The following is a 132,314-nucleotide window of genomic DNA, read 5'->3' as shown; positions in this document are numbered from 1 at the left end:
TTGTAGTAGCCATGAAGCAAAGTGCTCAAATTAAGTTTTTGTCATTGAATCAACTCCACATCTTGAGGTCTGTTACAACTTGGTCTATAAGCCTGAAAGTTAAGTGGCAAATATCCAAGAATTTGTGTTGAAATCAACCTGTTTCAGGACTAGAGAAAAGGATTATGCTCAGATGTTGAATTTATTCACTTTAAGTTGTCTAGTTCCTTGATCTTTTGTCCTTCTAAAGTTTAACTGTCATTTATTCAGCAACATGAACTAAGAAGGAAGAATAGATAGCAGATTTTGAACATTTTTGTTTGGATTGATTTTCTTAATCTAACAAAGATCTGTTGGGAAATAAATTTCCAAGTAATTTATTCTTAACCATGAGTATTGTATACTGTGAGGAATAATTCACCTGGAATACTAACCCCAAATTCTAGCTTTGGCACTCATGAGAAGTGTGGTTTTTGCCAACCAAGTTTTATATCTGACTTTTTATCTAGGAGTTAAGATTAGATGATTTCTAAATTTCCTTCCAGCTCTAAAATTATTGATTGTAATTACTTCAGGCAACTCTCTATTTTTATATATTCAGTTTTCATAGGTTTATACCCCATAATTTCCTATTGTATACCAGAGTATTTTTTATATCAGCAGCAAATAAGTTACTTCATGGTAGTAATGTCTGTGAGCCAAAAATTCAATCTTAGCAGGGTCACACTGTCTTAGTATAGAACTCATGTAATCTCTAAAATAGTTATTGTATTCTTGCCCTCCATTTGTATAAATGAGTACAAAAAGAGAAGACACAATTATGATTAAGGTTGGAAATCACGAGATGTGGCAAACCCAGATGCTCATTGGACTCAAGTTGATGCATCCAATTGTGAAAGAATAAAATTGGTAAGTGTTAGTAAAAAATACTTCTCACCAAAGAGTTCTTGCTTTTGGGAAATAACTTTCTTTCCTCTCCCCCAAAATACAATGTAGGCCTTTATCTTTGCCCATTTAACTTTAGCCTACATATTTAGTAACACACGAATTTAATGGGAGGAATTGCCTTGTAAAGTTAACTGAAAAAAAAAGTTAACTGTGTAAAAGCAAAATACAAAGTACTGAGGGTGTAAATATTGATATGAAATCTTCTGACAGATTAAGCTGCTTAGAAAAGTGTCTCAACTCTTCTGTTTTAGAGATGGAAACCTTACAATTTAAAAAAAATCCACTTATGGAAATTGTACCGTATTTGTTACCAGTTATACTTTTTTCCTGAGTGGGAAACAAGCCGTAGCTTTCTGGCTAATTTCTCATTTTGTGTTTGTTGTTTGGTTATTTTCTTTTCTGATGAGAAATTAAGTTGGTTACCTTTGAATAGAGGAAGAATACTCAGTTTTGCAGACAGTTAGCTTGTAAACCTCAGAAATAATCGTTTTTTGTATTAATAACCAAAAAAAAAAATGCTTCCAGTTTATAGATCTAGTTCCCTACAAAGTTTAGAAAGTCTCTAGATATAAAACATTGTTTCAATAATCCTGAGATATTGCATATTGAAGGAATGGATGACTTAAAATTTAGGAGTAAGAAGTAAAGCAAAGTAGCTTTAGGAATGATCCTAGTCTTTCAGTATTGTAGGAATGTTGATTCATTCTGTTTTGTACTAGTAGTAATAGATTGTAACCTCTACCACTTGAACCACATGGAAGAGGGGTTTGAATAAAAATCTGGTGTGAAGAATATAATTTTTCATCTTTCCATTCTGTCAGGCATTTGCTTTTATTTTTTTATAGTTTTAAAAATACGTATTTTTGGCTGCACTAGGCCTTCATCACAAGCTTTCTCTAGTTGTGGTGAGCAGGGGCCGCTCTAGCTGCAGTGTATGGGCTTCTCGTTGCAGAGCATGGGCCCTGACACGTGTGGGCTTGGTAGTTGTGGTGCAGAGGCTTAGCTGCCCCACAGCATGTGGAGTCTTCCCAGAGCAGGGATCAAACCTGTGTCCCCTGCATTGGCAGGCAAATTCTTAACCACAGACCCACCAGGGAAGTCCTCAGGCAATGCTTTTTAAATGTCTTTCCCACAATCCTGGTATTTTAGCGTTGGCATTGTGATATTTCATAATTAGAAAAAACTGTAGAATTAAGTACATTGCAGAGAACAGAGCTTCAGTTCCAACTCCAGCTGCTCAGTGGCTGTGAGAACCAAGTTATTTCAAACGTAACATAGTACCCAACGTGACAGTATTATGCCTGAATCTGGGCTTATAGCTAAAAAGCTATAGCTTTGCGTTGTTTGATGATTTAGTTACGGGATGGTGATTCCCATTGAGGTCCAGCCCCTTCACCAAGCCAGAGCCAAGAAAGGAGTTCTTGCTTTCCTGCTATTATCTTGCTAATTGCTAGGCAACTAGGGACCTTACAGGTTTGAGAAAAATACCTGGGAATCTTTTATTTTTTATTCATTTAAAAAACATGCTGAAGAAATTACTTAGTGCTTCCCAGGTGGCACCAGTGGTAAAGAAGCTGCCTACAAATGCAAGAGACATGAGAGATGCAGGTTTGATCCCTGGGTCAGAAAGATCCCCTGGAGGAGGGCATGACAATCCACTCTGGTATTCTTGCCTGAAGAATCCCATGGACAGAGGAGCCTGGCGGGCTGCAGTCCATAGGGTCGCAAAGAGTTCATACACTAACTTAGGAGAAGCAGGAAATTGTTTACTTAGAGATCTGGTTTACAGACTGGGGGTCTCTAGTGCTACCAAGGAAGAGGAAATTTGCCCCAAAGGCAAGAAGGGAGCAGCATGTGTATGATTTCTTTTGAAGAAGAGGATTACAATTAACATTCTTTTAACTAATCAATTTCAATGCTCTAAGAAGGTAATAATTTGCTTGCACTGAATATATGGTATAATTTTTGAATCCTTTTCACATATAAGAAACACATTTTAGAAAAAGATCCTATATCCTAGCCAGAATGCCAACTGGAAGGCTTTGAATAGTCATCATATTGTAATCCTTTTTCAATAGGCCAGTGCCCTCAGACCTTTTGTTGGAATTTAGATGTACAGATTCTCTGCCTGCCATGTTCACAATCCCTGAACTTCTTAAAAGTTAAAATGGATTTCTGGTATTAAGTTTTCAGAATGTAGCTTCTGGCCACTGAGAGTTTAAACATAGCCAATCAGCAATCTTTTACAAACTTTTCTAAAATTACAGTATTTTGTGTTGTTAGTTTCATAGCAGGAATCTCAGTTTCAGCTTCTTAATATTCCATTACCAGTTCCCAGCCAGAGGATGGAACAGCTTGCACTCAGGTAAGCTTTCAGAAAGGTCTGTTTCACTTTGTGAGGTCATTTATTCAGGTCCGTGGTAATGTATTATCCTGCCTCTCTCGTACTTGATTTGATCAGAAAGCTGTAGGGCAGTGATTGTGTAGGGTGTAGAACACACCTACGTGGTGCTGAACATGCCGAGACGTGACTGTGTGACTCTGGAAATCAGTGTGCCACCAGTAAGGCTTTGATGGCAAGTCATTTTATCTTTGTGAATTTTTGTACTAGATTTTTAAAAAACTTTTTACGAACAAATAGAAATGCTTTGGAACAGAATCTTTTATACTTAAGGGTGGCTTGGTATAAAAAAAAAAAGAATACTGGTCTCAAAGTCCCAAATTCTCTTCCTGATACTCCCCATTTCCAGTAATATCACCTGGGTAAAGTATCAGTATTCTCATCTGTGAAGTGATGAAAATTTTTGCTTTGTGTGAAGATTACATGAGATGTATGTGAAGACTTGTAAATTATGAAGTACCCTACAAATAATAGATTGTTTTTTAAAGAATATAAGAATGGAGAGAGATCACTTTATGTAGCCATCTGGGTAATGTAACAAAAGCTAATCTAAGGATTAGGTGGCTTGGTATCGAACAAAAAGTTTTTAATTCTAAGAAATCACATCACAATTTGAATCCTCAGGTGTTTAAGAGTATCAGTGAACTGAGGGAGAAATATTTATTGTCCTTAATGATACTTTTCCTAGGAGTACTTTCTCTTACTGCATTCTGTGGTAAAATTACAGATTATGCCAGTAGGAAAAAGACCCATTCAATTTCTAGTTGATATGTAGCTCTTGCTCTTATGTTAGTTTCAGATGTGGATTACAATATCTGGAGCCTTAGAAGAGGTGGAATGCCTTTTTCAAATCAATGAGAAGACAAAGGTGATCCAGCTACCTCCTAGAGTCAGTCACGCCCACAAAAGTCTGGGGAACAGTAGTCACTAAACTGTTACAACTTGGGAAGTACCCATCCCTCCCTAGGGTCAGTCCCCTTGGAAATAACATGGGCTTACTGTGGGAAGATGGTCACTAGAAAGAGGAGCTTCAGTCTTAAAGAACCTGTGTGTAGTTGCCAGGCTTAGAGGAAGCCCTAAAATTAGTCTTGCAGGAATAGCCTTTGTCTAATTTATTAGCAGATCTGTGCTGTCACATTATATCCAAGTTACGATTTCCAGAAATAAGTCAAAACCTGACTTGATAACAAATACTTGGTAAAATAACTATGCCCTTCTTGACTGTCCCCACTTCCAGTAATGTTTGATACAATCAATGAATTTGTCAGTACACTAAGGGTCATTAGATGGGTTTGGAGGATGCTTCATCTTCCAAAGGCAGAAGAAATGGCCTTAGCCCTTCTGAAACTCAGGAGTTTAAGTAGAATTTAAAAGGACTTGTATATTTTGTGCTGAAAAATCAGATAAAGGAGTACAGTGTGATTCTTCATGGAAGACTATCCCTGGGTTTTCCTGCTCCTTATTTTGGGAGTCTTTCATTTCTCTAGACCATCATCCTCTGTTGCAAAACGGTTGCTGCTGTAATATCAGTGTTATATGAGAATAACTAGAATACATCCACATAGATCAGAAGCCCTAGAAAGCTAATTATGAAAGATCCTGTTCTTTAGTTTGAATTATATCAACTGAGAGGAAACTAACTAAATCCTAATGTTTGGTTGGTAAACCCCTTCAAAAATGAGGGTCCTGAGATGTGTGTTTCTAGTTCAGTGTCTTAGTGTCAACTTGTGTTGACACTCCGTTAACCATACATTCGAGCAAGTGTCTTCATCTAAGTTTATTTCCTCATCTCCCACTTCACAGGGCTGTGTAAAAATGAAGCACTGTACAAATAAGAGGCATGTAATAATGGGAGGTGATGACTTCCAACAGTTTTACTACCTGCTCTTCAGTAGCTCCCACAAGTTTGTAGGTTCTCTCTCTTGGCTGTGAGAGGTTAAAAACAAGCTTTTAGAAATTCAGAGATCTCTACCAACACCTCTGCTTTACCACAAAGGGCTTTCTGGCTTGACCAGCTAGGTAGGATTACTGTCTAATCTTATCTTAGCTCCCTTCCCCCTGCTTTCTCTACTGAGAAAGACCACAGAACCTGTATGAAATAAATATCAAAGAAATAGAATTGGGAAGATCAGTAGTATAAAGATCTTGTACTAACACTTTATATTTAGTGGAAGTATGTGTCTCTGGTTCCAAAGTTTGTTTCCTCTGCTTTGTAAACTCTGGCCTTAGTATATTCTGACCATGTATTAACTGGTAGCATTTATTGAACATTTGCTACATGATTCTCTCTCACACACATTCTCATTTATCTAAGCTCCCCTATAATGTGGGAACTACTGTTATTACTAACTTAATAAACAGAAACTAATTTGAACAATTTGTGGAGTAAATACTTCCACCGTGGCCAATAGCAAACTACCAATGATGTCACTGAACATGGAGCTGGGAAAATAAACATGTAATGGGCTCTCCCTGAGCTGGGGCAGGCCACGTCCAGCACGTTGTCGCTGTGCTTGGGGACATTAACTGCTCACAGTCTAGGAACTAAACCCAAGCATTCTCATTATAGAGTTTTGTACTTAACCGCTATACCACACTGCCTTTATGATCTTAGTCTACCAACAAACCAGTTTTTTATTCAGATAAGCTTGCATACAGTGGCACAGGCATAAAAGGACCATGAAGTAACTTTGTAACAGAGGAATTAGGGTTAGTGTTCTGGCTTTGAGGAACCTATAAAGATATTTTATAACTTTCTATTGTCCTTCTGGTTGACTCAAACTTCAGGAAGAAACAGATTAGATATGGGAATGTAAATGTTCACTGGCTGAAGATGATGGTAGCTCTTAAGTAGTCGACTTACCTACAACTGATCAGGACTCCCTTGTGACATCTCTGGTAAGGAGGACTCTGCCTGAAATCTATTTAGCAATCACTGCCTTTCTCTTTCCTAACTCCTCCCCCTAATATCTGCAGGGCCTGAGGAAACAGGTCAAATATTTTGATGTTATAAAATCAAGCTAACAAGCTATTATGTTCACACAACATGCACATGCAGCTTGGATTTTAGAATTTTCCGATTCTCAGAATTCCAGAGGTGGTAGCCAGGGGAGAGCCAGCCCACAGTCCATTCCTCTCCTCTTCCACCATCCAGTCTCTTAGTAGGCACTAAGGAACATCTGTGGGTTCTTCAGCCTATATGCCTAAGTTTTGTCCCCCTGCAAAGAGCCACCTCTTGACCACCCTTAAATATAAGGCTACATTTTTGGGAAAATGAGCCTGGAAGCTGAGCTGTTTAGGCAGGAAGTTTGAGTCCCAGGTACCTTAAACAGGACCTAGATTGAAATGAAATGGGCTGCAGGTGGTCATACCCTGTTGGCCCTGCAGATGGGGATACAGCTACAGAAGAGCCTAGGCATAGAATTAAGAGGTCCTCTCAAATGAGGCAGCTGAGGGTAGTGCTAGGCTTTTTCCTAAAGTCAATAGAGTACCATTTTTAAAATTTTTACTGAGTTATGTAGTAAACTATGTAACATTGTGTAAGTTTAAGGTGTACAAAGGCTTCCCTGGTGGCTCAGACAGTGAAGAAGCCACATGCAGTGCAGGAGGCCAGGGTTCAATGTACTGATTTGATATGTTTATATATTGCTTTATATAAGTAGGTGTAGTGTGATAGAGGTTTAGCATTAGCTACATGTTGTCACAAGTGGCAGGAACTCCTCGTTTCTTACGGCTAATACTCCATTGTACGTATGTCTGTATAACTGTGCTGTCCATTCATCTGCTGATGGACACTTAGGTCGTTTCCATATATTGGCTATTGTGAATAATGCTGCAGTAAACATAGTGTGTATCTCTCTTTAATATCCTATTTTCATTCCTCTGCATATATACCCAGATGTGGAATTGCTGGGTCCTAAGGTAGTTTTGTTTTTTATTTCTTGAGGAATTGTACTGTTTTCCATAGTGGCTGTACCAATTTACATTCCCACCAACAGGGTACAAGGAAGGGTCCCCTTATCCTTCCATGCTCACAACTTTTGTCTTCTTGATGACACCCGTTCTAACATATGAGGTTTTGATTTACATTCCCCTGATGATTAGTGATGTTAAGCACCTCATCATATATCTGGATGATGTCTTTGGAAAAATGTTTGGTTCTATATCCATCTTTTAATCAGATTGTTTGGTTTCTATATTTTGGCTATTAATTGCTTGATATGTGCTTTGCAAGTACTGTCTCCCATTCCATATGTTGCTTTTTTTTTTTTTTGCTGTGCAGAAGGTTTTTACTTTGTAGCCCTACTTGTTGATTTTTCTTTTGTTGCTTGTACTCTTGGTGTCATATCTAAAATATCACTACACTGATCAGTATCAAGGAGCTGCTTTTTGTTTTCTTCTAGGAGGTTGATGGGATCAAGTCTTATGTTAAAGTCTTTAATCCATTTCAAGTTAATTTTTGTGAGTGATGTAAGATAGAGGTGTCATTTTCCTGCATGTGGTTATCCAGTTTTCCCAGCACCATTTATTGATGAGACTGTCCTTTCCCTGTTGAGTGTTGTTGGCTCCCTTATCAAATATTAGTTGATTGTTTAGGCAGCGGGTTATTTCTGGGCTCTCTGTTCTATTGATCTATGTGTGTGTGTTATGCTAGTAACATACTACTTTAATTACTAAAGCTTTGTAGTATAGTTTGAAACAAAGAAGTGTAATCCCAATGGCTTTTTTCTTTCTTGGGGTTGTTTTCGATATTTGGGGTCTTTTGTTTTAACTCTCATATGAATGTTAGGATTATTTTTTCTATTCCTGTGAAAAATGCCATGGGAATTTTGATAGGGATTACACTGACTCTATAGATGACTTTAGGTAATATGGACATTTTAGCAATATTAATTCTTCCAGTTTGTGAACACAGGATATCTTTCCATTTGTTTTTGACTTCTTCAGTTTCTTTCATCAAAGTCTCATAGTTTTCACTGTACAGATCTTTCACTTCCTTGGTTAAATTTATTTCTAAATCTCTTACTGTTTTGATGCCATTGTAAGTGGGGTAATTTTTTTTTCTTTTCAGATATTTTGTTATTGGTATTGTATAACTGTGGGGCTTCCCAGGTGGCTCAGTGGTAAAGAATCTGCCTGCCAGTGCAGGAGATGCAGGTTTGATTCCTGGGTTGAGAAGATCCCCTGGAGAAGGAAATGGCAACCCACTCCAGTATTCTCACCTGAAAATTCTATGGACAGAGGAGCCTGGCAGGCTACAATCCATGGGGTCAGAGAGTCAGACATGACTGAGCATGCATGCATGCATGCATGCATCTGATTCTGTATATTGCTTTTATATTCATACCTTTTACCAGTGTGTTGTATGCTTTCCCATTTTCATGTCACTGACTAGCATCTTTTCATTCCAGCTTCAAAGAACTCCTTTCAGTGTTTCTTGCAAAACAAGTCTAGTGGACTCCCTCAGCTTTTGTTTTTCTGGGAAAGTATTTCTCCTTCATATCTCAGGGGTAAGTTTGTCAGATGAAGTATTCCTGGCTGGCAGTTTTTTTCTTTCAATGAACACTTTGAATATATTATTCCACTCTCTTCTGACCTGTAGGGTTTCTGACCTGCTGAGAAATTTGCTTATAGCCTAATGGTGGTGACTTTGTAAGTTATATAATCTTTTTTTTCCTGACTGCTTTCAGAATGCTCTGATTTTTTGACAGTTTTATTATAATGTGTCTTAAAGGAGATCTTTTTGCATTGAGATCGTAGGTTGACCTGTTATCTTCATGAATTTGGATATCCAACTCTCTCCTCAGGTTTCTGTTCAGCTGTTAACTTCTTTGAATAAATTTTCTGCCCCCTTCTCCCTCTCTGCTTTTTCTGGAACACTGACTATTCATACATTTGTTCTTTAGATGGAATCTCATAGATAACATTGACTTTCTCTACTCTTCACTCGTTTTTCTTTTTTCTGCTCTTATTTCAAAATTCCTGTCTTCCAGGTCATGTATCTTGTCTTCCATTTGCTTCACAGTGCTATAGATGCTCTCTATCACATTTTTCATTTCTTTCACTGAATTTCTTCAGCTCCAGAATTATTTTTTATAATATCTATTCCTTGGGTAAACATCTCATCTTGTTCATGTATGTTTTTCCCTGATAAAATTGAATTAAGTTTTTTATGTAATTCATTGAATTTCTTCAAAATAACTGTTTTGAAGAATCAGCTAGATCACAGAACACCATACGTATGAGCTCAGTTATTGGGAAATTATTCTTTTGGTGATGACGTGTTTACTTGATTTTCCATGTTCTTTGTAGTCTGGCATTGCTGCTCTCACATCTGAAGTACATGAATTAAATCTTTATTGGTTGGCTTCAGATAGGGTATACTGTTCTTTGGGGCTGTTACATATGGAGATTTCTTTGCCTTTGTATAGGAATACCCACTGCACTCTTTTTGCTCCCTTGTGGCAGAATTCTTTAAGCTTTTATGTCGTCTCTGATTCTTACCACTTGGCTGACTGGCTGCAGGAAATCTCTTGTTTTCCAGAAGATGGCGCTATAGCTCCAGTTTGTGGTTGCTCTCATGCCCACCAATCCTGGTGTATTTTTCTGAGTGTTCACTTGCCTTATTCTCGCAGCTGCACCCCAAAAGTGCATAAGGACCTGGCCACAGAGTAGAGGAGACAGGAGTTTAGCATTCATTGCTAAAAAGGGAGGGACAGAAAGGAATGTCTTACCCTACCATGATGCTGACCAACTGAGTAGTTTTTAAGATCTATTGTCTCTAATCTTTCAGTACAAATAAAATAGGTTATTCAGTTCAGTCACTCAGTCGTGTCCGACTCTTTGCAACCCCATGAATCGCAGCACACCAGGCCTCCCTGTCCATCACCAACTCCTGGAGTTCACTCAGACTCACGTCCATCGAGTCAGTGATGCCATCCAGCCATCTCATCCTCTGTCGTCCCCTTCTCCTTCCTGCCCCCAATCCCTTCCAGCATCAAAGTCTTTTCCAATGAGTCAACTCTTCACATGAGGTGGTCAAAGTATTACTGAATACTATTTTGTGACCCCCTAAGAGTATTCACTAGTAGGATTTGCTTGAGTATCTGTAGGTTCATCACAAAGTTGTGCATCCTAGGAAGCAAAGAAAAGAGCTGGTATTTCAATAATTCTTTGTAAATAATACGTTCTGTGAATGGCTAATAGTACAGCACATTTTGTAACTATAGGACCAGCTCAGGAGCCACTGCAGTACTAGTTGTTTTCAAGAAAATTAACTGGAGCAAAAGAACAGTACAAAAATGAGTTGTTACGTAAAGTAACCTGGTAGTAGTGAGCCTGGATGAAGGTGGCAGGTGGAACAGAAGCATCTACTCCCTCAACCCTAAATTCCGTAAGGTGCTAGAGTAGAAGGAAAATAAGCAATGTGCTACAGCACTGAAAATGAGAGGGCTAGCAATGGAACTGAAATTGTGAAGAATGCCAAAAAGATAGAGCGCAGATGGGATTAAGGCTATAGGCAAATAAAATGAGAGAAAATCACAACCCCAAACAGATAGAGGAATGGGCTGGAGCCCAGAATCAATAGATACAAAAAGTAGGAGAGTGCCCATGGATACTTGGCAGGGTGGTTCATTAGGGAGCTGACTGAGAATAGCTAGACCGGTCCCATCCCCCAACCATGGGCCAAGTTGGGTATTGATGGGGTGTTTACACCCAGCCTATACCCTAACAGTGGGTGAAGCCATTGGAACTGGAAAAGCAGGCAGTGCCTCATAGATACTTGCTTACCCTCAAGAGGAATAAAAGCCTATATCCAGAATTCAACTACTTATATATCCTTGCCTGGAAGCACAACCTACGTATCCCATCACTGGCTCTGATAAACAGAACAACATCCACAAAAAGAGTCTCTAACCAGCAACTAAATGAGCAACTAAGCAAATGACAACTATGAATCACCAAAATACTTCAAGAAAGGCCTAAAGAAAACCTTGAAAAAAAAATCCACAGAAGAAAGAAGATAACTGATTCCATATCCCAAGGGCAGAGAAGATATCATAGGCATTAAATAAAGACTAAATACCAGAGGGGTACAGCTTAAGAGCAAAGCTGTGAGCAGGATGACCATAAAGCAAGACTCTCATTACTCAACCTAGAAGTACAGATGGAGAAAACATCAAGGAAAGCTAAAAGATACAGGTTCAAATATTCCAACATATAACTAGACAGGAGATAAAAGTATGTAGAAAGACAGAGTAGAGTAGATTTAGGCATGGGGGATGGTCTGAAAAGTCTTAGGATAAAAGGGTTCATCCCTACATAGCACAGAACCAGATGAATTTTTAAAAGGCAGAATTTCAAAATAATCATGATTAACAAGTCCTAAAAGCTGCTAGCTGTCAAAAAACAGGTTATGTGCAAGTTAATACTACTGTTATCTGGCTTCTCTGACAATAATGTATGAGAAAGGAATTTACTTTGAACCAAGAATCCTAGACTTCCAGTTTCCAGTCCTGCATGTAAGCAGCTTATACACTGCTGCTAAGTTGCTTCAGTCGTATCCGATTCTGTGCGAGCCATTTCCCTCTCCAATGCGTGAAAGTGAAAAGTGAAAGTGAAGTCGCTCAGTCGTGTCTGTCTCTTCGTGACCCCATGGACTGCAGCCCACCAGGCTCCTCTGTCCATGGGATTTTCCAGGCAAGAGTACTGGAGTGGGGTGCCATTGCCTGCTAGTTCATCATAAAAGGAGGTAAAAAGCTAACTGAAAATAACTCCTCCTAGATCTATAAGGGAAGTAAGGTCACAGGGCAAAGCACTGTCTCCAGAATTAGACTGACAGGCACATACAGAAAATCACAACATATTGTAGCAGTACACTCTTTAGAAACGAATGCCAGAGTAAGGGAACTGGAACCATAATAGACAAATCACTGGAGGTTCAGTGTGGACAACTCTAAGTTAAAACACCAGGCGAGCCCAATCATGCAGTGGGTAGGATGGGGACACTTGTGTTTTACCTCTTCAGTGTCTGCCAGTTTCTCACAGGGAATGTATGAGAATAATTCCAGTGTGTTTCCGGAAGAGGAAAGGAACTATTCTGAAATACATGAGAGCATTTTGCTTTACTTAGTAAAGCCTACCCTCGGAGAAGGAAATGGCACCCCACTCCAGTATTCTTGCCTGGAGAATCCCATGGACGGAGCAGCCTGGTAGGCTGCAGTCCATGGGGTTGCAAAGAGTCGCACACGACTGAGCAACTTCACTCCACTCCACCTTCAGAGAAACTATTTAACCAAAGCCAAACTGACCTGGGAGGACAGAAGTATCCAACTCCCACTCTAGCCATCCTGTGTGGCTGGAGGACTGGGGGACTGAGAATCATCTAATTCACAGTCCAGAGGCATCAGACTGTTTGCGATCCCATGTACTGCAGCACGCCAGGCTTCCCTGTCCATTACCAGCTCCTGGAGCTTGGCTCAAACTCATGTCCATCGAGTCGGGGATGCCATCCAACCATCTCATCCTTTGTCATGCCCTTCTCCTGCCTTCAATCTCTCCCAGCATCAGGGTCTTTTCCAATGAGTCAGTTCTTCACATCAGGTGGCCAAAGTATTGGAGCTTCAGCTTCAGCATCAGTACTTCCAATGAATGTTCAGGACTGATTTCCTTTAGGATTGACTGGTTTGATCTCCTTGCTGTCCAAGGGACTCTCAAGAGTCTTCAACACTAGGGGATCTTCCCAACCCAGGGATTGGACCCAGGTCTCCTGCACTGTAGGCGGATTCTTTACCATCTGAGTTACCAGGGAAGCCCATTCAGAGGCATAGGCTCACTGAAAGGCTGAGCTCTAATCACAGGCATATACACGTCTCCCCCCACACATCAACACATCACCAAAGGCCTATTTACATTAATTCCTTCTACTTGGTTCGTCATGCTCATTTGTCAGGAAAAAATTACAGGCATCCTGAAACTTAAGACACACAGTTGGAAGAGACAGCAAATATCAAAATTATGTGACATGGCACATGTGCCATAAGGCAGATGTGGAGGGATGTTGGAATTATCAGGCTGAGATAAAGCTATGAAATGTTAAGGACTCTATTGAGGCAGCATGGAAGAACAAGCGGGCAACTTAGCAGAGACAGGAATTCTAAGAATCAAAAGCAATGCTAGAGATAAAAACACTGCAACAAATGAATGCCTTTGATGGACTTATGAGTAGGCTGGACATGGCTGAGAAAAGAATCTCTGACCTTGAGGGTATCTCATTAGAAGTCTCTAAAACTGAAAACCAGAGAAAAAGTACTGTAAACAAACAAAACCCCCAGAATATCTAAGAATTGTAGGACAACCGCAGAAGATGTAACATATGTGTAACAGAAATACTGGAAGGAGAGGAAAGGGACAAATATTTGAAACAGTGAGAATTTCCCCCAAATTTATGTCAGACACCAAAACCACAAATCTAGTAAGCTTAGAGATAAATGCTAAACAAAACAAACAAAAAAAAACCCCCTATACTTAGGTACACAGTATTGAAACTACAGATCAAAGATAAAAAAAATCCTGAAAGAAGCCAGAGGAAATAAAATTCAATTTATCCTCAGAAACCATGAAAGCAAGAGGAGAGATTAATGAAATATTTAAAGTGTTGACAGAAAACAGAATGCACCAACCTAGATTTCTATTGACTGTGAAGTTATCCTTCAAAAGTGAAGGGAGAAGGAGTTTCAAAAGGTTGAAATAGAAAGACTCTGAGCTCACCTCCTTTCATGGTTCACACCAAAATTACAACTATTTATAGAACAGCTATCAGTGAAAAAGGCCAGGACCTGCAAGAAAAGACCTACAACTAAAAGAAGGAGCTACAAGACAGGAAGAATAGAGTTGCGGTATACTCAGGACACAGACTCCTGGGCGGCTGACCCAGAAACAGGAGAATAATTACAATTACAGAATTCTCCCTCAGCAAGGACCTGAGCCCCACATGAAACCCCCCAGCCCAGGGGGACAAAAGCCCAGCACATTTGGTTTTGAAGGCTAGAGGGGCTTTACTTTCAGGAGAACCATAAGGCTGTGGAAATACAAACTCCATTCTTAAAGGGCACGCACATAATCTCACACACATCAGAATACAGGGCAGAAGCAGTCATATGAAAGGAGCCTGGTTCAGACCTACCTGTTGATCTTGGAGAGTCTTGAAGAGGAAGGTGGCAACTGGAGCTTACCCTGGGGACACAGATCAAGGGATCAATCCAAGAAGAATACATAACAACTGTAAATATATATGCAACCAAAACAGGATCACCTAAATACATAAAGAAAACATTCCCTGGTGGCTCAGAGGGTAAAGCATCTGCCTGCAATTCAGGAGACCCAGGTGCAATCCCTGGGTCGGGAAGATCTCCTGGAGAAGGAAATGGCAACCCACTCCAGTATTCTATCCTGGAGAATCCCATGGACATGGACGGAGGAGCCTGGTAGGCTACAGTCCTTAGGGTCGCAAAGAGTCGGAGATGACTGAGTGACTTCAGTTTACACTTTACCAGACATAAAAGGAGAAACTGATAGTAACAGAATAATAGTAGGGAATTTAACACTCCACTTACATCAACGGACAAGTAATCCAGACAGAAAATCAATAACAGAAACACTGGCCTTAAATGACGTATTAGACTAGATGGACTTCATAGATTATATATGTATAGGAAGAGGGAACATTCCATCCCAAAACAAGAAACTACATGTTAAAGTGCTCATGGAACATTCTCCAGGATAGACTGATTCCATGCTAGGACATAAAACAAGCCTCAGTAAACTTAAAAAAATTGAAATCATATTAAGCATCTTTTCCAACCACAATGCTATGAGACTAGAAAACTGTGAGAACAAAACACAAACATTTGGAAGCTAAACAATATGTAACTAACCAACCAATGGATCACTAAGGAAATCAAACAAAAAATTAAAAAAAAATACTTGAAGACAAATGAAAAAGAAACACAATGATCCAAAACTTAAGGGACACAACAAATACAGTTCTAAGAGGAAAGTTTATAGCAATATAAGCTCATCTTAAATAAAAAACCTAACCTTACAGGAACTAAAAAAAGAAGAACAAGACCCAAAATTAATGGGAGGAAATCATAAAGGTCAGGGCAGATATTAAAGAAATGAGATTTTAAAAATAAAGACTAATGAAAGTAGAGCTGGTTTCTTTGCAAAGATAAAACTGATAAACCTTTAGCCAGACCCCTCAAGAAAAAAAAGAAACAGGGGCAAAACCAAAAAAATAAGATATAAAAAAGGAGATGTTACAACCAACACCATATAATACAAAAGATAAGAAATTACTATGAACAATTAAAAGCCAATAAAATGGACAACCTAGAAATGTACTATTTCCCAAGACTGAAGCAAGAAGAAAATATGAAGAGACCAATTACTAGTAATGAATTTGAATCAGTAATTAAACAACAACAAAAAAACCCCCAACAAATAGAAGTTGAGGACCAGGGGCTTCCCTGGTGGTCTAGCGGCTGAGACTGCGCTCACAGTGCGGGGGACCCTGGTTTGATTTCTGGTCAGGGAACTATATTGCACATGCCACAACTAAAGATCCCTCATGTCGCAACTAAGACTTGGTGCAGCCAAATAACTAATATTTTTAAAAAGTCAAGGACCAGATTTGCTTCACAGGTAAATAATACCAAATATCCACAGGTGAATAATACCCAACACTTAGAGGAGATAACACCTATCCTTCTCAAACTATGCTCAAAAAACTGCTGAGGAAGAACACTTATGAACTCATTCTGAGTCCAGCATCCCTCTAATACCAAAGCCAGACAAAAATACCACACACATACACAAAAAGGAAAATTATAGGCCAATATCACTTATGTACATAGATGCAAAAATCTGCAACAAAATAGCAAACTGAATCCAACAATACTTTAAAAGGATCTGACCCCATGATCAAGGGAGATTTATCCCAGAGATGCAGGGACAGTTCAGAATCTGCAGATCAATCAATATGATACATCACAAGAACAATCATCTCAACAGATGCATAAGTAGATATGATCATCTCTAACAGATGCATAAATAGATATGATCATCTCAACAGATGTATATAGAAAGCTTTTGACAAAATTCAACATGCGTGACCACTCAGTTGTGTCCGACACTTTGTGACCCCATGGATGGTAGTGCACCAGGTTCGTCTGTCCATGGAATTTTCCAAGCAAGAATACTGGAGCAGGTTGCCATTTCCCAGTCCAGGAGATCTTCCCGATCCAAGGATCGAACCCATCCATGTCTCCTGCATTAGCAGGCAAATTCTTTACCACTGTGTCACCAGGGAAGCCCATAGACTCCTTCATCCAACGGCAACAGAATACACATTCGTCTCAAGCTCACACTGAGCATTCACCAAGATAGACCACATTCTGGGCTATGATGTATAAATAAATTTTAACCAATAGAAATCATGTAGTGGTGCTAGAGAAGACTCTTGAGAGTCCCTTGGACAGCAAGGAGATCAAACCAGTCAATCCTAAAGGAAATAAACCCTGAATATTCATTGGAAGGCCTAAAGCTAAAGCTCCAATACTCTGGCCACCTGATACGAAAGCTGACTCACTGGAAAAGACCCTGATGCTGGGAAAGACTGAAGGCAAAAGGAGGCGGCAGATGGTTAGATAGCAACACTGACTCAACAGACATGAATCTGAGCAAACTCCAGGAGACACTGGAGGGCAGAGGAGCCAGGTGTGCTGCAACCATAGGGTTGCAAAGAGTGGGACCACGACTGGGCGACTGAACAACGCCTCCTCTAAGACCATGATGTAATTAAACTAGAAATAAGTAACAGAAAGGCAACTGGAAAAACCCATATGTGGAAATTAACATAGTTGAAGTAAAATAAAGGCCAAAGAGGAAGTATCAAGAGGAATTTTTAAAATATTTTGAATTAACTTATCAAAATTTGTGGGATGCAACAAAGCAGTGTTAGAGGGCAACTTATAGCACTGAGTGCACATATTAGAAAGGAAAAAGATCTAAACATAATCATTTACGTTTCTATCTTAGAAAACTAGGAAAAGAGCAAATTAAATCTGAAGCAAGCATCAGCCTTTGACTGCGTGGATCACAATAAGCTGTGGAAAATTCTGAAAGAGATGGCAATACCAGACCACCTGACCTGCCTCTTGAGAAACCTGTATGCAGGTCAGGAAGCAACAGTTAGAACTGGACATAGACAACAGACTGGTTCCAAACAGGAAAAGGAGTACGTCAAGGCTGTATATTGTCACCCTGCTTAACTTATATGCAGAGTACATCATGAGAAACGCTGGGTTGGAGGAAGCACAAGCTGGAATCAAGACTGCCAAGAGAAATATCCATCACCTCAGATATGCAGATGACACTACCCTTAAGGCAGAAAGTGAAGAGGAACTAAAGAGCCTCTTGAAAGTCAGAGCGGAGAGTGAAAAAGTTGGCTTACAAGTTCAACATTCAGAAAACTAAGATCATGGCATCTGGTCTCATCACTTCATGGCAATTAGATGGGGAAACAGTGGCTGACTTCATATTTCTGGGCTCCAGAATCACTACGGATGGTGATTGCAGCCATGAAATTAAAAGACGCTTACTCCTTGGAAGGAAAGTGATGACCAACCTAGACAGCATATTGAAAAGCAGACACATTACTTTGCCAACAAAGGTCCGTCTAGTCAAGGCTATGTTTTTTCCAGTGGTCATGTATGGATGTAAGAGTTGGACTATAAAGAAAGCTGAGCACCAAACAATTGACGCTTTTGAACTGGGGTGTTGGAGAAGACTCTTGAGAGTCCCTTGGACTGCAAGGAGATCCAACCAGTCCATCCTAAAGGAGATCAGTCCTGGGTGTTCTTTGGAAGGACTGATACTGAAGCTGAAACTCCAATACTTTTGCCACCTGATGTGAAGAGATGACTCATTTGAAAAGACCCTGATGCTGGGAAAGGTTGAGGGCAAGAGGAGAAGGGGACGACAAAGGATGAGATGGCTAGATGGCATCACTGACTCGATGGACGTGAGTCTGAGTGAACTCCGGGAGTTGGTGATGGACAGGGAGGCCTGGTGTGCTGCAGTTCATGGGGTCACAAAGAGTCAGACACGACTGAGTGACTGAACTGAACTGAAGCATCAGAAAAGAAATTATAAAAGCTAGAGCAGAATTAATTAAATTAAAAGTGGGACATTAATAGAAAAAATTTTAAAAAAACTTTTTTTAACTGTTTCTTTAAAAATGTCAATAAAATTGACAAGTTTCTAGCCAGGCTATGAAAGAAAGAGACTAATTATTAATTACTAATAACAGAGAAGAAAGAAGGAATATCAGTACAGATTTCAAGGACATTAAAAGGACAAGCAAAACTGTGAAAAATTCTGCCCATATACTTAATGGTAACATCTAGATGAAACAGACTAATTTCCAAAAGACACAATTTGCCAAAACTCACAAAAGAAGAAACAGATCATCTGAATAGGATTATATAAAAGAAATTGAATCAATAATAATTAACCCTCAAAAAAAGAAAGCAGCACACCCAGAAGGGTTCACTGGCGAATTCCAACAAACATTTAAGGAAGAAATTTTACTAATTCTCTATAATCTCTTTCAGAGGATACAAGAAGAAGGAATATTTTCTAACTCATTCTATGAGGACAGCATAACCTATAACTAGGCCAGACAAAGCACTACAAGAAAACTATAGACCAGTATCTCTCTTAAGTACAGATGCAAAAATCCTCAATAAAATGTTAGGAAATCAAATTTAACTATGTATAAAAAGAATGATATAACACAACAGACTGGGATTTATCCAAGGCAATAACTGGTTCAACATTACATTTGAAAATCAATGTAATCCGCATCCATAAGCTAAAACAGAAAAATCACATGATCACATTGATAAAGAAAAAGCATTAAAAAAATCAAACATTCATGATTAAAAACTCTCAGTAAACTAGGAAGAGAGGGGGATTTCCTCACCATGATAGAAAAAAAAAATCTACAAAAAACGTACACTAACATCATACTAAATGGTGAGAAACATGAAGCTTCCTCATTAAGATGGAAGAGGAACAGCTTTCCACTAGGTGGAAGAAGGCAAAAAGATACCAGAGAATCTAGAAATGAACCCTTATATGCACAGTCAATTCATTTTTGATAAAAGCACCCAAAGCAATTCACTGGGGAAAGGACAGTCTCTCCAGCAAATGATGCTGAGAAAATTAGATAGCCAAATGCAAAAAGATAAATTTAGACCCTTCACACCACACATAAAGATTAGCTCAAAATATATCACAGGTCTAAATGTAAGAACTAAATACTCATTGGAAGGACTGATGCTGAAGCTGAAGCTCCAATACTTTGGCCACCTGATGCAACCAGCCGACTCGCTGGTAAAGACCCTGATGCTGGGAAGATTGAAGGCCTAAGAAGGCGGCAACAAGAGGATGAGATGGTTGGATGGCATCAGTGATTCAGTGGACATGAACGTGGACAAACTCCAGGAGATAGGGAAAGACAGGGAGGCCTGGAATGCTGCAGTCCGTGGGGTTGCAGAGTCGGACATGCCTTGGCAACTGAACAACAACAAAAGATAAAGTCAAAAACAAAAACACCTAGAGAAAATCTTGATCTTGATTTAGGCAGTTTTTAGATGATACCAAAAACATGATCCATAAAATTTTTAAATTAATAAATTGGACCTAAAATGTAAAACTTGTGTGTTTTGAAAGACCATTAAGGAAACAGACTGGGAGAAAATAATTGCAAATCTTATATAAGACTTATATCCTATAAATATATATAAAGAACTCTTACAAGTCAGTAATAGAAGGGCAAATCCCATCTTAAAAATAGATTAAAGACTTAAACACAAATATCTACAAGCACGTGAAAAGATGCCCAACATCTTCAGTCCTTGGGGAAATGCAAATGAAAACCAAAATGTAGTATCACTTCACACCCAAAGAATAATTATAAGATAGACAGTAATAAATTGTTGCTGAGAATGTGTAGAGTAGATATGTTATTTTCCCTGGGGGAGGTGATGGAAACACATTAAAATTGGATTGTGGTGATGGTTACACAGCTCTGTAAAGAATACCTTAGTAGAGCTATTAAAAGAAAATTTCACCACTAAACTTCCTGTTTACACACTGGAACAAGTTAGACAACACCATGAGGAAAGAATCAGGTATAAAATGTGGGACATTCTATAAGAAACAATTTAAAAATGTTAAGGACAAACAAGCAGGGGATTATTGCAGAATTAAAGACTAAAGGTACACAGCAACCTAGAATAATGCATAAATCTTGATCAGATTCTGCATTGGAAGAACAAAAGACATTTTTGGAGTTGTTGGGGAAGTCTGAATTTTGACTGAATATTAGATGATATTATGAAATTATTGGTCAATTTTCATGCATGATAATGGTATTGTTCAGTGGCAGTATGTCTTCTTTCATAGTATACAGATGCTGAACTATTTAGGGATGATATTTAGGGATGAAATACCATGTCTGCAACATACTTTAAAATGGTTCAGCAAAAATAAATGTGTATTTGTAAAGATAAAGCAAATAGGGAAGTGAACCTGGTTGAAAGGCATTAAAAAAGTTCCTTTTACCTCTTCAAACTTTTATGGAGGTTTAAAATTTTTTTTAAATAAAAAGTGGGGAAACCTCATTCAAGCATACTTGGAATGACATTAAGAAATATATATATGTGTGTATATGCCTGTATACATGTGTATATATATATAGCATCTAAATATGTGACTTACATAGGAATTGATATATATATTTATACATACAATGTTCAAGATCTCTTTGGTGATTATAAAATTTTATTAAGACATTTAGAGGACTTAGAATAAGACATATAACATGTTCATGGATTAGAAGGCCCAATATAATGACACGAATTCTCTCCAAATGGCCCACAGAATCATGATCAAATCAGGCCCACCCTGGTTTTTTTTTTAGTTTTGGGGAGGAAATTGACAAGCTGTTTCTAAAATGGACATGGAAGAACAACAAACCAAGAAGAGCCACAAGCTCTTGAAGAACAGCAGCAAGGTGAAAGGACTTGCTATACCATATATTAAAACTTTTTTCAAAAGATAGAGTATTGAAGAGAGTGTATACAACACAGGAGAAATCAATAAAACAAAATTAAAAGTCCAGACATAAATCTTTGCATATATCAACCCTTAATATATAACTGAAAAGGCACTTTAAAGCAGGAGGAAAAAGGAAAATTTTTTCAACAAATGGTACTAGGACAACAGATCAGCCACATAAAAATACAAAAAAAAAAAAAAAAAATTACCACATGTCAAAGACAGTTCCAAGGAGGATGAAACCTCAATGAGAGAGACAAAACTATAAACCATGTAAGTAAATATCAGGCATATTCATAACCTGGAGAGAGAAAAAGGTTTTAAGTGAAACATCAAACATGCTACCCGTAAGCAAAAATTAATATATATGAACATATGAAAATGTTAATCAAAATAGTATAAAAAGACAAGCTACAATTTGAGAAAAGATTCTGCAATACCACTCGTAAGGAGTAGCATCCAGAATATATAAAGAACCCCCTGTAAACGCTTAAGAAAAACGGACAAAAAACTTGAACACATATTTCACTCACCAAAGATGAAATCCAAATAGTCAATAAACTTAGGGGCATTTTCCCATGCTATCATTCAGAAAGTAAATTAGTAAAGTCTTTTCTGAAGAACAATGTGGTAATATATATGAACAGATGAAAGGTGTTTAGCCTCATCTGATGTAAGGAAAATGCTAATTAAAACCACAAGATAACATTATACACTCAACAGATGAGTAAAAATTAAAGTGTCGCTACATTCTTGATGAAATGAAAATCAGTACAAACATCTCTGGGAAATAGTTGGGCATGATCTAGCTAAGTTGACTGTAATAAACCCTGTATCCCTGGGGCTCTGCTCTTAGGTATATTTCCTTTTAAAAACACATGCAGAAGTTGCTTTTTAGTCATTAAGCCATATCTGACTTTGTGCAACCCCATGGACTATATCCCACCAAGCTCCTCTGTCCATGGGATTTCCCAGGCAAGAATACTGTAGTGGGTTGCCATTTCCTTCTTCACGGGATCTTCCCAACCCAGAGATCCAACCCTGGTCTCCCGCCTGGCAGGCTGATTCTTAACCACTGAGCCAGCTGGGAAACCTTTCAAAATGCATACTCCAAATCTGAAAAAAAATAAAAACTCCAAAACACACACACAAAATATCCAGAGCAGCACCATTTGTAATATCCCCAAATTATAAACAACCCAGATGCAGATGTTCAGAGTAAAACAGCAAAATAAATTATTATATTCACACAATGGAATAAGCGAACTACAGCTTATATAGCAGATTACAGGGATGAATCTTATAATGTTTAAAAAAGGGAACAAGTCTTGAAAGTATACAGTATAATTTGATTCACAAAAATTTCAAAAATAGGAACTAAAAAGTGTGTTTAAGAATGTATATGTGGGTGGTAAAACTATAAAGAAATGCAAAGAAATGAAGAGCCAGGATGGTGCTAAAGAGGACAACAGGAGTTGTGATGGAAGGATCCTCTGAGGGAACTTCTGAGGTGCCAGAAATATTCTTTCTTGACCTGGGTAGTTACATAGGTGTTTATGACCATCTCCTTAAAAAAATATCTATGTGTATATATCTGTGTATACATACACATAAAGATGTTTTCATAGACTTTCTGCATACGCTACAATAATAACAAGATACACAAATGGTCAGTAAATGCAAAAAGACATTTGACCTCACTGGTAATTAGTAAAATGAAAACTAAAACAGCATTGATTACCTATCACGATTTGCCAAAAATGTAAGATTGACAATATCCATTTTTGCTGAAGCTGCAAAGAAATGAGTTATCTTTATGCTGTCAGAAGGAAAGTGAATTCGTAAAGCCTTTTTGAAGCAATGTGACAATATATATAAAAATGTAAAACCCATACATCTCACGAAGTACCAATTTCAATTTTAAATATCCATCCTAAGGAAATACTAGCACATGTACAAAACATGTATAGAAAGGTGTTTACTGTTCACTACAGCTTTGCTTGCAATAGTTAAAAAAATGCATAAGTGTCAATAAGGGAATATTTATGAAAAGTATCATAACCCATATACTGGAATACTATACAGCTATTAAAAATTAAGATAAATCTTTATGAACTGACATGCAAAGATCTCAAAAGTGAACAAGTGAACAAAAGCAAGTCACAGAACATATACACAGCATAATTATATTTTAAAAATATAAAAATGTATATGAATTTATATATATATATGTATGAAAACAGACTAAAGTTTTATACTCTAAGTTGTGAGCAGTGATTACCTTTGAGGCAGGGAGGGGAAGGGAGAAGTAGGGTAAAGAGGGTACTTTTACATTTTACGCTATATTTCTGAATTTTTGTTTAAGAACACATCCACAGACTACTTGTTCATTTTTAACAGGTGGTAATAGCAAAACAACTGTGTTGCTATTTATTCCATTCCAATGAGAACAACTGAATACATTTGGAAATAACTTGCTTTCAAAGCTAATTCTTTTGTTCTTGGAAGGCCTCAAGAGAGCCTATCGTGTGTAACAGGGCTGTCAGCCATCAACTGATGAACCATGTGTAGGATACTAAGTGACTTGGTTCATCTCCAGGCTCACCCTTTGAAAATATTTGCATACATCCTCCTATCCCAGCTCATTGGCAACAACAATAATGTTTTCCCAAAGCACTTTGCTAAAGTAAATAAATTCTGATGCTACACAGCAAATCACAAAGAGCAAAGTGCAGATGTGGCTGTCAAGATGTATGCTTAGATCTAAATTAGCAATCACACCCTTGGTGAGTGACTTTTGGAATAAGCAGTTTGTATTTAGATTCATAAGGAAGAAGCTAGAGCGCACTAAATCTTCTTCTCCACTCACTCCACCATAGCTCTCTCCAAGTCAAATGATTTCCTATAAAAGTGGGAAAGAGGGAAGCCTGATCACTAGTCATTGGCAACTGGTAGTGAATCAAAATCAAAAGCACTATCAGTACATTTATGAAGGAAAATCCAACTCCATGCATACATTTTGGTGTGCATTTTATTTTTGATTGGAATCATATCCATACGAATGAAAACTGCCAAAGTATTCTTTACTCTTTTGAAAGCTAGGCCCTTGCCTTGCTTTGTCAGAGGAAGGCAAAAACTAAGCCAGTCATGCTGGAGACATCCCTGCTATATGCACACTGACAGGAGAGGCGCTGCCTAGGAAATGCCTTTTGGTTGATGAACAGAGGAGAATCTATACACACATGAAATACACATGGAAACACATCAGCACGCGCAATTCGTTGGCCTGGTCCTCCGGCATCCGCTGGCATGCATCTGTTCCAAAGGGCCTCTTATTCAGTGGTGTCAGCACTTGGTCTCGTTACGCCTCTTATCAGCAAATACCTTTCTACTCCAGAATGGAAAACAAGCGCTGAATTAATTACATCCAATATTGATGCATTATTTCCCTAAGTCACCAATAAAAGAATGAATTTAATTTTAACACATTTATTTTCATGTGATTCTTAATAAAACACTTTCAAAACATTCTGTACATTTCAAGCCACTCAGAACTGCATTACATTCTATAAATGAGATTTGTTGGGATGAGGTGCCAAGATGTCTCTGTACAAAGATGTACAATATGTACAGTCGCTGTAAGTGCAAGCTGTGCAAAGCAGTCTAAAACACTAATTCATGCCAAGGCTTAGAAAACATTTCAACACATAAAACTAAAGCTTCAAACTGCATTGTAATTTTTTTTTCCTGGGCAAATGATTAGTTTATAAACAAATATATGTATATGTCATATAGAAAGAATAATTTGATTCTTCTGCTCAGCCAGCACCATGCAGCTGACTGGATACATTACAAGGCTGCTCTCCTAGGCTTCTTTCTAGGGCGCATTTTGCCACACTGAACGGTTGTCTTATCACTGAGCTGCCGCCGCCACCTTTGGCTGAACCACAGCAACACTAGGAGGTTTAAATTTGGGGAGATAAAGGCCAAACTTGTTCTCAATGCCAGCAAAAGTGGCGGTGGCGAGTCTGTATCCACCGATGTGATCAGGATTGGCAGGAGGGAGGTCTGCGATGCGTGACTTAGGTGTGGGTTCTGAGCCAGAGGGTTTGCTGTGGATAGGAAAAGTCAATGGTCAGTGTGTTCAACATTGATGAACAGCAGACACACGGCACTGTGGAGCAACTATACTCCAAAAAAACAAACAAAAGAAAATGAAGAAGATGACACACCACTGAACACTTTCAGTCTGACCCATGTGTCACCAAGAAGAGTGTCCAATGTTTTCCTTGTCGATTATGCTGCACTAGTCATGACTTATAGCTGCAATGATTCACGTATCTGGTTTAGAAGAGAAATGGCCTCCATTTCATACACACAAATAGATCCACAGAAAGAGAGACCGGAAGGAAAAACACTCATATATTACCACTCTGGGAAGTAGGACTACGAATGATTTTTCTATTTTCCCAATTTTTTACACTAAGCATAAATTAACTGCAGAAAATTTACATTTTCTTTTATTGTAACATAATTTTAAAAGCTAACTTTTAAAGTAATAAGCTCATGAAGGTTATTACTAAAATTATTTAAAGAGAAGTAAATATAATTCTGACTTTTTCCAGAATGCAAAAGTATTGAAAAGGCTGAAACTTTGAGATTGTCCTTTCTTTCTTTGTATAAGTCCTTCAACTTCATTGTTCAACAGCTAACTCCCTACCTGGCTTCTGAGCAGGAAAAGAATTCATAGGTTTATGGAGTAAAGACTCAGATACAGAATTTGATCTTCTGCTGAAAAGCTGGTAATTGCTTGCTTTGGGCACAACCTTCCCCTCCCAGCAAATTCAAGTGATTCCTCTTGTCCACGGTGAAAGCTTCAAGTACTAACCGTCAAAAGGCCCAATTTGTGGCCTAAATCTCACCAGTGATTATGTCCATGGGCATAACCTTTCTTTGAACCTTTTTTTTTTTTTTTTGCAGAGAATTAGTTCTAAGAACTTCTAAACCTTTCTAATAATAAATCGTGGTGAATAATGAAATCATGAGGGTGTGAAAGGGCTTGATTGAGTTTTCAAAAGTTTACAAAAGTGTAACTAACACAAATTTATATTACTTCTGGTAAAAAGGCCAAATAAGGACCTAAATCCATGAAGCTCAGTATCTGCTTACACTAAAAAGACAACTATTCATATTACATTTTAATTTGCTTCCTCTCTAAACTTTCCCCAAGCAGTTGCTTAATGCTGTGTATGGGGTCACCCTGTCCAAGTCTTATTCCTCTAACAGTGAAGAGTCTTAGGCCCATGGTTTGTTTTAAACGTATTGCTCCTGCAGGGTCCTCTGTCCTGTCGGTTGCTATCCCAAAAATGCCTTTATAGGCTGAACAAACACCTGCCTGGGGTTTTGGTGCTTTCTTTATAAGGGAGTTTGAAAAGTTGCACTTACAGGCCTCCAAAATCAATGTAAAACCACCGCTGGAGAAGTTCATAGGTGACCAGAGTAACACCAAACTGGGGAGAGGATCGAAACACTCGAGCTAAAGAGGGAGAAAGGGGGAGGGGGACAGTTAACAGCAGCATGGCTACAGCAAAGCCCACAGGTGAGTAATGGGAGCCCGACCCCAATGCCAACCAGCCTTTCTGCATGGCTCCAGCCCCTACCTGCAGTTCCTTTCCAAAATGCTGAGGGCCCTTCTTCCCGGAGTATCTTCCTAAAACAGTCGATGACACCACTGTATGTCGTCTGGCCAGCGCGGGCAGCCACCTGCAGTCTTGTCTTGATGACATCAGCAGGGGTCACCAGAGAAGCAGCAGGCACACCTTCCAGGAGAAAGGCACATTTAATTCATCCTGAATACCTTACAAAGGATAGACAGACTGCTAACAACCAACAGTACAATTAGCAACTTTAACTGCTTTAACTCAATGCTTCTTATATAGCTACCTTGGGCACTAATGGAAAAAGGATATATAATGCCACTAGCTGCTTCAGTGGAGTCAGGGCAAAACTCTCTTATTCGTTCTGAATTAGGAAAATCACTCTATGTTGCATGATCCCAAAGAACAGTGAGAGGAATAAATGGAGCAATATTACTAGGACAATTCCCAGTGTTCCCCTTTGGGTTTCAACTATTTTATTACCTCTTTCCTTTTCTTAAATAAGACAGTATTTTCATGTATAATAAAGAATGAGGATAATGTCAATTTAATGAGCTGCTAAATATATCTGATAGCAAACTGTAGTGTGGTTTTTTTTTTTTTGCTGATTCCTGTCACCTTACTGTATGAGGTGACTATCAATACTCATATCCACTCACCCTCTGAGGGGCTAACTTGAGAGTTAACTGTGACTCCTTTCAGACATGCTTACATGACAGAAGTCGTTACAACTGAAGCAGAGGAGGCCAGGCAACCAGTTAGGGAACAGGAGGGGAACTGATCATCAAAAGGCCTTGTCAGCCATTCCCAGTGCCCCAGCTCCCTGGGGCCACGCTGAGACTCATCAGCGGCAGGACACTCAAGAAGGATTTCACAACCACACCTTTCACTTATAAAACAAAACAGGGAACAAAGGAGCAAGATGATCTTCCTCAGGGGGAAGAAATTCAATTTGGCCTGAATTTCACTGAATCATCACTAGGCAGATGGAGCTGGCCACTCAGGGAACGTAGTTGGAGTGGGCGGTGGGGAGTGCTCTGTTAGAGACGATGCAAATATCCTCCCGCCAAGCCCTACACCTCATTCACATGAAACTAGGTAAATTCCTGCCTTTGGAATGTTCTGAATCCTGAATGTTCTTAGTGCCTGCCAGCAAAGCTTTACAGATAAAAATTAGAAAAATTCATTTCTAATTCTGAAAACTGACATCAAATGTCTGTGGGCAAGAAGCTGGTGCTGACAGCTCCATGAAGATGTTTACTTGGTTCCATCAGCCACTGGCAAAATGCCTGTCCATGATTAAAGTGTTCTTTGCTGCTGTCTGGATAGCAGAGAGCAAAGATGAGGAAAGATGTGCTGGCCCTCACTTCAACTGGGGAGGCTTTGGTGTATACCTGAAAGGAGCTGGATGAACACTCAGTGCCAAGACTGAGCAGATAGCTTTACTGGCTTTTGAATTATAACTGCAAGTGACTGCCCCAAATAAGGGCTCAAGGCTCCCTCGGAGAGTTTCTTACTCATCACGAGTCATTCCCTGTCATCATGGATGAGAATAACATGTCCAACCAGCGCCCCTGGAACCCAGGGTTCCTGCTACATACCACACCCCCAGGGGTGCCCAGACTGTCCTGCTTTGCTGAGCCCGCAGACCAGAGGAGAAGGCGTGCCGTGCAGGAGCCTGGGTGGTCAGAGCCACCTGAGCAGCGCTGGGCTTGCGTTCATTCACCTCGCCCGTCTCTCTCCCTAAGCAGCGGTGATGGCAGTAAACACATGCCCTTTCCTCCTTCTGCCACGTCTGAGGATTGCTGCAGTGAAGGACAACCTGGTCCTGCCCTTCTATCTGGAATCAGCTCCCTCTCACCACAAGACAAAGGCTGGAGCATGGGATTGAGAGGAAGCTTCTCAGCACCTTCCTACATTTGAAACCCCTGCCTTCAAGGGGCTCCGGGCACAGGAGAGAGGGCAGAATTTATGTAAACAACCATTAATAAAAGACAGAGCATGTTAAGAGCCAAAAGAGACGCCCCCACGGGGTGGTGCTGAGGAGGAAGTATGGCTCTGTTTGGTCTGATGAGGATGATGGCAGAAGGAATACGGACAGTTTCAAACTCAAGTTGGAGCCGAATCATGTTGATTGCACTATACAGAATAAGAAAGTGAGGGGATGCTAGACCTGTGCATCAGGATGAGGTGCAACAAAGCAACTGATGTGGTGAAGAACTTCTCTACGTTAATGCTCAGCTTGACTGCACCCAAGGTTTCAGGGGCAGAGGAGGCTAAGAAACACAGTACTGACGAAAGCCCAATTGAGATGGGCAGAGCTAATTTGGCTTCGAGTTCCTAAGCTGCATTAAGCTGTTTACCCACATTATGCAAATGTAATTAATGCTCATCAGAATTATAGCATACCCCACAAAGGAGAAAAAGCGATCGTATTTAAACTAAGTCAGATACAAACAATAACCTTTCCAGAAGTAAAGAAGAGGAGCACAGAGATTCTGTACTTAGAGAATGGGGGTGGGGTGGGTAGGGACTCTTTTGGCTTAAAAAAAAAAAAAAGTTACCTGCCATGGCTCCAGCTGCAAGGAGATTTATACCTCCCACGTGTCCATTTTCATCAGCCAGAAGTAGTTTGCAGTGAGCATAAACAGGAAAATAAATTGCAGAGAAGGGAATGTCTCGGAGGAAACACGCTTTGGCACCCTGTCACAGAGTGAGGAAAGAGTGCAAAACAGTTGTATAAACAAGGTGTGAATGACCACGAGGGATCCAGGGTGACAAGCCTGAGCTGTCCCTCAGACAGCATTGGGACTGACGTGGAAGAGAAACAGGATAACAAGTCAGGTGCAGGGAAATCGAGACGCGGCTCCAAGTTTGAGAAAGTCTGGTGGATCTGGGAGCCCTAGAGTTAGTTAACGGTGGTATTCTGACAACTACCAATTTCCTGGCATTTCCAGTATGGATTCAGATTTTAAGGTTAATAAAAATTCAATGTTCGGACCTCTAGGCTGCTTGTTCTGGTTCGCCTTGGTGAGTGCCAGGGGATGGGGTGTGGCTGGGAACAGACTTAGAAACCCAGTATTGATAGCTTGATTTCAAAGCAACCAACAAAGGCAGCTCCTCAAACTAGCAAATTACCAACTCAATCCACCTCAGCTTAGAGCCCCTGAAGTACCAGGTAAGAAGCTATGGGTAGGAGCCTTAGAAAAGGAAGGGAAGCTTCCTTGGTGGCTCAGGTGGTAAAGAATCTGCCCCCAATGCAGGAAACTTGGGTTTGATCCCTGGGCTGGGAAGATGCCCTGGAGAAGGGAATGGCTACCCACTCCAGTATTCTTGCCTGAAGAATCCCACGGACAGAGGAGCCTGGTGGGCTACAGTTCATGGGGTACCAAGGAGTCACACACAAGTGAACAACTAATACATTCTAGGGAAGGGGAAAAAGAAACCACCCAACTTCCCTCCTTACTTCCTATGTCCTAAATGGCAGAGAACAGGGAAACCCAGACAGAATGTTTTAACAGGAAGTTTCCTTGAGAGTAGAAACAGTCAGACAGCTTGTCTTGGTGACTGACACTGCCCCTTCCTCAGCCCACACTAGCCTACTGCTCAGGCTTTAGCCGGCCAGGGAAACACTCCACCTTTGGTACTTGTTTTCCGGATGGCTCTGTTTTCAAAAGGCAAACTCAAACATTAAAGAAAAAAAAAATTTCCTGGGACTCTCTGAGAGATGCTACAGAGAGAAATCATTTTAATAAAGTCAGTTTTCAAAGGGAATTCTAAAAAGGATGGCAGTTGGGGGTAGAAAGGAGAGTATGTACAAAACTCTCAGGACAGGCATCATTGGTTTACAGGCATCATTGGTCCTAAGAGACCAGTTTGTAGTTTGAAGCTGTGTGATTCTAACAGAGAGAATTTCTAATTTCCAATTTGCAGCTACAGAAGCCAATTTACACATTTCTACAGTGATGGGTCTATAAATAAATCAGACGCTGTGGAAACACAGTTGTCTATAAAAGCTAAATTTTCGTATCCCTCCCCTTACACTAGGCGAAAGAAGAGAAAGAAATACTCTTCCTTGTTTAAGAAAAATAATAGCTTCTGCTCCATTACATCTGATCTGTAATGATGGGAGTAAGCATACCTGCAGGGAAGGAATCTGTTGACTGGCATTTTGCTAAAGTACAGTACACTCTGGTTTGCTTTTGTTTTGCTTTTTTAAAATGCAATTCATTATTGACAAATCCCACCACTTAACTTCTTAAAGACCTGAATCCTACCAAACTCCACTACTGTTTCACTGTGGTCAAATTATTAAGACAAAGACAAGCTCCTACTGTGAAGATAACAATAGAGATAGATCAGACTCAAAATAAACCTATGACTATTTTGAAGTCAGTCCTAAAGCAGCCCCAAAAGAACACCAAAGAAACTTTTCCCATATCCACCAGAAAATAAAAGGCTGTGAGCCTGAAGCCAGCGGGTCTGTGGTGCTGGCCTCCCTGCTGGCAGCTTCATAAAAGCCTGAAGATGCCAACAGGACGGGGTGGTTGTGCATCCCACTGCCTCTAATAGAAGTGTCCTGATTTTTTCTTTTTGTTTTGATTGTCTACTATAGGAACTACCCTGCTGGACAAGACTGCTTTTCCATTTATAGGGAAGAAGTCTGGTTTTGACATTTTTTTCACATTTCTATGGAGTACACTACACCCTTTCTATTGAGATAACCCGAGGGAATCTACCCACCTTGTACAGACCAAAGAGTCCCAGGTCCCGGAGCACATTCAAGGCACTGACCCTGGGTCCTGTGGTGATCTCTCCAGCTACCTGTAGGCGAATCTTTACTATCTCCAGAGGGTTAGTGAAGATGACCTGAGAGCCGCCAGCCTGCAGGCAAGGAAGGAGAGACAGAGCAGATTTCCATATCAGAGCCCGACTGACCCGGAGTAGAGCCAAAAGAAATCTGGGGACCTCCACACTGCACCTCTTTACCCCTCCCCCTTGGCAGGGAGGGGAATGAGAGTCCGATGCTTTGGCTGATGCTGGAAGGGCTCACGGGGATGGCCCCAAACTCTGTCTCAAATCAACTTATGTCTAGTTTTGCTTCTATTTGAAATGTCAGGAGTGTTTCCCAGACTAGTCTTTCCTGGGTCAACCCAGCCATATCCAAAATGGCAAAACTAATAAACTCATTTGGAAAACAAAAGTGAAGCCAGATGTGGCAGCTGGTGCTCCAGTGAAAGGGAAAGAGATGGTAGGAGATTGACTGGTATCTTCTACCAAGCTGGAGCTAAAATTCGGATCTACACAGCTTCTTTCCTCTTCTTGAAAGCAAGCAGTCTCCTTAGCTCAACTACTTGCTGCCACTTTCTTGGACTGTAGAGCAATTAACACAGAGGTGTTTTTGCCCCACGCTAGTCAAAGGTGGCAAGTCTCCTCTGGTTCAAACTCTAAAATGTATTATCCTGAACAAAACTCTGCAACTACATCCACACAAAAGAAGATAATTTGGAAGGACAATTGCAGTATCATTTCAAGACCAAACTAGACACACTGTTCAAGACAGAGATGGGAAATGGAGCATCTAGTTATCACAAGTACAAGAGAGGGCAAACCAAAGCCACACTCCACACTCACCCATGGTGAGCGACCATAGAGATATTTAAATTTAGATAATGAAAGTGTATGTGCACTGGAAATCTGTTGAGGGGAGGAAAGAGAATGTTTAACAAAACTGCTACCAACACCTTTTCTGGTTTCCCTAAGGAAAAAAAAAAAACGTGTATGTATACACATAGGGATACATAAAAATAAATAAAAATTTTAAAACATAAATATATATACATTTCCATTCATGAAGTGAAAAAAATCTCATTTGCACACTGTCATCTTAAGTGTAGCTGTTTACACTATATAATCAGAACCACACTCGTATAATCATAATTACATTACATAATCATAACTTCACTGTAATAGCATGTCACATGTGAAACAGGAGCCTCATTGGGCACTGGAATTCCACAGGTACAGAAGGACTATAAACACCCATAAAACCCACAAGCCACATTCAATGCCACTTCAATACTTCACCTTCACTCATATTCCTGTTCATTTTTCTAAAACCCACAGCCCTCCACACCCCCTTTCCAAGGGGCAGCAAAAAGTCCCAGACCATTGTCTTAACTGACCAGGGGCTATAAACCAACAAAACACTCCTGTTCTCACCCTGATCCCTCATTCCTATCAACATCCACAACTGCCAACACTGACACAAGATTCCTTTCCTCTTGGTGGGAAGTTGATTGCCCTGCATTCCTCAGGGCCCTAATCCTCTTTTTGTCCACCGAGTACTGGGGTGCAGCAATTTGCTGTCTCTCTCTGGATTTCCTGCAACTCCCAAATCTATACAACCCAGACCACTGGCACAAAGGTTCCTGAATGACGACTGATCCAATTTTACATGTTGATTTGCCCCTGCTTCTGCGTCTTAATCTGTTGCACTGCAGGCAGGAGAAAGTATTTCAATGTTTCAATCCAAGGAGACAATACTTTGAAAAGGATTGCTGGGTGAAAAATTATGTTAAAATGATAATCCAAGTAATTGCTCCTGTAGCTAGTATTAAGGACCAAACCAATTATAAAAGTTTACTACTTCCTTGAAATCTCTTGTTTAAATAATGGTTGCAAAGACTATCTCTGGGAAAATGCGCTTTATGTTCTAAACTAAAGCAGATTAAAAAAAAAAAAGCATAAATTTTTATTATAATCCCCCAAATTCACCACCACCAGATGAGGTCAACTCCTGGGTTCTACTCATTAAATATGGACATTATGTTTAAATAAATACAAAGTTCTTTCATGTTTTTAATCATTAGTAAACTATAAAATCCTGCAGAGTAGGAATACTCCAAACAGCACTGTGCCCCCAACCACACAGACACAGGTCCCTCCTCCTCTTCTGAAATAACTGTCAGTTTAGTGAAGTTTGTATTTAACAACCCTCCAATTTCTTCCTACATGTACATGTAATAGGCTTTCAATTAAAACTGTACAGCTAAAAGAAGGAAAACACAAACACATTAACCATTACACGCCTTTAAGATCTGTTACCCAGCACCTGTACTACATATACAAAAAGGGCTATATAGTCAAAGCTATGGTTTTTCCAGTAGTCTTGTACAGATGTGAGAGTCAGACCATAAAAGAAGCTTTTCTTTCAGCTTGCTTTCATCAGTTAGAAAGAATTGATAATTTCAAACTGTGGTGCTGAGGAAGATTTGAGAGTCCCTTGGACAGCAAGGAGATCAAACCAGTTAATCCTAAAGGAAACCAACCCTGAATATTCATTGGAAGGACTGATGCTGAAGCTGAAGCTCCAATACTTTGGCCGCCTGATGCGAAGACATGACTCATTGGAAAAGACCCTGATGCTGGAAAAAACTGAAGGCAGGAGGAGAAGGGGGTGACAGAGGATGAGATGGTCGGATGGCATCACCGACTCAAAGAACATGAGCTTGAACAAACTCAGGGAGATAGTGAAGGATGGGGAAGCCTGGCATACTGCACTCCGTGGCGTCACAAAGTTAGACACGACTGCGCAACTGAACAACAATAACAACATATACTAAGTCCCATCAACTCACTGGACACAATCACAAAACTACACATATATATATTTATGTTCCCATATATGTAAGATACATGAAATATAACAAGTGAATGTGGAAACAATGAAATGACACTATAAGCAAGGCGCACACCTGTGTGTTTGTTTCACACCTATGTATGTTCTCCACTATGACTGAAGGAGAAAATTTCTACCAATTTCATGATCTATCTATTCTTTAAAAATGATCATGTTTAAGAACTTTATGACAGACCTAGGAATATATAGACAATATCCAGATGGAACGGAACAAGACCCTGTGGGATCCTTTCTGTCTCCTGTTTCTAGTTTGTAGGAAATAGGCTTCCTTCAGCCTCCCTGACCTTCCCTGAGTTCCAAAGGACAGATTCATAGAGTTGCTTTTCAGGAAAAGGAGGGAGCAGAAGCCCAGAGACAAAGCAGGAGCAGTCAAGTAACAACAGTGCAGCAGGAGGCAGGGTTCTGGTTCCTCCCCAAGAAATAGAACAAATTACCTTTGACTTCTATAGGAACGAAGGCCCCCCCATGCAGGGGGAGGATGGCGACTTCAGGCTTAGTCCAAGACTGCAGGAGCCCTGCCCTATTCTCTCACCACTGACTCTGTACACAGTGGAAGATAATGAAGACTGATCCCCCTCCCCAGATGATTCTCCCTTTAAAAACTTTCACGGTTGAGCAGAATCTTTGAAGTTGGTTTTTGGACACGAGTCTGCCTTCTGCCCAGATTGCTGGCCTCCTGAATTAAGCAACCTTTCCTTTTCTAACCAACACTTACTTCTCAAGTACTGGCTTTCAAGATACAAGCAGCCAAGCCTGAGTTCAATAACACAGAAACACTGAATAATAAAGATTGCTATCTGATTTGTCTAAAACTTTGGGTATGTTATAACACTTAAAGGAAAACACACAAGGCCAATATGCACTATCCTTTTTTAAGCTCTGAGGTTAACCACTCTCATACATATTAAACTGGGAACAGGGAGAAGGGGGAATAAAATCTGCAACTAATTCAATTACTCTAATAAGAAAATCTGGTGACAAAGAACAAGATTATGATGTTATCACATCCTTAACTGTTGCCCTCTGAGAAACAAACACATCAGGAAAATATCATTTCTCCTCTATTTTAAGACTCTACTGATTTTGATATCATGAATTTAATAACAGATATTCACAGGGAAAAAAAAATACTACTTACAGTAAATATAATCACTCCTACTACTAAGTCACTTTAGTCGTGTCCGACTCTGTGCGAACCCAGAGTGGCAGCCCATCAGGCTCGGCCGTCCCTGGGATTTTCCAGGCAAGAACACTGGAGTGGGTTGCCATTTCCTTCTCCAATGCATGAAAGTGAAAAGTCAAAGTGAAGTCACTCAGTCGTCTCCGACTCTTAGCGACCCCATGGATTGTAGCCCACCAGGCTTCTCCATCCATGGGATTTTCCAGGCAAGAGTACTGGAGTGGGGTGCCATGGCCTTCTCCAAAATATAATCACTAAATATACAGAATTTCAGATGTGTTAAAGTGTGAAATAAAAATATAGTAACTTTTCAATTTAAAAAGTATCTGTATTTTTACAAGTAGGCTGACATTTGCTATTTTTAAAAGCAACAAAATTAAACAAAAAAATTAAAATGACCAATAAGTAAATATTTAAGCACAAATAATTCCATGCTCTTATTCAGTCTATATTAGGTAATAAAATCATGCTAAGTGACATAAACAGAACATAAAACATTAGGCACCCATTTATCACAAATATGTCAAAATTTAGTTAAGTTTATCAAAAGCAGAAAGGATTAGAGATGAAAACATTGGTTGCACCCCTGGGAGAAGTAAATAGCTAGGAGAAAGAATTTGCAAAGCATATGCCATTGTATCTTTTAAATTCTGAATCAAATGAATGTACTAACTACTCAAAAACAAAAAACAACCCCCACCCCTGCCACCAGAAATAAGAAACAGAACTGGTCTTAGAAACAATGGCTCTTTTTACAGACCAGGTCCTCTGTCATACATGCTTCCCCACGGTAAACGGGAATTCATATACTTTAAATGCATTTGAAAAAACTAGTTAGCCCTAGTTATCTGTGGATCCAAAATTTTTAATAGGCTTATCTACCTATGCATATATGGACATCAAAAAAAAAATCAAACTAAGTAAAGCTGCTGCTACTGCTGCTGCTGCTAAGTCACTTCAGTCGTGTCCGACTCTGTGCGACCCCAGACGGCAGCCCACTAGGCTCCGCCGTCCCTGGGATTCTCCAGGCAAGAACACTGGAGTGGGCTGCCATTTCCTTCTCCAATGCATGAAAGTGAAAAGTGAAAGCGAAGTCGCTCAGTCACATCTGACTCTTAGCGACCCCATGGACTGTAGCCTGCCAGGCTCCAGGCAAGAGTACTGGAGTGGGTTGTCATTGCCTTCTCCAAAGCTAGTGATCTGAAATAATAGACACTGAGATAAATAAAACTTCAGGTTAAAACATGATGATACACAGCTATGTAGTCTTAAAGGAACACTGTGTAATTTGATGTTTTCCTACCTTCCTACCTTGTACTTGTGTTAACTAGCACACCATTTCATACAATAATACCTTTGGTGAGTTTTTTCACTCATCAAATCACCAAAATTAATTTCTAACCTCTAACTGCCAAACTTCCCTCTCAAACTTGTTGTTTATTGTTTTAAAGAGATGCACGCATTAATATTAAAACTGACTTAGATGCTTCCATTTTTCAGTATTAAGTTGTCATTTCTTTGTTCCAGAACTGAATTACAAATGACACAACGAGACAGAACAAATCTCATTTTGAATGAGGCTTACCCACATCCAACATAAAATAGAGAATGGAAAACCTCCATATCATCTTGTGTTGCATAATTTTTTAATGGGAAAATAAACAAACTAAAGCTGACAGCTTTAGTTATTAAAGATTTAGTGACTTCCCTGGTGACAGTAAAGAATCTGCCTGTAATACAGGAGACCCAGGTCCGCTCCCTGGGTAAGGAAGATCCCCTGGAGAAAGGAATGGCAAGCCACTTCAGTATTCTGGCCTGGAGAATTCCATGGACAGAGGAGCCTGGCAGGCTACAGTCCACGGGGTCGCAAAGAGTTGGACACGACTGAGTGAATAACAGACAAAGCTGACAGCAAAAGTCAGGAGAAAAGGATGTAATACTGAGATGTCACCACTCACCTTTGATGTGCCTGAGACCAAGGGGCTGCACACAGGACTGGGCCTGTTTGACCTGCCCGCATAATCCTACCCAGGGGCAAAAACCACAAAGACGCTGGGGATCCTGCCACCCAGCCACTGGCTGCGTGACCCCCACCCCCACCCCTCCACCCCCGAGCACCAAGTCCCCTGTTTACTTCCCTCTTTGATCTGTTGTCTCTTATAGTTTGAAACTATTTCCCTCCAACTGCCAAATGTCCAATCTAAACAATTCATTTTATAAAGTCTTCCCTTACAGAGACAAGTGAAAATCTAACTTCAATTTAAGGCTATGGCTCTTTGAACAGATGTACAATATATATGTATTTAAAACAGCCAGAAAAACAAATAAGAGTCAAAGAATTAGTTGTCACTTTGACTCAAGCAGGATGAAGAGAGACAGTGGCTCTGGCTCACAATGCCATCCACCAAGCACTATTTCATAAAGCAACGGGAAACACTACGGTTCGCTCTAAAAGAGCCCAAAAACAGTCATAGTTTAAAAGGAGTGATGATAAATGCCAGGGTGTTCAGAGATATGAATAGATTAAATTACACACACTGACATAATGTATGTGGACTTTTAATATGTGTGCATATGTGTGTGTGTTCATGTAAGTATGCAAGGATAAAGTTGAGACCACACTGGTTCCTGGGGATGGGAGCTGAAGAGACCATTTCCAAACAGCTCTTTATAGAGATCTGCAAGCTCAGCTTGCTGAGAAAGACACGGCTTAAGGAGCTAGTGAGCTACCACTTCGGGCTCCCAGGATTAGTAAATGCTCCAACTAACAAGTGGGAGCATGCTACACTCTTGCTACACCTGTATGGGCATGGATATGGTGGTGTGTGAGCCCATATGTACACAGAGGCCAAAGGGAGAAAAAAGAACACAAAGATCCGGGTTTGGAAAGCTGTCGACCTATATGGTTGTTAGCTTTGTAACCGTAGATAGGTCATAACCTTTTCATTCCTTGGTTTCCTAATATGACAGTAGAGATTCCATCGTCTACCTTATCTATCTCACATAGCTCCTGCGCAGTAACCAAGGTGAGAGCACCACACCGACCGAAAGCAAGGTACAAGGGAACGGATGCGTTCTCCAAGACGTATGTTCATACACGGCTATGAAAATGCCTGCAGCATACTGGGGCCATCAGTCCTTTGCTGAGCAATATATACATTTTGAATCTTATGACTTTTATCCTTTTAGAAGTAGGTAAATGTGATCAGTTAGGCAAGTGCTCTGTGCTGTGCTTAGTTGCTCAGCTGTGTCTGACTCTTTGCGACTCCACTGACTGTAGGCCACCAGGCTCCTCTGTCCATGGGGATTCTCCAGGCAAGAATACTGAAGTGGGTTATCATGCCCTCCTCCAGGAGATCTTCCCAAACCAGTGTTCGAACCCAGATCTCTCGCATTGCAGGCAGATTCTTTACTGTCTGAGCCACCACGGAAACCCAAGAGTACTGGAGGGGGTAGCCTATCCCTTCTCCAGGGGATCTTCCCAATCCAGGAATCCATCCAGGGTCTCCTGCATTGCAGGCAGATTCTTTATCAGCTGAGCTACCAGGGAAGCTCCTAAGTGCTCTGGCTAGAGTTTAACAACATAAAAACAGATACTTAACCAGAGAGATCATTAGAAAATACATATAGGTCAGTCCCTTTAGACTTTTCAAGGGACTTCTCTGTTGACTCAAAGAGACACTAAATTTTTTCCCACTTAGGTTTACGGACATGTCTAAGAAATTCACATAATTCTTTTCTTTCATAAAACCACTACAGAGACCATTAAGATAATTAATAGGTAAGTCACAGACTGGAAAGAATATTCATAACACATATATCTGACAACAGACTGTATCCATGATGTATACAGAACTCCTACAAATTAACAGTAACAATGAGTAACCTAATAAAAACAGAAGGCTAGAACAGATAATTCACCTAAAAAGATAAACAGCCAATAAACACATGAAAGGATGCTCAATTTCTTTAGGCATCAGAGAAATGCAAATTATAACCACAACTAGATATCATTTCAGACCAACCAGAACAACTGAAACAGACTAAAAAAATCAAACATTTTGAGGATGGGGAGTAACTGGAATATTTGTACACTGCCGATGAGACTGTAAAATGATACATCCACGTCAAAGAACCAACTGGCAGTTTCTTTTATAATAAACTGAATATACATCTACCCTAGTCTACTCTTAGGTACTAAGTAATGTTTATAACAACCTTATTTATAATAGATAAAAACTGAAAACAACCCAAAATGTCCTTCAATAGAAGCATGGAAAGCAAATTGTAGTTAATTCATACCATGGAATAATGCTCAGTAAAATTAAAACAAACAAAAAAACCAATACTGATACCCACACAAGGATGACTCTTGTAAACACTTTATTAAGCAAAAGAGGCCAACCAAAAAAGAAAGCATTTTGTATGAGTCTGGTGATATGAAATCCAAGAAGAAACAAAACTTTTGACAGAAATCAGAACAGTGGCTGCTTGGGCAAGGGGAAGCATGACTGATTGGAAAGAGGCATGAATTAACTTCCTGGGGTGAAATGTTCTTCATCTCACTCTTGAGTGCTGATTTCATGGGTGTATACAATTGTTAAAACTCATTAAGCTGACATCTAAGATTTTTTTAATACATTTTATATCTAAATAACATATATATTCAGATATATGTTAAATTATTATAATATACATCCATATAATATTTTCCAAAAAAGAAAAGCCACTACAAAGTTGAATGGATCCATCTAGATTTATTTTGATAAATGGACAAGGCCTTGATTTGATTTCCTAAGATAGTATTACAGAACAAAAAGAGTTGATCTTAAAATCAAAATACTTGGGAATATATGAAAACTGCAACGTATATTAGCTGTGTGACCTGAGGTGAGAGGTAGACTTTCTGAGCCTCTGTTCTTCATCTACCCATTCTATAGGAGATGATAATCGTGTATGTGAAAGTACTTTGAAAAATTCTGAGTTGACACAGTATTATTCGGCACACAACAGATATCATAATTAAACAATTATATTTATGTCTGATATGGACATGTAATGTGTGTATATACAAATATGTATATACTTATACATATATAGAGACTTTCTTATAGAAAAATAAAAACATACAGCCTGATAAAGATGGCTTACCTATGAGAACAATGAGAAAAATTATTTGAAGCTTGTTGTTACATATACATTATTCATATGCACCCATAACAGACATTTACTGAGTAACTGTACCCACATGTATATACTCTTACCCCATCTCCACCTTAAAAAGGGTGGAGAAATTATTACATCTAAAATTCAAGTTATAGAAACAATAACAACAAAAACAAGCAATCACACCTAAATCATAAATTCTGAACTAGTAAGTGTTTCTTGAGAAGACTTTAATATAGATATAAAGTAAGTTTGGATAACATTCATGATGAAGATTTAAATTATGAAAATGCACAGTTTATAATTTTTTTCCCAAAGGTCGTATCTATTTCCAAAGTGAGAAGCTCCACTGTGATTTTCCGCTGCCCTTAAAAGCAGCGAGAGCTGCTTGCATTTCCAATCAGGAAGTCAGAGTTAACAAAACTTGGATCTGGTTTAAAAAATATTGTGCATGGACACGATCACGTATATACAAACATTAAGAGGAAATATAACAAGATAAAAAAATAAAACCTTCATTTGGTAATATCTCTGCTCAAAGCAAAATAAGGTTAAAAATTTGTGTGAAAGATCAAAGAGCTAAATGTAAGATCTAAAACTATAAAACCCCTAGGAGAAAACAGAGGTATAAATCTTTATGATCTTGGATTAGGCAATGACTTCTTAGCCATGACATGAAAAGCACAAACAACAAAAAATAAAGGTAAGTTGGACTTCATTAAAATCAAAGTTCAATTCTGCAAAAGGACAGTCAAGAAGGTGAAGAATATCTGGAAATCATGTATCTGCTAAGGTACACTAAATATATAAAGAACTTCTATAATTCAATAATAAGACAAACAACCCAACTATAAATGGCCAAATATTCTGAATAGATTGCTTTCCAAAGATATATAAATGCCAGTACATTCATGAAAAAATGCTCAACAGAGCCAGTCATTAGGTCACAGTAAGATACCACTACATACCCACTAGGATGGCTATAAAGGACAGATAGTAAGTATTAGCAAGAATGTGGAAAAATAAGAACCCTCATACATTGCTGGGAGGACTGCAAAATGGTGCAGATACTTTGGAAAATGATCTCACAGGTCCTCAAAATACTAATTAGAGTTACCATATGACCTACCAATTCTACTCCTAAGTATATACACAAGAGAAATGAAAATATATGTCCACAAAACTCTTTACATGCATGTTCATAGCAGCACTTAATCATAAAGCTAAAAGATGGAAAAACCCCAAATGTTTAACAACTGATGAATGAATCAACAAAATATGGTATTACCTATATATTATTTATAGGTATTACTTATCTATATTATATATAGGTATTACCTATATACAATTATGTTGAAATATTATCCAGCAATAAAAAGGCTTGAAATACTGATACATACCACAACATGAATGAACCTTGAAAACACTACTCTGAGTCAAAGGAGCCAGAAAAAGAGGCCACATGTTGTTTGATTCCATGTAAAAGAAATGTCCAGAAATGGTGAATCATTAGAGACAGGGTAGTAGGTTTCTTTGGGGGATAAGAATGTTCTAAAATTAACTGTAGTGATCATTGCACAGCTCTCTGATTATACTAAAAGCTACTGAACTGTTTACTTCATGTGTGGGGAATTACATGATATAGAAATTCTATCTCAATAAAGCTATTATTTCAAAACTTTTCCTTAAATATAGCAATCATTCAACAAATTAGAGAATGAGTGAAAGACTGAATGAATAGAAACATATACCAGATATGAAAGAATACAGATTTAGAGACAGAAGTGGTTTGAATCTCAATTTTTCCATTTACTAAGTGCTTGATTTCAGAGCTTTTAGTTTCTTCAACTGTATTCATAGCTGGGAATAACAAAGAGATAATGCCTATAAAGTGTTCAGTCTAGTACAAGATGCTCAAGAAATGGTAGCTATTATGAATTATAATCATAAGCATGTATTTTTTTTGGTGACATGTAGAAATGAAGTAAATCATGATAAGAAATTCTACTTTCAAATTACCAAACTGGAATATGATTAGACTTAAGATTAAGTTTATTTGGTGAGAATGGTCAGAACTACCCTTTTTCTATGAGATATAAACATATCTTAAGTCTGGTTCCTTGCACAGGAGGAAACTCTAAATCTTTCTCAGCCTTGACAGGTTGTTGAATGAGAATGAATAAGAGAAAGAGAGAATGAAAACATACCAAATATGTACTAACAGAGATTTGGAGACAAAAGTGGTTTGACTGACAATTTTGTCATTCACTAAGTGCTATATCTTCTCTCACGGTTTATTTTCTTCAACTCCAATTAGAAAGAATAATGAGACCATGCCTATAAAATGTTCAACCCAATAAGAAAAGTCCCTACTGCTCATTAGCATTCTAGCAGATCAGTACTAGAGTAAAAACAAAAACCAGCATCAATGATAATAGCAATATTTAGTTGGAGTGGTAGGTTTATGGATGCTCATCTTATTATAACTTTTAATCTATATAATGCATTCTCTTTTGCATGTATCTAATATCATATACTTTAAAAAATAGATCACAAAACAAAAAACAAGAAAATACATTATGCTTAAGGACCAGATAGTTTCATTTCTCGGTTACTGCATGATCGTGTCAGTGTACATCATTTTGCCTAAAGGACAGCACGGTCATTTTCAGAGCAGCAAACTTTCCCTTGCACATGTAGGGAACCTGAGGCCCTGGTCCTAGCTGCCCCTTCTGCTAAGATAAAAGCCTATAAAGTCAATACTGACTATTTCTTCTGAATTAACTTGCATTAGGCTAACACATTAAGGACATCTTTAAAACTGAGTGACCACACTCCCGTTGCCTGGTGGCACTCACAGCATTTAGCCAAACACCCATAGGGCACTCCACATCCTATCACTGCCCATACCCAGGATCCTAAGGTTTTTATGATCGGGCTTCCCTGGTGGCTCAGACTGTCAAGAATCTGCCTGCAAAGCAGGAGACCCAGGTTCAATCCCTGGCTTGGGAAGATCGCCTGGAGAAGGGAATGGCTACCCACTTCAGTATTCTGGCCTGGAGAATTCCATGGACAGAGGAGGTTGGTGGGCCACCGTACACAAAGTTGCAAAGACTGGACATGTCTAAGCAACACACACACAGGGACAGGGAGCTTGGCTCCTGGCTACAGTCCGTGGAGCTGCAAAGAATCGGACATGGCTAAGCAACACACACACACACACACACACACAGACACACACCCCGACTACCCACCTACCTCTCAGGCAGCCACTCTCCCTAGTGTTCACCTGGTTACTGCTTACCAGATTTCATTCAGCAAAAAAACTATTCCTATATTCCACAATGCCTGATAGTCTATCAACAGAGACCTCTTCTTTGTTTAGGGCTTTATTCTCCATTGAAATAAGTAGACTTTCGGGAGAAGTAGCAGACTGTGCTTCACCAATCACTTACACTGTAGTGTGATCGAATTTATCAGTGGAAACTTGATAATTGTGCATTTCCTTTTATCCCTGAATGAAGAGATTTAGAGGGAAGAGGGAAGCAGAAGTGTTTGTGGTGAAGAATTGCAGACAATGAAATCATTCTGCTTAGAGCCCAACCTAACTATTTTTCATGCCGTCAATTTCCAGCTAGACAATCCATCTAAGCCTCCAGAAGAGAGGCATGATTAAGGAAGAAATGTAGAGTGTCAGTACAACCCTCAAGGTACCGCAGACTTCAACAGAAATCCCCAAAGTTCAAACCTAGAAACAGTGTCTTTACCTAGGAAGAACAAAGGAACCAAATACCTGATCATAATGTAACTACAAGTCAGTTTCATGGGCAAAAACCTCTGGATATTATAAATGGAAACAAAAATTATCTATATGGAACAAGAGAACATGACTTGAGAGATTCCTGACAAATGTATAACATGTGTTGTGACAAAGCTGAGTTAGGAAATTTCTTAACCAAATTAAAACTAAAACCACTGAGAAAAAGAATATGACTTGCAATGGGTCTTTAATTTGAAGAGAAACAGTTATAGCATCTAATTGGAATAAAGACGAAGAGAAAGTCTATGCTTATTATTTGTCTTTCATGAAAAAAAGAGAGATAGCCAAAGACATGAGTCTTCTTTCTGAGAATGCACTTGGGCATACGTGAAGGTGTAAAAGCTAACACACATAAACACACAAGGGAGTGCACCAAGCTACCCTTCCTAAGAGCTCTGGTTGCAGAAAAGTAAGGACCTAGGTATGTGCCAGGCTCACAAATATGAAGGAGAATCCAGAGCGACCTCTCTCTGACCCTCAGGGCATCTTCTCTGAATTAAAAGCTGCAAAGGTTACTGACCTCATCACCTCAGTTCCACAAACAACTGAAGAGGATTGAGCCAAGACTGTCAGCCAAGTCAAATGTTAAGTCATTAAAGGCTTCAGGGACAAAATGGATTAAACAAATTAGGTACCACTAAATGCGAAAGGGACACCACAAATTAGCTGAGCTGCAAACTTAGATTTGAGAATTGGACAAAATCCAATGTCATGCTCACACTTTAAAGATAAAGTCTCTGTGTTCAGAACTCTCAACAGCTTCAACATATTTATGGTTGCTTGCTCTGGTCCCTAAAAGAAGGGAAACTGTAATGATACTACAATGATTTACTCACTCCTACACCTAAAATAAAAGGGCCCAATTAATCAGTCACCTCACACTTATTCCAGTCAATAAAAATAAATGGTAACTCTACCCACTATTCTGTTTTCTGTGATATTTAAAAAAGAAACAGAATTAGAACTTCAAAAAGTGTGAAAGGTAATGTTTCAGGAGCTTCTAACAGACTGAGCTAACAAAAATACTCTTTTCTGCCTCAAGACCAGTTAGATTATGCAATAAAATATTTTTAAAAATCATACAATCTGAGAAAACTGCTTAGAATTCCTTGAGCTCGAGGGGATGTCACTCAGGTATTATATCTGGTGTACAAAAAGGCTAAAGGAACATAGTTGTCGTGAGAAATCACAGTATTAATACTTACACAACCTCCAGCAAGGATTTCTGCTAAAAGTGGAATGGAGCCATCTCTCCTGGTAAATTTGTCCCGGACAAAATCATTAACCTAATTAGAAAGACAACATTAATTAACCAGAACTCCCAATCATTGCCTTTAGTGGTACATTATTAGTTTTCCAAGTCAGCAAAATACTTGTCTCATATAAAATTTAAAATTAGCAGATGTCTACATATAAATTCAAAATTTTACAAATGCCTCGACAGTGTGCTAGTCTTAGCAGCATCAGTTTGGGTTTGTTTGGTTTTTTAAATTTTTTTGCCATGCCGCACAGCATGAGGGATCTTAGTTCCCCAACCAGGGACTGAACCTGTGGGCCCTGCAATGAAAGTGTGGGGCTTAACCACTGGACCACCAGGGAAGTCCCAGCAGCAGTTTTAATTTTTGGCTTAGTGATAATCTAAACAAATGACATAAATTCAATGAGTTAGCCACTTACAGTCAGTTTAATGGCCTTCTCTGGAGCAACCCCTATAAGTTGTGGTATCAGACCTAGGTAAACAGAGAGAATTGTTAGCAACATAGATGTACTAGACACGAACGTACAAGCCCAATAAGGCATTTTCCCCCAGATTATTTACCCATCAAACATCTTAGGATTTTCATAAAAATGGGAAAAAATGGATTATCCTGAAAACTATGCATATGTATATAATAATTATTTATGTCAAATACAATGTTATACTGTCTGTTGCTATAAATCCTTTTCTTAAGCATGCTTCCTTTAAAGCCTAGTTGTCTAACACCTCTCAAAAAGTACGAGGAAGAAATGGAGCCCGTGGATCTTCTCCACTTCCATAACACTACCAATAACAATAGAACCACATTCCCTCTCTTTACAACCGACAACATACTAACGTACACAGACATTTTAGAGCAGCCAATGATGAATGCCTGGGAAAGCTCTGGAAAGCATCCTGTTAAGCAGACCCAGGTTTTGCCACAAATGATGCTACCTGTGTAATAGCACACAGTGGCTTGGCTCTTACAGAAAATCAGCTCCCATAATTTTCTCTTTAGAGAAATGCAGAACTTAGTGCTCATTTAAAAGAAAGCCAAAACTATAAAGAAAAATGCAGCTTAAAGTATCAATTAATGGGTATGCTCTACAAGCAAAACACAGCCCACTGTTAGCCTATGTACTAATATATGTCAAACATAAGTCATTTCAAAAGAATTCTCCTAAAATAAAGGAAACCATTATTCTTAGAAAGTTAAAATTTCCAGGCTGGCTGAAAAAGAAAAAAATATATAAACAATTCAACATCTGTAGCTATTCACAGGGCTCAACTTTCTAAAGCACATAGATTATCCAAATCGTTAAAATACATTTTTGCATACAGTTTTTAAAGATGCTAACAATAAACATATTATAGTCTTTAAATTATCCAGGCAAGGGGAAATTATGTATGTGTTTGCATGCTCACTGTTGATCTTAAGCCTACTTTGAGGATATTGCTGAGTGATTTTCTACGAGTTGAGAGCCAGCAAGTAATCGTATATACAGGCTACTGTCAGTCAAACTGAATTATCAATGACAAACACAAATCTGCACACACCTTTAATGGGTAGCAGCTGATTTAAAAGAATAAATCAGCAGATGGCAGTCTTAACTTTCTCTCATGATTATCAGGCCTTATTACTTTTAATCTGATCCCCAAACAACCATGTCAGCATGAGTATTTGTTTTACAACTTGCCTTAGTAAGGCTCATAGAATTTTAATATAGTACTGATAGTTTATGTCATTTTATCATTGCTTCCTATAAAGAAATTTAGGCTAATCTGTCAACAGTTTTGTCAATCATCTGACAAAATAATGGACCAGCTCTAAGCAATATATGACAATCTCAACACAGGGTTCATATACAGGACTCCTACAATCTTCCCCCCAATATGAGAGTTTCTTATTTAAAGGACTGATTTTATCAGCTCACATCTTAAATAAAGCGAATAATTTCTTCACTCCCTATCCCCAACTTGCTATACTGGACCCAAATAATATGACACCTCTCTCAAATAAAATCTTCTGTAAGCATCCATCTATTGAGAAGGTAAACTGTGCAGTGTGTACGTCTAGGTTCCTTCTCTTTTAAGGTATACCCAACAGGGAGAAAGAGTCTTATTCAACAAAGAAAGATTGGAGATGTCAAAGGAAAAAACCACTTAGCACCACTTAACCCTCAGGTTTCATATCAACAGAATTCAGATATGCAGGGATTAATAAAGTCTCAAACAAGACTGACATCCACAGATCTGCATTCTAGATCATGTACACCTCTGCACACATTGTACAGCTAGAATTTTGTTGTACGGCTAGAATTTAAGACAGGCTAGAGTTCTGAATATCTTAAGAAAATTCATCACATTCCTTCTCAAGGGCAGGGTATTGGAGCCTAATTTGATTCCAGAACCACTCTCTTCTCTTGTTCTAAATAAAATGCCAAAAACGAACATCCTTGTGACCCTCTCCTTCAAGTATATCAGAGCTACATTTTCACTTGAGTATCTGCACCTATTACCAATCAGAGGTGTTTCTCCTCCTGTCCACGAGCATAAAGCTTTGTTCAGGCCCAGTCTTTGTTCAGGCTCAGAATTAGCTCAGGATTAATGAGACTGTGTGCAAACAAACAAGTACAGTAAATTACATAAATGCCCTGGACCTGAGCATGTAGAGAGTTTTTCAAAGAATTCCAAGTGGCGCCCAAAGGCATTAAAAAATTAATCTCCCTCCCAAAGGAAACTCTGAATTCTAAAGTGAAAACACGTACATGAAAGTCTCCCTCTCCCAAGAGAACAAGTTCCTACAAAGCCGACGGTGGTGGGGAGAATCCTGCATGGGCTGCTGCCTCTGACGCCGACAGCACTGTGCTCAGCTTACAGCTGGTGATCACATTCCCTGCAAAAGACAGTCTGCTTCCACTCAGCGCCTCTAAGCTAAGAGGAGGAAGGGAGCAAGAATGAGACGTGGAGCAAAAAGCTTTCCTTTTCTGTTTTTTTTAAACTTCAGATGACTCACTGGCAAAGACTTATGAATGGTCTCCTTGGAAGAGACAAAAAAATTCGCTACTTCTTTCAGCTGAAACAAGTGAATAGAGAGTAAACTCACCTCCAAGGGGCAGCTTGGCTTCTCTTTCACAGAGAAGAGGTGTTATTTCTCCTTTATAATTCACTGAGAAAAGCAGCTCTCTATTTCTTACCTGTCATCCTTGTATTCCACCTGCAGACCTGTGCTTCACTTGGTAAGAGCACAGTGACTACAAACCCTGCATTTGTTGGGACAAACGCAGGCTTTGGATGGCAGAAATAGGAAATAAAGACCTTGTTTGTAATACAGCTAGTTACCAGCAAGAATGTAAAAAGGGGAAACGAACAAGGAGACAATAAAAAGAACAACAGCCCTGGTCTGACTGAACAGGCTACACACTGATTTTCTTTTTTTTTCTTTTTTTTTTCCGCACTGATTTTCATAATGAGTGAGGCCAAGTCTGCTGTGGTGAGACAAACTCACTCACTTCAGCAGCTGAGATTCCCTTACTCACCCCGGTAGAGTCCAAAGAAGCCCTCATAACGCAAGACTTTCTTAAAACAGTCAAAGCTGTTTTTGTACATCAGCTCTCCCACAACAGAGCCGGTGCCACGCTGGTTTTGCATGCGGGTCTTCACCAGGTCTATAGGATATACTGCGGTGGCTCCCACAGCTACAAATGAAACAAACAATTTTTAGGCTTAAAAGAGAGCACAATTAAAGGGAGAATAAGGACAACAAATCTCATCTCAGAGGATTAGGAAACAGAACACAGTATCTATTCTCACAAAAGAGACTTTCTGTAGTTTTTCTTTCTTTCATACACAGCTGAAGGATCAGAGGCTAGCAACCACTGGGACCCATAAATACAGCTGCTACAGAGAACAACTGCAGCGAATTTTCAAGTTGTCACCAACATTAGATAGTCAACACACAATTTTCTTTAACGTTAAAATATTATATATAACATATTTCTTTATATGTTCCAATAAGTGTCCATATATTATACCAGTTACCCCTTAAAATAACTATATATGTATACAGAAGTGGCTATAAATTTACAATGTAGTTTACTATAGCACTTTGGTAAATTGACCTTAGTTACAGCTATAATATTGGAACCAAATCTCAACATGACCCTCCCGCTACTTACAGAACCCAGTTTTGTTTTTTTTAAAAAAGGCCAGGCTTCAGAAAATCTCAGGCACTAAAAAATTTATAACATGAATTAGAGTATTAAAATTTTCAACTGTTGAAAACCAAAACATGCTTTGCAACTTCTAAAACTGAGACTGAAAAGAAAAAATAATAGTTTCATCAGTTCAGGCTTGTTTTGAAAAAGTGTAAGTATTTTAATCACATCTACTAGGTTCTTCTCAACAAAGCAACTTCAGGTTTTACACATATTCTCTGGAGAGATGTAAGCCAGAAAAAAAAAAAAGCCTCTTAAATTTTGCCCAAGAGCAGAGAAGGGAGGTTCATTTTAGCAAATCACTAACAAGTCTAGATATTCTTCAACCAACAAAAGATGAAAGGGGGAAAAAAAGGCAAGACACCACACACAAGCAGAAAAGCAAATGTGAATCACTTTAAGAGGTCCTTTTATTTCGTAAGCATCTGGGATTTGTACCCCAAATCTTGATTTCCCACCTTCCCTCACTCCTGACACCAAAAAACAGTCTGAGTCTCCATTTCTTCATACTGGCTTTAACCATAATAACTAGCGGAATGCAGCACGCATCCAAGATGTTCACGTGATTCCAGAGGTTTTTGTCCTGAAGACAGACTGGAGCCAGAGGGGCCATGGCTGTACTATGACAAGTCCTCTGATCATAGGTAAAAATAAAGAACACTTCAGAAAGCCCTGAACTCGTGACCCTTGCGAACAATGAACTGCACCTTTGCTGATCTGTCCCAGTCTAGTGAGATAATATTACATGAACACAAGCTTGAAACAGCACACAGACATGTCACTCACCTCCAGCAACTGAGCCCAGAGTGAATCTGTAAGCAGACTCGGCAATCTGGAGCCAGATAGGCCTGCCTAAACCATGAGATTGCTGTGGGGGAGGAGAAAATACTTTTTAAAAAAATGGAAAAGCATACAGCAAATGAGAAAAGCTATAATTTTGCTATGTTACTTTAAGATTCTGAAATAGATACTTCTACTATCGACATTTAAAAACCGTATCTGGCCAAATAGATACAGTAGCTTTCCCCCCTCATTTTCACAAGCCTGTTAATGCCTCATTTATCTGCTACTATTGGGGAACACTCTATCATTCTACAGAAGTGAATCTTTCAGGTAAATAAATATTTTAGGTATAAAATCTTTATGCCTTCTTTCCTTTAATCAACTTAAAATTGAAAAATCTTTCCAAAATGTACAAAAACTATCTTGTTTCCTCAATCACAGAATACCGATCATAATCTACCATCTCTGGTAGATTAGATGAAGGTCAACATTAGACAGAAGGTCAACATATTCATACGACTATCATACGACCATTCATACGACCAGGATCCAAGGCAGCTGTTTGTGCTAGCTTCCCATGCTTGACAGCTGTAACTTCTTTTACCAATAGCCTCCTAGTTTGATTTTGATGCTTCCCTCCCATCTATCAAGGCTGGAGAAATCACGTAACTAGAACTATCAGGATTAGACATAAGCAAGGTCAAAGATGTCTTTTTGGGCTAACATGAAAAACTTTAATAGCTGCTATATTTCAAGAGTTCAGAGTCTTTGCCCGCTTACTTCTGGCTCTGAAGCTTAACCACTGAGGTTATCACTAGATAATTATAGTACTTCTCACCTATGCTACTGAGCATCTGCTCTCCTACACCTATGTATTCCTCAATTCTGCCTATGCAAAGAGGACACCTGAAAGACTTAAAGATATCCTTAAAGATATCCTGAGGCCTGGGGCTTGTAAATTTTCAAAAGGCTTCAAATCATCCTGCTGTATAGTTAGGTTGAGAGCCACTGTCCTAGCCGTATTTGTAGTTCTAATAAAAACTCTGTTTTGAGAAAAAAGCAAATGGGAAAATTCTATTATGATTCAGAATGGTATTTCATTGGTATCTCACAGCATTAACGACCTGAAATAATTTGCCTATAGTAATTGTCAGTCTTCTTTAATATTTTGATTCTGAACAAGAGCAGCTACAAATGATAACAGTCTGAATGAAATACTGTTTTATCATAAGAAAACTTGAAAAATATCAACTTGAACGAGCTTTTAAAACACCAGCATAATAAAAAAGTTTAGATACTCTCACTAGAATAATTTAATGGAAAGGGACTCCATGCCTAAAATCTAAAGGAAAGAAAAAAGTAAGCTAATCTACTTTGATTTGCTTTCATTTGTACAATCTCTTCAAAGTTCAATGAAGCAAGCTAAAAATGACAAAACCAGATATTTATTAACAATTTGGGAAGCAGCCTATAGAAAGGTTTTGTGTTCTTGTTTTGTAAATTGTGCACCACAGTAAACATTTCTTTTAACAAAAGCATCTGATATCTAAATACTAATATTTACTACCTGAATGTGATCTCTGTAGGCAGAGATCTTTAAAACCTCATTATGCTTGTCACAGTGTTATGGTTCAATAAATTCTATAGTAAGAAGGAAAATCAGTAATGTTTGATGAAAAGTCAATATGAAGCCCTTGGAAAATCTGGCAATTAGTCAAATATCATTACTTCAAATAAAATCACTATTGTATAAATGTCAACTGTCCCAGTATACCAAACTTGTGTGCTTAGTCGCTCAGTCGTGTCTGACTCTTTGTGACCCCATGGACTGTAGCTCACCAGGCTTCTCTGTCCATGGGGATTCTCCAGACAAGAATACTGGAGTGGGTTGCCATGGCCTCCTCCAGGGGCTCTTCCCAATCCAGGAATCGAACTCAGGTCTCCCGCATTGCAGGTCGATTCTTTACCATCTGAGCCTCCATGGAAACCCATATAATTAGCTGAAAGTATACATCCATTACCCACTCCAGTGTTCTCGCCTGGAGAATCCCAGGGGTGGAGCCTGGTAGGCTGCCGTCTATGGGGTCGCACAGAGTCGGACACGACTGAAGCGACTTCGCAGCAGCAGCAGCATACATCCATTACATCCAAAATGGAATTTAATATATAGAAGAAACCATTATTTAAAAGGTGAGGGCTTTTCTGGTGCTCTAGGGGTTAAGAATCTGCCTGCTAATGCAGGGGACATGGTTCGATACCGATGGGGAGGATCCCACATGCCACAGGGCAGCTAAGTTCTTGAGCCACAACTACTGAGCCCTCACACATGCCTAGATTCTGTGCTCTGCAACTAGAGAAAGCCCAACAAAAAGCTCCCCGCTCTCTACAACTGGAGAAAGCCCCAGCACAGCCAAAAATAAATCAATAAATGAATCTTAAATAGAATAAAAAGATGAAAAATTGCACATAGGACATAATTATGATTTTGTAGGGGATACATTTTTTCCTAGTAAGTTAGCCCAAGCAACTATATAGCCATCCATTATGTTTGATTTATATGCTGCAATAAAAGTGAGCAATTAATCATTTAATACTGATATTTTATTAGAAATTTAAAAAGGGAAAGAGAACATTTTAACAAAACCTTGTGTATAGTCTAATTTTTATTCATTCAGAGAACAGTAAAAAAATACATGCCATCAAAAAACATAATTACTTTTTGTTCCATTTATTACTATAATAATGCTACTGATTTTATTTGGAGATTTGCTGTCCTCCAAAAGATGAAAGCACTTTACCAAGCACTCAGGATTGGAGACCAAATGCAGCCCTCAAGGGGTCCAATGTTTTTCTTTCTTTCTTGTTTTTTTATGGGAATAAAATTGCTTTACAATGTTGTGGTAGTTTCTGGGGGGTCCAGTGTTTTTCAATCTTCTGGAAATAAATTCCCCGGTGAGACCATCAGAAGGGTGCTTGCTCTCAGCAATTTCTACCCACAGTTGAGACCACCCTGTGCTAATTTGTCAGTCAGTCCACTGTACACACACAGGTCAGATGGCCACACTGTGGACAGGACAGGTGACCTGCCAAAGGTCTTACTGTGAAATGGGGAGCGAGCAGAGCGGTGGCCTGTGTCACCCCACTGTCTTCTCCATCATTCTTTAAGTCAACAGACTTCAACAGCTGTTTCTGACTGAACACTCCTGCCAGGTACTGTATGATTTCATTTATAAGTTATATGTACATTTCACTGTATTGATTATATGCATAAAAATCTAAATAATACATTATTAAATTACATACAATATATATTCTAAACATACAAAAATAGAAATTATACAAGAATGAGATGAAATTATACAAGAATGAGAGTGAAAAAGTTGGCTTAAAGTTCAACATTCAGAAAACTAAGATCATGGCATCTGGCCCCATCACTTCATGGCAAATATATGGGGAAACACTGGAAACAGTGTCAGACTTTATTTTGGGGGGCTCCAAAATCACTGCAGATGGTGACTGCAGCCATGAAATTAAAAGACACTTACTCCTTGGAAGGAAAGTTATGACCAACCTAGACAGCATATTAAAAAGCAGAGACATTACTTTGCCAACAAAGGTCCATCTAGTCAAGGCTATGGTTTTTCCAGTGGTCATGTATGGATGTGAGAGCTGGACTATAAAGAAAGTCGAGCACCAAAGAATTGATGCTTTTGAAGTGTGGTGTTGGAGAAGACTCTTTGAGAGTCCCTTGGACTGCAAAGAGATCCAACCAGTTCATCCTAAGGGAGATCATTTCTGGGTGTTCATTGGAAGGACTGATGTTGAAGCTGAAACTCCAATACTTTGGCCTCCTGATGCGAAGAGCTGACTCATTTGAAAAGACCCTGATGCTAAGAAAGATTGAGGGCAGGAGGAGAAGAGGACGACAGAGGATGAGACGGTTGGATGGTATCACCGACTTAATGCACATGGGTTTGGGTAGGCTCCAGGAGTTGGTGATGGACAGGGAGGCTGGCGTGCTGTGGTTCATGGGGTCACAAAGAGTCAGACATGACTGAGCAACTGAACTGAAACAAAATAATTTAAATTTTATTTTGCATTTATTAATGCAAAATCCTTCTTGGTGTCACTTTTAAGTATTATATTAACTGAAAATACTTCAGTCAGTTTTTTAAATATTGATTGAATACAATGAGGCTAACCAGTTAATTCTGATATGCTGTTTCAAGGACAATTCATTTGAAAACAAACATAATCTGTAACTTTGAGGTAAAAGTGATTTTCAACATCAAATATTTTAAAGAAATTGAAGTTATGGCATTTTGGCTTAGATTTTAAAACCTTTCATAACCACTATAGCTGTTACACTACCTCTATAACACATACGCTTTTAATCTCTAATCATGCACACAGGAGACTTCTCTGAAATTGGAGTTTCTCAATCACAAAACTGGGTGAAAATAAATCTCATTCTCAGAATATGAATTATTTCCAATCATGACTCCTTTCAAAAGAATCAGTTAGTTCAGTTCAGTCGCTCAGTTGTGTCCAACTCTTTGCGACCCCATGAATCGCAGCACGCCAGGCCTCCCGGTCCATCACCAACTCCCGGAGTTCACTCAGACTCACGTCCATCGAGTCCGTGATGCCATCCAGCCATCTCATCCTCGGTCGTCCCCTTCTCCTCCTGCCCCCAATCCCTCCCAGCATCAGGGTCTTTTCCAATGAGTCAACTCTTTGCATGAGGTGGCCAAAGTACTGGAGTTTCAGATTTAGCATCAGTCCTTCCAAAGAAATCCCAGGGCTAATCTCCTTCAGAATGGACTGGTTGGATCTCCTTGCAGTCCAAGGGACTCTCAGGAGTCTTCTCCAACACCACAGTTCAAAAGCATCACTTCTTTGGCACTCAGCCTTCTTCACAGTCCAACTCTCACATTCATACATGACCACAGGAAAAACCATAGCCTTGACTAGACGGACCTTTGTTGGCAAAGTAATGTCTCTGCTTTTGAATATGCTGTCTAGGTTGGTTATAACTTTTCTTCCAAGAAGTAAGCGTCTTTTAATTTCATGGCTGCAGTCACCATCTGCAGTGATTTATGTTGAATTTAAAACTCACTGACTAAAACAGCTATGACCCCAAATAAGAATTAAGTATTGGGGAGGGACAAGATAGGGGTGTGGGCCAAATGGTATCCCGATAAGCGGAACCTAAAATATGACAAAAAGGAACTATCTATGAAACAGACACACAGATATAGAGAACAGAACTGTGGTTGCCAGGTGGGCGGGGGAGGGAAGGATTGGGAGTTTCGGATTAGCAGATGAAAACCATTACATATAGGATGGATAAACAAGGTCTTACAGTATAGCAGAGGGAATTATATTCAGTATCTTGAAGCATAACAGAAAAGCCTATGAAAAACAGTGAATGTACATGTGTATAACTGAGTCACTTTGCTGTACAGTAGAAATTAAACCCAACATTATAAATTAACTATACAATAAAATTTTTTTAAAAACTAAAACTAAAGGGGGAGTATGTGATTAAGAGACAAACTACTATGTATAAAATAAAGAAGCAAAAAGGATATATCATACAGGGGAATACAGTCATTATTTTGTAATAACTTTAAATGGAGTATAATCTATAAAAATACTGAACCACTGTTACATACCTGAAATTAATGTAATATTGTAAGTCAACTATACCTCAATTAAAGAAAGAATCAAGTAACCACTAATTCCCTTATTCATATAAAAGGTTTCTCCTGTGTTCAATCATATATTTTCTTTATATGCTCGTCCTTTAAAGAACGTTTTTAAGCCCTACAAAATCCTATGAACACTGTAGGATTATACTGTGATTTAATCCTTAACTAAGAACATCTTTAACTCTAAATACCCAAATGCCTTTTGAAAGAAATGTCATCTCCACCCTTATTAAATAGCATTTATTTTTTAAAAGCATACAATATACGGCTACTAAGGGTTTTTTTGTTTCTTTTTTTTAGGCTTAGCTATCACTTATGGTTCACTTATATTCAGGTATGTAAATTAATGTAATTAATACTATGGATTTCACTTCATGAATATTCATAAGTACAATGCTACTGTAGCTGTCATCTCTATTAATGACTGTATACTGAATTTTTTAGCATTTAGGCTGAAAGAAAATCTCAGCACTATGAAGATCACCCACCGTGAACAAATGGGCCAAAGGAAAGAGGCACTCTTTTCCTTAAGGTTATGATTATGATCATGAAGGTGATATTTAACAAGATTAATTAAGTGTTTTTCAAAGCACAATAAGAGCTGAGAACCTTAAACGATTTTTAACCCGCTCTCTAAGCTATGTGGATGAAAGGAAATGAGGAAATGGTTCAAGATCTCATTTGCAGAAGAGAAAGTTCTTTTACTTTGTTGTTAACCATAACTCATCCTATAAATGAGAATTAGATAAGGCAAGATCATGTCAGTTAACAAGTCAAGCACCCTGCCCAAACCAAGCTACTTCATGTAGTATGCCAACCCAATAAAAAGAAGTGCCTCTTCCACTGTTGATGAACAGAAAAAAAAAAGAAGAAGGAAAGGCTGAGGTTTTTTATACCGAGCATGGGTTGGGGCAGGAGGGGAAGACTAGACTTTATACCAACTAAAATGCATGACTGTAACGGCAAAATGTGCTGTGCTAAACCACTTCAGTCCTTTCTCTTTGCGATCCCATGGACTATATTATGCCTGCCAGGCGCCTCTGTCCATGGGATTCTCCAGGCAAGGATACTGGCATGGGTTGCCATGCCCTCCTCCAGGGGATCTTTCCAACCCAGGGATCAAACCCACATTTCTTATGTCTTTGCACTGGCAGGAGGGTTCTTTACCACTAGGGCAACCTGGGAAGCCCTCTAAAAGGTTAGGGAAAATTAAACAAAATTCTTTTGTCTGCAAATCACATCTACAAATTTAACACACCTGAATTTGAGCTCAAAAACAAGATTATAATCCCAAGATGTGACACTCTATGAGATGGAAGGAAAAACAATTATATATATACATACATACGCACACACACATATATACATGTGGTGGTATAATCACTAAGTCATGTCCGACTCTTGCAATCCCATGGACTGTAACCTGCCAGACTCCTCTGTCCATGGGATTTCCCAGGCAAGAATACTAGAATGGGTTGCCATTTCCTTCTCTCAGGGATCTTTCCCACTCAGGGATCGAACCGCTGTCTCCAACCCACGTCTCTTGCATTGTAGGCAGATTTTTCACCACTGAGCCAGCAGGGAAGCCCATATTTGCATATATATTTCTCCCAAATGCTAAACAATATATACTTCTTTCTGACTAAGAAGTGAGGTTAAATTGTGTTAAAAACTGTAATAAGTCTTTAATTCTAACACTTTAAATGAGGTAAATGGTTAATAAATAGACAAATCTAGTATAGAAAGTCAATCTCTTCTTTTCTGAGAACAGACTTCAATTTATGGTAAAATTATCACAGATGACAGGTGTTAAAAATTCAAAAAAAAAGAATCAGTAACTGGATTATAATGCTTCTATTTACTTTACTCAGCAGCTATCCAAAGTTTTAAAGGTCTGTTAGAATGAAAAATACACAGACAAACTCCTATGTCTAAGAAATGCTATACATGAAACAGAGTGAAAAATCATTCTAATAATGTTCTGACAGAACCCCATCTTATATTTCAAAAGTTTCTTGTGCAAGTGGGCTGCAGCTTAAATATAATTTCCCATAGAAACAAAACTTTTAAAAAGTATGTATATTCCCAAGCAGGTCCATCATAGATAAAATTCACCCCATTTATTTGAAAAAGTAATTATGTGATAAACAGTAAAGAAAAAATAAAGAAATTGTCTACCTATTCTCATATTGGACTAGAATTGGTCTTTAATCTCCAAAGCACTTCATGGTCCAAAATGTCACATTCTTGTCTCTCTGCAACCCACCTTCTTTAATTCATTTTAATCAAATGAACATTTCCATTTTTCTCATTGGTTATCTCTATTCCTCCACCTCCTAAACAACACTTGCCATTGTCAGATGTAATTCTGGCCAATCTGGATAGTATAAAATGGCATCTAATTGTAGTTTTAATATGTATTTTTTTCTGTTTACTAACGATATGGAATCTTCTTTCCTTTCTTTCTTCTCTCCCTCCTTCCTTCCCCCATTTGGATATCTTCTTTCTCTTCTGTGTAGCCTGTCTTCTCACCATTTCGGTGATATGTTTTAATGAACAAAGGTTCTTAAATTTAATGAAGTTCAACTTTTTTATGACAAGTATTTTATGCCCTATTTGTAAAAATCTGTTTATCTTTTGATTATGAATATAATCTCCTATGTTATCCTCTCTAAGCTTTTATCTTCCAAGTTTAGAATACCCCAGTTCAGTTCAGATCAGTTGCTCAGTCGTGTCCGACTCTGCGACCCCATGAATCGCAGCACTCCAAGCCTCCCTGTCCATCACCAACTCCCGAAGTTCACTCAGACTCGCGTTCATCAAGTCAGTGATGCCATCCAGCCATCTCATCCTCGGTCGTCCCCTTCTCCTGCCCCCAATCCCTCCCCAGCATCAGAGTCTTTTTCAATGAGTCAGCTCTTCATATGAGGTGGCCAAAGTACTGGAGTTTCAGCTTTAGCATCAGTCCTTCCAATGAACACCCAGGACTGATCTCCTTCAGAATGGACCAGTTGGATCTCCTTGCAGTCCAAGGGACTCTCAAGAGTCTTCTCCAACACCACAGTTCAAAAGCATCAATTCTTTGGCACTCAGCCTTCTTCACAGTCCAACTCTCACATCCATACATGACCACAGGAAAAACCATAGGCTTGACTAGATGGACCTTAGTTGGCAAAGTAATGTCTCTGCTTTTGACTATACTATCTAGGTTGGTCATAACTTTTCTTCCAAGGAGTAAGCGTCTTTTAATTTCATGGCTGCAGTCACCATCTGCAGTGATTTTGGAGCCCCCAAAAATGAAGTCTGACACTGTTTCCACTGTTTCTCCATCTATTTCCCATGGAGTGATGGGACCGGATGCCATGATCTTCGTTTTCTGAATGTTGAGCTTTAAGCCAACTTTTTCACTCTCCTCTTTCACTTTCATCAAGAGGCTTTTTAGTTCCTCTTCACTTTCTGCCGTAAGGGTGGTGTCATCTGCATATCTGAGGTTATTGATATTTCTCCCGGCAATCCTGACTCCAGCTTGTGTTTCTTCCGGCCCAGCGTTTCTCATGATGTACTCTGCATAGAAGTTAAATAAGCAGGGTGACAATATACAGCCTTGACGTACTCCTTTTCCTATTTGGAACCAGTCTGTTGTTCCATGTCCAGGTCTAACTGTTGCTTCCTAGCCTGCATACAGATTTCTCAAGAGGCAAGTTAGGTGGTCTGGTATGCCCATCTCTTTCAGAATTTTCCACAGTTTATTGTGATCCACACAGTCAAAGGCTTTGGCATAGTCAATCAAGCAGAAATAGATGTTTTCTGGAACTCTCTTGCTTTTTCCATGACCCAGCGGATGTTGGCAATTCGATCTCTGGTTCCTCTGCCTTTTCTAAAACCAGCTTGAACATCAGTAAGTTCACAGTTCACGTATTGCTGAAGCCTGGCTTGGAGAATTTTGAGCATTACTTTACTAGCGCAGGTGGAATAGATTTTGGGGTATGGTGTGGGGTGGGAATTTTTTTCAGGTAGGATATCCATCAATCACAGTTTTTAAAAAAATACAATATAGAATTTCAGCCAGCACAAAAATTTAAAAAGTGAAACATTTCAGGCAATAAAGGAGAAGACACAAGATATAATTCTTCCTCACTTGCCATTCTTCTAAGGAAAGTAGACGAAGGTGAATGAAGGAGTTGTGTCATATCTACATTTAAGTTCAACTTGGAGTTTGCTCAGGTAGCCTTCTCATATTTAACAACTACCACCACAACGATAATAACAGTTAACATGTATTGCACACTTAGTAGGTGTAAGTGCATGATCTCATGTAATTCTCACAATCCTGTGAGATGGATACTATGCTCTCTACTTAATAAATGATGAAACTGAGACAGGAAAGATGTTACCTAATCAGCGCCCAAGTTCTTAAACTCTGCCTCTCTCATAACTTTTATTTCTGAGCTCGGAGATCCTCCATCACGCGCATGTGTTTTCATAACTTTCACAGGTTGTGATAACACAACATGCCATTCTTCCTATTTTTTGTCTAGGTTTCAAGAAAATTCCTATAGGGGAATACTCTACATACAAAATGTAAATAATTATGTACTCCTAGTTTGATAACATAGGAAAAATTACAAGAGAATCAAAAGTGTCTTCTGGAAGTAACATGGACATAGTTATTGTTAGCACTTCTGTGATTCTGTGGTCTAGAGAAGTTTTAAAAACAAGTCACTAAAATTACAGTCTATGTGGCTACCTTAGAATGCCTCATATTAATAAGTTTAAAATAATTTAACTAAGAAAAGCTTTTTCTAGACTGAAAACTGCAGAAAGTTTACTACTTTTCTGCTGTAAGAACTCAGGCATATTGTTATATTATTCTACTTAGGTCTTAGCCTATATTCCTTATAAAGCTTTTAATGTTACAAGGAAAATGGAGATATATTAAATTTTTTGAAAAAGAAAAAAACCCATTGCTTCACATAATTTTTACAGGATGCAGGAACTTGAAGGATGCTTAGAAAGATCTGCAGGTACTCATTTTACTAAAGGAGAAACAGAGGTCCATAGAAACTTATACCAGATCCCAAAGACAGTAAAGGTCAGATTTTGCAATGGCTGTAAATCCCTCTTAAAATAATATTCGTTATCTGTTTCCATGAAATTCTAAAAATTATTCATGACTTTTGAGTTTTATTTTTTCCATGTGTTGTTTTTATAATGATTTACAGGAAAAAAACAGAGTTTAAATCTTCATTTTTATTTCTTTATTCCAAACTCTCAGCAATGTGTGTTTGTGTTCATTCGTTCAGTTATGTCCAACTCTGTGCAAGCCCATGGACTGTAGCCTTCTAGTTCCTTTGTCCATGGACTTTTCCAGGCGAGAACACTGGAGTGGGGTACCATTTCTTCCTCCAGGGGATCTTTCCGACCCAAGGACCAAACTCGCATCTCTTAACGTCTCCTGCATTGGCAGGTGGATTCCTCACCTGTGCCACCTGGGAAGCCCAACTCCTCAGCAATAAGACTACCCTATCTAAGTGATATGTGAAAGGAAAAATAAACAATACGGGCTCTGTCTGAGCTTCCTCCTTTGGGACCAATATACGTACACCCAGGATGTCTACCTGTTCTCTGGAGACTGCAGGTCCCCATGCCATTCTACCAGTTAGGGAAAAGGAAGAGAGCAAGAGATAATGGTGGTTTCTATCACTGCCCATTTTCTAAGTAACTGACAAAAGCTTTGAGCATCAGTGCTGCCACTGAAGGCAGGCAAATCTTCGAATCTGTCTTCAAGAAAATTTCCAACAGTGGCAGAATTACAACACCTTCCTAAGGAATCAGAACTATGAGCGATGCAGACTTAGGGCGCCAAAGATTACAAAAGCCAACCTTCATTGACGGCCTCCAGCAAAATAGCTAGGGGCGAGAAGGCCAGTAAAATAAGAAGAGCACCAGAAAGGTTGAAAAAGGAGGAAATGAGTTGGGTTTTTTAATTCATTACATTGTTTTTAATAAGCTAAATGAGATATTCCCCAGATAACAATTATTAAGGACACCCACAAGGAAAGCTTTACTCATAGACATGTAACACTAAAAAAGAAAAACCTCCTTTTGCAATGAAATTTTTCGAACTTCAAGAAGAAAATGCTTGTTTATAAAATGTATACTATAAAATATAAAATTATACTCAGTAAGAGCTCTTTAAATATTTTAACACATCTCCAAATGTTAAATAATTTTATTAAATTTTACTATAAATCAATGAATTGGAATAAATCCACCTATTTTTTTTAAGGATCTGAGAACTTATAACAAAAATAAACTTTGAAGGCAGCAAATAAGAGCTTTTTACTACTAAAGAGGCTAAATCTCAGTGGGTTACTGATATATTTTAATTTACAGGAAGCTTTACTACACCCCAAGCAAACAAAGTATTAACATAAAATGTAGATATAAAAGCAATTAGTTTCCATTTTCAATTTACTTACCTGACTATAGCACTATTATAAAAACTTTTAACTGAAATCCTATTTTGTAAATTTCTTAGCAACCTTTAAATAAGATCTTATAATACCTATGAAGTTCTTGATTATTACACAGAGTAAAACTGAAAATTCTAATTTGTTTCAGAGGCAGAATCATCATTCCATGGAGCTCAAACAGAAGAAAGTTTTGCTACTGAAACTTCCCACAGTGCACCACACTCAGATAGCACATCTGGCTACTCATCAATGTGGTAGCAGCAAAACAGACAGGGGCCTTTCCATGGTATGCCAATGTAGCTTCTCTCTCTCTCTCTCTCTCTCTCTCTCTCCCCACCTCTCTCGTCTCCTGTCTTCTTCCCCCCAACCTGCCCCCATCTCCCCTGACCTTCCCCACGTCTCCTAGCCTCATAGTGTATCACAGTCTTCTAAAGAATCGTATGGGACACAGGTCTCATGTCTGTTAGACAAGGACTAGCCCTCCTATAACCTTCATTCCCACCCCCAAAACCATGTGACCACCACTGCAACGGAGGCTTCTTCCAGATACCTCAGAAATAGGGTTTCAGTTTAAAACAAGATTTTTTAAAAATCTGTTCAATTCCACTCTTCAAAGTAATATCATGGAGTTTATTTTCCTACCAAGAGAGTATTTTTGAAACCAGAAATAAGGCTGCATTAACTTTATAGGATTCAGAAGTTACTGTTTTTACCATTCTTAATATAAACAAAAAACAAATATTATAAAAAATGTAATAATCATCAAGGTTTTCTTTCTGGTTCATTATTTACATAGTTTTCCTGTGTTACTGTTATAATCTATAAGACACTACAGTGAAAGATTCTCAGTCAAAGATTCGTTTCAGTAGAGGAATGTCTTGTATTTTAAAAACCCTGTAAATACCAGTTTGATAATACAAAGTGAACTTCACACTAATCTTTAAATGTCACTAGACAAATGAAAGGAAAAGACTGCTACTCTGAGTGAGGGAGGCCAAGCCCATATATGTCTATACTCTTATTTTCCTTATCTTAAAAAAGCTAAAAGAAAAACAAACAAACATAAATCCAGCTGCCCCATAAGAATACTCTATAAGGGTGGGGCTAACAGTTTTATAAAGGTAATCTTTGTGCTAAGTAAAATCTTTCTGTAAATCATGTTTTCATTTCCATAGATTCAGAAGGTTCAGGCTGTCATTTCCATACTACTTGAGCATTTTTGAAGATGATTCTGTTTATGATATGCCTCCTACCTGTCTCTGAAGTTCTGCCAGGTTGTAAGGTAAGGCTCCTTCAGCCAGTGGGGCTATTCTCTCAATATCTGCCAAAGTCAAGCGCCTTCAGGCAAAAATATGGGAAAGAAAGAAAACTGTTAGACATTGACAGACACCTCATACTAAGATCACCTTTCTTCAGAAAGGAAAGGGTAAATAAGAACTATGGTTTAAAAGTAGTATTTCCCTATTCACACAGATAATTTTAGTAAGAGGGAAAAAAAAACTTCAGACCTTGCTTGCCACACAAAAAGCAAAAGACTCTAAAGAAATAATAGACAGTACATAAATTTAATGACTTTAAAGATCGATTACAAAAACTAAAGAAATAATTCTTCTCAGAAGCAAAGTATAAACACTGACTGTTCAGTTCATACACATTGAATATATTTCTTTAGTATACATCTTTAATGTTTAAGTGCAAAGTATCTTGAGAAGGATAAACACAAAAGTGATAGATACTGGTTGCCTTTAAAGGTACAAGGGAGAAGGGGTGGATGCGAGATGTTTTTACAGCGGGCTCTTTAAAACTCTTTGAGTTTTGAACCGAGTGAATGAACTACTGTTTTAAAATAAGTGTATTCCATGATCCAGGTAGTAGGTCACTTCAGATCCAGTTTTGAGAAGCACTTTTTGCAAGCTTTTATTATCACAAAAGATGTTCAATACCTTTACTACAAATGTAAATTCTAGATGGGTGAGGTATGGCCTGATATTTCATGTCAATCATCAAAGACTGGCTGGTTTATCCAGTATCAACTCCAGCTTGACAATTTATTATGTAACATGAAGGCAATAAATTATCTATGTACACTCAAATTCTACTAGTCTTCAGTTCTAGGGTTAAAACCTATTTTTCAGATATGCCTACAGTTACATAACTGTTAAAATCTGATCACTTAGTAGATCATGAGTCCCCTATCCCAAGGGCCTACTGCATGCCCACAGACAAAGCTTTTTCATCTGGATTTGTGTAAGACTTTACAAATTAAATACTCTCTCTGTGCTCTGGGTTTTTTCAATCTATAAAAGAGACATAAAACATCTAAGCTTAATTATGATAATAAGCATGATAATAATGTCACAGGCATATTTCAAGAAAATGATACCCTCCAACACAAAATGGTATATACTGCTTAGGAAAATGCCCACTCACAATGAATCAAAAAAAGGTTATAAGATTCCTGAACATGTACTTAAATTTATTTTATAAATTTAGGCAAATATCCACAAATCTCTAAAAATTTCTAACCACCTCTACAGAGTCCAGATTAAATCAATTTTTCTGTCCCTCACTTACTTCTCATTTCCCTCTTCCCTCCTCTATCATTCCTCCTTCCCCTTTTCCCTCTCTCACACTCTTCAACAACCCTTCCTCCCTTCTTTGCCTCTCTCTCTCCATTTCCTCCCTTCCTTTCTCTTCCCCTCCCCTTCTTGCTTTCCCTTCCCTTCCTCCATTTCGCCCTACTTCACCTGTCTCATCCTCCTCCCCTGTTTCTCGTATCTACTTGTGTCTTTTTCTTGAAATTTATATACTGAGAAAATTATTGTATAAATGAACTAAAAGAACACCACTGCTTCACATTAAAGTAAGTATCATGAGGAATTACTGGAATAGTTACCCTGTAGCATTATATAAGTCTGAAAGCTGGTACAGGATGTCAATTTCTAGTGGGGTGACTTGTCCATAGCGTATGGCACTCTGGGCAAATTCCTCTGGAAGAAAAAGAAAATACTTTAAAATCTTCAAAGACTCTTAACACGTAACAAGCTTCTACCTTAACTATTATCTGAAAGCTAAAAGCATTTTAGTATTATTTTAAAAGTTTAAAACTGAATTTCAATATCTAAGTTCAGCTACATAGAAATAACTACAAAAATATGAAAACTGGCAAAAGATAAAATGTTAAGATGATGAAACAGTAAAAGCAGGAAAAATAATTTCAGAGGTAAAACAATCTCTTTAGGTTCCTCTAACCTCATCTTGTTTATTTGCTTTGGTCTCCAGAGCTAAAATATAAAAGAACTGGCTCTCCTCTAGTCACTTAAAACATCCCACCTCAATTCAGCAAAAGGAGTAGCCCTGCCCATCTTTCTGTGGCCACTCCTTCCTCATACAAAGAAGCCGTTGCCACTGACCTGTTTGACAGACTGGGCCACGGTTCTTTTTAAAACTGTCAAAGCCACTTTTCCACTCCTAACCTCAGCATCCCATTAAATCCAACTGGATTTTTGGAGACCATGATGGTCCAAGTGAAACAGACACACATGGTAACATACTTTCTAGATGTGGCTTCACAGTAGTAAACCTAGATCAACCTCTCACCCTAGATAAAGAAAAGTGAAAATGCTGAGATTCGAATCAATATGTATTTTAAAAATCTTACCCTTTGTGACTTCAACATCTTTCCTTGTGCCAGCTAGAGTGCTATATATCTTACGAACAAGCTCCATGTTATTCAGTAAGGAGTTAAATGCATTGAAGTATGAGAAGCTAACCTGGTGTGAGATACTTCCTCCGGCTGCCTAGGAAATGACAACACAGAAAGTTAAACAAACAAAAACAAAAGCACATTTAGGGACACAAAGGAGTCTTCATTACTAAAATGATAAACAACCAGTCCATAAACACAAGGAAGGGATCATGCTGAAACACTGTCAGTGCATTTCAAGCCCTCAGGAAAGTCTACGTAATTTAGGTGTTAAGGAAGAAAGCAACATCTGGAAGTTGGACTTCATGGTTCATCTACCTATAAGGTCAAAAACAACAAATATAATTATCACAGATCAAAACCAATGATTATTTAAACAGGATTTTCAAGACCTTCAACTATGAAACTCCTGCTATTTCTGGATAATCCAAACCTCAACATACAATATAAGAAACATTTTTTAAACTTGCTTTTTTTTCTACACCCATATACAAAAACCAGTGGTAACTTTAAATTTTAAGACTATTTCACTTTATCAGCTTTACTAATCTTTTCTTTTTTAAGCTCCTTGTTATAATTAACATATAGAATGGTCTGTGCTGAGCTCTGAATCTCTGTGAAAAAATGTAAAACTACCAAAAAACACTCCAAAAAGATGTAGAGAAAATCTAGGGAGGATTTACTTGCTATAAATATGTCTTTAGTGGAATAGTGCTAAAGAGGCTCTCTCATGCCTGGGGAAGAAGGGGGACAATACAGGCTACCCTACTCTGCAGGGTAGGAGGTAACTTCTCCCTCTACCCAACAGTTGGACATAAACTCAAAAGAGAATACTTTTCGTAGCTTGCAAACATTTAACTTCTAAGCCAAGAGTCAGAGGAATCCAGATGATTAAAAACATTCTCTATTAAAAACTCAAATACTTATGGAAATGACAGTGTGACAATCTTAATCATAAAGATCTATATTAAGGACAATATAGGTAATGATGGGCATATGTTCCCACCCCCATCTCTCACACACAAGCCTTAACCCAAATATATGTGATATCTGTATTAGCCTAAATTCGGATACCAGTGACCCAAAAAGCCAGATCCAAATTATTTAACACATTCCTCCAGAAATTGAGATGGCATGTGGTAAACTGAGGCTATAACAGCTCTATCTACCCAGCTGGAAAAGATTAAACAGGTTCCCTCACCCCAAGGTACTGAGTCCTTCTCTCTAGGATTTTCTTTTCTTCTCTCCTCCCTCTCTCCCTTACTTTCTTTTCTTCCTTCTTTCATTTTTTTGGCTAGGGTATGAGGTGAGGGTAGGGGAGTGGGAGATGGGTGTCAAGGAGGCGAAATGTATAGGAGAAAGTGACATGCTCCATGTTCAAATTCACTGAAGAAAAAGAACAGAAGTTGATCTTTCTACCCTGGTCTAAATCAGGGATAATGATCTTCAGCTGAGACAACACACGCACTCATTGGCTTCCCTCCATTTAAAACAAGCAGCAATCAAAAACTTACACCTAAGTACAATACAGGAACAAGAAAAGCGGTAAGTGAGGACAGTTTCACCATTCTTCATAAGGAAGTGGATGACATCAGTCTGCTGTTGGCCCAGATGCTTACTTTACAGAGTTTAGCAGTTTCAAGAACAAAAAACTGTCTGGTCCATGCAGACTGAATGCACAGGTGAAGGGGCAGAGAGAGGAGTGAGCCACAGGGGCTGACGCCAACATACTTCCTCCATACCTTCTGCCACAGCCATGGCTACTAAAACAGTGTAGAGGCCAGTGATGATCCCTCTAGCAAACAGCACCCTGCAGGCAACAAAGGAAGGAGCCATCCTTATAGCAAGGCTTTGGGAGCCTGGTGGGATGGAAAGAGGCCAAAGGTGAAGGCAGTAGTGTCTGGGAGAAGTACTGCCCTTGGGAAAAAGGAACTGCACACCCTTGTCTACATACTCCCCTGTTTTCTTTAGGTGGACTCTGTAAATGGAAATAAACAATTTGGAAATATATGAGAGCAAGACTGTGGTGCTGATCTGGGGGAAAACTATTCACTATCCCCGCCCCCGACCAACACACACACACCCCTCCCTTACACACATCTGATGACCTCCTACCAACTAAGAGTAAAGTGACAACACAGGAGAGGCAGACATGCAGAGGGATGCAATCCAGGACGATGGTTTCAAAGGTCTGAGGGAACAGGAAGTTGAAGGCACTGCTTTTTACTTACTGAGACTAAGTTCTCCTCCACGAAGGGAGTAAGCATGTGAGACCGGATGGTAACCATGATGTCACTGAAATCCAGACCAGAAATCAGGCCACTTTTGCTTTTGTCTTTGAGAGCAAAGGCTTGCCTTGCATGTTCCAACTGTAGTTCCTGGAGGAAGAAGTCAGAAACAGGGCCTCAGGCTGACGGAAGCATACCCCAGAATCTGTGTTTTAGAAAAGCAGAGACATCCTTCCTCTACACACATTTACTTTAAAAATGAATGATACACATCTCTGAATGTACAGCAAAACTCTTCATGTCTTTTCAAAAAGCACATTTTCCTGAAAATATATTTACTACATGTTATTTCTCAGAAAGAAAAGTAAGTCACAGAATGTCAATAAAAAGGGAGGGAGAAAAAAAAAACCTTTGTTTACTTGAAAAGTTTCCATTACTGAAAACAGAGTATTTTTTCAGTGCTTTAAGTTTCTGATTTTAAAATATGTAGTAACTCTCCTGCTTGAAGAAGTTCTTGTCATCCCAGAGCACTTCTTAGATTACAGGTGGCTCTCCCTATCCGAGGGTTTCATGCCCTTAGATTCAACCAACCACAGCTCAAATTCTAATATGAAAGTTATGAATAACAAACTGCATAAACACTGTTCATCTATCACTCTATGTGGCCTTGAGTGATACCCACAAACTGTAAAACAATCCAGAAGATCGCAGAACTTTTCAGCTACTGGGCAGCCAAACTTTGCAGTAGGTGATATCAATTAAAATTTAAAAAAAAAAAAAAAAGTGGGCTTCCCTGGTGGTCCAGTGATTACCAATCCACCTGCCAAAATCAGGGTATGCAGGTTTGATACCTGATCCAGGAAGATCCCACATGCTGTGGGGGAACTAAGCCCGAGCACCATAACTACTGAGCCCACCCGCCCTAGATATCATGCTCTCCAACAAGAGAAGCCCCTGCTCGTTGCAACTAGAGAAAGTCCCTGCACAGCCAAAAATTAATTAAAAATTAAATTTTTAAAGTGCAAGTAATACCCTAGTTCACTTCAGTCACTCAGTCATGTCTGACTCTTTGCGACCCCATGAACCACAGCATGCCAGGCCTCCCTGTCCATCACCAACTCCCTGAGTTCACTCAGACTCACGTCCATCGAGTCCATGATGCCATCCAGCCATCTCATCCTCTGTCGTCACCTTTTCCTCCTGCCCCAAATCCCTCCCAGCATCAAGGTCTTTTCCAATGAGTCAACTCTTCGCATGAGGTGGCCAAAGTACTGGAGTTTCAGCTTCAGCATCATTCCCTCCAAAGAACACCCAGGGCTGATCTCCTTTAGAATGGACCGGTTGGATCTCCTTGCACTCCAAGGGATGCTCAAGAGTCTTCTCCAACACCACAGTTCAAAAGCATCAATTCTTCGGCGCTCAGCTTTCTTCACAGTACAACTCTCACATCCACACATGACTACTGGAAAAACCATAACCTTGACTAGATGGACCTTTGTTGGCAAAGTAATGTCTCTGCTTTTGAATATGCTATCTAGGTCGGTCATAACTTTTCTTCCAAGGAGTAAGCGTCTTTTAATTTCATGGCTGCAGTCACCATCTGCAGTGATTTTGGAGCCCCCCAAAATAAACTCTGACACTGTTTCCACTGATTCCCCATCTATTTCCCATGAAGTGATGGGACCAGATGCCATGATCTTCATTTTCTGAATGTTGAGCCTTAAGCCAACTGTTCACTCTCCTCTTTCACTTTCATCAAGAGGCTTTTTAGTTCCTCTTCACTTTCTGCCATAAGGGTGGTGTCATCTGCATATCTGAGGTTATTGATATTTCTCCCAGCAATCTTGATTCCAGCTTGTGCTTCTTCCAGCCCAGCGTTTCTCATGATGTACTCTGCATAGAAGTTAAATAAGCAGGGTGACAATATACAGCCTTGACGTACTCCTTTTCCTATTTGGAACCAGTCTGTTGTTCCATGTCCAGTTCTAACTGTTGCTTCCTGACCTGCATACAGATTTCTCAAGAGGCAGGTCAGGTGGTCTGGTATTCCAATCTCCTAAGGACTATTTAAAAGTCAAAATTAGAGCATTTCTTTCCTAGGACATATGACATAATCCAAATAAATCTGTTATCACAACATCATAATAGTGCTATTAGATGCCATTTTCACACTATTTGCAACTCTGGAAATAATGAAAGTGAGTAGTTCAGCTGTGTCCAACTCTGTGACCCCATGGACTGTAGCGCTCCAAGTCCTTTGTCCATGGAATTCTCCAGGCAAGAATACTAGAGTGGATTGCCAGTTCCTTTTCCAGGGTATCTTCCCTATGGATTTCAGTCTGAGCCACCAGGGAAGCCCTTGGAAACAATATTCCTATCTAAATATATAAATATTATTCACAGAAGATATATTAAACATTGCAATTAGCATTATCATTCTTTTATAAAAGCCTACAAATCAATGTTGATTTACCCTTTTCTGACATTTAAAATAGCTTTTGATAGAAGTTTCTCCATTTTACTAATTATATTTTTCTGTATCTCAACAGTGGTTGAAAGACATTGAAACTGGTTTTACTCATGATTCATTAAACTATACATTTGTTTTATATGTGTATAAAATATACATATAAATATGTCCATAGTTGTATGATATTTAACAATAAAACAAGTTTTTAAGTATTTTCTTAGCAGGTTAACAAGCTGGAGACAAGTTTATCCAATCTACTAAATCTTCAATAATCTTAACTTTTAAAAAATTTAATAATATCATCACACATATTTGGATTTTCTTGAAAAGACCAACACAAGCAGAGAAACTAAAAATCAACTGGTAAAAATATATGAAAGATAGAGTACAAAATAAACAACCAGCATGATTTAACAAGGATTTCCAGGTGGCACTAGTGGTAAAAAAAATCCACCAGCCAATCCTGAAGACTCAAGAGATGCAGGTTCAACCCCTGGGTCAGGACGATCCCTTGAAGCAGGAAATGGCAACCCTCTACAGCGTTCTTGCCTGGAAAATTCCATGGACAGACGAGCCTGGCAGGTTAGAGTCCATGGGGCCGCAGACAGTCAGGCACAACTGAGCAACTAAGCACACACACGATTTGACAAAGTAGTTTTCTTTTCCACCCCTTTTTAAATTCCAACTTATTAAAGTATATAAGCATCTAAATGCAGAGTTCCAAAGAATAGCAGGGAGAGATAAGAAAGCCTTCTTCAGCGACCAATGCAAAGAAATAGAGGAAAACAACACAATGGGAAAGACTAGAGATCTCTTCAAGAAAATTAGAGATACCAAGGGAACATTTCATGCAAAGATGGGCTCAATAAAGGACAGAAACAGTATGGACCTAACAGAAGCAGAAGATATTAAGGAGAGGTGGCAAGAATACACAGAAGAACTATACAAAAAAGATATTCATGACCCAGATAATCACAATGGTGTGATCACTCATCTAGAGCCAGAACTCCTGGAATGTGAAGTCAAGTGGGGCTTAGAAAGCATCACTACAAACAAAGCCAGTGGAGGTGATGGAATTCCAGTTGAGCTCTTTCAAATCCTGAAAGATGATGCTGTGAAAGTGCTGCACTCAATATGCCAGCAAATTTGGAAAACTCAGCAGTGGCCACAGGACTGGAAAAGGTCAGTTTTCATTCCAATCCCAAAGAAAGGCAATGCTAAAAAATGCTCAAACTACCGCACAATTATATTCATCTCACACGCTAGTAAAGTAATGCTCAAAATTCTCCAAGCCAGGCTTCAGCAATACGTGAACCGTCAACTTCCTGATGTTCAAGCTGGTTTTAGAAAAGGCAGAGGAACCAGAGATCAAATTGTCAACATCTGCTGGATCATGGAAAAAGCAAGAGAGTTCCAGAAAAACATCTATTTCTGCTTTATTGACTATGCCAAAGCCTTTGACTGTGTGGATCACAATAAACTGTGGAAAATTCTTCCACAGATGGGCATACCAGACCACTTAACCTGCTTCTTGAGAAATCTGTATGCAGGTCAGGAAGCAACAATTAGAACTGGACATGGAACAACAGACTGGTTCCAAATAGGAAAAGGAGTACGTCAAGGCTGTATATTGTCACCCTGCTTATTTAACTTCTATGCAGAGTACATCATGAGAAACGCTGGGCTGGAAGAAGCACAAGCTGGAATCAAGATTGCTGGGAGAAATATCAATAACCTCAGATAGGCAGATGACAACACCCTTATGGCAGAAAGTGAAGAGGAACTAAAAAGCCTCTTGATGAAAGTGAAAGAGGAGAGTGAAAAAGTTGGCTTAAAGCTCAACATTCAGAAACAAAGATCATGGCATCTGGTCCCATCACTTCATGGGAAATAGACGGGGAAACAGTGGAAACAGTGTCAGAGTTTATTTTGGGGGGCTCCAAAATCACTGCAGATGGTGACTGCAGCCATGAAATTAAAAGACGCTTACTCCTTGGAAGAAAAGTTATGACCGACCTAGATAGCATATTCAAAAGCAGAGACATTACTTTGCCGACTAAGGTCCGTCTAGTCAAGGCTATGGTTTTTCCTGTGGTCATGTATGGATGTGAGAGTTGGACTGTGAAGAAAGCTGAGCGCCGAAGAATTGATGCTTTTGAACTGTGGTGTTGGAGAAGACTCTTGAGCATCCCTTGGACTGCAAGGAGATCCAACCAGTCCATTCTGAAGGAGATCAGCCCTGGGATTTCTTTGGAAGGACTGATGCTAAAGCTGAAACTCCAGTACTTTGGCCACCTCATGCGAAGAGTTGACTCATTGGAAAAGACTCTGATGCTGGGAGGGATTGGGGGCAGGAGGAGAAGGGGACGACCGAGGATAAGATGGCTGGATGGCATCATGGACTCGATGGACGTGAGTCTGAGTGAACTCAGGGAGTTGGTGATGGACAGGGAGGCCTGGCGTGCTGTGATTCATGGGGTCTCAAGGAGTCAGACACCACTGAGCAACTAACTGAAAGTATAACTGACAAAATTGTAGCATATTTAAAAATGGGTACAATGTTACGATTTGACATATGTATACATTGCACAAGGACTCCCACCATTGAGTTAACTAACACATCCATCACTTCACATACTTTTTTTTTTGACAAGAACACTCTTGGCAAATTTCAATTATACAATACAGTATTTTCATCACCACGTTATACATTAGATCTTCAGATTTTATTCATCTTATAGTAAAATTCATGCCCTTTTCCAGCCTCTTCCTATTTCTCCTACCCCCTCCAATCATAGTCATTATGCTACTCTGTTTCTACGTATACAATGTTTTATTTTTTAAGTGATACCAGGAAGTATTTGTCTTTCTGTGACTGGCTTAGTAGAATGCCCTCCAAGTTCAGCCATGCAGTTGCAAATGACAGGATTTCCTTTCCTGTTGTTGTTGAATAGTATTCCATTGCATAAATGTGGAATGAGATGTGTGTGTGTGTGTGTGTGTGTGTACACACACACGACACATTTTCTTCAACCATTCTTTTGTCAATGGACACTTGTCTCTACACCTTGGCTACTATGATAATGCTGCAATAAACAAGAACATAGATAGTCTCTTTGAGATGATGACTTTGTTTCCTTTGTATACACACTCAGAAGTAGGATTGCTGGATTACAGAGGCTCTTTTAACTCCTTGAGAAATTCCCGTATAGTTTTCCATGGTGGCTGTACCAGTTTACTTTCCCACCAAGAGTGTACACAGGTTCCCTTTCCTCCACATCCTTGACGATATCTGTTGTGTCTGGTCTTTTCACTAACAGACAATGCAGTAAGTGTGAGGTGATACTTCATTGTGGTTATGATTCACATTTTCCTGATTAGCAATGCTGAGCAAGTTTCCATGTATTTGTTGGCGATCTGTATGTCTTCTTTGGAAAAATGTTTATTCTGGTCCCTTGTCCATTTTGTAATTGCATTTGAGGCTGTTTGCTCTGTTCTGCTACTGAGCTGAATGAGTTCCTTGCATTTTTTGGATATGAATCCTTTATCAGATATAGAGTTTGAAAACATTTTCTCCCATTCCATAGCTTTTCATTCTGTTGTTGGTTTTCTTTGCTGTGCGGCTTTTCAGTTTGATGTAGTCCTACATGTTTATTTTTTCTTTTGGTGCCTTTGCTTGTGGTGTCAAATTCAAAAAAATCATCGCCAAGATGGATGTCAAGGAGCTTACTCTCCATGTTTTATTCCAGGGGTTTAAAGTTTCAGGTCTTACATTTAAGTTTTTAATCCATTTTGAGCTGGCTTTTGGGTATGGTTTAAGATAGGAGTCCCGTTTCCCCAACACCATTTATTAAAGAAACTGATGTTGAAGCTGAAACTCCAATACTTTGGCCACCTGATGCAAAGAGCTGACTCATTTGAAAAGACCCTGATGCTAAGAAAGATTGAGGGCAGGAGGAGAAGGGGACGACAGAGGATGAGATGGTTGGATGGCATCACCAACACAATGGACATGGGTTTGGGTGGACTCCAGGAGTTGGTGATGAACAAGGAAGCCTGGCGTGCTGCAGTTCATGGGGTTGCAAAGAGTCGGACACGACTGAGTGACTGAACTGAACGGAACCCTCTCTCCATATACACATGGCTTTCTTTCTGGGCTCTTTGTTCTGCTCCATTGATCTATAGGTCTGTTTTATGACATTATCATACTGTTTTGAATGCTATACCTTCACAACATAATTTGAATTCAGGAAGTGTCATCCCTGCAGCTTTGTTCTTTCTCAAAATAGATTTGGCAATTTGGGTTTTGTTTTTTTGTGTGTGTGGTTCCATACAAATTTGAGGATTGTTTTTTTTCCATTTCTGTGAAAAACGCTGCTGGAATTTTGACAGGGATTGTACTGAATCCATAAATTGGTCTGAGTATTATGGATATTTTAACAATATTAATTTCTCAATCCATGAACACAAAATCTTTTCATTTATGTCTTCAATTTCTTTCATCAACATCTTATAGTTTACAGATCTTTCACTTAAATTTACTCTGATTTCCTTCTTTTTCATATTATTATGAAACAATCTTAATTTACCTTTCCAAGTTTGTTGCTGGTGTACAGAAATGCTACTCAGTTTTGTATACTAATTTTATACCTGTCAATTTTCCTGAAATTATTTTTAGTTCTAACAGTATTTTCAGTTCAGTTCAGTCACTCAGTCGTGTCCAACTCTTCGCGACCCCATGAATCACAGCACAGTATTTTGTGTAAGCATAAAATCTTTAGGGTAGTCTACATATATTATGTCCTCTGCAAGCAAGGACAACTTTAATTTTTCCTTTCCAACTTGGATGCCTTTTACTTCTTTTCCTTTTCTAATTGCTCTGGTTAGGACTTCCATTCCCTTGTTTTTAATTTTTTTTAAATTTATTTTTGGCTACACTGGGTCTTCATTGCCTTGCACGGGCTTTCTCTAGTTGCAGGGAGTGGGGGCTAATCCTCTAGTTGTGTCTCAGGGCTTCTCATTATGGTGCCTTCTCTTGTCATGGAGCATGGCTCTAGGGCATGTCGGTTTCAGTAGTTGTGGGCTTAGTTGCCTGGTGGCATGTGGAATCTTCCTGGACCAAGAATCAAAACCATGTCCCCTGCATTGGTAGGCAGATTCTTTACCACTGGATCACCAGCAAAGTCCTTCGATTACCTTTTGAATAATAGTCATAATAGTGGACATCCTTGACTTGTTCCTGATCTTAGAGGAAAAGCTTTCAGCTTTTGAGTGCGAGGTTAGCTGTAGACTTGTCATCTACAGCCTTTATTATATTAGTATATTCCATCTATATCTAATTTGAGTTTTTATCATGAAAGGATCTTGAATTTTGTCAAATGCTTTTTCTGCATCTATATTGAAATGATCATGATTTTTAATCCTTCGTTTTGTTAATATGGTCTATCATATTTAATGATTAGCATATGTTGAATCATCCATACATCTCAGGAGTAAGTTCCACTTGATTATGATCCTTTTAGTCTACTATTGAATTCAGTTTGCTAATATTTTGTTGAGAATATGTCCATCTATCTTTATCAGGGATACTGACCTGTTCTTTTCTTTTCTTATAGTGCCCTTGTCTGGCTGTGGTATCAGGATAATACTGATCTCGTTCAATGAATTTGGAAGAAGTGCACTCTCCTCTGTTTTTCAGAAGAGTTTGAGAAGGATTAGTATTAATTCTTCTTAAAATGCTTGGCAATATTCAACAGTGAAGCCAAAATCACTGCAGATTGTGACTGCAGCCATGGAATTAAGACGATTGCTCCCTGGAAGAAAAGCTATGACAAACCTAGACAGTATATTAAAAAGCAGAGACAACACTTTGCCAACAAACGGCCCTATAGTCAAAGCTATGGTTTTTCCAGTAGGCATGTACAAATATGAGAGTTGGGCCATAAGGAAGGCTAAGCACCAAAGAATGAATGATTTCCTCCAGTGGTACTAGAGGAGACTCTTGAGGGTCCTTTGGACAGTGAGGCGATCAAACCAGTCAACCTTAAAGGAAGTCAACCCTGAACATTCACTGGAAGGACTGATGCTAAAGCTGAAGCTCCAATATTTTGGCCACCTGATGTGAAGGGCCAACTCACTGGAAAAGACCATGATTCTGGCAAAGACTGAGGGCAGGAGGAGAAGGTGGCAACAGAGGATGAGATGGTTGGATGGCATCATCAACTCAATGGACATGAATTTGAGCAAACTCTGGGAGATGGTGAAGGACAGAGAAGCCTGGTGTGCTGCAGTCCATGGGGTCACAAGGAGTCGAACACAACTGAGCAACTGAACAACAGTGAAGCCATCTGGTCCTGGACTTCTCTCTATTGAGAGGTTTCTATTTACTAATTCAATCTCTTTGCTGGTAATTGGTCTATTTAGATTTTCCATTTCTTCATGAAATGGAAGTAGGCTGTATGTTTCTAGGAATTTATCCATTTCTTCTAGGTCATCTCATTTGTTGGTATATAGCTGTTTATAGTAGTTTCTTATGATCTTTGTCAGTTATAATCAGTCTCCTCTTTCTGATTTTATTTGAGTCTTCTTTTTTCCTTAGTGTAGCTAAATGTTTGTCAATTTTACTTTTTAAAAAAACCCATTCTTGGTTTCATTGATCTTTCCTATTGTCTTTCTAGCCTCTATTTCATTTATTTCTGCTTTGATCTTTGTTAATTCCTTCTGACTTTGAGCTTATTCTCTTTCTAGTTCCTTGAAGTACAAAGGTAGACTGAGATTTTTTTTTTTTTGTAACGTAGGTGTTTATCATTATAACCTTCCCTCTTAGAACTGCTTTTACTAAGCACCAAAGAATGAATGCTTTGGTATGCTATGTTTCCATTTTCATTTGTCTCAAGATATTTTTTTACTTTCCTTTTGATTCTGTCGATGAACCATTATTTAGGAGCATGTTGTTCAATCTCCAATTTATAAATATGTTTCCTCTCCTACTTTAGTCCTTCTCCCTAACCCACTTCATATTTTTCTCACCTCAGTTCCGACCACATCATCCTTCAAATGAAGCAGGCACTTTAAATCTCTATTTCAGCCTTAGAATATGGTTGAAAGCATTCCCCAAGGAGAGGATATTCCTGAGCAGTATCAGAAGCAGGCACACATCTACTCCATCTTATACAGGCTTTCTCTTCCTCACTCCTGCTTATTTTCCTCCCAATTTATGCCTTTGTTATATCATTGTCTTCTCCATGCATGCATCTTAACCTCTCAGAAATATCCAGTGGCAACCATGGGCATGATTAAGCCTTATTAATGACAGTACTGAAGGAAATGTGCACATTCATGTTAAAGACAAAGCAGAATCCTCATTGCAAGACTAATGTCAGAAGAATAGATTTCCTATTTTCTATCAGGTCAACAGTTGAAGGACTCTTGTATCTTTTAAAGATATATATATATATTTGAAGTATCACATATGCAGCTATAGATTAAATGGAATTGGCTTCCAAATTCTCAAGTAGGGAACAGAGTGGAAAGTATAAGTAAAAAAATAAATAAATAACTCGTCAATATATAATTGCTGAAGCTGGTTGATGGGTACATGGTTTTTTTTTTTTAATATAGACATCTTTCAAAATAAAAAGTTAAAAAATTAAAATTAAGGCTTTCAAAAAGAAGCAACTAAAGGAAAAAAGTTCTGCATATAAGCTCTCCATTTATGTAGTATAATCGAAACATCTGGGTAGAATAGATAACGTGATCACCCTAATGAAAAAAAAACAATACTCCAAACTTAGATAAAATATATTCTAAAGAGATAAAAATATTCTAATAAATAAAAGAAAATAAATCTGCTTCTAGATTTAAAGGGCAGGAAAAGGAACTGAGAGAAAGGGTAAATAAAGGAAGTTATACTAAAGCTAAAGATCTTGTGTTCTTAGAAATGCATCTCATCTAACTATGAGATAAAAATAGCAGAGCTTCAGAAATACTGTGGCTTTGAATGAGACTGAACTCATACATATAGCTCTGTCTTTCAAAACTCTATTACTCACCAAAAATCACAGTAAAGAATGAAAAACAAAACAGAAGCTCAAAGACAAAGAGAACAAAAAAAGAAGGCAGCAACTACATTTTTAAGTTTAGAGTGCAAAGAGGCAAAAGATAACTGGCTTTGAAGGCCCAAGAAAATTAGAAAAGCAAAAAAAAGCAATCCAATGTACGTAACAGAATCTGCCAAAGACTCATGCATTGGCTGTACCAGTACCCCTAGAGTGATGGCGAAGGTGGCACTGAGAATAGGAAGCTTAGATGGAAGTTCGTTTATAGAGCAGTTAGTTGCCTGCCATACTCCCCCAGAGCCAGGCCTCTGGCCCTCTTCCAACCCTGGCAGACAACAAGGTGAGTTTTAACAGAGGGTCTCTGGACTAAGAGAGACAAGGCACAGGTGAAGGGAGGAAAATAAACGAAAGCCCACTTCCACTGGAGGAGGAAAGGGCAACCCACTCCAGTATTCTTATCTGGAAAAATTCATGAACAGAGGAGTTTGGCAGGCTACAGTCCATAAGGCTGCAAAAAGTTGGACATGACTCCACACTGAATACTGAGACCTGTAACTCTCTTGTCTTACTCAGCAACCAGAATATCAAAAGCCAGGTCTAATACTTCAGATGGGAAGCCAAACGATTATTCTGATTCCCCTGTCCAAAATAAAAGATCTGAACTAGAGGGTCCCCAGTAAGACCACCCACCCAGAGAACTTTACAGTAAGGTACATGAACCCAAAGCTCCCAATAAGCCTCAATCCTAATTTTAATATGAGCAGAAGACGACTTGGAAGAAGAGCTGCTAACATGAAAAACAGAGATCCGAACAAAAAGAAATAAAGTAACTTGAAGGAAAAAGGCAGATTGCAAGAAGAAGAAAATTTAAAAACAAAACACCTGTCTATAATATTTTTGGAGAAGTGAGAGAAAATAGTACATTCATGAAAGAAGAACAGTATAGTTTTTTAAAAATATTAGGAAACCAAAAAGAAGTCCTGAAAATTAGAAATATAATAAAAACAACTTAATAGAAGATTCAGGAGAGAAAAGAGAACTAAAGGATCATACAGTTATTATATTTACTAGTTCAAGACAAGAAAAAAATAGAAGAATATTTCCAAGAACTGAAGTACACAGCTTTCAAATTAAAAGAGCCCCTGAATGTCCAACACAATGAATAAAAATAAACTCACATCAAGGTACATCATCATGAAATTTCAAAACACTGAAAATAAAAAAAAATCTTAAATCCTCTAGAATGGGGGGAAAAAACTATCAAAAGAGACCAAAAATGAGAATGGTAATTAACTGCTCAGTGGCAACACTGGATGTTAGAAGAAAAAAAAAAAAAGAGAGAGATTTATTTTCAAATTAGGTGGAAAATAAATTCCTATTAAAATTCTATACCTGGCCAAACTAAATGTAATCATAGAGCAGAGGTTTTCAGATATAAAAAGTCTCACAAAAGAATTATTTTACTTTCCTTAGGAAGCCCTTGCAGTACGTATTCTACCAAAAAGAGGGGGAAAAAATCATAGCAAATGAAGAGATGAAATCCAGCAAATGGAAGGTTCAACATAACAGGAGGGCAAATGGACTCCCCAGCATGAAGGTGAAGGGAGATCATAAGCTGATAGCTATGTAATAAGTACAAAGTTGGGTATCAGAAAGTTCCAGAAAAGTGGTGCAGGGGCTGTGGAAAACCGTCTGGTAGTTCCTCAAAAAGTTAAAATTATCATGTGATCCAACAATCCCACATCTTAGAAATATACTCAAAAGATTTGAAAACAGGTATTCAAACAAATACACGTACACCAATGTTCACAGCAGCACTATTCGTAACAGCCGAAAGGCGAGAACCCAAGCAAGCGCCCATGAACTAATGAACAGACAGACAAGATACGATACACCCATACAATGGAATATTATTCAGCCACAAAAAGAACGAATTACTAATATCCACTACACACAGGTAATCCTTGAAAACACTACGCTAAGATGAAGCCAGACACAAGAATTCGCATTGTATAATTCCACTTATATGAAATATCCAGAATAAGTAACTCCATTGAGACAGAAAGCAAACTGGCAGCTTCGCGAGCTGAGGAGAGGCAAGGATGGAGTGTGACTGCTTCTTCGGTACAGGGTTTTCTTTTGGGGTAACGAGAAGGTTTTGGAATTAGAGCTGGGGAATGTACTAAGTGCCACTGAATTGTGCACTTTCACATGGCTAATTTAATGTTAAGTGAATTTTACCTCAAATTTTTTTTAAAAAAGAAAGCTCCTGGATTGCTCCAAAAGAACAAAACTGATCAGACACTTACTCTGTTTTAAATATATTAAAAATGAGAGTTTAATAGCTGAGGCAGAGTCTGAGAATGAATTAGCATTAACACCCACAAAATGAACCTACGAAAATTAGAGTCTCTAAGAAAAGTAATCATTTGAGTCATGCACGATGTTTATAAAATTGTGGTGATTCAAATATGACAATCTAAGCAGAATCATGACATAATTCTACGGAGGGTGGGGACCGAAAATGTCTGAGAGGAAAAGGTGAAAGAGCTAGTTGCCAATCTTCAATTGTTCAAATTAAATTTAAAAAATATCTAAGAGGGAAAAATTAAAAATTGAAGTATCAGCAGTTCAAAACATTTAAATAATGTTTATTATTTAAAGCTATGAAAGTAAACACTGAAGGAAAGAAACAATTATAAGAATTTAAATAAGTTGCCTCTGGGAGTGGGAAATGAAAAATTAGGTTAATATTCCACAGAGAATTGCCAATTTTTGGTAATAAACCTAATAAAAGTAAAAGGGAAGGAGATAGTTCTGTGAAAAATATGGCTGGTAGCTTGATAGGGATTGCATTGAATTTGTAAATTGCTTTGGGTAGTATACTCATTTTCACTATATTGATTCTTCCGATCCATGAACATGGTATATTTCTCCATCTATTAGTGTCCTCTTTGATTGCTTTCATCAGTGTTTTATAGTTTTCTGTATATAGGTCTTTAGTTTCTTTGGGTAGATATATTCCTAAGTATTTTATTCTTTTCGTTGCAATGGTGAATGGAATTGTTTCCTTAATTGCTTTTTCTACTTTCTCATTATTGGTGTATAGGAATGCAAGGGATTTCTGTGTGTTGATTTTATATCCTGCAACTTTACTATATTCATTGATGAGCTATTTTTCACAGAACTAGAACAAATAATTTCAAGATTTGTATGGAAATACAAAAAACCTCGAATTGCCAAAGCAATCTTGAGAAAGAAGAATGGAACTGGAGGAATCAACTTGCCTGACTTCAGGCTCTACTACAAAGCCACAGTCATCAAAACAGTATGGTACTGGCACAAAGACAGACTTATAGATCAATGGAACAAAATAGAAAGCCCAGAGATAAATCCACACACATATGGACACCTTATCTTTGACAAAGGAGGCAAGAATATACAATGGAGTAAAGACAATCTCTTTAACAAGTGGTGCTGGGAAAACTGGTCAACCACTTGTAAAAGAATGAAACTAGATCACTTTCTAACACCACACACAAAAATAAACTCAAAATGGATTAAAGATCTAAATGTAAGACCAGAAACTATAAAACTCCTAGAGGAGAACATAGGCAAAACACTCTCAGACATAAATCACAGCAGGATCCTCTATGATCCACCCCCCAGAATTCTGGAAATAAAAGCAAAAATAAACAAATGGGATCTAATTAAAATTAAAAGCTTCTGCACAACAAAGGAAAATATCAGCAAGGTGAAAAGACAGCCTTCTGAATGGGAGAAAATAATAGCAAATGAAGCAACTGACAAACAACTAATCTCAAAAATATACAAGCAACTTATGCAGCTCAATTCCAGAAAAATAAATGACCCAATCAAAAAATGGGCCAAAGAACTAAATAGACACATCTCCAAAGAAGACATACGGATGGCTAACAAACACATGAAAAGATGCTCAACATCACTCATTATCAGAGAAATGCAAATCAAAACCACAATGAGGTACCACTTCACACCAGTCAGAATGGCTGCGATCCAAAAATCTGCAAGCAATAAATGCTGGAGAGGGTGTGGAGAAAAGGGAACCCTCCTACACTGTTGGTGGGAATGCAAACTAGTACAGCCACTATGGAGAACAGTGTGGAGATTCCTTAAAAAATTGCAAATAGAACTCCCTTATGACCCAGCAATCCCACTGCTGGGCATACACACCGAGGAAACCAGAATTGAAAGAGACACATGTACCCCAATGTTCATCGCAGCACTGTTTATAATAGCCAGGACATGGAAACAACCTAGATGTCCATCAGCAGATGAATGGATAAGAAAGCTGTGGTACATATACACAATGGAGTATTACTCAGCCGTTAAAAAGAATTCATTTGAATCAGTTCTGATGAGATGGACGAAACTGGAGCCGATTATACAGAGTGAAGTAAGCCAGAAAGAAAAACACCAATACAGCATACTAACACATATATACGGAATTTAGAAAGATGGCAATGACGACCCTGTATGCAAGACAGGAAAAAGACGCAGCTGTCTATAACGGACTTTTGGACTCAGAGGGAGAGGGAGAGGGTGGGATGATATGGGAGAGTGGCATTCTATCATGTATACTATCATGTAAGAATTGAATCGCTAGTCTATGTCTGATGCAGGATACAGCATGCTTGGGGCTGGTGCATGGGGATGACCCACAGAGATGTTATGGGGAGGGAGGTGGGAGGGGGGTTCATGTTTGGGAACACATGTAAGAATTAAAGATTTTAAAATTAAAAAAAAATAAAAATAAAAAAAAAAATAAAAATAAAAAAAAAAAAAAAAGAAAAAAAAAAAAAAAGGGAAGGAGATAGAATGTTATATATTTGCACAGGTTATGAAAAACTAAGCTCACCTGAAGAAACTGTGTGAATTCTGTGTAGTTAAGGTGCTTCTTCCGATTATGCCCAAAATGTAGCCGGATAAATTCACAGTCCCAATTAAAAGGGATATGATGATGAATAGTAGTCTGTCCAAAAATTTCTTTGACATTTTCTTGAAAAGGAAAATAAAAATAAATAAATTATATCTGCAATAAGTAGTTTAGTCCACTGCAATGTTCCTACAGAAAGAAATTAAGAGAAATTTTAAAAGTCAATATTATCTGCTTCTATTAAGATTAGCTGCAAAATTTTTTGTGCCCAGAAACCCATGCACAGGAACACAATTGATACAAAATATAATTTTACAGTTAAGATTGTGTACCATTACATATAAGGCCATGAGATTCTTAATTTCTCTTGATTTAATTTTAATTAGTTAGTGATTTATATCTTGCACTATAAATGGCTGCTACTTTGCATTCCAGTATAAAATCAATAGTGTTTTCCCGGTTCCTCAAGGAGTCGAATTAAGCCCTTTATCAGAAGCATGAATACCTAAATTACGGTATAATGCAATATTTGTCATACTAAGTATGGCTTGATTGAGGCTTGATTATTACATTCACACTAGCCTGAATATATCTATTGAAGATAGGTATAAGAAATACTACCCAAAGCATATCATTAGTTCAGCAGCAAGCACCTTATTAAAAGCTTCTGATATTGTCAAAAATATGGTCTTGACACAAAGCTTCAAAATCCCCATAAAAACCATGATTATTAGTCTCAGCTATTAAAATATTTTAAGATAAGTGAAATTAGTGATTCACTTTTAAATAAAGAAGGACTAAACACAGTATACTAACTTTTAGATAGGAACCAGTCACACCATGTAATATACAACCAAAACCCTCTGACAGCTTGTCTTCATGCACTGACAATGGCATTCATTTTCTTACAGAGTTCTACACTTACTAGAAAAGTCAATTCACAAATGACTGGTACTTTAACAAGCATAGACTGGATAGACTAATTTAGAAGCTCATGCCAAAAAAAAAAAAAATCATTAACAAAGTTAAGAAAGCAGGAAGCCTCTTTTACTGATGTCTTAAGAACAAAATTATTTTCAAATTTAAGCCAATTATATTAGTGAAAGGGTTTTATTATCTATAGCTATCAATTATATTAAGAATTAGTAAATATAAGCTTAATGTTTTATAATCTCCAGCTATGCTATTTTATCTAATTTCTGAAAATTCTCTAAACAGATATAAATCTCACATTGTAAATGGTTTAATGGATTCCCTTTAGCTTTAATATTCTTTTTTTTGATAAAAGCATTGCTATGGTGGGGATGTAGGGGAAGTGTAAGAATCCTGAACTGGAAATCCTACCAGTCTGGACTCAACACGACAGCTCTGAATAGGTCACAGCGATCGGTCAGTTGGAAGGCGGCATTGGATGTCACTGGGGAGATGGGATTCTCATCTTTTCTTTCAAATGGAATGTAGCATCTATTTCTGGCCTAAATAGCAACAGTATTTCAGAGTTTTCAAATCATGTCAATTATTTTCATCTTCCATAACACAAATCAAAGATATGAGCTTTAGTTTCCAAAAGCAAAGAATTAATGCAGTAGCAAGTTATGGGATTCTAAACAACACAGAGGATTACCCTCAACTCTATGTGAGATTTCAACAAGTTGTAAAATATATTAAAGTTTACAAAATTATTAAAACAACAAGGATGGCAGAAAACTCTTTTGAGCTAAAAATACGATGGCAGTTTAGCAAAGATTTTTTTTAGGATCCTACCTGCTTCTCTTTCCAAATTAACCTGGTTTCTTATTTTCAGTATTAAACTAAGGGAATATGAAGAAATTGATGGAAACTATATTAGGATAACTTAATTACATTAAGAGAAATTATTAAAGGGAATAAGTTATTTTATAACCTTTATTTAAAGGTTAAAACTCTCAAAACTCAAGTGCTTGATAAGAAATATACTGTTATTGTATAAAACTTACTTAGTAGCAGTAACAGAATAAAACTGAATTCCCTTTGTATGTCTGGAAAATACCAGAATCTCATGTGAAACTATATCAAATAAAACCAGACTCAAAATCTTTCAAACTTATGAAAATTTAATGAACCATAAAAATTGCTTTTTCTATCACAAAAAGGACATTTATAAACCAAAATTACAATGTGTAATTTACATTCAGAAAAAAATAGCACTATAATAAAAACTTTTACCAAAAATTCTACTTAGTAAACTTCTTAGCAACCTTTAAATAAGATCTTACAATACCCTTGAAACAATTAAACTGATGGCTTAAATTGCTCATATTAATTTCTCCAAATATAGAAGTGTCATTTTCCATGAATATTTGTTTAAACATTTCCCACTTCTCCCAAAGTGGTCAGCTGACAGTTCTGTACATGGTTTTATTATGACTATTACTATGTGCTATGGTTTATTAACTACCCCCAGACACTTTTAATTATTTTAGCCATGTCACAGGTTGCAAACTTTCAAACCTACTCTGGCATCTCTTGATATATCCCACTTCCTTTCTGTTATTGTTTCCACTACCAACTCCCTAAGGCTAAATCAGGAAGCTTAGAGAAATAATTAGTACAACTACTGTTTTAAAGTCAAATTCATAATTACCACTTTACTTTTACCAGGATATGCTTATCAAAAAAAAAAAAAAGCTGTACAAAAGCTCCAGAACTGGAGAGCTTAATACTGAGGCATTAGCCCAAAGCACTAATGATCTCCTCTTATCCAGTTTTATCAGGCTCTGTATGACATGAAAGGGGGCACCAATAATCTCAAAAACACCCAATGTATCCAACTGAAACTACATAGTAAGTTTCTCCCCAGAGAGAATCCCATCTTTCCAGTGGCAAACAAAGGTCTTTAGCTCTCTAAGCAGTGCTATTTCAGTGGCCACAGTCCTGGCTTGGATGAAAGTGATAGGAGTCACATCTTATTGTCAACAGGATCATGATCGAGTGTTTTATATCAGGCTGGCATTGCTAAGGGAAATAGGAATCCATTTGTTTTCTGACATACAGAAAACAAAAGACCACTTTTTCACTTCCTGCAGAGCATGGGCTTATAAAAGAGATGGTTTATAATTCCTTTGAAAGGGGAAACGGGGTCAGATACAAAAGTAGCCTGTCATGTTCTCTTTGCTTAAAGGAGAGGAGCACAATGATTTGTCAGGAGGGCAGGTAAATGGTGACAACTGTGATTAAGTAAAAATGTTCACAGACCTATAACATTAGTCAATTTAGCTGTATCAGTCACTTATGATGATTGGACTAAATGAAATACACGGAAGCATATATATTAGGTAAATATGTCTTAACAGAGGTTTTAATTTCCCCAGCAGCCCACACTGTGTCTCCCCATCTTATCCACCCTCATCCCTCCCCTGGTCCTTATGGGAGCTTCCTACTGGTCTTGTTCACCTTTCTGCAGTACAAAATTACCTCTGACCGGGGCTGGCACTCTTCTCCAAGACTGCCACCATGCCTGTTCCATGAATGAGCCTGGAAGGAGCTGCTGTACCAACGGTGTGGCCAGAGAACTCCTCCTGTAGGTATACAAGCCATCAGCCCTGTGACACAGCCCACCTACCATCAGCCCAACGACATCCTGATTCCAAGGATTCCAGCCCAGCAGGAGCCACTGCTTCCAGCTTATAGGCTTGAGAGCAAACACTTTTATTGTCAGAGGGGAAAAAAAAGAGAGTCCTCAACAGCTGTTTCACCTGCACAGTTCTTAAAGTGAAGTCAGAGAGGCTTTTAAAAGGACTCCCACCATGAACAATGAATATCCTTGTGTATAACTGAACAAAAACAATGGCAAGACTTGTGGAAGAGTTTCTCAGAGAAAGAAAACTTGAGGGGAAAGAAGAGGAACAACCAAGAGACTGAAAAAGAAAACAAAGGAAAACAAACAAGAACAATAAAAAAGATCAACAACAGGAGCTTGTAGAAGTCCCAGCCAACATAGCATGTCAAGCCAGACTTCTAAGTCCTACTTCAGGTGGCTTGTTAATTTCTGGGGTGACCTTCTCTGTTTTACTGAGGGAAAAGTACTTCTATTAACCTCTTTACCTACCTCCAAAAGGGACTACTGTACAATCAGTCCACACAGTAGTCCTGCTGCCAAATATACGTAAAGGTCCATTTCTCAGGAAAAATGAGTTTACATTTAAAGAGCATCTATTACTATAGAAGGTAGATGCTTCAACAATCTATCACCAAATGGCATAAAAACAAGTGATACCATGTCCTTTTTTTTACCTCAAACTCTAAGCATTCTTGAGTATTAATGTAACCTTCTCTGTAATATCGAGTCTCAAAAATTCTTACTAATTCGAACACCCAAGTGAAGCTCTCATTCTTACCAAGTTAAACTAGGTATTTATTACCATTAGGATTTCATATTATACTATGTCTGTATCTTTGTTTCCACTGACAGAGGATATGACATTTTCCATATCTAGATTTCCATCTCCTAAACCTTTTAACCATAGCAGCAGTCATGCCTAAAACACTCCAATCTGAGTATTATGCTCTTTATGGAAAAGGAGTATTTTAGAGGCACAAATGGAACCTGTGTTTATTTGCTATACATATTGGTGGTCAAACAGCATAAAATTAAAAGGAATCCCTACTTTTTGAGGGTTATACAGTCATACTGATGGTCAAACAGCATAAAATCAAAAGGAAAACCTACTTCTTGAGAGTTCTACAGTCAAGGGATAAAGATACGCCCCTGGAAAAGTTTCCTTATAACAGTTCCCATTCCTAGGCAAACACTTTTAGAACACAATATTGATGAGATTTTTAATAGGAAATTTAGAATACATTACAAGTTTTATATTCATTTATTAGTTAATAGGTAAGAGTATTGTTGGGTTTTTTAGAATCCTTGTTAAAGCAATAGGTTTCTGTTTGTTTGTTTTTTTTTAACTTAGGACAAAGGTATGGCAACTACTGACAACACAGTGTAGAAGCGCTGGTTATCTTGGTTACCTCAATCCAATTCTATTGAGCACCCAGTACACTAGTGGATGATAGTGAAAGCAAGGCAAGTTACACTGTATCTAGCACACACCAGTCACGCAATGGCCCGTAGAAGGCTCATGCCACCAGGCAGAAACAGATATACAAGCCATTAAGAAATCATCCACAGCATGCATTAGAAGTTTCACTAAAAGAACACCAAAGAAGAAACAACTAACGATGTTATTCATTCTTTTAAAAACTTCAGAACCCTCTCCTGAGCTCATACATTCTGAAATGGATTATCAATATCTTGATCTAAGTCCTCTCCCCTAGAGCAACGGCATCTTTAAAAAAAAAAACTTGTCCAGCATTCAAGTAAATGTTACTCAATACTGCTATATATATAAATACTTGCAAAGATATACACAATTTAAGTACACAATTTGATGTGTATAAAAGCCATATCTAAAAAAACAAAAGCATAGATGAGAACAATATATATAGACATACACATAAATCATAAGAGTCCAAGAGAGAGAGATAATACTGATGGCATAATAGTTTTTCCCTAATCCATTACATTTTGCATCCAATATTCTCTCCTGGCTTTCTCTCCTGATGTGCACAAGAAAAAACTATACTTTAAATAAGCTCCAAACTAGAAAATATAAGTTCATCAGGTGAAAAGGACTGAGTTAGAATGGATTTAAATTTCTTTCTACCTAAACATACATCTGTAAAGATATAAGCATAATTCTTTTTATTGAGTGAGTACAAACATGAAAACTGACCTTTATCACAGATCCAAAATTCTATTAAAATTAACTCCAGGTTAATTATTTCCTTATGCTGAAATTCTGTAGTCAAATACAGCCTGAAATGAGTGGCCTTAGAAATCTTGTTAAATGGCATTTGTAACAGTTTCAGTGCTTTTTTCTTTCCTTCACTATGATTCTTTTCATTATAGTTAAGAAGGTTCGTCTAAAAATGAATCCTCAACATTAGGGAAAGGAATGGTCCAGGTCCCTAGGATTTAGGTGAACACCATCAAGAGAACCATCCAGTTGGCCAGCGATCACAAGAAAAACTTCAAAAGGGAGTTCAAATTCATCTTATTCTGTAAGAATTTTCCCAACTCTAATATGGAGCAGTAGAATGAAGGATTCTGGACAATTACATGTTCTGTTTACACCAGGTGCTATAAACACTAAAACTGATTCGTTTTGCTTTTAATTCTATTTGCATTTTCTTAACTCATAAATCAGCATGAGGGGAAAAACAAAAGATCTGTAAAATGCTAAAGCTGGAGTCTAATAACTATAAGCTTTCATTTGCATGAAATAATATGGTGTGTATAAACCATTCAGCTACTTCCTACACATTTTAATCCACTAATCAACAATGGCATGAGTCTCTATTGTTAGTCTGTTGAATAAACTGACTTGAGTGACTTATTTTTTAAAATAGAAATTGGAAAAGGTAATCAAAGAGTCATAATACCAAGGTAAAAGGGACAAAGTTAGTTAGAATTTGGCTTTGGGAAATCTAATTTTTAAGCAAGCACACAGGATAGAAGTATGGGCATACTGTCACTAATACAGATATTTATATCAAGTTATTTCCCAAGCATCTGTGCACCATATTTAGAAGTAAGGCATACGAACACATGTGATAACTATTGAAAACAGAAAATTCAGCATTCTTAGAAGTACAAAGTTAATGCTGAATGATGAGATGATAAAGCCTTTATGTTTTAAACTATAAAATCTAGGCTTTTCTGAGGAAAGTCAACATTCTTTAGGAGGCAGAAAAGGCCAGGGCTTGCTCCAAAGAGAGAATGCCAAGATAAACGCAGAAACCTAAAGAGCTCTGAGTAGGTATTTATTTGGGAAAATGTTCTTTCACAGAAGACAACTGGGTCAGTGGGCAGAAGAAATCAGTTAATGCCGTGCTAGAACATATGCCCAGGAAGATGACAGCAAAAGCTGCACCAGTCCCTTCCAATGCCTGCACTTTCTCACCATTCTCACCACAGCAGTGATTTCTCCCTTTGGGTTTAATAAGAGGATATTTGTTTTCTAACAAACACTACAGTGAATAAATATTTAGCACCGCGGCTCAGGGGAAGCTGGATTTTCAGGAGTCTAACACAAACTGATGCTAATTCACAGTGCACACCGCTAAAAGGGCTCAAGTTCCAGTTTTACAAGATGAAAAAGTTATCGAGATGTGTTTCATGACAATGTGAATATACTCAACACTACTGAACTGTAGGCTTACAAATGGTTATGATGCTAAGGTTAGTGTTAGGTACTGTTTACCACAATGAAAAAAAATTCAAATATTAAAAAAATGGAGGAGTGCTCTAGGTCCTTGAAAAGACTACTTTTTAATTGAAAAGCCTATTGCAGGAAAAATCAGCTGATACTTTTACTAAAACATACTAATTTCTGGAAGTAAGCCTCTTTTAAAAAACTAATTTATAGCTATACATAGAAATCCTAGTTTGTTCACTTTTGAGACATCCACAGTGTGCTCAATGATGTGCCTACCAAATGCTTTAAATCGACTTCTACACCCAATTCAGAAGGCAACTTTAATATTCTAGCCTTCTTTTCTAAAATCAAAAATTTTAAATGGGGCTTCAGAGAATGCTAACTCTTCCTGCCTTAACCCCTTCCTTCAGTTCCATTCTTGGGCGTTAAAATGACACAGTAGCAATTTTCCAAAGAGGCTCCAGAGAAGCTCTGAATTCTCTACCCTGAAACCCCTTAAAGAATGAGATGATTACTCCATGTTGTTCAGTCTGTTTCATAAAAAATCTATCCCAGGCTGGCCCAGAACAAGGTAATTTTATACCACCAACTTTAGGAATGTGAAAGTGTCAGAGAGGCAATGAGTTGAAGCAACAACATTCCTACATTCCTTAATTTTTTCTTGCAATAGTTTAATGCTTTAAAGAAAATAAAACCATTTTAATTTTATCTACATAAATTCTTTTAGGAAATTAACACTTCATTTTCTGACTAGCTCTTAAATAAGCAGCAATCTATATTCAGTTACTAAATTTAGCAATTAAAGATTGAACCAGCCTCACTAACTTCACTTAACTATATAATCTTTTTTTTTTCTTACCAAATGTCACCTCTCCATTTCCACTCTTGTCAAACAATTGGAAAGCCACTATGAACATGGAATCTGGAGCACATAATACAGATTCAAATGCCAAAAACTCTTGATAGGAGATCAACCTGGAATAAAATATACAATGTCATCAGCTGGTAACCTGCCTTTACAGTATGAACTATTGCTCAGGGTAACCAAATAACTGATGAAGGGAAGTTTCTCTATAGTGATATTCCAGATAATAAAGAAAGAAAGAATGATAGAATATTGGTTGGTGGTGGTGTAGTCGCTAAGCTGTGTCCAACTCCTGTGACTCAATGGATTGCAGCCCACCAGGCTCCTCTGTCCATAGAATTTTTCAGGTAAGCATACTAGAGTGGGTTGCCATTTCCTTTTCCAGGGAATCTTGTTGACTCAGGGACCGAATCTGCGTCTCCTGCACTGTCAGGTAGATTCTTTACCACTGAACCACCAGGGAAGCCCATGATAGAATATTACCCTTTTGTAAACTCTTAACACATTAATGGATCTAAATAATAATCAACAGTCCCTAAATATCACAGAAAGAAAGAGACTGGATGAAAAATAATTGAAACTGAATCTGACCAAGTCTCTACTAGATCAGAGTTTCTAAACCTCTGCACTCAACAGTGACATTTGAAGCTGGATAACTCTGCTGTGGGGGCCTCCTATGCATTGTATCATGTTGAGCAACATCACTGACCTCTACCCACTAGACGCCAACAATACCCAGCACATTGAGAACCAATGTTTTAGATGTAATCAACAATTTGCAGAAAAAATATAAAGGACAAAGAAACGTGTTAAATTAAATATTACTACAGAAACACAATCAGCAAAAATGTAGACTGTGGGAAATTAGAAGTAAACAATCTGGAGTTGGGAAAAAAATTTTAAAGAAGATATGGAAGAGAACCAAATTAAAGACCTAAAAGATACAGCAATTAATTACAAAGATACATATCTTATTTGGATTCTGATTTAAACAAAGTAAAAAAAAATATATTTTTAGTTTATAAGAAAATCAGGAAATGAAAATACTGATATAACACAAATGCTTGATAATACTGAGACATCATCTTTGAGGTTTGTTTTGGTACTTTTTCTTATCTTTTAGAAATATACATTGAGATATTTACAGATGAAATACATCACCTGGAATTTGCTTCAAAATAATCCAGGGGATGGAGGAATGGGTGGAGATATAAGTGAAACAAATTTAGTAAATATCTTCACAATTATTAAAAGTAGGTGTATTTAAAAAAAAGGTGTAAGAGACACGTGTACCCCAATGTTCATTGCAGCACTGTTTATAACAGCCAGGACATGGAAACAACCTAGATGTCCATCAGCAGATGAATGGATAAGAAAGCTGTGGTACATATATACAATGGAGTATCACTCAGCCATTAAAAAGAATACATTTGAATCAGTTCTAATGAGGTGGATGAAACTGGAGCCGATTATACAGAGTGAAGTAAGCCAGAAAGAAAAACACCAATACAGTATACTAACACATATATATGGAATTTAGAAAGATGGCAATGATGGCCCTGTATGCAAGACAGCAAAAGAGACACAGATGTATAGAACGGACTTTTGGACTCTGAGGGAGAGGGAGAGGGTGGGATGATTTGGGAGAATGGCACTGAAACATGTATACTATCATGTAAGAAACGAATCGCCAGTCTATGTTCGATACAGGATACAGGATGCTTAGGGCTGGTGCACAGGGATGATCCAGAGAGATGACATGGGGTGGGAGGGGGGTTCAGGATCGGGAATTCATGTACATCCATGGCGGATTCATGTCACTGTATGGCAAAACCACTACAGTATTGTAAAGTAAAATAAAGTAAAAAAATAAAAATTAAAAACACAAAAAGGTGTAGTCACACTTTATTAAAGTGAACTCTAACATGAACTGGGGTGATTACATGCATCAGCGCAGTTCATCCTTGGTTAAAAAAAAAAGTCTTAAAAAAGAATTAATACTCAAGGGGGATGATTTTGACAAAGTTTTGTTTCACTTTTACATATATATATTATACGTGCTGTGTGCTTGTGCACTGTGATGTAAAATCTACTTTTTAGATCAAAAGAGTTTGTAGTCCACTGTAGTTAAACTATACTGGCAAATAAAAGCACAAATTAACCTCCAAAAATAGTGGGTGATGAGTATATTGAATTCATTACACTACTCTTTGTTTTATATATTTGAAATGTCACTAATAAAAACTTAAAAGGAAAATTCAAAACAAAAAGTAAAACCAAAGCTTATTCATCCTATAATACTAAAGGCTGTGAAACTAGCCAGTGGCCAAAACTACACTGAAATAGCCTTCAATGATTTTTGTTCTAATTTATTTTTTTATTGAAGGATAATTGCTTTACAGAATTTTGCTGTTTTCATTCAAACCTCAACATGAGTCAGCCATAGGTATACATATATCCCCTCCCTGTTGAACCTCCCTCCTATCTCCCGCCCCATCCCACCCCTCTAGGTTGATACAGAGCCCCTGTTTGAGTTTTCTGAGCCATAGAGCAAATTCCTATTGGCTATCTATTTTAAATACGGTAGTGTAAGTTTCCAGGTTACTCTTTCCATACACCTCACCCTCTCCCCCTCCCCATGTCCATAAGTCTATTCTCTATGTCTGTTTCTCCATTGCTGCCCTGTAAATATACTCTTCAGCACCATTTTTCTAGATTGTGTATATATGTGTTAGAATATGATATTTAGCTTTCTCTTTCTGACTCACTTCACTCTGTATAATAGGTTCTAGGTTCATCCACCTCATCAGAACTGACTCAAATGCATTCCTTTTTATGGCTCAATAATATTCCATTGTGTATATATACCACAATTTTTTTATCCATTCATCTGTCAATGGACATCTAGGTTGCTTCCATGTTCTAGCTTTGCAAATAGTGCTGGAATAAACAATGGGAAACATGTGTCTTTTTCAGTTTTGGTTTCCTGAGGGTATATAATGCCTAGGAGTGGAATTGCTGGGTCATATGGTGGTTTTATTCCTAGTTTTTTTAAGGAATCTCCATACTGTCTTCCATAGTGGCTGTCTCAATTTATATTTCCACCAACAGTGCAAGAGCATTCTTTTCTCCACACCCTCTCTAGCATTTCTTGTTTGTAGACTTTTTGATGATGGCCGTTATGACTGGCATGAGGTGATATCTCATCGTAGTTTTGATTTGCATTTCTCTAATAATGAGCAATGTTTGAGCATCTTTTCATGTGTTTGTTACCCATCTGTATGTCTTCTTTGGAGAAATGTCTGTTTAAGTCTTTTTCCCACTTTTTGACTGGGAAAATGACTATACTACCAAATGCAATCTACAGATTCAATTCAATCCCTATCAAACTACCAATGGCATTTTTCACAGAACTAGAACAAAAAATTTCACAATTCATATGGAAACACAAAAGACCCTGAATAGCCACAGCAGTCCTGAGAAAGAAGAATGGAGCTGGAGGAATCAACCTTCCTGACTTCAGATTATACTACAAAGCTACAGTCATCAAGACAGTATGGTACTGGCACAAAAACAGAAATATAGACCAATGGAACAAGATAGAAAGCCCAGAAATAAACCCATGCACCTATGGGTACCTTATTTTTGACAAAGGAGGCAAGAATATATAATGGGGCAAAGACAGCCTCTTTAATAAATGGTGCTGGGAAAATTGGACAGCTACATGTAAAAGAATGAAATTAGAACACTTCCTAACACCATACACAAAGATAAACTCAAAATGGATTAAAGACCTAAATGTAAGACCAGAAACTATAAAATTCTTAGAGGAAAATATAGGCAGAACACTCGACATAAATCTAAGCAAGATCCTCTATGACCCACCTCCTATAGTAATGGAAATAAAAACAAAAGTAAGTAAGTGGGACCTGATTAAACTTAAAAGCTTTTGCACAGCAAAGGAAACTATAAGCAAGGTGAAAAAACAACCCTCAGCATGGGAGAAAATAATAGCAATGAAACAACTGACAAAGGATTAATTTCCAAAATATATAAGCAGTTCATACAACTCAATGCCAGAAAAACAACCCAATCAAAAAGTGGGAAACAGCCTTCAATGATTTTACGGAGCATTTGGGCTTCCCCTGTGGCTTAGTGAAAAAAAAAAAAAAATCCGCCTGCTAATGCAGGTTCAATCCCTGGGTCGGGAAGATCCCCTGGAGAAGGAAATGGCAACCCACTGCAGTATTTTTGCCTGGGAAATCCCATGGACAGAGGAGCTTGGTGGGCTACAGTCCTTGGGATTGCAAAAAGTCAGCTAAGCACACACACAATCTTTACATAGCTCATTCCAAATATCATTTCCTCAAGAGAATCATCTTAAAGTCCCCAGATGACTTCACATCCTTACAGCATTTGTTCCGTGCCCCTCACAAAATTCCTGTTAAAGTAATTACATAATTCATTATTTCAAATCTAATTCCCTGTCAGAAAGTAGGCTTGTCAGAGCACAGGGTTGATTCAGGGCAGGAACTCAAATATTCTTGAAGAAACTCAATTAAGGATATATGACTTTTTAGAGACATGTTTTCCAACACATTTTTAAGAAAATGACTACATTTCACATTTCATTTTATGCCCTCACTCACCTAAGTCACGTTACACATTCAAAGTTACATTTTTATTACTTAAAACATTTCAAAGTATGTTTAAATTACACAAATTACATTATATCCAAAAGCAATGCTGCTGCTATTTAGTTGCTAAGTTATGTCCAACTCTTTTGTGACCACGTGGACTGTAGCCTGCCAGGCTCCCCTGACCATGGGATACTCTAGGCAAGAATACAGGAGTGGGTTGCCACTTCCTCCTCCAGGGGAACTTCCCAACGCAGGGGTCAAATCTGAGTCTCCTGCTTGACAGGCAGATTTATCACTGAACCACCTGGGAAGCCCAGTATACTCTATGCCTTTGCCCTTTATTGAGGGAAAAGAATGGCTTTGTGGTGGTAGTATTCAGGGCACTGGATCCAAAGGATGTTTGCAATTTGATCTCTGGTTCCTCTGCCTTTTGTAAACCCAGCTTGTACATCTGGAAGTTCATGGTCCACGTACCGTTGAAGCCTGGCTTGGAAAATTTTGAGCATTACTTTACTAGCGTGTGAGATAAGTGCAACTGTGCAATAGTTTGAACATTCTTTGGCATCACCTCTCTTTGGGACTGGAGTGAAACACTGACCTTTTCCAGTCCTGTGGCCACTGCTCAGTTTTCCAAATTTGCTGGCAATATTGAGTGCAACACTTTCACAGCACCATCTTTTAGGAGTTGAAATAGCTCAACTGGAATTCCATCACCTCCACTAGCTTTGTTTGTAGTGATGCTTCCTAAGGCTCATTTGACTTCACATTCCAGGATGTCTGGCTCTAGATGAGCGATGACACCATCGTGATTATCTGGGTCATAAAGATCTATTTTGTACAGTTCTTCTGTGTATTCTTGCCACCTCTTAATATCTTCTGCTTCTGTTAGGTCCATACCATCTATGTCCTTTATTGTGCCCATCTTTGCATGAAATGTTCCCTTGGTATCTCTAATTTTCTTAAAGAGATCTCTAGAATTTTCCCATTCTACTGTTTTCCTCTATTTCTTTCCACTGATGGCTGAGGAAGGCTTTCTTATCTCTCCTTGCTATTCTTTGGAACTACATTCAAATGGGTGTATCTTTCCTTTTCTCCTTTGCCTTTTGCATTTTTTCTTTTTTCAGCTATTTCTAAGGGCTCCTCAGACAACCATTTTGCCTTTTTGCATTTCTTTTTCTTGGGGATGGTCTTGATCCCTGTCTCCTATACAATGTCATGAACCTCTATCTGTAGTTCTTCAGGCACTCTATCAGATCTAATCCCTTGAAACTATTTCTCACTTCCACTGTATAATCGTAAGGGATTTAATAAAGGTCATACCTGAATAGTCTAGTGGTTTTCCCTATTTTCTTCAGTTTAAGTCTGAATTTGGCAATAAGGAGTTCATGATCTGAGTCACAGTCAGCTCCCGGTCTTGTTTTTGCTAACTGTATAGAGCTTCTCCATCTTTGGCTGCAAAGAAGATAATCAATCTGATTTCAGTATTAACCATTTGGTGATGTCCATGTGTAGAGAGTCTTCTCTTGTGTTTGCTATGACCACTGCGTTCTCTTCGCAGAACTCTACTAGCCTTTGCCCTGCTTCATTCTGTACTCTAAGGCCAAATCTGCCTGTTACTCCAGGTATCTCTCGACTTCCTATTTTTGCATTCCAGTCCCCTATAATGAAAAGGACATCTTTTTTGGGTGTTAGTTCTAGAAGGTCTTGTAGGTCTTCATAGAACCGTTCAACTTCAGCTTCACCAGCATTACTGGTTGGGGCATAGACTTGGATTACTATGACATTGAATGGTTTGCCTTGGAAATGAACAGAGATTATTCTATCGTTTTTGATCTGCATCTAAGTACTGCATTTCGGACTCTTGTTGACTATGAGGGCTACTCCATTTCTTCTAAGGGACTGTTGCCTGCAATAGTAGATATAATGGTCATCTGAGTTAAATTCACCCGTTCCACTCCATTTTAGTTCACTGATTCCTAGAATGTCGATGTTCACTCTTGCCATCTCCTGTTTCACCACTTCCAATTTACCTTGATTCATGGACCTAACATTCCAGGTTCCCATGCAATACTGCTCTTTACAGCATCGGACTTTACTTCCATCACCAGTCACTTCCACAACGGTGTGTGGTTTTTGCTTTGACTCCATCTCTTCATTTTTTCTGGAGTTATTTCTCCACTAATCTCCAGTAGCATACTGGGCACCTACTGACCTGGGGAGTTCATCTTTCAGTGTCCTATCTTTTTGCCTTTTCATACTGTCCATGGGGTTCTCAAGGCAAAAATATTGAAGTGGTTTGCCATTCCCTTCTCCAATGGACCATGTTTTGTCAGAACTCTCCACCATGACCTTGGGGGGCCCTACACCACATGGTTCATGGTTCCATTGAATTAGACAAGGTTCTAGTCCATGTGATCAATCTAGACAGCATATTCAAAAGCAGAGACATTACTTTGCCAACAAAGGTCTGTATAGTCAAAGCTATGATTTTTCCAGTAGTCATGTATGGATGTGAGAGTTGGGACTATAGAGAAAGCTGAGCACTGAAGAACTGATGCTTTTGAACTGTGGTGTTGGAGAAGACTCTTGAGAGTCCCTTGGACAGCAAGGAGATCCAACCAGTCAATCCTAAAGGAAATCAGTCCTGAATATTCATTGGAAAGACTGATACTGAAGCTCCAATACTTTGGCCACCTGATGCAAAGAACTGACTCATTGGAAAAGACCCTGATTCTGGGAAAGATTGTAGGCGGGAGGAGAAGGAGACAACAGTGGATGAGATGATCCATCACCAACTCGATGGACATGAGTTTGAGTAAGCTCCGGGAGTTGGTGATGGACAGGGAGGCCTGGTATGCTGCACTCCATGGGGTCGCAAAGTCAGACCCGACTGAGCAACTGAACTGTAACTGAATCTGTAATGAAGATAATGGCAATCTCCTTCAAAAGGGCCCATGCACGCACGGCTGCACTCAGTGGCCCCGACCCTGCACCAGGCCACCGTCAACCCACGGAGACTCCTGGACACTCATGGCAAGTCTGGTTCAGTCTCTTGTGGGGTCACTGCTCCTTTCTCCTGGGTCCTGGTACACACAAGCTTCTGTTTGTGCTCTCCAAGAGTTTATTTCCCCAGTCCTGTGTAAGTTCTGGCAGCTCTATGGTGGGGTTAATGGTGACCTCCTCCAAGAGGGCTTATGCAATACCCAGGTCTGCTGCACAGAGCCCCTGCAGCAGGCCACTGCTGACCTGTCCCTCCACAGGAGACACTCAAACACTCAAAGGCAGGTCTGGCTCACTCTCTGTGGAGTCTCCTGGTATGCACAGGTTTTGTTTGCGCCCTGTGAGCATCTCTGGCAGGTATGGGGTTTGATTCTAAACATGATTTCGCCCGTCCTACTGACTTGCTGGGGCTTCTCCTTTGCCCTTGGATGTGGGGTACATTTTTTTGGAGGGATCCCACATTCTCCTGTCGACAGTCATTCAGCAGCAAGTTTTAATTTTGGAGTTCTCACAGGCTACACACTTCAAATGCATATACATGTATCCATTCTTTCTGTTTTGTAAGTTCGTTAGTATCATTTCTTTTTAGATTCCACATATAACTGATGTCATACAATATTTCTCCTCCTCTGTCTGACTTACTTGACTCAGCATGACAATCTCTAGGTTCAGCCATGGTGCTACAATAGCATTCATTCTCTTTAATGGCTGAGTAATATTCTACTGCATTAATGTACATTTTCTTTATCCATTCCTCTGTTGATGGACATTTTGGAAAACTCAGCAGTGGCCACAGGACTGGAAAAGGTCAGTTTTCATTCCAATCCCAAAGAAAGGCAATGCCAAAGAGTGCTCAAACTACTGCACAATTGCACTCATCTTACATGCTAGTAAAGTAATGCTCAAAATTCTCCAAGCCAGGCTTCAGCAATACGTGAACCGTGAACTCCCTGATCTTCAAGCTGGTTTTAGAAAAGGCAGAGGAACCAGAGATCAAATTGCCAATATCTGCTGGATCATCGAAAAGCAAGAGAATTCCAGAAAAACATCTATTTCTGCTTTATTGACTATGCCAAAGCCTTTGACTGTGTGGATCACAATAAACTGTGGAAAATTCTGAAAGAGATGGGAATACCAGACCACCTGACTTGCCTCTTCACAAATCTGTATGCAGGTCAGGAAGCAACAATTAGAACTGGACATGGAACAACAGATTGGTTACAAATAGGAAAAGGAGTAGGTCAAGGCTGTATATTGTCACCCTGCTTATTTAACTTCTATGCAGAGTACATCATGTGAAATGTTGGGCTGGATGAAGCACAAGCTGGAATCAAGATTGCCAGGAGAAATATCAATAACATCAGATATGCAGATGATACCACCCTTATGGCAGAAAGTGAAGAAGAACTAAAGAACCTCTTGGTGAAAGTGAAAGAGGGAAGTGAAAAAGTTGGCTTAAATCTCAACATTCAGAAAACTAAGATCATGGCATCTGGTCCCATCACTTCAAGGCAAATAGATGGGGAACAGTGGAAACAGTGACAGACTTTATTTTTTGGGGCTCCAAAATCACTGCAAATGGTGATTGCAGCCATGAAAGTAAAAGATGCTTACTCCTTGGAAGGAAAGTTATGACCAACCTAGATAGCATATTAAAAAGCAGAGACATCATTTTGTCAACAAAGGTCTGTCTAGTCAAGGCTATGGTTTTTCCAGTAGTCATGTATGGATGTAAGAGTTGGACTACAAAGAAAGCTGAGTGCTGAAGAATTGATGCTTTTGAACTATGGTGTTGGAGAAGACTCTTGAGAGTCCTTTGGACTGCAAGGAGATCCAACCAGTCCATTCTGAAGGAGATCAGCCCTGGGTGTTCATTGGAAGGACTGATGTTGAAGCTGAAACTCCAATTCTTTAGCCACCTCATGCGAAGAGCTGATTCATTTGAAAAGACCCTGATGCTGGGAGATTGAGGGCATGAAGAGAAGGGGACGACAGAGGATGAGATGGTTGGATGGCATCACTGACTCAGTGGAGATGAGTTTGAGTAAACTCTGGGACTGGTGATGGACAAAGAGACCTGGCGTGCTGTGGTCCATGGGGTCAAGAAGCGTCAGACACGACTGAGCAACTGAACTGAACTGAATGGCTTTTACTTTTAGACAAACTATCATGCTATTTATACAATGTTGTTTCTCCATGGCTCTCCAGGGACTTCCCTGGCAGTTCAGTGGTTAAGACTCCGAGCTTCCAATGTGAGGGGCCTGGGTTTGATCCCTGTTCAGAGAACTAAGATCTCATATGCCATGTGGCACAGCCAAACAAAATATTTAGAAAACAAAAAACAATTTAAAAAAATACATGGCTGTCCATAGCAAGCACCTGTATCAAAACACTCTTGCTTACTTTACTATTAGAGAAAAGGGAGCCAGGAGAAGAGAAAGGGAGCAGTTAACATGCTAAGAAAACGAGGGAGGGCAGGCAAGGATAGAACACCAAAGGGACACAGTATTAACCACCCCTAAACCTGCTTTGATGCTTTCGAACTGTGGTGTTGGAAAAGACTCTTGAGAGTCCCTTAGACTGCAAGGAAATCCAACCAGTCCATTCTGAAGGAGATCAGTCCTGGGTGTTCTTTGGAAGGAATGATGATAAAGCTGAAACTCCAGTACTTTGGCCACCTCATGCGAAGAATTGACTCATTGGAAAAGACCCTGATGCTGGGAGGGATGGGGGGCAGGAGGAGAAGGGGATGACAGAGGATGAGATGGCTGGATGGCATCACCAACTCAATGGACATGAGTTTGAGTGAACTCCGGGAGTTGTTGATGGACAGGGAGGCCTGGCGTGCTGAACTTCATGGGGTCGCAAAGAGTCGGACACAACTGAGCGACTGAACTGAACGCTGCTTTTCTCATACACTTACCTAAATCACTCAAACTTTATACTAGTTCTATTAAATCAGATTTGGTCTGGAGTAATTATAAACAGTATTATGTAATTCTTGTCAAGTTACATACCTATAGGCCATGCTGTGCTCGTTCATGTCCAACTCTTTGCAACACCATGGACTGTAGTCCACTGTCCACAGAATTTTCCAGGCAGGCATTCTGGAGTGGGTTGCCATTTCCTACTCCAGGGGATCTTTCTAACCCAGGGATCTAATCCATGTCTCTTGCGTCTCCTGCATTGGCAGGCAGATTCTTTACCACTGCGCTGCCTAGGTAGCCCGTATACCTACAGGACTTGTCCTCAAAAAACTATGACAGAATCAAGGAATACCTCTTGGAGTTGGAAAAAAAGATAAACCAACTAAACTATCCTAACTTTCATCACTGCCCTGCTTAAAGAAGTAGGAAACGGAACAATAGAGAAAAGAGAGCTTTTTAAAATGATTACAAGAAGCTGAGCTAAAAATTAAATAAGAGAATTAATCGTGTTATTGGACAAGTCAGTCAATCTCTCTGGAGTTCATTTTCCTTAAATGTGAAATGAGGAAGGGCTGGCTACTTGGAATAAATTTAAACATCATCAATTCCTTTGATTTTCTTAAATTAAAAGTATTTTTTAAAAAACTTTAACAATGATATTTAACCCTTCTGAAATCATAGACCCTCTGAAAAACCTGCAATTTCTCCCCAGAAAATTGAAAATACAAAATCATTCATTTTTGCATTACATTTCAGTAAGTTCAGGAAATTATGACAACCATCCATGAATGAGAGGTTTCTAGAAAATTCCACCTTTCTCTGCTTTTAGAAATAATCTATATGTTTATAATTTTTATGACCTAACTCTATGAATCAAGTTTCCTACCCAATCTCAATCTGACTTATTCTAAGGAGGGAGGAGAAAAAAGGAAGTTTAAGCAGTTTTTAAATTTTTAAATAGAACAGATATACCTTTTCAAAAGAGAAATAGCTTGCTTTTTTAAGTAAACAGTATTCAACATTATTAGACTCTTTACTAGCCAAAACCCATTTTTAATAGATTCTACTCTGGCAACTTAAACACTCAATTCCACTTGACCACAGTTTAACAACACGACTGCTTCTGACAGAACAACATGAAGCTTCAAATAAGACACACCCGTGGAATGGATCAGAACGTATGGTCACAAAAGGAAGCACCTGAAAAGATATGGAGGAAGCGCCTGAAAGGATACGGAGGAAGCGCCTGAAAGGATACGGAGGAAGCGCCTGGAAAGACTCGGAGGAAGCGCCTGGAAAGATACGGAGGAAGCGCCTGGAAAGATACGGAGGAAGCGCCTGAAATGATACGGAGGAAGCGCCTGGAAAGATTCGGAGGAAGCGCCTGGAAAGATTCGGAGGAAGCGCCTGAAAGGATACGGAGGAAGCGCCTGAAAGGATACGGAGGAAGCGCCTGGAAAGATTCGGAGGAAGCGCCTGGAAAGATTCGGAGGAAGCGCCTGAAAGGATACGGAGGAAGCGCCTGAAAGGATACGGAGGAAGCGCCTGAAAGGATACGGAGGAAGCGCCTGAAAGGATACGGAGGAAGCGCCTGAAAGGATACGGAGGAAGCGCCTGGAAAGATTCGGAGGAAGCGCCTGGAAAGATACGGAGGAAGCGCCTTAAAGGATACGGAGGAAGCGCCTGGAAAGATTCGGAGGAAGCGCCTGGAAAGATTCGGAGGAAGCGCCTGAAAGGATACGGAGGAAGCGCCTGGAAAGATGCGGAGGAAGCGCCTGGAAAGATATGGAGGAAGCGCCCGGAAAGATACGTCTGGCAAGTCTCAGACCAAGTTAATGACAACAGTTAAAATTTCTAGATTTGAAGAAGGAATTCTGATTAAATACGATTAATTTTATATGCCTCACTGTCTAATCGCTATTGACAGACCTAATGACTGAATTGTCCACAGTAACCTAGCAGCCAATTTGACTTTTTCTAGAGACTGGGCACAAAATGTATACAAGTTCCTCAATATCTGTCAGTGATGAATCATATAAAATCTTTCCAACATATAAAATACTCATAGTAAATTTCATGCACTGTGCTAAACTCTGTGAGAAAATACAAATGAATACAATAACCCTGGATTCAAAAAACTTAGAAACCAACACTTCCACTGTATTATGACAGCCTTCTAAACATTTTAAACAGTTAAAACTAATTTTGCCTAGTTTTTCACACGCCCCTCTATAGGCAAGAAGAAGAAACCAGGCCCTTGGAGTCCTGGGGCTCTAGCTTGGAACTCACATAGCAAAGAATACAAATATTCCACTCCCTCCATAATACAGTCCTGCTAGATTTTTAATAGAAAAATGCCCCTCCCCCTTGATTTGAGTAAACTGACACTCAAGTAAGATGCACTTTGTAATTACTGTGACTGCACACATGCCTACAATGCCAGGCTAAAAATACCTCCACGTCTGAGAGTCACAGGCCTATAGGATACAGTCAGAGCTGAGCATACAAGGTCCCCAGCTGTGCCAAGACCATTACTCCGACAACCTGCCCACTGTGGAGGCAACACAGACATGCAGGTGCCCCTTGATGGGTTTTGTGGGGGGAGGTGAAGTAGAAAAGAATAGCTTTATTGCTTTGCTAGGCAAAGAGGACAAAGCAGGCTAATGCCCTCAAAACTGCATGTCCCTGCCCCTTGATGTTTCCTGCCAGTTGTTCTCTTTCCTGGAATGCTCCCTCTTTGTCCAGAAAACTCTTTTTGTCTTGCCAGATTCACTCAAGTATCACTTCTTCTAGGATGCTCTCCTGAACACCCAAAACAGAGTTAATTGTGCTGTCGTAGGTGTCCTTTGTTTATTTCATATGGTTCTATCATAGCACCTTATTCCCAAAGTATTACTTTTTCTCTGTTTACTCATCCTTTCTCACTAAGCCATGAGTTTCTTCTCAAGGTCATGAACCTCATTTTGTTTATATTTCTAATGTTCAACAGTGCCTGGCAAATGATGGCTGTCTCATAAATACCTGACAGATAAATGAACAAGTATCACTCTAAATGCTTCCCTATTATTCCTTATAGCAGTTATAACCACCTAACGCTATAGTTTATTTTTAAATTTTGTTTATTGTTTTTCTGTGGTTTATTCACTGATGGAATTCTAGTACACAGAACGTGCCTAAAACATAGTAAATACTCAATATTTACTGAATGAGTGAATAAAAGATAACTTAGCTGTCTGAAAACCATCCTGCTCAGATTATTCAACATAAAATACAGCTTTGCATGTATTTTTTTCAAAAAAAAAGAAAGAAATGCAAGTATACTTGATAATGGCAGTAAATAACAATTTTTTTAAACTTCTAAGAAATAGAAATAATACGGTTTATTAATATTAAAATTCTAAATGGTCATGGGTAAGTTTACGGTTTTCCCATTTTTTTAGTATGACATTGAAAAACATTAGCTTTTAAGAACAGCATACAAGTTCTTACCCATCCTTGGTTTGATCGGCTACTCCTGCCAAGAGCTGCACAATCTTCGGATTGCTATTTGGATCATTATACAGTCCAAGATAGCGCTGGACAAAGTCTTCCGGGGTCATGTAATGTTCTCCATCAACCTCAGTACTGGCATACTAAAAAGTAAATAATGTATACTTAATATTAAAATTGTTCAGTATCTTTTTGTACCCAACAAAAGTTTTCTGAAAAAGTAAATTAAACGCCAGTATCATAATCAAGGTAACAATAAATGCAGAAGTTTTCTCTGGATAGTCCAAAAACAGACACCCAGAGCCTGAGTTCAGAACATTAGCAAAGTATCGATACACGCTACAATATGGATGAACCTTGAAAACACTTTAACTTAAAAGAAACCACACAAAAGACCACATAACACATGACCTCATTTATATGAACTGTCCATAACAGGCAAATTCATAGCATCAGAAAAGTACAGGAGTAGTTGCCAGGAACCGGAAGGAGGGGGGAATGGAGTTAACCATTTTACGTAGGGGGAGTTTCTTTGGGGGTGATAAAAATGCTCTGGAATTAGACAGTGGTGATAGTCACACAACACTGTAAATAAACCAAAAAAGAAACCACCGACTTGGACACTTTAAAATGGTGAATTTTATGGCGTATATGTGTGTGTATATATGTATATATATACATGAAGAAATATGAGAAAGATAAAGAAAGGTGAAAGGGCAACCAAGGTAAAAAGCCTCAAAGCCTCTGGAGGCTTCCTGATGGCAAGAGATGGGGGTGGAGACACACCTGCCAAACCGTAAAAGGGAAATGAACAACAACAACATAACAAACAAGCCCTTCCAACACAGGTATTCCTTCTAAGTACCAGGAGCTGGAAAAAGGAAACAAAAAAATTCTGCCTTTTATGTCAATAATTTTAGAGAATAAAATAATAATAATACCTGCTTCTTAAATAAACACCTCAATATATAGTAAGGGTTTTATGTACTGTGGTAAAGAAAGCTCAGCACCAAAGAATTGATGCTTTTGAACTGTGGTGTTGGAGAAGACTCTTGAGAGTCCCTCGGACTGCAAGGAGATCCAACCAGTCCATCCTAAAGGAGATCAGTCCTGAGTGTTCATTGCAAGGACTGATGTTAAAGCTGAAACTCCAATACTCTGGCCACCTGATGCGAAGAGCTGACTCACTGGAAAAGACCCTGATGCTGGGAAAGACTGAAGGCAGGAGGAGAAGGGGACGACAGAGGATGAGGTGGTTGGATGGCATCACCGACTTGATAGACATGAGTTTGAGTAAGCTCCAGGAGGTGGTGATGGACAGGGAAGTCTGGCGTGCTGCAGTCCACGGGGTCACCAAGAGTCAGACATGACTGAACTGAACTGACTGAACTGATGACCAAACATGAACAACCAAAGCCTTCCTCTATGGGTTGCAGTTGATTAACTTAGCTACTTCAGTCAACTATCAAAGTAGTAACATCAGAACATTTCCCAGAATTGAGAAATACAAGGGGCCACTAAGTGCCAAGCACAGTCGATTAAAACAAAACAAAAACCCACACCAGGGCTTGACTCATCATCATAAAATTATAGAACATCAGAATAAAGAGAAAATCTTAATTGTTTTCAGAGGGAAAAAATAGGTCATGTATAAACAATTATGAATCATGGGCCTCAATGTTTTCCAACAGAAACTTTGAAAGCTTGAAGACAATGCAGTAAGGCACTGAAAATTCAAAGAGAAATGATTTCTAACCAAGAATTCTAAACTGAGCCAAACTTTCAATCAACCGTAAGGGTGGGTTAAAAGTACTTTGGAATATCCGTATTCTCAATATGCTTTTCCTCCCTTTTATGTACCCTTTCTCAGGATATGGGATAATTTGCCCCATCAAAAAGACAGCATGAACCAAGTAATAGAAAGATGGAGGATCCAGGAAACCAGATGATCCAACCCAGTGAAGTGGCCAAGGGAAACCCCGGGACAACATTTGTGCTGCATGTCTCTGGACTGCCAGTCCTGGCTGGCAGAGAGAGGGCTCCAAGACAGCAAGCCACTAGGGAAACTGCAATGTCAGATTATTCGAGGCATTTGGCTTTGTGGAAAATAACCCTGGGAGGAGCCGAAATCTTTACACAAATGTCATCTTCTCAATGAGACTTACCCTTTATCACCCTATTTAGCATTGCCGCCCAGACTTGTATTTATATTCCCAATTCCCCTCTGGTGTTGTGCTTTCCCCCTTGGCACCTACCACACTATGTATTTTACTTATCATGTTTGTTGTCTATCTCGCAAGTGGCATGTAAATATCACAAAAGAAGGAATTTTTGCCTAGTATGTTCACTGATGTATCCCAAGCACCAAGAATAATAGCTGATACACGGCAGGCACTCAGTAAATATTTGCTAAGGGATCAGTAACAGGTACACAGATCACTAAATAAACAAAAAGTTAAGCAATTTTTAACTCTATAAAAAAGTAAATTATGAATAAGTATTTTTGTCATATAAAAATAGAAAACATTATATGATCTGGCAGAAAATAAACAATTTAGAGTTATAATAAGGTAGATACCAAATATTAATTTAATGACTATTATAAATATACTGATAAGCATGGAGGGAGAGGAAGTAAAATACTTCAGCTGCTATAACAGAAAGTCAGTAGTGTCTAGAAGCAGCAGTACAAAGATATGAAGTATTTCTATACTTTATGAAAAGTAAAGTATAGAAATACTTCTATTCATGAAAAATGAATAGCTAGAAAAGTTACAAGAGGTTGCTTCTAGGAAAGACAAGGATCAAAAGATCAAAGGACTGTTGGTTTGCTTTCGGTTAAGCATTTCAAATGTCCTCATTTGGGAATCTGACTAAACCAAGCCATTAGCTCCTTCAATAAGGATAAAATTAAATTTTAAATTGTTTCCTTTGTGGTATTCTGAAAAATATCATTGAGGTTATCACAGCAAATGCTCTATCAGCCAACATAAGAATGTCCAAAGGTGGACACATTCTTACTAGCTGGTACTACCAAAAGCACCTAACTAGTATAACCCCAAAATAAAGTCATGTTCTCTCTACATGCTATAAAAGTCATACCTGAAAGGTTCCTGTGTTTACACCCTGGCTCTAAACTTATTCACTGTGAGTCCTTCAACAATGCCATTCTCCTCCCAGGCCTCTAGATATATATCACATATCTATAAAATGAAAACTAAATAATCTTTGACATTTCAAAATAGGCATGCAAACAGGATAAAGAAAAATTAAACTGTATGATGTTGAGTGGATTCTACTAATTCTAATCAATTGCTTCTTCTCCTCAAAATTCTTCAATGTATAACATAATCTGACACATTTACCAAGATATGAAAACCACCAAGGTAAAAGACAGGCAGGAGTGGAGAAAGGCACCATGTTGGCAAGACTACTGGGGCTGGAAAGAGGGATCAATACAAGGAAGTCTAAAAATAGAATGTAAGCAACTGATAAGTGAGCAATTAAGTAGAATGAGTGCCAAAGGTATGAGACACATACGATGGAAACCAAAAATAAATGATTCATTTTGAGGATAGATGGCAGGGAGTTGGAGAGAGGAAAAAGAAAATAATGTTCAGAACAGGCCTTGAAAGCAAAATTCAGTTTTAACTGCAAATCGAGAGAAAGGGTATTTCAGGCTTTAAAAAAAAACAAAACAGAAATTTAAAAAATGAATTTCTTTCTTTTTGGGGGGAGGCGGGTGTTGTCTGGAGACAGATAACAAAGAGAGGGTATATAAAGATCTGTAGAAGTGATACTGAAAAGGCAATTTGAGAGCAGATAGTGGAAGACTTAGAATGCTAAAACAAAGAGTTGGAACTTTATCCTATGGGCCATGGGATGCCATTGGAAATTCTGGGAAGTGAGAGACATGATCTGACATGTGCTTTCCTCAGCAGCAATGTGAAAGATGGGCAGGAGAAAAGACAAGCTGACTGGGGGCAGGGAGACCAAGCAGTGGCCACTGCAAAGATCCAGGGGAGAGAGACTGAGGCCTGCGCCCAAGTGGGAGTGAAAATGAAAAAGCAATGGGGATTCTCACCCATTGCTAGAGGCTTTTTGTTTTATTTGTGGTTTTAATACTGTCAATTCACAGCATTCAAAATAAGAATATACAATGAAAAAAGTTTTCCTCTCACCTCTTCCCATTCACTCAATTCCTCACTCGAGAGGCAATCAATTTCTCACACATGTTTCCAGAGATTTTTTTGTGCATAAGTCAATTTTATATATAGGAGATATATACATAGACACCAATATTCATGCATGCACGCTAAGTTGCTTCAGTTGGTCCAACTCTTCGCAACCCTATGGACTGTAGCCCATCAGGCTTCTCTGCCCATGGAGATTCTCCAGGCAAGAATACTGGAGTGGGTTGTCATGCCCTTCTCTAGGAGATCTTCCCAAACCACGGAATGAACCCACATTTTTTATGTCTCTTATATCTCCACCAGCACCACCTGAGAAGCCCCATATATGCCAATATATACATACAAATATGTATGATTATTCTTATCCTTGTCTTTTTAACACAAGTGACAACATACTATTCACACGGTTCTATCCATCTTGCTTTTTCACATTCAGTCCTTTAAAAAGGTGATTCAGCTATACAGCAAATACCAACACAATACTGTAAAGTAATTATCCTCCAATTAAAAAAATTAAACAAAAAAGTAATTTAGCAATATATAAATATACATACATATATATATATATATATAACTATCAGTCAGTTCAGTCGCTCAGTCGTGTCTGACTCTGCAACCCCATGGACTGTAGCACGCCAGGATTCCCTGTCCATCACCAACTCCAGGAGCTTACTCAAGCTCATGTCCATCAAATTGTGATGCCATCCAACCATCTCATCCTCTGTCATTCCCTTCTCCTCCTGCCTTCAATCTTTCCCAGGATCAGGGTCTTTTCCAGTGAGTCAGTTCTTCTCATCAGGTGGCCAAAGTATTGAGAGTTTCAGCTTCAGCATCAGTCCTTCCAATGAACATTCAGGACTGATTTCCTTTAGGATTTACTGGTTGGATCTCCTTGTAGTCCAAGGGACTCTCAAGAGTCTTCTCCATCAACACAGTTCAAAAGCATCAATTTGCGACCCCATGGATTATACACTCTATGGAATTCTCCAGGCCAGAATACTGGAGTGGGTAGCCTTTCCCTTCTCCAGGGGATCTTCCCAACCCAGGGACTGAACCCAGGTCACCTGCATTGCAGGTAGATTCTTTACCATCTGAGCCACAAGGGAAGCCCATAAAGAACCATAAAAATGCTCATATTCATTAACAAAGATTCCTGGGCCAATTTCTATGAGAAATTTAAAATAATTAAGAACTAAATATAAAACAAGTAAATATAAGAGATGGGTTATGGTGATCTTTGTTCTCTCACTTCCCAATTGAGTTGCTTTCTTTAATTAGCAGATATTAATTTTCAAAAGGAACAATATGAAAACATTTCAGTTAGTATTGACAAAATAAAGCAAGTAAGTGTCCATTTGATATTTTTAAACTATGGTGTTGGAGAAGACTCTTGAGATTCCCTTGGACTGCAAGGAGATCCAACCAGTCCATCCTCGAGGAAATCAGTCCTGGGTGTTCATTGGAAGGACTGATGCTGAAGCTGAAACTCCAATACTTTGGCCACCTGATGTGAAGAGCTGACTCATTTGAAAAGACCCTGAAGCTGGGAAAGATTGGAGGCAGGAGGAAAAGGGGATGACAGAGGATGAGATGGTTGGATGGCATCATTGACTCAATGCACATGAGTTTGAGTAAACTCCAGGAGATGGTGATGGACAGGGAGGCTTAGCATGCTGCAGTCCATGGGGTCACAAAGAGTCAGATACAACTGAGTGACTGAACTGAACTGACTGAAGTGTCCATTTCTTTTTGTCACAAAGTTGTCTGATATCTAATACCTGAATCTTATTCCCAACTATCACCACTATATACACAGATTACATACACACAGAAATACCAACATTCTTAACTTTAAAACTATCAGGAAATGGAGCAGCCTTAGCACAAACCACCAAGGACACAGTAGCCAGCAAGGAAATCAATTGCTTTTGTTGACATGTACTTGGAACAGGCTTTGCCAATAACTGGGGTTATAAATGATGCCAGAGAATCACTTACCCTGAGGTATTTTGCTAGAGTTTTTCCCAACTCTCCTAGTCTATTTTAACTGAAAGATAAAGTGCATAGCTCAGAGGAAAAAAACACAAGTCTTCTCAGCCACAAGGAGTCAGTACTTGACTTCTGCAGGAGACAGTTAACTAATTAACTCATTAAATTAGAGACAATTACTTGGCAATGTCACTGAGCCTGCTGCCTGAACAGACAAAACAGAAGAGGGAATTTAGATCTGAAACTAGAATCTACCCACAGTCAGCCAAAAGGCTAGAACATTTCCTTAACAAAGAAAAGCAGGTACCTCAAAAATGGGTGATACATTTAAACTAAAAATATTTTTTTAAAATAAGAATGACCTATTTATTTAAAATAACTTCATTACTTTTAATGCTGATTTTAATTGACTGGATAATAATAACGCTTACTGCTGCTGCTGCTGCTGCTAAGTCGCTTCAGTCGTGTCCAAAGCTTAAACAAACAAAAAAAGGAAACATGGCCTAAAGTAACACAGCTAGAAACAAGAAAAGGTTAAGTGGGCTTACTAAGACTTTTTCTGCTAACCAAAATGACTTGCATGTTTATACAAAAAATGAAAAAAAGCAATTTAAGACAAACTTTTGGATCTCCTAGGCTTACACTTATGCTAAAAAATTAATATATTAATTTAGTTGCACAATATTGTTTCTATTTTGTTCCTATCATTTCAAAGACTGAACTAAAATGACTTGAAATGAAATTAGCCAAATATTATATCCATACTCCAAATAACTTTAGAGTTAATCATTTGCCATTTCAAAGATGTTTCTTAAGCAGTCATAAATCCTTCTTGGGCAAGAAGTCAAGGACTCATAAAAGACATAGACAAGAAGTAGCTGACAGTATCAGGAAAAAAATAGGTGGTCTATTTTCTCAATTAAACTTTTTTAAAACCTAACTGAAGTGTTTTAATGTAAAAGTGCCCATAGTTTTGGCATTTCCAGAAATACTTTGAGTATAGTTCATATGTGTTTGAAAAAGCCTTGACATTCTGAAGCATGAGAAAGAAAATGGATGTTAATGAAAGATTAGAATCTTTATATATTTAATCAAAATCATTGCTGATAAAAGACAGTATGGTTTCGTACACAGATTTATGTTATACTTTCACTGAACTACCTTGAGCTTCAAAAGAGACGATCATATTACCCAGAAATGTTCTATCAAGCCAACAGATCAACACATCAAGACCTCACATGACTGTAGTTAACTGGATACTAATAACTCCTTTGCAATTTTACCAAATATAACCTTAAGTAAGCTTTAGAATGTATGCAACCAACATCACAGGTTAATTATAAAGCAGACTTTACAAAGAGTTTACACACTACATTTCCACTGAATAAGGGAAGAAAAAAAAAGGTTAACTTAAAATTTAAGAACATGAATGAGTAAATAGGCCCAAATAGTTTTAACAAGAACATGAATGAGTAAATAGGCCCAAATAGTTCTAATGATATAAATTAGCTGTTTAAATGGTGTAAGTTTAAAAACAGACGTTTTTGATTTTTATATTTCTAAAAGATTTTCTAGAAATTATAAAGGAAAGTTCTGATACTCTGTGACTAGAAAGTTGGTTGCTTTTTAAAAATTATACACTGTGTCAAGATCAAGGATTTTCTTTTTCAGTACGCCCACCAAAACCAACGTAATATATCTAGAAGGACTTCTTATTAAGCCAAAAATCTGCTTAAATCTTTCAGGTTATTTTGCATTCATTTTAAAACATTTACCAAGTACCAACTTTGTGCTGGGCACTAGGCCTAGCACTAGGGATGCAGACTCAAGAAAACATAGTTCCTGCCCTCAAGTCACTCAGAGACCATGGCATGATGGACACTGAAACTAAGGTCAGAAAAGAGGTTCTAATCTCCTGTGCTGTTAAATAGTAGAGATTTCTGGAGCAAACACACACTTCTCAGAGTCTCTTTAATGAGAAATTACAGAAAGGTAGATCTTTTTTAAGGGAATAAAGAGATCTTGAACATCAAAGTACTTGAAAATTGTAAAGCTAATGCAGATTGACATAGTTATTCTAAAATGCTTAGAAACACAAAAAAGCAGCAGATCCCAGTTTCCTCCTTGCATACTGAATTTTTCTGCTTCTGCTCAAACATAAATGAGTTACTAACTCTTCACCCTTATTCTAACCAAGGTTTCCTTGGGGTTGGCTCCTACTATTCTTGGGTTTATCAGAAAATCAGTCCTGACTGGTCTAGGCAGCTTCATCTCTGCTTATCCAACATGTGGCTGGCTGTAACATGAGTCAAAACAAACTGTTCCTCCCTGACTTTGTTCCAATTGAGATAAACTGACATTTTCAGATTGCAACATCCTTGCGATTTCTAACTCTCAAAGGGCAATGTCACAAAATTTGGTAACTACAAATATCACACAGAGCATTTCCTACACAGAAAAAAGAAATTACATGAGCAAAGGAAGAGAAAGACTTCTACCATGGCAAGAGCTGAGCACACGAAGCTAATCTTGTTGTCCTTCACCATTACTGGTCTTACTCCTAATGCAAGCCAAATTTAGTCCGGAATGCATGCCCTTTCACTACTCAAGCACTCTATGTAACAAGCAAAGACCACAACAGATCCAACAACACAAATTCAGTTACAATAGTGCAATGCGGAATTCAATAGCAGAAATAATATTTTAATGAGAAAAAGTGATTAATACATATAGCCTCATTGATTTTAGCAACTCTATGAAGCCACATTAATTTTTAAAACTGATTTTAATGAGTGACACAAAATTTTTCTGGTATTTACTATAATCTACACATGCATTTGAGGAGCCTGGTGGGCTACAGTCCATGGGGTCGCAAAAAGTCGGACACGACTGAGCGACTTCACTTTCACTTTTCACTTTCATGCATTGGAGAAGGAAATGGCAACCCACTCCAGCATTCTTTTTTTATTATTTTTTTTTAACTTTTTTTTTTTATTTTTATTTTTACTTTATTTTACTTTACAATACTGTATTGGTTTTGCCATACATTGACATGAATCCACCACGGGTGTACATGCGTTCCCCAACATGAACCCCCCTCCCACCTCCCTCCCCACAACATCTCTCTGGGTCATCACCGTGACCCGCCCCAAGCATGCTGTATCCTGCATCGGACACAGACTGGCGATTCGATTCTTACATGATAGTATACATGTTACAATGCCATTCTCCCAAATCATCCCACCCTCTCCCTCTCCCTCTGAGTCCAAAAGTCCGTTATACACATCTGTGTCTTTTTTGCTGTCTAGCATACAGGGTCGTCATTGCCATCTTTCTAAATTCCATATATATGTGTTAGTATACTGTATTGGTGTTTTTCTTTCTGGCTTACTTCACTCTGTATAATCGGCCCCAGTTTCATCCATCTCATCAGAACTGATTCAAATGTATTCTTTTTAACACTCCAGCATTCTTGCCTGGAGAATCCCAGGGACGGTGGAGCCTGGTGGGCTGCCGTCTATGGGGTCGCACAGTCAGATACAACTGATGCGACTTAGCAGCAGCAGCAGCAGCACACATGCATCTTTTAGGAAAAGGCAGTTTTATACATCTAATTAGCATTTTCAGTTGCATATTTCACTTACACTGGAAACAAAATCTATTTAATATTCCAAAAAGAATTCTCCAGAAACCTGCCTTCCTCAGACTGTTTCATGAAATACTATCTTCTTTTTGTGTTAATATGTGTATTTTTACATCAAGGCCTACTGTCAGCTACCATGCAATGTCTAACACAGTGAGGAGGTGCAAGACTCCAGTTAATCACTGAAATTAACAGAAGTTACCATAATAAGCTAAGTCTTTTAAAACAATTTAACCCCTAAAAATGGCCAAAAACCTTGGAAATAACGACCCCAGAGAATTCAGTAACTGGAACTAGAATGTTTCATAGCAGATTAAGTTGAATAATTTGCATTGTTCTTAAAAACACTTCAATTTCTTGGTCTAAGTAACCATGGGAACATTCAAGGGGCATATATATTTACAAGCCTGGACAAATCATGTGTTTGATAATCAAAGTGTAGCTCCTAGGTGTATCAAATGCTTTACTGTCGGTAAGCCTTGATTACATAGCAAGATTTTTGCCATAAGGAAAAAAGGCCTTTTATCCTGGCAAGGAGCAGTGACGACAGATCAACAAAATGCAATGTAGGAACCTGGCTTGGATCCTGATTGTAATAAAATAGCTTAAAAAAAAAAAAGAAACAAGCATGGAAACTGCAACTCTGAATTGAAATTCATTTGTTAAGGAAAAATTTTAGGTACAAGAAAGCATTGTGGTTGGTTTGGTTTGTTTTTCAGAGTCATCATCTTTTAGAGAGAGACACTGAAGTATTTATGGATGCAGTGATAAGATGTCTGAGAATTGCTTCAAAATAATCCCCTGCAGCTGCAATATAAATGAAGCAAAATTAACCATGATAGTCGAAGATTAGTGATGGTAGATGGCAATTCATTATGCTATTTTCTTTAAATTCATATATGTTTGAAATTTTTCATAATAAAAAAGGCTACCCCAAAAATGAGATGATTCTATATGTACTACCATACCTGCATTGCCATACAATGTTAAGTAAATAAGGCAAGTTGTATTAACACACATAAAGCAAGTCTCTTCCATTTACTATATTACCTTGAGCAGGTTGCTTAACCGTTCTGGGGCTCAGTTTTCTCATCTATAAAATGGGAATATTAATGGCATCTACCTTATAGAGCTGTCCTGAGGATTACATACAGTGATTTGTATAAAAAGCTTAAAATAGTCCCTACAACGTAACAGTTAACAAACAATAGTACAGTTCTAGAAGCCATGGCTCTGGTTTCAGTGAGCCATGTTTCAGAAATTTCAGCAGTGCTAAGTAAGAGAGAGCTGAACAGAACAGGGAGATGATTTTTCACAAACTACAAACAAAGAATGAATTATAATCTCTCTCTCAGGTCTGCGTCTTGGTGTTCCTTGGTTGGACTACTATTCCTTCTCTGGTTAAGACAGAGCAACAGAAGGTTTAAATGAAAACACTGCACATACTTCCGCAGTCTCCCAGTTTTTAATCATGGCTCTACCCCTTCTCGGGATCTATACGCTTGAGAGAGAAATTATCTTTTGTGGAGATATTTCTGAATATGGGGATTTGTGAAGATCTTCAGATGTATATCTCAAGAATGTAATTAATAACTAACTGATTACATGTACATAATCATAAATACGTATTAGCATCCTTAGTCACTTTCTAGGTCCAGCATAGTGACCTGGGGAACACAAGAGACTGAGATCCTTTTCAGGAAAGAAAAGTCCTCAGCTCAGAAGAATAGGAAAGAGACAAAGAACTAAGTTTTACCAGGTTCTCTGAGTGCCAGGCACTACTTACACATTATCTTATCTTTGTAATATTCCTATATGATAGATGCAGTTATCCTTTCTTAGACAGATGAGAAGACAGACTCCCACAGAAATGTAAACACCTAAGGTGACTCAGCAAAAGGGATCAAAGGGGATTCAGATTCTGGTTAGATTACAAAGCCCATGTAAGGTTCTGGCGACATTCTGTTGCCTCCTGGATGAAAAGGAGTCAACCAAGGCCCAGATCAAGATATCCTAAGAATGCTATGGACAGGAGGAAATTAAATCGGAACAATCACAGTCTACTCAAGGTAGAGTAGAAAATCCATGAGAAAGCACAGAAATATATGCGAAAGCTTACATTTCAATATGATCTATCTTTAAGTACAATCGATTTAACATATAAACTGAATCATTCAACTTTCAAGGTGAAAGACCTCCGACAGGTCCCACAATATTTTTTAGAAAAGAATCCAAACTCTTCTTCATGGCCTATAAACAAGGTCCTGCTTGGTGTGGTTCCTTCAGCCTCATCTCTTACTGGCCATGCACCCCCTCACTCACTGAGGCTTCAGGAGCACTGGCCTCATTTTTGTTTGTTGAACATACCAAATCCTATCCACATCCAGGCCTTTGCACATGTGGAATTCTCTCTACTTACCTTTCAGTTCTCAGCCCTGATATCACTTCCTTAGGGGCCTGGCCATCATCTTGAAAAACGATCACCTTTTCCATCATTCTACTTATTGGAATTGTCACAATCCTGTGGTTAATATTTGTTTTTTAATGTGTGGTCTTTGTTACTGTCTGTCTCACCCCTACCTAGAATGTGAGGTCATACCCATACCTTCATTAAACAGCTCTGTCGTACCTACAAACCTCGCACAGTGCCTAGCCTATTAGGTAATTAAAAATGTATTGACTGGCAGTAGGACAATGCTGGAGTGGGTTGCCATTTCCTTCTCCAGATAGTAGGACATAGATAGCATTTAATAACTCTAATGTTTTAATCTTAATTATTCTTTCATCTGTCTAGTTGATTCAAGGATAAAGTCTTCACTATGTTGCTCAGTTCAGTTCAGTTGCTCAGTCATGTCCGACTCTTTGCGACCCCATGAATTGCAGCACGCCAGGCCTCTATGTTGCTAGCATGCCCTTAATGCCTAATACTTTTTTAAAAATAAGAACTCTATATAGTTTATGGCAAATACTTTATAAACCAAAGATAAAGGCTATTATCTGCAATTCCTATAGCCTGAAAAACTGGTGAAAACCTTTAATCAGGATGGCTAAGAAAACCATAGATCCCTTTCTGTGTGTCTCTTACTGGTTTCTTCAACTCAATTCATGCTGGGAAGTCTCTTTTAACTTCATGTTCTGATGGCTCAGACGGTAAAGTGTCTGCATACAATGCAGGAGACCTGGGTTCAATCCCTGGGTTGGGAAGATCTCCTGGAGAAGGAAATGGCAATCCACTCCAGTATTCTTGCCTGGAAAATCCCATGGACAGAGAAGCCTGGTAGGCTACAGTCCACAGGGTCGCAAAGAGTTGGACACGACTGAGCAACTTCACTTCTGAATTACCACGGAGAAGGCAATGGCAACCCACTCCAGTATTCTTGCCTGGAAAAGCCCATGGGTGGAGGAGCCTGGTAGGCTGCAGTCCATGGGGTCGCTAAGAGTCGGACATGACTGAGCGACTTCACTTTCACTTTTCACTTTCATGCACTGGAGAAGGAAATGGCAACCCACTCCAGCGTTCTTGCCTGGAGAATCCCAGAGATGAGGAAGCCTGGTGGGCTGCCATCTATGAGGTTGCACAGAGTCGGACACGACTGAAGTGACTTGGCAGCAGCAGCTGAATTACTAAGTTCTTACTTTTAAATTATGCACTTGCTCAAAATTTAACACATATACATTGAGATTTTGTTTTTATTTCCCCTGAATTCTTACCTCAACCAAGTTAACATTATCTATCCTTCCATATATACACGTGTCTTTCCTTATTTATAAAGAAAAAAAAAGTGTTAGTCGCTCAGTTGTGTCCCACCCTTTGTGACCCCATGAAGTACAGCATGACAGGTTCCTCTGTCCTTGGAATTCTCTAGGCAAGAATACTGAAGTGGGTAACCATTCTCTTCTCCAGGGGATCATCCTGATTGAACCTGGGTCTTCTGACTGCAGGCAGATTCTTTACCATCTGAGCCACCAAGAAAGTCCCAAGAATACTGGAGTGGGTAGCCATTCCCTTCTCCAGGAGATCTTCCTGATCCAGGGGTCAAACCTGTGTCTCCCACACTGCAGGCAGACTCATTTATAGTACATTTGAAATCCCTCTAAATCAGCTGGAGTAAGTCTAACTCATTCTTTTTAGTATCTGCTTAATTTTCCATCGTTGTTGTTTCATAATTTTTCTACCACTGCCCTTTGATAGCATTTATTTTGTGCCCCCAACTTTTTTTTTTTTTTGTTTTTGAGGAACTGAGTGCTGCCACTAACCATCTTGTACATATATATTCTTATAAGTATTTTTATTTCTCTGGGATAAATATCCCCAAAATAGGATTGTTTCTTTAAATGGTTATCTTTTTATTTTAAACCATTGCCAATTGCTTTGCAAAGAGTCTTTGTTTCCACAAATGTACTATGAGAGCACCATTTTTCTCCACATTTGGCCTCAGTAGATGTTATCATCTTTCAATACCTGATTCTCTTATTATAACTATAATATTGTGATACACTTCCTACACTTTGGAAAACATAGCCCTAACTCATATTTCAACAAAATAGAAGAGTCTCCTGCTATAAGCTAACTCCCTTTTCAGCTGCAGGTTATTGCCAAAAGTAAATAACTACATAATATGTAAAAAAAAATATTTATTGAATAAAGGACATTTCTTTCAATTAAAAATTTATGTTATCATAAAAACCCTAAAGAAGAATCACTGTTTTCTTTACATTAGCAGCAGCATCTTCTACTTATTTTCTAATGTAAAATAAACACAAAAAAATGGATTTTCATAATTTGATATGGGATACGATCTTCTAGTTACACTGGTGATAAGAAAAAAGCATAAAAATAGTATTTGATTTCTACATTGCCACACATTTTGGGTCTAGCATATCTTATGCTACAGTCTCAACATGTATTGCCTTTATCATAGAACACATTGGTAAATGAGCAACAGAAAAATCTACCAATTTAAAAAGAAAAAAAAGAGATCTTCAAAAATCTTAAAACAGTTTTTTTGTTTTTCGGCAGCACTGTACGGCCTGCAGGATCTTAACTCCCCCAACCAGGGAACGAACACAGGGCCACAGCAGTGAAAGAGCCAAATCCTAACAATCACTGGACCACCAGGGAAGTCCCTTAAAACTGCTTTTTGATCAACCTACTTTGCCACAAAACACAGACCAAACCAGATTAACTCTTCATTTTTAAATTTGCCAGGTGTATAACAGCCAGCCTATGACATCCCTGTTGTCCTTACCTCACCTTCCTCTTCACTGCCTCCATTGTGTCCTTTTGCTACCATATACCTCTGATGGAGCAGATTTGGGTCAATGATAGCGTATGGCTGAGAGAGGTAAAAGAGGACATAAATCCAGAATTGACAATTTCAAGGGTACTAACAGTAAAATATTAGCTTGACAGCTGTTTGTAAAATTACAGCAGTCTAATACATAAGAATTCATTTGCTGTGCTCCAATTTTATGTACTTGGGGGAGGGGGCAGGAAAAAGAATCCTAGTGAATACTATTGTTCTTCTCTTTTAATTAATAGAAAACACGGCTTATCAAAATTTGAGAAATGATGAACATTAAAAAAACCTATTTCTCTATACTCAGAATCAAAATGCTCACTTACTCATCAACTTGCATCTAAATAGACTTGCACATAAAATGGAGTGTCATTAAACAGGTATAATATCACTTTCAAACAGGAGTATTTTGCTGTTTACAAATGACTGTGAGCCACATCAGCTAGCTGTGAATTTAGACAGTCAATGCCATAGATCTAAATTTTCCAGAATTTTTCAATAGCATTCTAAAATTCAAAATTATATCTTCTCTGTAGTCTTTAATTAGCTCAAACGACCCTGAATTCAAGACCCCTCAAATCCTACCAAAACAAAATTATATTAATAACAGAAAAATCTAGATTTCACTCTCTGACTAGACCCTTTTCTGTGACACTCTAAACTCCCATGAGGCCATTCTCCTTCACTTCCACTCCTCCTCCTTCCATTTCAATTGATAATATCACTTATAAATCAGTCCTTTATTCCCTGTCTTGTTTATTTTATAATTAATCCTCCTAATCCAAGGTTTCATCTACCACCTATACAAAACTTGTATCTGACTTCAACTTATTGGGACACATTTATTTAGCAACCAAACTTTAACAATGCCCTCACCCAACTCCTAAAATAGATGCCTTATGAATTAACATCTATCATAAAAATGCTAGATTTACTACTCTTTCCTTTTCTCTCATATTTAATACCACATTCAATTGATTTCATCCCTTCCAAAGTCCCTGGCATCGTCCTTCCATTCCATTTCCCCAGCCATCAGCCACTGCAGGTCATTATCTCCCACATGAATTATTTCAATGGCCTCTTAACAGATCTCTCTACCTACTTTCAACCTCTCCGCACTTTACCCAACATACACAAAGAGCTGCCAGAATTTACCCACTTCAATTTGCCCACTGAGAAACCCAGAGTGCCTTCCTACTGTTTCAAATCCGAAGGCCTTGGCCAAATGTTCTAGATAGTCACAGTGGAAAGGTATTATATTTCATCACCTAACAAACCAGTTTTTTTTTTGCTTTAATTTCTTAACAAACACAGTTGCGGTTAGACTTTTACATGCCTCTAGCTTTTAGCAGCAGCAGCTTTCAAAACTCATTCCAGTTCAAGAACCCACAAGTGGTATCATGTAAGGGTTAAGAATATGGATTCTAGAGTTTGACTAGAATCCAGGGTCCACCATTTATGAGCTAAGTGACATTAACTAACTCATTCAAATTCATCTATTTAACAGGAGGGGTTTCCCAGGTGGCTCAGTGGTAAAGAATCTGTCTGGCAATGCAGGAGAATCAAGAGATAAAGGTATGATCCCTGAGTTGGGAAAATCCCCAGCAGAAGGAAATGGCAACCCACTCCAGTATTCCTGCCTAGAAAAATCTCATGGACAGAGGAGCTTGGTGGGCTACAGTCAATGGGGTCATAGAGTCAGACACAACTTAGCGACTGAGCATGATTTAACAGGGACAATAATGCTATTTCCTAAGGTTGTTAAAGAATCCGCCTGCAATGCTGGAGACCCAGGTTCAACCCCTGGATTAGGAAAATCCCTTGGAGATGGAAATGGCAACCCACTGCAGTATTCTTGCCTGGAGAATCCAATGGACAAAGGAGCCTGGTGGGCTACAGTCCATGGGGTCACAAAGAGTCAGACATGACTGAGTGACTAAGCATGCAGAAAAGTTGTTATGAAAATTAATAAGATATCCTTATCTGAAACATTGTAAATTAACTATACGTCAGTTTAAAAAGAAAAAAAATTAATATAATACCCCAAAAGACTAGGCCAATGTTCAGCATACTTCAGAATGATCAGTAAATAATAGCCATTGTTATTATTATTACATGACCACAAGAATCTAGACAAATCAATTTGACTATCATACCAGAGGTCACATATTTCCCTTCATTGTTCTTGACTCCCTCAACCACAAGTTGTGGTATATGGGACAGGTCTCAAAGAGGGACTAGTCATGTTTACCTGTCCATTCAAGTCTTGACTCAATTCTCCCCTTTAATTATTCAACATGTTACTGTCTACTAAACTAAAGACAAGTACATACATGACACACAGTAAATAATTGTCAGTGACTATTTCGATAAATATGTTTAAGTTGCTAAAGAAATGCATAGTTAGTATGTATTTTTGCCTGCTATTGTTTCTAAAATATTAAAAAACCATATGCATCTAAAACAAAACTGTTTCTAAATAATGCCCTATAGCTTCAAGTAACTATAGTTTGAAGTATTTAAGATATAAATTTGAAATCTATGTTACTTGCTAATAGCCCTCAAACTGATTCAACTAACTATATTCTATATCAAGCTGTTTCAGTTACCAGAAGGTAGTATCTATGTTCTGCCCCTTATCAATAACTCTTGGGTCAATGCTTTACCATTACTGCTAAACATGTAGTTAATGAATCCCACAAATTTTCAGTATAAAAAGTAAGGGTATCATCAAAATAACGTGTAAAAAGATAAAATTTGAAAGTTTTCAAAAAGCTAGGCATCGTCCCAGCCCTCTCCTCTCCAAAATCAAATCCATACAGAATGACAGATTTTTTTTCCACAAGATTTTTAAAGCTGAAAGGACTTCAATTCCCATTTCCTTATAGCCCATTGAGAAATACATGAGAAGAGGAAAGCCAGATAATTAGCTCACAGGTAAAACCACAGGATAGGGGCAGGACTGGCAATTGAACCCAGTGTTGCCAACACCTGGTCAGTACTCTGTTCATTAGTTCATGAAGCATTTCCACTCATTTTTCCTATGTCTACTTCATTTAGAAAACAAAATTAACTATATCACCTGAATTCCTCATGAAACAATTGAGCACATGGTGTGGTTAACACTGACATATTTTTGGTTATTTTCAAGAACACTTGTGAGAAATCAAGGTTTCAAACCACAAACAGAACATTTCTATTACAATTACTTTTGTTCTGGAAATGATGCTTCCCTTTACCAGAGTTTATAAAATTTAAGATTCTCATTTTCACTAATTGGTCATCTATGCAGCCTCCTCCCCAACAACAGCTTAAGCAATCTACATTTCTCAGATAAAAATGTCATCTGCACCAGGCTGATGCGCATGTTAGAATCTGTTCCTAATATAGAATCATAGACTTTTGGAGTTGGAAGGAACCTTGGAAGATCACCTCTCATTTTACAACACCCAGCAGGGACGTGCCCAAGGTCAAAGTTTCTATACAAGAACGGGTCCAGAATAGACCCGTTCTCAAAAATTCTCAAAAGAATTCAGAAAAATACAGTATTTGGTAGGTCACCTAAGCTTGTCTCCCTTTATATATACTTAAACACAATTTCCTGCATGCAGAACTTCTGAAATTAAGAAATAAAGCAAAACAAAAAACTAAGCCAATTTTTTAAAAGTCTACAGCCAAGTCACTGATCATAAAAATTTAGCAGAACTGAAGGTGGATTCTTGCAAGAATCACAGATAGTAACATTTTGTAACACAACCCCCAAAGCCCGTGGATATAATAAAAATAAATGGAGGCAGAAAAGACACACACAAATTAAGAATAACTATACTATTCTTATCTCTGTAACAAACTGCAAAGAGAGTAGCTTAGAAGCAGGAAAACTTTATAAACATAATTTTCAAAGAACAAAGAATTTTAATCATACCTATCAATTGCACAAGTGTGTCAATATATTTTGGTCACAATGCTTAAGGGAAGGTGCAATTTTTCTCCTTAGTGATTTTTTTTAATGTCTTAAGTCACTTAAAAAAAACAATAATTTGAGGGAAATCTTTTTATCAAATCTTAATAAGACTTATAATCTATATTATTTATTCTCATGTGCTGAAGGAAACATGAAAATACTGATAAAACATTCCTGAAAGCTAAGGCCTGAAAAGTACTAGACTTACACCTTCCCCCCACCCCAGCTCTACCAAGAAGAAGCACAGCACAGAAGCCATTACCTGTAGGAATATGTTTCTTAACTCCTGAGGATCACCTCGCTTGGTTGTCTGTAAGGAAAAAAAAAAAAAAAAAAAAAGCCAGTTAATGCTTCACTAGAGATCACATAATCTCTGCAGATTAGAGTTCACAGATGCTAACAATCAATGCTCTTATCTTTTACAAGTGCATTTAGTTGAAAACATATTAAAAGCACTAATACTGATAACAACTGTCAAATTGGAATTGTGCGATCACACGGTGGAAAGACAGGTGTGAAGAGCCTAAGAAACAGCAAATCTATCAGATAGATTTCCCCTGGGCTGGAAAGGAAAGGCCATGAGGATCAAGCCCTTACTTTACTCCACATCCACTCGCGACACAGTGAGCATCCACCCACCTTCAAACCAAGAGTCCAGCAAGAGTAGAAACAACAGCAAAGTTGGAACACCCAAATTAATCGCATGGCCTACTGGCCTTTCTTCCCGTGGAAAGCAATGCAGAATATAATTATCTCCACGCCTCTTTCCTTCTCCACCCAACCTAAAATAGTGAAAGCAGCTACAACGTTTCTAAATACTTTAGACATCCTGTCACCTGCAGCTCAAATGCCAACCGCTGCCCCTGGCTCCAGAGGTCCCCAAATACTCAATTACTCATCCCCTCCCCCACCACAATACACGGATGCCTTGGGTATCCCCGGCTTTCCATGCCACTTCCTCCCACTCCCTTTCTGATGCCCTCCAACTGCTGGCTCACAATCCCATGTACTTAGGGCAGGATACTCCTCCTCCTTCACCGACCAGTGGTCCTTACAAGCCCCTCCAACTCACAAGCCCTCCTCCTTCCCCTCCCCCCGCCGGGCATCCTCTCCCTCCGGTCCAAGCCCCGCACAGTTCTCCCTGGAGCCCCAGGACACGCCATCTAACAATCAGGCCAAAGAGTCAATGGGAAGAGGTGAGGGGCTGCAGGCAGGGTCCCTGGAATGTCTCTTATGAAATAAAGGCAGCAGCAGAGAGTTAGAGTCACCTTGACCGCCATGCTGTGCTCGGAAGCCGGGGACGAGCGAGTGAGCGAGCAGGGCCGAGCTGTCAGGGCGCGCGCGCGCCGCCTCCCCGGCCGCGCCCGCCCTCCCGCTCGCCGGCGCCGCGCGCGTCCCTATGCAAATGAGCCCGGGGCGGGCGGGGCGGCTTGAAGGGCCGCGTCCCGGCCAGAAGCGGCTGGTCCGCGGCGCGGAGGGAGGGGACCGGCCTCCCACGGGGACGACCTCGGTGCCAAGCCGTGGGATTCCGACGCGCCGCGTGGTTGCCAGCAGCTGAGTAGCTGCCAGGAAAGCCCCAGGTCTCTTAAGGCCTCTTGGAGGGTGTGGCTTTGGGCGCCGACTTCAGCCAAAGTCGTTTTCCCTTGAGACTTACAGGAACACTTGAGGCCTAGATTGAGCAGGATTTCGAAGGATCAAAGAACGTGTCTCAGTAATAACAACAATAATAATTGAATTGTTGACGAGAGGGAAATACTGACAATAAAACAGACTAGGACTCATTCATTCTGGGGCAAACCTAGGTAAACGTAACTTGAGAAATATGCCCTTAAATTGGCATGGGATGAATACACTTAATAGAGTGCCTCCTGAACTGTTACAAAGCTTTATTAGTAGACTCCACCTTCCTAATCACCCAAATCCCTGTCTGGTTGAGGTGGGACACAAATGTTTAGGGGGAAAAAATCCATCTGCCAGGGCTGGCACTGAATCCTGGCCGAACTTCCCTCTACAAAAACATTTCCAGCCCCACCCAAAAATAAGTAGCTCTACTTTGAACCAAAATAATGTCTCAAACTGAGTCTTGACATTACCACTATATTGAGCTGAATATTGAGTCACTCAACAATTGTTTGCTGGGCATCTGTTATATGCCAGATACAGTCCTGCTTATAAAGAATACAAAGATTAATAACATACAGTCCCTACTTCTAGTTTACAGGTGGGCAGTGCATCCTGCAATCCCAGCTCTGTGTATTTGTTTGTATCTTTAAAGGAAGCATAAAAGTGAAGTGTTAGTCGCTCAGTCTTGTCCAACTCTTTGTAACATCACGGACTGTGGCCCACCAGGCTCCTCTGTTCATAGAGTTCTCCAGACAAGAATATGGGAGTAGGTAGTCATTCCAACCCGGGGATGGAACCCAGGTCTACTGCACTGCAGTCAGGTTCTTTACCATCTGAATCACCAGAGAAGTCTAAAGAAAGCTTACTCCCTATTTAAAAAAAAAAAAAAAGTCTAACACTCCAAGCTTTATATTATCTCATTTAGTGCAATAATCCCTCCTCCACCCTCTTTCATGTTTCCAGTGTTGAATCTCACAACAGGTTTTATTTCTGTTAAGTATCCAAGTTAATGGGCTTTCCAGGGGGCACTAGTGGTGAAGAATCTGCCTGCCAAAGCTGGAGACACAGTAGGTTGGGTCAGGAAGATCCCTCTGAAGGAGGAAATGGCAACCCTCTCCAGGAAAGTTTTCTTGCCTGGAAATTTCCACAGACAGAGAAGCCTGGAAGGGTACAGTCCATCAGGCTGCAAAGAGTCAGACATGACTGAGCACCCCGAACACAGATCCAGAGAAATGACGAAAGTGCAGCGGCAGATGGAAATTGCGGATAAGGAACAATATATGACAGGTACTCCTAAAGTGAGCTTTCCTTCTGCAGTAGATTTAACTGTCTGCCACCATCACATCTCTTTCTTCAGTCTGTTCAAACCTCTTTTAACAATGTAATTGGATATACGTACTAAGTCACTTCAGTCATGTCCTACTGTTTGTGACCCTATGGACCAAGATTTACAAATTCATTATTTGTTTTACTAGCACCTTATGTCCCTGACACTCTGCTCTCTTGTTTTATGAAGTTTCTCTAAGTAGGAATCTCAAGATGTTTATTGTATGTTACTTTTCAAGGGAAAGATGTCTGTTTGTAGCCCAAAGTCCCTCAGTTCAAATAAAAGTACTTTTAAGGGAAAGGAAGGCACTTATTTAAATGAAGGGATTATTTGCTAATGGAACATATTGTTGTTTGCCAAATCCATACTGTTGGAGTGAAATTTAGGGTCAGACTGGCCACTTGGAGAGAAGAAGACAACACTATATTTAGACAGAACTCACCACAATAATTCATAGGAATAAACACTGGGCCATAGTAACAATTTTCCTGGATAAAAAATAGATGATTTTTAAGCAAGTTTAAGAGTTTCACTGGTGCCAATCTAGTTGCAATGGAGATAATATTAACAACTTAAAACTAAGGCTGCCAGCTACCCTAAATAATGTGAAGTTAGAAAAACTCAGCTACCCTAAATAAAGGTGAATTTTGCTGGATTTTTCACCTATCCAAATATAACAAAAAATAAAGTGAATAAAGGTATTAAAAGTAGGTACCATGAGATGAACTAAGTATTAAAAGGAATACAAAAGCAAGTGAATTGGAGCTTCTGCCCTCAAAAATTTTGCAATCTGTCATTCTATTATGATGATTGGCTAACAGTATTATTAGATATTAAAACTTATTTTTTCTCAATTGTAGATGATCAGGGTTGAGGGTAGACTTATGATTTAATGGGATAGCAAAAGACAAACCTGTCAAATAAGATTCACAGTATATTTGGGAAAAGGAGGTAGAAATAATTCAAAACTTTTTACAATTTTTAAAAATAAAAATCCTGATTAGTAATTTATAACTCTTTCTTTAGATTGCAAAGTGATATTTATAAACAATAAATAATTTTAAAACTGTGGCACAACAACTATAAGTTGAAAACTTGAAGATTGAGTCGAAAAGAATAACATTGCCGAAAGCAAAATTTGAAGTTAAAGGCTAAGAGACTAGCTGCAAAAGTATTCTCATCAATAGTCACTTTTTAGTGTTGGTTTCATAAAATATTTAATATGTAGCTTGACTTAGCTGGGAATTTAAATCTGCCTGTAAAGTCCTTGCCCAAAAAATATTACCCCTAGATGCAAAAGCAAAGTATGAGCTTACTAGACCAACCCACAGAAATATGTCTCCAAATCCCAGGCAGCTTACACTGTATTAACTTTGTAGGTGAAAGTTAGAATTATGCTAATACCTAGTGGTTTAATAAACCAAAATGTAATTATTAAAACAAGAGGCAATTTCCAATGAGCCTGTTCTGCCACAACTCTCGGCCCTCCTTTTATCTTTAATAACATATTCTTTCGGTTTATTTTCTAGCTTCCTCTCATTATTTTGAGAGGTGAGAGATCCTGCATAGGCCGTCAGTGTGTATGTGCTCAGCTGTGTCTGACTCTTTGTGACCCTATGGACTGTAGCCGGCCAGGCTCTTCTGTCCATAGGATTCTTCAGGCAAGAATACTGGAGTGGGTTGCCACTTCCTACTTCAGGGCATCTTCCAGATCCAGGGATCCAACCCACGTTTCCTGCATTGGCAGGCAGATTCTCTACCACTAGCGCCACCTGGGAGGCCCTACTGGCAGGAATACATTCTGCTCCTGTTTCCATATCCCACACAGGTATGATGGATGTCATCTTTCAAAAACTAAATCTACAAACACTAGTAGAGCATTAGGATGTCAGTGACTAATTAAACCAGGAGTGGGGCTCCTCCTAGACTAAAGGTACTTATGTCATCACTATGACACTATGATGAGGAAGAAGCTGGATTGTATCCCTCCCCCACATCAAGATGCTCACTTAGAATATTTAGAATAGGGGCTTTCCTGGTGGTCCAATGATTAAGAATCCCACAAAGGACATAGTTGGATCCCTGGTCTGAGACATTCCCACACGCTGCAAAGCAACTGAGCATGTATGTCACAACTGCTGAGCACATGCTCTAGAGCCCGTGAACCACAACTACTGAGCCCATGAGCTTCAGCTACTGAAGCCCGTTCACCTGTAGCTTGTGCTCCACAAGGGAGAAGCCCACTGCAATGAGAACCCCATGCATCACAACAGAGTATCCCCCACTCACAGCAACTAGACTCTTGCTAAGAGTCTATATGCCACTCATAGTTAGATACTAGATAAATGACACATTTTAGGACTTCTCTATACTATACAAGTATTATATCCCCTGTAGAAACATTTGCTCTAATTGAAATAAATTCTCATTTTGGTGGAGAGGGAAGAGTGGCATATCAGAATCAGATGAGATAGCTGTACTCTTACAATTGCATATGCCTAAGCTGCTCTTCCTCACAGTCTGACTCTAAGTTCTATAAATTATGCAGTGGGAAGGAATAACAGTGATCTTAGTTTGGGACCACAGTCTTCTTTATTCCCTTATGGAGGCAGTAACAGTCAGGTTTTCGTTTTGTTTTGTTTTTCCCAGTGGATTTTGAAAGGAATTCATGGAATGAACTGTTGTAGATGCTTAAGGCTGTGAGTACCCTGTTACTATATAAGTCAGTACACGCTGGTATTTAGTGGGAAACCTTATGATCAGATGGAGGATTGAACTAGGTGAGCTTTAATGCTTCTTTTAACACTCTGATATTATGACTTGTAATAACACAAATTTTAGTTAACAAAATTTGTTAAGTGCCTTGTGTTGGTACTAAACTAGCTCTTGCAGCTACAGGAAATATGAGAAGAATAGATAGCATGATTCTGAAAGTGTGGAGAATGTTTTACTGCAGCAACTACTATCATTAATTTTTTCAATGAATATAGCTGAAAAAATGAAACCAAAACTTTTGCATATGCCAAAGGTCAAGGCAGCTTTAGGTAATAATGTGGTAAAAACTCTGTGGTTTGTCACATATTCCCATTCCAATCAAAAGTGTGTAACTGGGCGAACAAACATCCTGCCTGGTCCCTCAACCACCCACCCCTAACCCCACCCCCGGAGATCTATTTGGATCTGGTTTTTGCCTCCCTCCTACTTAGAGGTCAGTAAGGAAGGAAGCTTTGGATCTGATCCAAAGTAAAGA

The 132,314-nt window shown here is 38.7% G+C and overlaps 1 protein-coding gene across 2 annotated transcripts; it reads right to left on the bottom strand.

The window, feature by feature from the left end:
- Positions 1–24,530: 24,530 nt before the first annotated feature.
- SLC25A12 (solute carrier family 25 member 12) lies at positions 24,531–127,472 on the bottom strand. 2 transcript variants are annotated; one of them, XM_052658947.1, is made up of 18 exons: positions 127,383–127,472; positions 126,377–126,424; positions 107,026–107,168; positions 92,964–93,079; positions 84,831–84,970; positions 69,410–69,556; positions 67,134–67,272; positions 66,369–66,462; positions 64,726–64,810; positions 51,286–51,367; positions 49,822–49,980; positions 46,720–46,772; positions 46,248–46,328; positions 31,918–32,058; positions 29,739–29,877; positions 27,178–27,336; positions 26,963–27,053; positions 24,531–25,629 (listed from the first exon to the last, which is right to left on the bottom strand). In XM_052658947.1, the coding sequence occupies exons 1-18, from the start codon at positions 127,392–127,394 to the stop codon at positions 25,431–25,433; spliced, it is 2,028 nt and encodes a 675-aa protein (XP_052514907.1). In that variant the 5' UTR covers positions 127,395–127,472; the 3' UTR covers positions 24,531–25,430. The 2 variants fall into 2 exon arrangements, with proteins under 2 accessions (XP_052514907.1, XP_052514906.1); XM_052658946.1 differs by lacking the exon at positions 127,383–127,472 and adding an exon at positions 126,754–126,870.
- Positions 127,473–132,314: the final 4,842 nt, after the last annotated feature.

Source organism: Budorcas taxicolor, chromosome 2 (genome assembly GCF_023091745.1).
Source record: "Budorcas taxicolor isolate Tak-1 chromosome 2, Takin1.1, whole genome shotgun sequence".
NCBI lineage: Eukaryota > Metazoa > Chordata > Mammalia > Artiodactyla > Bovidae > Budorcas > Budorcas taxicolor.
This window is presented reverse-complemented; position numbering and strand designations above follow the sequence as displayed.

Excerpts from the sequence above, each read along its gene's own strand:
- SLC25A12 (XM_052658946.1), bottom strand. The coding sequence starts at position 126,819 with ATGCGATTAATTTGGGTGTTCCAACTTTGCTGTTGTTTCTACTCTTGC. Across the intron at positions 27,337-29,738 it reads TGCAGCTGGAGCCATGGCAG|GTGTGCCTGCTGCTTCTCTG; the intron begins GTAACTTTTTTT and ends TTCTCCTGGAAG. Across the intron at positions 27,054-27,177 it reads ATTTTGGAAAGGAACTGCAG|CTCGAGTGTTTCGATCCTCT; the intron begins GTAGGGGCTGGA and ends CTCCCTCTTTAG.